Source organism: Tachypleus tridentatus, chromosome 7 (assembly GCF_004210375.1).
Source record: "Tachypleus tridentatus isolate NWPU-2018 chromosome 7, ASM421037v1, whole genome shotgun sequence".
NCBI classification, from domain to species: domain Eukaryota; kingdom Metazoa; phylum Arthropoda; class Merostomata; order Xiphosura; family Limulidae; genus Tachypleus; species Tachypleus tridentatus.
This window is the reverse complement of record NC_134831.1, coordinates 25,657,757-25,801,935: the sequence shown is the minus strand read 5'-3', so window position 1 is coordinate 25,801,935 and position 144,179 is coordinate 25,657,757. Positions and strand designations below refer to the sequence as shown.

The window sequence follows — 144,179 nt, the reverse complement described above, 5'->3', positions numbered from 1 at the left end:
TAAGAAAATTACTTTTCTGACAGCATCGCAATAATTTATTGTTCTTTGATGTAAATGATTTTCACTTTCATATATACATATATACCTTTATGGATTTAGTAAGATGCATATCACACAACTGTATATAACAAATACTAAACTGGATTAAAATAAAGATTTGTTCAAATCATTTCGATGTTGAAGTACGCATAAAAATCAATATACAGTCATGCGAAAAAGTTAGGACACCTTATGAACGCCTGTGTATTCTTGTAACATTTTTAGATATATAGATATTTAATCTCAATTTCAACAATACTGAGAGATTATAGGAATATAACTAAATAATTAAAACTGAAGAAAATACTTTTCAAGATCTTCTGTAAATGTAATTCTACAAAAATGCATATTCTAATTGAGGAAAAGTTAGGACACCCTACTTCCTAATAGCTAGTGTTACCCCCTTTGGCTGAAATAACTGCAGTGAACACGCTTCTTGTAGCCATCTACCAGTTTCTTCCTTGCACACCTCCCATGCAAGTTAAACTTGTGCAGTCTCTTTCTGATTGTAGAGGCATGCACTTTCACATCAACAGTAGCCAAAGCTTGCTGTAGGTCCCGTGATGACATGCTAGGGTGTTTAGAGATCTCTTTTAGCATCTTGCGGCCTGCTCTCGGGGTGAACTTGCTTAGACGACCAGACCTGGGCATGTTGGCAGTTGTTTTGAAAGCCCTCCACTTGTTGATTATTGTCCGAACAGTGGAATGGCTGATTTAAAAAAATGTGGATTTTTTTAAATCACTTATCATACTCATAGGCTGCTACAATTTTCTTTCTAAAGGCCTCAGACAGATCTTTTGCTCTCACCATGGTGCTCACTCTCACTTTAACAGTCAGGAGCACAACAAACTAAATGTCTGAGATTTAAATTGGGCAAGCCACATTCAAACTGCTGAGTAACGATCTTCTAACCATTTGCACCTGGTGTGATACACCTGTGTGTGAGTTGAGCCATTTTACGTGGGAATAAATGTGGGGTGTCCTAACTTTTTCCTCAGTTAGAATATGCATTTTTGTAGAATTACATTTACAGAATATCTTGAAAAGTCTTTCCTTCTGTTTTAATTGTTTAGTTATATTCCTATAATCTCTCAGTATTGTTAAAATTGAGATTAAATATCTACATATCCAAAAATGTTACAAAAATACACAGGGTTACATAGGGTGTCCTAACTTTTTGACATGACTGTACATCATTGACATTTGTCGTTAAATTTTCTCCACAAAATCAGCTTAGAATCTCTTCATTAAAAGTCTATTTCAAAGATATTTAATGAATAAAATTTATTAGTAAATTATATTTGCCATATTATATTCAAGTGTCATTTTCACTGTTGTTGTTGTTTTGAATTAAGCACAAAGCTACACAATGGGCTATTTGTGCTCTGCCCACCACGGGTATAGAAATCCGGATTTTAGCGTTGTACATTTTCGCTCTGTATGTTTGTTAAGATGTCTACTTATGGAAAGAGTAATATAGATTCAAAAAATTAAAATATCTTTATGGGCAGAAATAAAAAAGCACATTACTACATTGTCATTTTGAATAATCTACTGTTAATTCGGTTAATCTAAAATGAATAATTTATTTCCTTTTAATTAAAGATCTGCTTAGTTAAGTATGTTATAATAGACATTCATTTTCTAAAGTGTTGTTATGTAACTAAACCTTTGGTGCTGTTTTCAGTAATAATTAGTACTCAAGCGTGTGTGTGTATTCCAATCAGTGCAATAATTATGTAGTTTTAGAAAATAAATAAATACAATGATACATGTTCAGTTTCGTTTGTTTTATATAGCTATGCGTGAAATTCTGATACAAAACTACTTTATTTTTTTAGCCTGATATTGCAGTAATGTTCGAGTTACTCTTAAAAAAACTGATGTGATGTTCACGCAATAGAAGAAGGATTACGTGCTGCCTCTGTTACATAAAGAACTGTTATATAGGAAGATTAGGATGAAAATGTATCGTGCTAGAACTTTAGTTTTTTTTAAGAGAATGAAGTTGAAATAATGAAAGCAGTGATGACGTAATGCATAGAACATTAACACAAAACTTTAGAAATATTTAACTATAAGATATCTTATAGCAATAACCAGTAGAATGTACAGTTAATTCCGTATATTTGCACGTTTACTATAGTATATACAATCATGTTCCAAAAAATTAAGGCCTAATACCAAATTAACTGTGTACGAATAGAACACCAAATACATAATTAATATAAGCGTACCAATAAACCAATGCTCGTTAAAGAAATGTCACATCGTTCAGCAGTTAAGCTTATTTCAACTTTTTGGCATGTGCCAGAGAATAAAAATCTTTGATTGCTTCAAGACAATTATTAAAATACGTTTGATAATGTAACGATGTCTCTCCTTTACATTTCACACTAAATCGTATTATGCAAAGATAACTATACAGATAGTCCTCTACCGTAGAGCACAGCAAGGCTTGTATTGAATATTATATTATAATAATGGACCTGCCACGCCGTCACCAACACAGCTACTATATGTCAGCTTTGCTTTTATCGACCTTAGTGGTAAAGAGAAGTTAAACAGATTAGAGAACGAGATTGACTTCCAACTTTAACTCCAGGGAGTTTTACTAATATTGGACTTTGGCGGAAGCCATCTGTCACTTTAGACAGCAGGAGCTTGCATGCTAAGTTGCAGGCTTTCGTCCAACAATCTTTACTGTCCCAAGTTTCAAGAGATTTCACTTGTAAGGGATATGGCCATCTGCATTATCGTAGGTAAAGACTAGGGAACCATTAAAGAAGATATCTAAAATTGAATCTTCAAATAAAGCTCCAGTTTACTTCGGAACAATATTCCTGTGTATCAACTTCTAATTAGGATTTTTTAAATTTTGATATGTTTAAAGCATAATATTGTTTTTTACTTTTTTAACAGTTAACATTTTGTGTGTCCCCTTTTGCTTTAATAACTATATAGTGCCTTTTAGGCTTTGTTGCAACATATTTAACCAAAATGTATTTTAGGGAGTTTGTTCCAAATGTATCGTTACCATAAAGTTTACTTGGAAGTATCGTTTGGTTTGTCAAGTCAGTGATCTGTCAAATCCCACATCTGCTCAATTGGGTTGAGATCGCGGCTCTGTTAGAGCCAATGTATCATTTGAATGATTGCAGCAGCTTTTTCTTTGCAAACTAATTTGTGCACAGGTTGTATAAAAGTTTAGGGCCATTATCTTCCTGGTGGTAGAATCCTTTAGCAATAATACTCATACAATGACGGATCAATATCTAATGCTACTTGCCCTGGTTCATTGTTCTCTGTATTTTATAAATATCTCCAGTTGTCTCAGCAGAGAAACATCCCCAAACCACCTCACTGTCTCCCAAATACTTCATGGCAGATGATATGCATTAAGGTATCTATCCATCTTTCTTCGGTCAGATTTTTCGACCTATGGTTTAAACCACATATTAAAGACTAGGACTCATTCGTCCATAGCACCCCTTTCCAGTTATCAACACTCCAATTTTTGTATATTTTACAACCAGATCTGCCATTCTAATTAAGTCGATCCAGACAGCGTTTTGTCATTTAGTACATGGCTGTTTATATCGTGCTTGAGATCAGTAGCAGACTTTCTTCTGTCCCGAAAGCTGCATAAACAAAGACACTTAACATAAGCATAATTGAGTTTAGTGTTCTGCCTCTCTCTTTCCCTTTTTCAAATTTACCTGTCTCGGTTTCATGATCTAGGGTGTATTTGACATTTCAAGTAGTCTCCAGTGGCACAGCGGTATGTTTGCAGACTCACACCGCTAGAAAGCAGGTTTTGATACTCTTGGTGAGCGGAGAACAGATAGTCCATTGTGTAGCTTTGTGCTTAATTCCAATCAATAAATCATTTCTAGTCTGCAGTAATTTTTAGAGTCCAATCAGCATCACGTAAAGCTTTCGTGCAAACTCTACGCTCTGCTGATAATTTTCTACGATTTTTGGGACATGACATGACAAGAAAACCTAATATATGGTATTAAACATTTTTTATCAAGGTTCATTTGTGTAGTGCTATTACATTGATTTCTTCTAGCAAGTATCAGTATCATATGCTAACTCCTTGATAACTTCCTTCTACAATGTTACGACACTGTATGGGGTATCATGTCAGTTATTTAAGACCATAAATTTGATCAGTATTTTAATTCAATCGGAATTCATATGACATACCCTTGGCATAAGTGTATGGGAGTCCGAAAGAATAATACGAACAAGTGTGAACAGGGATCAGTGAAATATTACCATGATGTTGAAATTTATATTCTGTAATGACATGAAAGAATTAGCTCCACAAAATGGAGAGAATTAGAAAATATTCTCTCGTTCTAACACTTTTGTATAGTGCTGTACATAAATTTTGTATTTGTTAGACTAAACCTTTTCGAACTCTTGAAAGTTGGAACTAAAACGATTTGTTAAGAGAAATAAAGAAACTTGGATTACCTTACACATATATAAATATATATGATTAATTTTGATTATAATTTTGCATATAATAGTACCACATTTACCTATTACAGTGACGTTTGTCAGAAAAGATGTTTTTCCATTAGATTCATAGATAACAGTTGAAATATATGAAGGTATAGTATTGTCGATTAATGCTAGTTTATATGTTTAAAATTATAATAAATCTTAAATAAGCAAATATACCAGGTCTACATTTTGTAAAACATCAAGAGGCTCAACAGTTTTATAACTACAGTTTCATCTAATATTGAAGAATAAACAATATTTTTTACTAGCTGAAATAATTGTGCTAATTAATTAATAACGCCTCTGAACAGGGTTTGTAGAACACGTGAGATACGTGCTATTACATAAGATACTTTGTGTGACAACGTACTATGATCGACTCAAGTTGTTACTGTTTAAGAAAATAAGAAATCTTTTGGAACCTTAAGACCATAAGCTCAGAAAATAAGAGAAAAGTATATATTTTTTTATTGTTTACAAGCTGATAATCTTGGCTTCAACATTTGTTTGTGATCAAACTAGTGTTAAACAGCTTGGGAACAAAATGTTAATTATTCTGACATCGTTGATTGCTGTCACAGATGTTGAGGTAATTATAGTTTGGGTACGTGTTTAATTAATTTGTCCTTTGGTTTATAGTATCATCATACAAACTCCACTGGATGAAATCAAAAAGATATTGTAATGTTTCTCAGCTTTTAGGAGGAAGACGACGTTTTTGGTCTTACTTTATCATATTTATTCTATTGTTTTATGAAAAAACTATTTCATATTATTTATACAAAACGTGTTTCTGAGTTATATGCTCATTTCACAAATTTTTGTTTTAATTTGATTTCTCTTATGAAGATGTATCTTAGTTTAATCAGGCCCTGAAATTAATAAAGAATAATGTTAACATTGCACAAAAGTAATTAAGGTAAAATCATCTTCTCTTAACATTCAAATGGATAGCAATAAATATAGATATTCAATGTATTTTTAATATGTTGTTGGTTTTACGCATCAAAATTCTAAATTTGTATAAAACTCAACCAATATTGTTTGTTAAAAACTTAATAACTATATTTCAATAATAGATAATATATATATTTTATAATAACTCTATTTATTTCCATTTTATCACTATCTAGAGAAGCAAATAAGTAAATAAAGCAATAAGCTGTTTATGGTCTACTTTAAATTAATATTTTCCATAAATATTGTTCTGTCCTCTATTTTATTACTCAAAGATGAATAATACCTAGAAATTCGTTTTCGTCAGTAATCTGTTTACTAATGATTGATTAATAACATATCAAAATTAACAATCAGTGTATAAAAACTTTATATAATTTATTATCTATGTCTATGAAAACGAAAGTCAGAAAAGTGAATTTCCACGTTACCTGATATAAAATTCGATATTAAATAAACGTATGTTTGACAAAGAGAACATTTATAACCACTGGACTTCTAATTTGCCTTCTTTTCCTTTTACAATATATTACTATCTGGTTTAACAAAGAAATGTTTTCCATGCAGAGTTAGATATAATGCTTTAGAAGTAGAATTTCTCTCTAATCTTAAATAAAGAGAAACTATAAACAGTCAGGTTATTTAACCTTAATAAAGTAGTAGTTTGAACTTAACTTAAATATGAAATGTACTCATTTGCAATCCGTTATCGGCAGATGAACTTTTGAACTGCGCATCATAACTTTTAAAGTAAAATGTTTGCCTATCTGTATTTACTGTACACTTATTATTTGAGTATTTTTATTCTATAATTTTATTTCATTCAGCTTTAAAAGTATGCAAAATTAAACTTAATCGTGAGATATTTTATTAAATAAGAATGTTGAGAATAAAAGAAGCGTAAATATATTCAGTACAATTAAGAATACCGAGTAACATAATACACCACTTTTGTTTTGCAGCCCCACGCTAGTACAGCGGTATGTCTCCGGATTTATAACGCTAAAATCACGGGTTCGATTCCCCTCGGTGGGCTGAGCAGATAGCTCTTTGTGGCTTTGTTATACGAAAAACACACACACGCACTTTTCTGCAATATATTTAATGGTTTAGAAACTATAAGTAATTTCCTATAGCAAAGCCACATCGGGCTACCTGCTGAGTCCTCCGATGGTTAGAAACTATGAGATTAGTTGTTATTATTAATATATGAACAGATTCGTTTCAACCTATGATTTGTCACTATTCATAATATTTTGGTACTTTTTATAAAACGACAAACATGATAAATAAAACAAAGCTTGTTCAATGGTATCTTTAAAGCGTATAATTTATAAAATAACTTTAAATGTCATTTTAAGAATTCTTGTCATTTTATTGAAAGAAAAGTCAATTATTTGTAATTATTTTTTCATGATTTATATTGAGTTTAGGAATTAAATCGTACTGTTCGAATGATTTATTTGGAATATACTACAGAAACTGCTAAAATTTACTATTTATCTTTTAATGTTTAGGTTTCACAGTATTCAAACTATAATATCTTGTTTGTTAAATTAGCATCCCTATGTTGTGTTTCAAATATGACTAATATATTTCATGCAGATACTACAACCTTTAAGAAGCGTGCCCGAAGACAAGTCGATTGATGTTTCGTTAATGGAAAATCTTTTCTTTGTTTTTATTGGATAACTTAAAGTTCAGATAGCAAGAGTGCCGTTAAATCAATCATTGCATCTCACATATAATAGCCGGTTTACATTATACTTCAATTTTGGTGGAGAAAAATCGATTTAATTAAGCTTCAGCTAGTAGATTACTGTCTATAAAAGGGAAATTGTTAAAAATCAAAACTACATAAATAGATAAAACTTAATCTATACCAACACACCTCAAGGAAAGTTGGATTATATCCTAATATTAAGCACTAACGTTTTAGAAAAATTTAAAAAATCGCCATGCCAATTAAGAATGTTGGAATGCTTAATAAGCTGAATAATTAATTCTCCTAACTTGATAATCACTTACTATATTGGATAACTGTATAAGCTAGACTCAGCGTTCACGTTGATCTCCTTTAGTTGTATCATTGGGATATTTACACGATAATGTACATTCTCTCAGCATTAGTCATGGCTCACCTGTTGTACAGAGAAATTACTTTGTTTATAACGAGAGCTTGTTCTAATAAAATTTGCATTTGGTAACGACATCTCTAAAATAATAAATTTTGTCTCATTAAGAGTTCCTCTGTGTCTACGTGTACTTTACCATCAGAACAGGACATTTTTCTTAAGTCAATAAAACATTTTATTGACAACGATGCCGATAACGCTGAATAATGCATTAAATTTATGCATTAGACTGGAAGTCAGAACTAGAGTTGCACATGTGCGAGACATTCAATTCTCGAAAAATGTGAATATTCGATTATATACTTTTCGTCACTTCCAATTAAGACTTGTATAGTAATTGATCCATTTCCAGATACTTGTGTTTGAAATCCGAGGGTGTTATTTCCTTATAACACAAATATTTTCGGATATTCTTCAACTACATACTGACGTGTTTTTTCTTATCAACAGAAAACATAAAGATGAATTTACTCAAAAAAAGGACATTCTTCTACCCAATTTATTTAGCTATTCATGAAACCTATTTTTTTTTCAGTTTCATTTAATAACGCAACTCTGTTTAAAGAAACCATGAAAAATATGAAATATAACAACAGAGTCTAAAAGATGAAGATAACAGAGAAATGTTTGATAAAATTCATTATTCGCGATAAATATTATAAAAATGCTTTATCAGTAGTCTTAAGGGAAAAAAAAGAACAGAAACAAAAGTTAAACGGTACTGCTTATTTTATGAATTTTCTGTGAAATTTATGCAAGGTAGATCAAGTAATTTTCAATGATAGTTAATGGTAAAATGAGAAATGCAAATGAGATCATTATTTCTATTTATTTAATATAAGGAATAGCCGATTCATAGCATTGTATCACGAGAGAAACGATTAAGTTATACAAAACGATTCTGAAGTTTACCACGCCATTAAAGTCCATGTAACTTCTTTTGGTCATGCTCCATCTGACGACCGTTTATCTTGAGAATAGTCCTGCAGCATAGTTTCATTCTAAATTCTCCGTCCTAAAGTTGCTTCGTGTATCCATTTAATAAAACATTTAGTGTTTCAACAGTATTTAAACGCCTTGATTGATAGGGTTATCAATAGAATAGCATGAATATTTTTATTCATTTCACGCTCGTTTGAAGTATATGACGGATATTGTTTCGTTTTTGAGAATGATACCATCCTCATTATTGTAAACTGCATGCAGCATATGTACAGCTTTTCCCGCTGATTTTTTGTGTTCATGAACCTTGACTTGTTACAACAGTGCGCGCTTTGCTGAGTTATGATTTATTGCAAGTCTCTTTGTTTTAGGTCCTGTTCTTCCAGGTTGATCCACATTTCTCTGAAGTTAGGTACAAATGAAACCTCCTCTTTGGTTTTATAATTTTGAAATCTGACCATAGCTTTATGATTTGAGTGCATGAATATTTTGTTTGTGAAGTGTTGTTACATACTTTTAAATACACTGCCTACGTAACGCCAAACAATATCAAGATGTAGTTCTGATACATTTCGTTCCATCGTGTTAGATCTGAGCTTATCACATAACATGCTGATTTGTGTATTCTAAATCGTTTTAGTACAGCGTAATAAACCCTCTTTATAGTAAAGAACAAACGGGAACAAGCAGCATTAACACACTATTCAGATTTTAAAATTCTTATTTCTTGCACTTGCTACTAAATCTATGATTTCATTACTAGTTCTTCATTCAGCATATCAAGTAAGAAACGACTGCACTGAGACTACGGGATTTTAAATTTATAATGTACCTTTTTTTCTACTATACTGAAGTCGAATGATGTAGAACGAGTCAAACGTAAAAAATATTCTTAGTTCAACGACTCAGTATTAATGTGACAAAAAACATCTTATGTATATTGGGTATTCCTTCATAGCAGCTGACATGTTAATCATAATAAATTATATTTCCTGTGATAATGTAGTCACGTTTTCAAAGTTAGGACGAATTTCTTCACATAATTCAAACACTCAATAAGCTTATCTCGGTTATGAAAGAAAATTCTACCGAGTCAAAAATAAAATGTTAATTATTATGAAGATTTGTTTTAAAGCTAAAGAGTAAAAATAAGAAATGTAGTTTAAAAAATACGTTAGGAGACACATTTTTACCAAAACTCCTCTCAAACATGAAAGTTCATTAAGATTCTATCTAATCTTATATACTATTATTCAGAATAATAACATTTACCAATGTATAAAATTTCAGCAACGATTAGTTAAATAATAAGTAATAAATTATGATTTTTCCTATTTGTAGATTTTCATTGGTTATGCAATCAATAGTTAAAAAGCTGAAATTACATTATAAAAAAGGAATTGTTTTTAGACGTTTATTTTCTTAAGCAGAAAACTAAATTTTATATAGAAATTCAAATATATTATTATATTTAAGTGTGCACTTTTAAAAGACCTGTATTATAACAGTTAGTGACAAGTTTCATTTAATAAAGGTACGATTTTAATAATTCTACTGTTCTATATTTTACTTGATTTTGATAACAATGTTTCTTCCTCAGATAAAAACAACGACAGTCGTTTTGCTGAGATATAAACCATATAATTAAAATTATATACATGCTTAAAAGTTCTTATTATCATATATTTGCTCGTATGTTGTGTAAAATCATGTTCTGATTAATTATATTAAACACCAATGTCTAGAGAAAAATACATGTTACATAAATAACCTGAAAAGTAATTTTTTTTCATGTTATAAACGCAGTTTGTGTTAATACTATCACTCTTCAGTGAAAACACTACAAAGAATAATCGAAAGAAATAATTCTAAGAAGTGAGTAATTAAAACATATAAATAGTTTTCAGAGCACTTCAGACAACGTGTGCTATCTGAGTGCCTCAGGATGAGGAAGAAAAATGTAAAGGAGATGATTTGATTGCTTCAGTTTGTTTAATCAAAAACGTCATAGTTACATAAAGTCACACCAGAGGATTTCTTTTTGTGTTTGTTTTTGAAATTCGCGCAGAGCTAGCCTTCCCTAATTTAACAGTGTAAGACTAGAGGGAAAACAGCTAGTCATCACCACCCACCGCCAACTCTTGGGCTACTCTTTTACCAACGAATAGTGGGATTCACCGTCACCTTATAAAGCCCCCACAGCTGAAAGAGCAAGCATGGTGTGACGGTGTGGTTGGTGTGACAGAGGTTCGATTTCTGTAACAAAATCCATTTAATAACACCTAATCACATGTTAAGACACTTTATAATGACTTCAGCATTTTATTTACTTGTCTACCTATACAAACACTACTATTGGTGATACAATATGTCTAGTAACATCATTCGCCTGTATTTAAATATATGTCCTAAAAGTTACAAGTAAATCCGTTATTTCAAAGACAGAGAATAGTTGATTGTATTATCAGTTAATAATTAATTTACACATATCATAAAAGTTTCGAATTAAATTGAAACAATAATTTCAGCGAGATAACAGCTACAAGAGTGTATAATAAAATAAATGTAATGTGGAAATATAAAAAAGTGTTATGAAAGTTAATTTAAGTAAGACAATCCAGAACTTTATAAACTTTATAAATAACATATTAATCTATGAAATTATTGAAGTTTTGTTATTATGTGTTCTGGTATTTCGTATAAATATTAAGTTTGAGATTTTACTTATATATATTATTTTTTACTTATAACTTACTAGGCTGTAATAGAACATGAATTTTATACGACAAAATTACAGAAAACGTATTTGTAATTGACGTACATTTGATGATTTTTGTATAACGTCTAAGAGAAAAATAACACATCATATGCTATTATTATATTGTTTCAAAATATATGTGAGGAAAGTATTTATTTTGAATTGTAAAATAGTCGATAAACTAGTTTTCTGAGCTTCAAAATGAAATCTTACGTGTTTAGTTTCCATTGAACATATAGTGTGAACAAATGATACTGTTGTTGTCACAAAATAACTACACGATGTAACAATTTTTTTACTTTTTTCTTGTTTCTGGGCGGAAAGTGTTATTTACCAATTGCTTATGCCTAAAGTAAATGGAAAATACCCATTTTTCTCTTTAAATTTGCTTTTGTGACCTGGGAGCGCATATTGAAAACATGATGGGAGACTGTATTTGAGGACTGATATGTGAAAGTGATTTACATTACAGTCGCAAATCTCGAAAAACAACTCATTTCTAAACATTTTTGTTCATTTTTTAAACCTTACTATAAATACATGTAAATTTTGATTTGTATGTTGTTTTATTCAAACTTTATGTAAATAAAAATGTGCAAATTTGCCCGTTTTTACATAGAAAATAGATTAATTTCTAAATTTCATGATCCAGATCACAAAAGCAAAGTTTGAAGGGAATAATGGCCATTTTCAGGAACAAAATTTGTGTTACATTGTGGTATGTATGACTATAATGCACATTTTTGAATCCCTTCATCATTTATTTATGTGGTTACTTGTTTTACTACGATGTATTAAAATGCCTGCTGATAACGTTTTTTTCATTAATTTTAAATATTATTACTTGAAAAATGTAGACTGTATCTCAAATGAACAAATAAATAAATATGAACATGATACAGAAGAGCTGGATGAAAACCAGTCTAGTATTTTAGGAAGTAAGATTTTTACATAAATAGCGTATTAATATATCTAATACTTAAGATTTTGACCAATTTACATAAAATTTGATAAAATATACTATTTGTAGGTCCCAAACACAGATACAGACAAATTTAGATTTTTTTATCATTTGCTCAAATTTTTCAGCACGGAAAATACAGTTTGGGTCTTTTGTGAATTATTCATGTCTTTGACAACTAAATTATATGAGATTCGGTACAATGATACTTTCTTGCAGAGCTAGAACATTGGTGTGGGTACGTTTTATTGCTGGTATAAAAAGTGGCGATATTTTAATTACGTGGTAAAATCATGTTGCATTTTTTTATGAATGTTCACCCTTTTACTTAATAAATGTGATGCTTGTTAAATCTGTGATTTTTACATTGTTGATGTGAAGCGTATTCTATAATACCGAATGGTGAGTGTGTATAATTTATAAAGCCTGAAAGAATTTGACTTATAATTAAAAGTCCTTTTAATATTATAATTGTCAACACTATATAGCAAAATTAGTTCATTTACTATTGAACTCTTGCACAATACAAGAATAGTTCACAAACTTGTTAAAGTTATAAATCGTCTCAATTTGTGAACATTTGTTATGATGCTTTTGTAAAATAATTAATGATATAGTGCACATCAGGTGAAATTCAAAATATACAGAAGTTGAATATCTATTTTTGATAAACAATCTTTGTTCTGTCAGTTTCATAAAAAACAAAGCATTTTTTGATTTAGCTTTAGGCAAATATGTCACTTGCATCAGCTGGGATGTTAATTAAGCAATAGCGATGAAACGAGCTAATATTGCACGAGACTTATCTGAAGTGAACATTCGTTTTTCAAAATGAAACGTTTTACAGAAAATAATTCGTAAAAATATTACTTATACAGGAGTAATAATTTTTGGCAATTAGTGCTTATTGAGGTTCTATCCTAAATGCAAATAGTTATATTCATTAAGAAGAAAGCTCTAGACAAAAGTTTCTGAAAATATCTAGAGAAAGAAAAGATTATACATTAGTTATAAAAGATCTAAACGTTAGTAAAACAATTGTATAAATTATATTCAAAGCTAAACATGAGAACTGTTATAAATTATTAATATATGTAAATAAACATCTATATACAATAGATATTATACAATATATTAATTATAGAAATAAATTTTTAATAAAAGTTTTACATAAAAACATAAGAAAAAGGAAAGTGTATTTCATGGAATACTACTACTGTTTCCATCAGAAATACTTTGGTGAGACAAACTGAAACTTTTATGTAATGGGTTGTTGTCTTATGTCATTAATCTAAAAACTAACTTCTGACATTTCTTACTTGTAATGCGTTATCATTATAAATTACAGTTTACCTGTCGATCATTAATCTAATAATATATTTTATATACTTATTTATATGTTATTAATAAGGAGGCTGTGGTAAAATATTTCCTTCATTTAAGTAATGGATTAGTTAAGATACAATATAGAATAAAAACTGATGATTACCCATTAATCTAGCAATATATTATATATATGTGTGTTGTTTTGAAACTTATTTTATGTACTACAGTAAATATATACTTAAAGAGAATCTCAGAAATATATAGCAATGATGCTGTTAATTTATTCCCCTGAATTACCTAATCGACAAGTTGTTTATAATGCCAAAAATAGCTTTGTATCACATGATTTAATATTGTATATTCATTTCAATACATAACTATTTATCATTTAAGTATTTTTTGCTACAATTCGTTTAAATTCAAACACAAAATTTAATAAAAGACATAAACAACAGCAATATTTATTTTTCTATAAAAACATAACTAGAAACCCGTTGCTGCTAAAACTTTAGAACTTATAAAACTAAAATAACTTCAGATCGAATCTCAATGGTGAGCATCACAAAGAAAGCCCATCATGCATATTTGTGCTTAACAACAAAACAAATAAACTTTAAGCTGAGCAGTTATCATTGTTTGTTCTGAATTTCGTGCAAGGCTACTCAAGAGTTGTCTGCGCTAGCCATCCATAATTTAGCAGTGTAAGACCAGAGGGAAGGAAGCTAGTCATCACCACCCACCGCCAACTCTTGGGCTACTCTTTTACCAACAAATAGTGAGGTTGACCGAGTTACAGTTTAACGCTCCCACAGCTGAAAGGGCGAGCATGTTTAGGACGACGGGAATTCAAACCCGCGACCCCCAAATTACGAGTCGAACGACTTAACCCACCTGGCCATGCCGGGCCGCAACAACACTTATCATTTAATTACAAAAACATTAGTGGTCAAAAAACGTAAAAATAAAATATTTACGATTTATTGTGTTTCTTTCTAAAAGTTTTGTTTGCTACTATCAAATCATCAGAGAATACATTAAACAGCAAAAATCACAGGCAGCAACGACTGACAATATTTGCTTTCCTTGTGCTAACAAGCTCTAACAAAAAGTCAACTTCAAGAGTGACATTAAGCAGAGTCTAATTTTGTTAAAATGTTGTCCCGTGAGCTACTCTCTAGAATTAGGGTGTTTCAAATCTTTTCATTTTTTACTGTTTGTATTTCGATATTTCTTAGAAACTTTCTGTAATATTCATCCTCGTAACACTGACTTCGCTCAGGGCTTAACACTTTATCGATCAAATAACAAAGAAACAAAGAACAAACGTGAGGGATGGTGAATAAGAAAGTAGGGTTTTTCTTTTTTTTGATATGTGAGATTCTAAGTATGAGATTGATTTAATAAACAAGAAAAGAAAAGGAGCGAAATAAAGTGTTTTAATAAGAATTACTTCCAGTCATATTTATATTACTATGGTAAGCCATAAATTTTTTTTTGCTTGTAATGCTTTTCTAACCTAAGTCATTCTTTTAAATTTATATTATACTTAATTTTGTGAGTATAGTAAAGAAAGAAATAATCATTTGTATTGTGTTGATTCACCGCAATTCAAATATATGTTTCAATATCTTTTTCTAGACCAAGAATAATTTAATGGAAATGCTTTACAGTATTACAGTAATTATTTACTACCAATATTTCGGTAGTTTAATCGTTTCCAGTAATTGTACCAAAATTAAGACGTTACACATCAAAATATTTTTAACTTTCTCCAAATAAAATACAAAAATAAGTCAACACTAAGCTAACAAAAAAAAAAACGAATGTCCTTAAAGTCGATTTGCGTATAATGTTTACTGACTGCAAACAAGATACATTTCAGAAGAAGATTAGATTGTTACGGATGACAGTCCTCTGCCTTTTTGGATGACATTCGACTTTTCTCTCTATTTTTTGTTTATTTTTTACACATCAGTCATCGCTGACTTAAAAACAAGAAATTCTCGCAACAATTTTTCCTCTTCAAATATTTGTTCCTGTACTTTATGTCGTCGATCGTTTCCAGTCACCTAAAAATAATAATCTATTATATGTTGATGACGACATATTTCTTCTCTAAGTGCGCTAGAACATGAAGGATTTCGCTACTTGAAAAAACATTTATTGCACTTACCATATCAGTAGCGTTTAACTAACAAGTACTTTGAAATTTCCGTACTTAATTAATTTCAATAATTTCAATAATTTTTCAAGAGAAAAATAGGTTTAAGTCGTAAAATATTGCTGGATTGAGAACACTTTTTAAACACGTTTCAGTTTGAAATATTTCCTTTCAATGATATAGCTTAACCGTTATACGCCCATAAATAATATTATATTATTGTAATAATTAAAAATGAAGGTTTATCTGTTTATAAAATGAAACGTTTGTTAAAGTAAAAGAGTGCACTTAACTTATTTATGATTCATTATACAGGTATTATTTTGTAATGGATCATAAGGAAATATTTCACGAAAGTGTCAAGTGTTGTTTACCTAAGGCTGTTTTCTTTAATATACTCTAATTAAAGCTGGTTATTGCTGGATGTCTACTGTTAATAAAGATGATTGTTTATAATGTTTAAAATTAAAAAAAACATAGAGAAGGAGTGTGTGTGTGTTTTCTTATAGCAAAGCCACATCGTGCTATCTGCTGAGTCCACCGAAGGGAATCAGATTCCTGATTTTATCGTTGTAAATCTGTAGACTTACCGCTATACCACCGGGAGACATAGAGAAGGAAGTACAATTCTTGATTTTTCACTTGCAGCAAATAATTAACTCTAACAGTTAGCATTTACTCATTTGTCTTTAAATTAGGTACATTATGGTTATTTAAAGCCACGTGATTTGTTTTCTTCATTCGATAAGCTCCCTCTTATGTGTTTAGAAGTTTTCTAATATATAACACTTCAGAACTTAGATGTTTATAAGTTTTTTAGCTAATAATAACAAGTTTCTTTCCTTTGATACAAATCATCAGAGAATGCATCAAACAGCAAAAATCACAAGCAGTAACTCTTGACAATATTCGTTTTCCTTATTCTAACAAGTTGTAACAAAAAGTAAGCTTTAAGAGACATTAAACATATAGTAATGCTTTTGAGTTACATGAGCACTCACGTATGCGTATAAGTTTGTTTGAAACTATTTTATTCAACTATCGTAAACAAAAAACAATTAAAAGTTTCAGTAATCTAACTGGCTATTATCAGGAATGAAAAATACAGAGAATCGAATCAATCTGAAGTACCGATATATATCATTTATACAGTCTATATGCTAGTTTTATTAGCTAAACGAATTGGTTATTTCCAAAACGTACTATTTACGCAGAGTTAAAAATAATTAATATAATACTACACCTTGACAAATATCGAACCAAGTTGTCGTTAATTCTTATTTACAGTTTAGACTTTTATTTAAAATCACAAACATGAAATATAACCTAAAGCGTATGATATTATCAGCAATGAAAAATATAATTAAAATTAACATTTTGAGGACTCTGAAATATTCATACCGAAAACTCATATAGTAAATGTTTGATAAGAAAACTAAACATGTCATAGACTTGGAACAAATATTGTCAAAAATGTATATTTTATTTTAGATTTGGTATTTATCATAGTGATGTTTATCATTTGGGAAAGCTCTCTAATAAATACAAATAAAACTTTATTAGCATTTGATGTTACTCAGAAGAAGGAATATTTAAGTTTCAAATAATACAGTGTATGGAATCCTACACAAATAAATAAAAAATGCTAAATGTTTTAGAATATTTTGAATTACTTATTATGAATTATTCATGTTTGAACTTCTTATATTAATAATAGATGGAAGTGCTAGAAGACTTACCTAGTGTAAAAATATTTAACTTTGAAACTTGTTTTTGGTAATATTTTTCCTTCGTTTAAAGGTAACAAAATCTAACATTTTGATTTTCAGTAATTATTGTTTCAATATTTTTTTCAGTGAAGGCTTAATACACGTACTTAAAAAAGTCGAACTCGTCTTCGGATTTAAAACGCTAAAATCAAGGGTTCAATTTCCCTTGGTGGTTATAATTTGATGGTTAATTCCATTATTCCTTGGTAAAATAGTAGCTCCCAAAGTTGGCGGTGTAACTTATAAAGCACCCAAAACTACCTCATCACAATTCATGCATAAATACGCACACATAGCAACAATAGCAGATAGACTCCTGCATAGTACAATAAATTATTTTGACAAGAATTGGAGAAAAAAAGAACTAATAACCGAACTAGGAGACAGATACTGTATACATGATGAGGACAGTCCTAAACACTTTTTCCCAGTAAATATATATTTTCAAATAAAACAAAAAGGCCACCTATATATTACACTCCACATTAGCTTAGGAATTAACTAATAAACATTGAAAAGGATTTATGAAAATGTTTTGGGGTTAATGCCTATCTAGTGATAGTGCAACTTGTTATGGAACTTTCTGAGAGAAATGATATATTTGCACCCAGTATATTTGTAGATAGTGCAGTGCATGGATATTGCTCTGATAGGGGCCTTTAATAAGTGCGGGTTACTCTTGTCCTTGTGTAACATTTATAAATACACTTCACAGTTGCTAATACCAATGCTAAAGAAGTTCGATGAGACCTGATTTTTCGGGTATAGAAACACAAATACCCAAATAACGATAAGAGAGAGCAAATCAATTACAGACGAAAGCTTAATATAAACGTTGTATATGGTATAAAGACTGAAAGAACATTGATTAAAAATTAAAAAGAACAAAGATTAAACGTGATACAAACCCTATAACAAAGTCAGAAAAGTACAGGAACGTTATTTTAGGTATGAAAACAAATAATTATGTAAATTATGAAATTTGAGACAAACGTTATATAAGGAACAAAAAACACTTTACGTTAAGACTAAAAAGAAAACAAATGTTGCGCTACGTTCGAAAATATTAAACAAAAGTTAGAGTAAAAATGATTACTTAAGCATTATATCAAAGGCAATAACTTAGAGCAAATTCTGTATTCACTTAAGTCTCATTTTTCGATAGGCATGATGTTAAGAAATATACGTCATTTTCCTGCAATGTCCGAGCTCGTATTTTAAATTCTCTAAAAGAATTTAACATCATTATCAACATATATATATATATAAATTACATCTAGAAATATATACACTAGTAGGCATAACTAGAGAACAATCTTTATCGAAGGATTACTAGGATAATAATAAAAGTTAACAAATGCACAGAAATACGATTTCAGAGTTAGTTAAGAGAGGTTTATTATTAAAACTAGTTTTAATTACATGAATCGGAAATGTAATGGTTTGGATAAGTGTTAAGAGTTATTTACACACTTTGATCATCAGGTGATAAAATGAACGTTTTTATTATTATGTTAAAAATTGTCAATTAATATAAAAAGTGAAACAAATAATCTAATTTATTGATAGGAAACCAATAAAAATCACAGGTCTGACTAGGATATAATTTATTATCGATATACACTATCAATTACAATTTGCACATTGAATTATTATGTCGGTTTTTACCTTTGATGACTGTAAAACTTGGACTCAATTATTAACATACAGTAATTTGAATTTAAACTATTCATTCTTCTTAACTCTTCTGAAAGTCACAACATCCAGTTCATCCCGAGCGTAACAAATTATTGAATCATTTATTTATTAGGTTGTGTGGATGTGTAATGTTGAAACAGAAAACTTATGTCACAGTACAAGTCTGACGCTGAGGCACTATTAAGTAACTCAGTTTCTTTACTATGTTATTTGCATTACACTGATAAATAACCCATAACTTTTTGTGGTAAGTGGTACTTAAAGACACGAATAGATGACATTGTAATAAAGTCCAGTTATAACGGAAAGCAAACTGAGAAAAATATATGTGTATCACACAAAGTTATTGTTAGATGACCACTTTGCATTGATTTGTGCGCGAATATCTCGTCAACTACATGAGAACTTTAATTTTCATGCTATTGTGCTAAAAACAGGAATGAAAACATAGAAACAGATTATAAATGGCACTGATAAGAAAAGTACGAGATTTCTAAGATACTGATTTAAAGCAACTTTATAGAGTTGTACAAGGAAACAAACCTAGATATATGTTTGAATTTTGACATTTCAAAAATAACAATATAAAAAGTTAGATATGAAATTAAAAACATTTCAACCTACCATGACGATGCTCTTTGTTGTCCTTTACAAAATAAAAACCTCAATTTTTCATAAATTCTAACTTGCTGCCTGAAAGAATTTGTCTATGATCCAATCGAAGTAATACCCATTGCAGATTAAAAACGAACAACTATCTGTTATCTATAATCTCATGAGAGACTTTTATGTGAAGATCTGACGAGGCAGACATTCCATATGAAGAAATCACAATGACATGTTTTTGAAAGATTATCCATTAATTGTGTTTTCCAAACTGTTAGGCAAAACAAACGTGAAAGTTTGAATTCGCTCTGTGAAAAAAAAACAGAGAAAAAAGATTTGTACCACAGTGTAATTGTTGTTGATTCTATAAATAAACCCTTTTGAGCTCAACTTTTCTAAGTGCCATTCGCTTAAATCCTAACCGTTATTTGTTTCTTAAATTATACTTTTAGAAAATGTAGTAAGAAAGCACTTTTATTTCTTTTTCACAACATTCTCTCAAATGTTTATGGTCACAACAGTGAAGATCAAAGTTACGTGTAAAACTGAAGCAAACTATCCATTTTTTTGTCAGATCAAGATAATTAAAAGTTTTCAGAAAAAAAAATCGTTGAAATATTACTCTCTGAGCTACTAAATATTATAACATTTTTTTTGCATTCAAACTAACAGTTTAATCTGTAGGGTCATATCAACCAACAAAGCTCAGCATTCACTTTTGAATGACGAAATAACAGGCATGAATAATGTTGATACAAATTTTATTTTGTAAAAAGGATATTCTATAATAAATTGTTTGTAATCAACCACACTATAGTTCACATTTCAAAATGTGACGTAATTTGAAGAATAAAATTTTCCTTGGTGGACTCAGCAGATAGCTCTATGTGGCTTTACTATAAGGAAAAACATACACACAATAAAGAATCAAAATGTATATTTACTGTAGATTATTTTTGAACGACTCTTAGCATAACAAAGAAAAATCAACAATTACTTTAAATAGAGGGCTGGTTTTGTTTGTTTGTTTTGAATTTCGCACAAAGCTACTCGAGGGCTATCTGTGCTAGCCGTCCCTAATTTAGCAGTGTAAGCCTAGAGGGAAGGCAGCTAGTCATCATCACCCACCGCCAACTCTTGGGCTACTCTTTTACCAACGAATAATCACATAATAACGCCCCCACGGCTAAAAGGGCGAGCATGTTTGGGGCGACGGAGATGCGAACCCGCGACCATCAGATTACGAGTCGCACGCCTTAACACGCTTGGCCATGCCGGGCCTAGATGACTGGTATTAATAGTTCAGATGTTTGGTTTTCATCGATGCCAAGAGTGCAACACAAGTAACCTTTTAAAGTACGTGAAATAGATTAATGGAAGAACAATTTTGTTCATATATTATACCAAGCTATTGTCATTATACTTTAGTAAACATCGTTTTTATGACATCACATAAACCATCTGACAAGATATATTATTGTAATTACTATTGATTATTTCTTATTTAGTTATTCTGTCTATTAAACCTTGTATTTAGTGTGACTCGAATCAGTTGAAATGCCTTAAATTTATATTTTATTAAGCTATATTAAATACATTGTTTATTACGACAAAGTTTTCTTCTTTATCAGCTTTGTCATATTTGATTATACACTATAATATATCTATAACGTAAATAAGATCATAGTCACCATAAAATTCAACAATAAATACGCTCTTTTAACCGTAAGAAACTATTTTAACCATTATGACAAATGTATTGTGTAGAAGCACATTTTGCGCATTCCGCATAAACTGGATCTCTATTCATTCCATATTTGCTCCCCGCTAGTACAGCGGTAAGTCTACAGGCTTAAACGCTAAAATCACGGCTTCGATTCACTTCGGTGGGCTCAGCAGATAGCCCGATGTGGCTCTGCTATAAGAAAAACACACTCCATGTAATAAAAATTTTACAAAAATATCTTTATTTAACTGAGAAAAAAGTTTAGTTCATGTTTTTATATCACCGTTAACGTAATATTATCTGAAAATTAACAATTTAAAGCTAACTCTGAATGTTTCTTATCTGTGAATATTTTAGTTGAATTTGTTTAGACGCTTACAGATCATAATAAATTTCGATGTTTGTTGCATATCAAACAGAACAAATGTTTAACCATAAGTAATAAACTACATTAAAACAAATAAAAAAGCAAACTTAGGTTCAATTCGTATCAAAACAGAACAAAACATTTAGTTTAGAAATGATAATAATACATAGTAAATCTGACTTCCTTAAAAGTAAAAAAATATTCTTGTTCAAATTATATTTTGCTTTAAAAGTAAACACTTAGGAAAGTCAAAATAATAATTTAAGGGAACACAAAGAATATGGAATAGTGGATGTAAATAATCATCACGACGGTTGATGTCTATTAAGAGACTTGGTTAGGTAAGTCTGTTGACAGCTTTAATAATTAAGACAAGTTAAGTGCAGTCCGAAATAAAAACATCTAATGCAACAAAAACTGTTTAAATGAAGAACAAAGGAGCGTGTTTGTGTGATTCCATCAAACTTATTATAAGTTGAATCAACTGTATAAATAGAAAATAGAAAGTGAATCTAGAACTGTATATACTGCAAAGAAATTCTGAGAGTAAACCGTTTTAGTAATCGTATATTCTCGTATAGTGACAATATATATATATATATGTAAATAAGTTGCAGTTTCAATAATAATTTTTTGCGATACGTTTATATATAGTTATAAACGAGATTCAGGTACAGTGATGTTTTAATTAGCAGATGTAACCAGGTGTGATAAATGAATTTCGATAATATTTAATTAAAATTTCGTGTTTCTTGTAGCGTTGATAATTGTTAATAAACGTTGTTCCGTAATTTTGTGTTATTAAGTCACATACATGAATATTCTGTGTCTTTAGACAAAATTAGTTATATTATTATTCTTCAAACGAAAGACTGATTAATAGAACCTGAAAAGAAAGATGTATTTTTATATAATATTCTCAGTTAACGTTTATGCATACAAGGTCTGAAAGTTAATTATTTATTTTCTATCTCGAGAACTACGAATACACGAGCGTTTGAAAAGTTGAACATTAAACATATTCTTATTTCTAATTCATCTTGGGAGCGAATACTTTACATACCAAGGTAACAGTAACTAATTATGAACATTATGTCACTGGTATGATTAGGGTAGTTGTAGTTAGAGTAGTTTATAGCGAAAAAACCAACTAAATATAATTCAGTTCTTCCCATTCAGAAAACTTGAATTATTGAATGTCTAGGATATTTACGAATACGTTGATTCCAATTAGAAGTATTCAGTGTTAATATCATACTTTGATACACAGAACTATATATGTTACCAGTAACATAAGCTAGTTGAATGTAATACAATATGTGTACTGTTAAAGCAACGAAATAAGTTGAAAGATAATTTAAAAAAACAACATTACCAATTGTTTCTGGTAAGTTATTCATAACTTTACAATTCATTCCATTACATTCCTACATTTCAACATAATTTTTTATTAATAAAATAATATAGCTCACAATAATTTGAAACAGTACAGTTCGATATATATATGTGTCACTCGTTTATCCTAGAATGTTGTACTGAATACCGTAGTTAAGAAAAAATGTATTTGTCATTAAAATATAAAGCAAAAACGCTTTCTTTTTTCTACCTATGTCATACAAAATAATTCAGTTGAAAAAAAGAACAATGCAAAAAGTTAAATAAATAGATAAACACAGATGTCCCCCCCCCAAATTTACCTTACTGGGTCACAGGTCAAGATAGAAAAATAATAAAATTTAAATTACTTAACTAAGTTACTATGATGTTGAGGTATATTATGACAACAAACGTTTTTAGCATGTTTCTTTGTAATTAAGCACACAATTATACAGTGGGATATCTGTGCTCTAGCTGTCACGAATATCGAAATTTGGTTTCTAGTGCTGTAAATTCGAGGCAATACCGCTGTGTCATTTTGGAGGCTTACATAGCAAACTTTCTAACTTGTAAACTTCAATAATAGAACAGTCTCTGAGCAGGATAATTATTTGTGAAGTAAATATTTCTTGAGTAATAAATGAAATATACATATATCATACGGAACGACCTTACACAGCTGATTAGATACAATTTACAAAAGTTGACAATCATTCGAGTTGCAACAGGTTTGGTTCGGTTTATTGAATTTCGCGCAAAGTTACACGAAAACTATCTGCGCTAGCCGTCCTTAATTTAGTAGTGTAAGACTAGAAGGTAGGCAGCTAGTCGTCACTACCCATCGACAACTCTTGGGCTACTCATTTACTAACGAATAGAGAGACTGTCTGTCACATTATAACGCTACAAGAGTTGAAAGGGCGAGCTTGTTTGGTATGACGGGGATGCGAACCCGCGACGCTCGGATTAAGAGTCGAGTGCCTTAACCACCTGGCCATGTTGGGCCATTATGAAATGACAAGAAATCAGGCAATAATAATTTTAATGGAAAATTTTATTTTGCAAGCAGGATACTGTACACTAATATTTTTATAAATTAATCATTTTATCATTCATGTTTCAAAATGTGACGTAACGTAAGGAATTAAAATTTAGGTGTGACTTAGCGTGACTGAAATACTCAACAATTACTTTTCACGCTAGACTGTTTAAATAGCCGAGAGCTTAAGCTTTGAGTGAAATCGAAAGTACAACACAATTAACTTTTTAAAGCCTATGAAATAAGTTTAAACAGAGTAAGTTAAAGTCTATCGTCACTGGAGACGGGTACTTTTTCTCGATAAGTGTAAAATATAAATTAAATCATGTAACGTTTATGAAACAAGATTTTATTAAACATTTTCACTCATGATCAACCAGATAAATCATTGTAGCAAAGAAAGGTTAAAATTATACGTGTATAAATTAACTCATTGCATTGTCCATGTTTCAAACTTACTCTTTGCATACCAAAGTGTTATAAATCTTTATACCTAAATGTGGACATCTGTGACAAATTACAGGTATCAAATATACGCATAAGTGTATTGAAAGCTAAATAAATATGTTACTTATGATTTGTAGTAAACTGATTATATTAACCCGTAATTTTATGTTTAACCAAATTATGTTTCCTAAACTGTTCTAAACAACGCAAAACCATGACCTTACTCTAGACTTTGCAAAGAGAGATTCTTAAAGCTTCAAGTATTTTCGAAGATACAGTGATGTTTGAAGGATTATTAAACGCGACATTTTACTAAAAATTGACTTCTGGCTATCAGTTTATCTAATGCAGTTTCCCTAAGAACGCGTATGTGCGTTTTCTTATTGCAAAGCCACATCGGGCTATCTGCGGAACCCACCGAAGGAATCGAGCCTCTGATTCTAGCTTTGTAAGTCCGTAGACATTCCGCTGTACTAGTTGGGGTCCCTACGAACGCACTGTGCTTGTTCTTCAAAAACATATATACCAGTTGTTCCAAACTTCAGAGAAGTGCTAATTTCAAAACTGACATGTGTCTCTCAAAGTGCTCAGAAGCTTAACAGGGCAGTAGGTATGGACGCGGTTATGACTGGACATCCGTGACCCAAAACTTAGCCTTATAAAAACATATATAGTTTTTTCTGATAAATATGACATAATTTGAAGGAGATTCTAAAAGAGGTACTTTATTACGAAAAGAAGAGTGTGAAGGAGCAATAACTTTTTAATTAGTAAAATAAATTAATAAATAAAAATAGTTGATAAAATGCTTACCGCACGTGATAACCATCACTTGAAGCTGCCAGAATTTGGCACCTTATGACTAGTTACTTTCAATTTTTTTGTTTTCAGATGTAGCAAAATGTTTCTCAATTCGCACCTAACTTATGCCTGTAATCTGATGTTTTATCGGACCCTATTCACTTTGCAAAGTATTGTAATTTTCTAATTTTATGTCTGAGGTCCTTTGTTAAAACTTATATCTTTGTCCACTTCTAATCTCTCTCTCTCTTTATGGTTGGGACGTCTGTTCATTTTTGTCAATTTAAATATATTGTTCACCACACTGGGACCTACTTGAACTACTGTTCTCTTTAAGGCAGTCATTACATCTCTACCGTCCCACTTCATCAAACTGTCCTCACCCATGGTTTTCACATACTCATACCATTACAATCTTAATTCTTTCTCTCTTATGTTACGAACCTTCATCTCCTGTTTAATTTCTAGCCATGGCTTGTGATATTTTAAAATTATATCTCTACAACTGTTTCATTTCTTCCACTTACAGCCTCTTCAAATCACTCCTTCAGTACTTAAGTTTCTGGGCCACATAGCATGGCTGCTTTCATCATGGGTTTGTTCCAAAGGCCCTTGGGTTTCAATGACTGTCGTCTGTCAAATATCATCCCTACAATATACTGCCACGCTCTCCTTGCACTTTGTAGCTTGTCCTTAATCTTTCTCTCCAGCTCACTGTTCTCTTCTGCCTTATAACACTTCACTTGCTTGAACGTATCCCCCTCAATTTCTATATTCAACTCATTTTGACTCACTGCTGACTACACTAGCAGTACTTCTGATTTTGATAACCCCATCTTCATTCCATCTCTACTCAGCGATTTATTCCACCCACACACCATTTCCTCCAGCTTCTGCTACAAGTCCTCTCCTAATATTATATCATACATGTAAGTCAGTTTCTTGCTTCTTTCCATACCTGACAGTTTACTTATGTAAATCAGCATAATGATGTATAGTAGTTGACTTAGTGCTGAGTGTTAATGTGTGTGTACGTGTGTTATTTAGAAAAGTTTAAAATTAAAGAAGATAATATGTCAGAAAAAGGACAGCGCGAATCTGACGCAGCATATCCAAACCTTAGACGAAATATAATTAAATGTAGATTCATAAGAGAAAGAGAGAAAAAATCGCATCTACAGTACAAACATCCAATGCTGGGGCACAAATCATAATGTTGGTCATCATGTAATGTGCCGTGGTTTTTAGAGGTGCTGGCAGAAGTAAGACTCAAATTGCGTTGGGGGTACACAGGTTATGCAGAATAACCTCAACTTCCCTGGCCTCGCATGATTAATTAAAAGAAATTTAGCAAATGTGTGAGTTCTAGTCCATAATTTTCTACATTTTTACCACTTTTCACTCTCTGCAGCCAGATGTAGGAAGGTGACTGTTCAGAAGAAAAATAAGTCAATAAAATATAACAACAAATAAATACAAAAATTCAACAAGAAATAGAACTATACATTACATTAATGGGGGAAACAGCAAATCTATTGTGGTTGATATTTTCTCTTTCTCTTATGCATTTACATTTAATTATGTGTATACATATACTACAAATTGTACTCATGGAAAAGGAGTAGTGGCCTACAAGGGATGCCACACTCCGGAGGACTCTTAAGATTATATGCCAATTATAAACAGAGACGTATGCCAAATAATGATTGAAATATACATTACTGTGATCCATATAGAAAGCGTTATATTTTCCAATTATTTTAGATTCTTGCTTTCCAGAGAAATATTATTGCTCTTCGATTTGAGTTTAGCGTTTTAGAGTTAATCATTAATTGTTTCTTTTCAACTATATCATCATGGTTCCAATAGCATTTCATTTTGAACTGCTCACATTTCTTGTGGTGATTGTGTTATTCCTTCAGTTACTTGGCAGCGTAAAACGAGTTAGCAATGTTTAACTAGCTTCTACATGTTTTATGTAATTGTTGTCTCTTTCTGGTCACTTTCATCCAAAAATATATTTCTGTTTACACAAGCACAAGAATGAAGCAAAAGAGACATGTTCATCATGAAGAAAAAACTTTTCTGTTTTCACTAGTGTGATATTTGAATTATGATGACTCGTGTATATATATAAAGGAACAATGTACACATACACTGTTCAACATATAACTATATTATAGCAAAGCAGTTTTTTAGCTTGAGCCAGAAAATGTACTTTGTGTCATAATAAAGCATGAAACAGCTTGAAACTCTCTGATGACGATTTATTGCATTTTCTATGCTATTGACGAAAGTATTAACAAGATGAAGTGAAAACGAATAGAAACAAAATAAAGAATTTGAACAGTTCCCTGACACCTAATGTTAATGTCACTAAACATAAAATATACATAATTTAGTAAACTGTTTTATTTTCTCACTGTGGAAAATAAGAAAAGTTGGTAAAAGTCATGTAAATCAAAACTGGAAATCCATTAATTAAAATAACTAATAATTTGAGTAATCAAAATATTGCATATTATTAAGAAACTTGTATAACAAACTAATAGTGAATTACTTAAAAGTAAGAGCGAATTTCTGAAACTTTTAACATAATTTACTATAATATATTCGTAAAAATAAGAGTAAATAATAATTATTTTTACACTTGTAATTGTTTTCTTTCAGAATAAATCTGTATTTATTTTTGAGTAATAAGGGTTTTGACGTGAAACGTTTTGACGTTTTCAATAAATAATTCACCTTATTTAATTATCAGCTAATTTGTTTTTTTTAAGTCTCAGTTTTACACTACTCGTTAAGGCATTCTATTACATTAGCAGTTTACTACATTTTTTCAATATTTGATATAAGTCAGAAAATACAGTAAAGTGTAAAGAAATATAAATAGACACTCTCACACAAATATATATATATATATATGCATAAACTCTTCTTAAACTTAAAATGCCTCACATCAAACTAACTAGGTAGCGAAGGTAATGTAAATGTCTCCGAATAGAGATACATGAGAATTAGTTTCCAGTTTATTTATTTCTTTCTGAAGAAATAACGATTATAGTGTCTGGTAGATTATCGGTGATAAAATTGTCTGTCATTAGACAGATGGTTCTGGAATGTGCTAGTGTTTGTGTTGGCATTGGAAGTGGTTTAAATCAAAGTGAAAGTGAGTGTATACTTTTGAAGTAAATAACCAAATAATCGCAAATAAATATTTGTTTTCCTCTTCATACACACATACATAATAATTCTAGACATGTAACTCTCTATTTAAATAACAATCTAGAAGCTGGCAAACCACTTTAAAGTGTGGATGTTATTTGGCTGTCATCCCCCACTTCGGTATTACAAAATTCGGGGCTGCGTGAGATAACCTAATCAGCTTTGCTATAAAGTATAAAATACAATTAAACACGAAAGATGGAGTGGAGTAATGTTTCTTATCCTCTGGAAGTTCAGCAGTGAGTTTACGGAATTATAACACTAAAATCCTGAGTTTGATTCCTCGTGTAGGATATAGCAGATAACTCAATAATACTTTGCGCTTTAAAAAGAGAAAATATCTGATTATAAACATGTACAAAGGTGTGTGTTTGTGGACGTATATACGGGGGTATATAACTTTTTCCTCACCTTCTATAATGCGTTTTTATAAAGTAGAATCAGCTACCTCAAACAACATTTCCCGTATTGAGATTACTTGTACTTCCAGAAGCTAAATGTTAATATCTATAGATTGAATGTTTAACATTAGCGTTTTAGAATCATGATTTTTAATGTTTTAATACATAATTTTTATCTTTACAAATATTTATAAATGTACACAAACAAAGACAATTGTTTTCTTACAGGAATCAATCTTAATATCTAATATCATTACATTCAAAGTTTAAAGGAACAAATCTAACGTTAGCTAGGAATATTAAAAAAAAAACTACTCTTTATTAAATATAAATATTTTAATATAATGGATATTTGTATAACTTACGTATATACCAATTGTTTCATGCTAAGACATGTTACAGACTTATAACTCAAACTACACAAAATTGCCCATTATTAATTGGAGTTAAGTGGTGCTTGTTTCTGTTTATTTTATGTTTTTGATAAAAACATATACTATAGATTCTAACTTGTTCTGAATTATTAAGATAAGAACAGTGTTTTTCACGAGACTTCCACTAAGTGTACCGTAAAAACCGTGCACGTTTCCCTTAATCATGACCCAACACCTTGTTTATACCGACCACTCTCTGTCATGGGGAAAACTGAAGGCACGTGCATTTATCGTATCTAAAGGCTTCAAGACTATCGAAGCGTAAATGTTGAGAATCAGAAGTTAAAACTTTAAAACTTTTTGATCTACTGTCACATCAAGCTGAATGCTTGGTAAGATGAGGTGTTTTTTTCACTTTCTAAACTTTTAATAACTGACTGTAGAAAACATTTCAGTTTTTGAAAATTTACCTATTTGGTGAGTATTTGCTGTTGAATATGCTTCACTCGTAAAAAAAAAGTAATTCTTTAAAGAGCATTTTTTGTCAGACATCACAGTTAATATATTTCAGATGTTTTACTATTTGCTACTTTTACAAAACTAATCTGTTAATCTTTAAGGAAGATTCATCAAAAGAGGGGATTTTTTGAAATTATTGCCAGAGAATCAGCAACAAAATACGAAATGTCATTGCTGATAAGAAGAGTTACTAATTGTTATTTTCTAAAGAAAAAACCTTTATATAAATGTCTGCATATAATTAAAGCAATATGTTCGCGCACTCATGCTGAAAAATTTTTTTTTTTCAAAAGTAGCCCTATTATAAATAAAATTAAAATACTTCATAGTTTGATTTCTATCTAAAGGAATACTAAAGGTTACAGTTTACAGCTACTTTAAGTTATACTTACCCTGAAGAAAGTGATGAAAAATAATTCTCATAGAATGAAAATGACAACAATTTATAATTATTTTAAATTATACTATCTCTATTGAAAGTAGTGAAGAAAATAATCATCATTAGTTCTTGGTTTGCAGTTCGTTTTTATAGAAAGAAAAGGTTACATGGTTCTGGAACTGGAGACTAAACAAATTAACACAAGTAGTTTAATTCATTTACATTGTGATTTTTTATGTTACTCCACAGAAACACGAAAATATGTGATAAAACACTTTTTGTCTGCTATTCCAGTTATCAGTTTGTTAATGGTGGGAGTGTAGACTAACAAACCTGAGATTCAACACTCGATTCCCAGTAGTGGACAGAGTACAGATAATAGTTGTGCGAAAAAAACAAACAGTCTGTAATTCCAGAAAAATTTCGAAAGTAAGTTTTACAAGGGGATTAATCTCATGCAGATCTCACCAGTGAGGTTAGTTGAGAACTATTACACGTAAATGATATGGATTCTTAACATTGTTTTTGAATGAAACTTTACATATTTTTTTCATTACATTTTATGCTATAGAATTATTTCTTGTAATGTAGAACTGGTACGTGAAACTCTCTGTATTTACAAGTAATATTTTTAAATAAAGCTGTTTATTTGAGGAATTACCATACTTTTAACAAACAAATACTTTTAAGCCAACAATCCACAGTGTCTTTGATTTCATTTATCGATCTTATTAGGCTGTCTTAGAAGTGACCCCCTTATTAATTGATGTTGTGTTTGAAGTTGTTTTAAAGTTTCTCTGCAAACTACACACAGTTTGTTTATTAGCTTGCAAAATCAAATTCTCACCGGACTCTGGGTGCGTTATCTATGTGACGTAGCCACTTATAAAAGGAGTACCTAGAAAAGCTCAAATGCGCCATGTTTAAAACTATGTTCATACTATTACTCACTAGTTAGAGAGACAGAACTTGACCCACGTGCTGAGATACCGGAATATGTGAAACACTGGGCCTATCCGGTTTAATTAGCTATATCCAACCTATAAAAGAACGCAAATCAGGGTAAAAACGTGCCTGAAATCTCATTTAAGAGAATGTTTTCAGGGTTGTTGAGCCCGGAATATGACAATATTGTGATTTATGTTACTTGCTTACCTCGGTATAATGGGGACACCATATTTCAAATGATGTTGGTACCCTACTCCTTAGCCTAGCGATACTAAACATGGCATATGTGTTTAGGGTTCCACGAGCCGGTATTCTAACTGAGATTTTGTATTAGAGCTATAGAGGTAACTGGGTATAATGATACGTTGGGATTTCTGAAAATCTTGGTAGGGTTCTTTGAACCTAGCTCAAAAAATATACAAAGTTAAGCTTAAAGCATCCTCCTAAAGGAAAAAAATTAATGAAATTCCTTATTATACTGACAAAGACATAATAAACAGTAACAGTTTTATTTTAAAAAATCTATGTATTTGGCTTTTCATTTATGATCAGTTCGTATTTTACACATAAATATATTATAAACACGTTACAAGAGATTTACTTTATATTTTGTCTTCTATAGTATAACATATTTAGTATTTAGGTTGTTCACTGACAACAATATTTTGAGGTTGTGATAAAGGGGTGGATAACATTATAAATAGCTAAAATAGAAATAATATACAAATCAGCTATTTACAATTCTGGTCAGTTTTGCACTTTTCGAATGAACGAACTTTACTCATTTACTAGAAAAACTAAACCATTTCAGTCTTCAAGAAGTATTATTTTGTACTGACGGTGGAGTGTTTTCTTTGATAGATAAATAACTTTTTATAATTTCTATTTATTGAAAATATTTCTGGTTAAAAAAAGTTAGTGTCTTTACCCCTTGTATCTGTTGTGATAACATACAGCCGTCCCACTGTACTAATAACTAGAAGAGCAGTGAAATGGTTAAGTTGTTTTTCAATAGTTTATGTTCATGGTAACGCAGATTCACTTTCAGTAGTTCGAGCGATGATATAATTTTAATGCGAATAAAATGGAAGTAATTGCAGTAAATGGTAACAGTTTTGAGGTGTTGACAGTTATTATCATTATTATAAATCTCTGTTTGAATCACCATTAAACGTAATAATCAGTCCATGCAATAACTCATGGAGATTATGCTCCTTTGGGTCTAACTTAGATACTAAAGTATACTTGTTACAGCATGTTTACCTATTATGCAGCAGTCTCCTATAGATCAACTCAAACTAATACAGAATCCTATAAGAACTCCATCTGTAGTCTAGTTAGATATAATGGGAAACACATAGATGGTAAGTATGTATCAGACACATAAACATATCGAATTTAGTTAAAAGATCTAGAAATAAAAATATGTTATCAGTATTTATTTCATCAATAAAGTCATATGCTTAAATAGCGTAGGATGCATTTCGATACATTTGTTCTAAAACTTGTGTCAACAAATCATGATTACAGATATTTTACAGCTCGATATATTTCACACATCAAAACAAGAAATTTCAAAAAGAAGTACTCAAAATGAATAGCTTTTAAAATTGTCATTCCAAAGTATATATCATATACATTGAATCTTAGGTGCCAAGTTGAGAAATAGAAAGGTTTTAATAAATGTTTCATTTGAATAAGTTCAATATATGTACATGTATCTATATATTTATTTATATATATTAGTTTGTTACAACCCAAAACAAGCCAAAACCAAAATAATATCGCACCCCTTTACACTCTCGTCCCTGAGACTTGTGTTCAGTAACGGTTCAACTGTCTTTGTTAACTTGAAGATGACGTAAGAAGATCAGAACTTTTATCTTATAGTTTATTTTAATTAAAAATTTTAATGCTCACACCAGATGTCTCTGCAATACATTTATACTTTAAGTTTTCTCGTCATGATGAGTTCTTTCTGTCCTGTCTGTTGAACATAATGAAAACTTATGCCTGATTTCAGAAAACTTTATGAGAAGGCTAAACATAAATTTGCAGTCAAATTGATGATTCATCATATTTTTGCATCATATTCATATAACTAAATTTATGGTCAATTTTAAAAAGAACATACGTTTACGCGATGTTTCCTTTGACAATTTCTTAACCTCTTAGTGTTGCACAGTGTTATGTTATCATCTTTAATGGTTAGTTACATGTAAATGCTCAAGGTACGATGCATTAAGTTATCATTTTTCTTTCACTATTTTTTACATCGTCTATGAATCAATGATAATTGGATTCTGATTAGACGACATGACATTCCAATAAAGAAACAATTATTCATTTAGAACGAATGATGCTAAACCTCACTACGACATACTGAACATCGTATTTGGTCATATACATTCATTTGTGAAAGGAAGGGATTTCTTGTCTCAATAGAACGGAACCGCAAAGCAAAAATTAGCATAATGAAACATCCTATACTCCAGCTGAGACTTGTAATTGATTTATGACAAGACTTGAAAACTATATATTATTTTTGTAGAAGAGTTGGGTTAAAACCATGACTAATGAATTATAATGAGCAAAAAATAAAAACGTACGTTTGAGCCTTATCTTTTTTACCGTTATCCTCAGTGCCATGTTTTTGATGGAACAAAAGCAGTTTCTATCATTAAAGAATATAATTATTTTTTGTTAGAAGTAAGTCATCTAAGAAAGGTTAAAAAAGGTTAATAAATAAGTTTAACGAAACATGTTTAAAAGAAAAATTATTGTATTTGTGCGTGTTTAACGAAACAGACACAAAAAAACTGTATTATTTTCCTCACCAAACATGCACAAACACAAGAAGTTTTTCTTTAAAGTATTTTGTTAAATCACGAGAATATTTTATTTAACCAGAGCAGGCTTAATGCAATATATTCATTCTTATTCTTTCTATTAAAGTATCGAGAATATCATGTATGACTTTCAGTACTACACTCATTAAATACTTTAACAACAAACAAACAAAAGCAGAAACAGCTTGTAGGTGCACTTCTAGGGGTGTTTGACAAATAATAACCTACACAAAAGTTTGTACTGTAACAAAACTGTCTGAAACTTCTTTATTAAATTATATCTTGAGGACTGAGAATTTATTTAAGCGCAAAAATACACAGCGAAGTATCTGAGCTCTGCCTATCTCATGGGTTTCGGAACAAGATTTTTAGTTATAAGCCTTTAGTTTTATCGCTATGCCACGAGTGGGTTTATCTCCGTATTCAAACAGAAAAAACATATTAAACAATATATGCATACTACATTAAGTACTTAACAGATCATAATAATATACCGTGATATTGACTTATATACATATGTTTCTAATGGTTAGATGTTCGTTGAAATGATAATATATTTTTGACCAAAAAATTCCCAGAAGTCCTTCACTTTCTGTCACCTTTTAATATACGTCGTTATTGTTGATAACTGTATCTTTACCTGTGTTAAAGTTTAATTTTTAAACATACTAAAGGCTTTACTTACTTATGTCAAAAAATTATGGAAGACGTACATTTTAGTATTCGAATACATGAAGTATCTTTTTCTTTCCATATCATAATCGTTTGTTATTTATTAGAAATCAGAACCAGTTTTATACATTTACATTTTAATGTCACTTTTATTCTAAGCACTGCATTTTTAATGGATAAATAAAAATTTCAGAAACATTTGTACCTTGCAAAATTGAGCTGTATAACGAATAAACGACGTGAATTTTTGATAAAAAATACATAATAAATATTCTTAAGGAAAAATACATTTTGATATCTCTATAGATATCTCAACGTTAGTGCACTGCACGTTAAAAGGCTTTATTTAATGTAAATGTGAGTGATGATTTCACACAGAAAAACTCATATTTTCAGCAATAACATATTTCTCTATCAGTGCATATAAATCAAGTTTAATTATTCGTTTCTTGTACATTGCTATTCTTTCATTTTAATAAAACTACGTTTGGAAGACAAAACAGGTAAGAGTTTACTTTAAATAGTGTTGTCTTGTAGAAATTATAAAAATAAATGTAAAGTTAAATAAAAAATTATTATCTGGTGTGAAATGAAAAATATAAACGTTCACAAATAATTACACCACAGGATACGTAACAAATGTTCTAACTAAATATGTCTTCCAAAATGCGGTGTTTCTGGAGCTATTCATTACTTATCGCCAAAATTACACTATTCAATACAGGTAACTTGGCGTATGTACAAACGACTGTAACCTCTTCATCACTCTGTCTCTAATATCTTTTAATATCGGTTAGATTTTACGCCACGCTGCCTTTGTAAAATATGTGATATTTTATTTACCTTACGGAATCGTGTAATTAACTTCAACTGGTGATGATATTATGGATTCTTAAAAAGGTTAGAAATATTTTATTACCAGTAGTAATAAATACAAATTTAAAATTACACAATATATAAATTAAAACTAAAAGGAAACGTTATCTAACATATGTATTTAAGCATAAATGTTGAATATATCAAATAATTTATAGAGATATTGTGAATATATATTCAAAAATGCTTAGCATATTTGAAATGAAACAAATATTTTTGAAATACTTGCTATATAAACTTAATAATCAACTATATTAGGATCTTCTAAAATGAAGCTGAACCTGTTTTCACTTATGGAAAGAAAAACTTGATCATAATCTATTACAAATTTCTCAAGATATTGAAGAGTAACTTCTTAGATTCTAACTTATACCTCGAGGGTTTGTGATCTATCATCGGCCTATAGAAGTTGACAGATGATGAAAATGTTAAACTTTATATTTACATTATTCTTACTGATGAACCTTGATCAGATTGATTTGAGATGCAATTACTGTGTTCACCAAGAAACAGTTGATTGTAGTCACTTTCAACTTCGTACACTATCTGGTCGAAGGTCGTTGAATTAACATTTAGTAAGAGACCTTCTTCATAATAGACAAATATAGATGGAGATCTGATTGTTATTTACCTTTATATAAAATTTTAAAGATCAGTATAATGTCACGAGAAAGTTCTCCATACCTTCAGGAGTGTATCATGTAGTTTGATGTTGGAATATAACTTTTCAGGCCACATTATACGTTTCTAGCCATTATTTAACTGACCATTGTTAGCATTGTAAATATCAATGAAAACATGATTTTGTTTTGCTTGTGAAATTCTTTTCAAAATCAAATCACATAAAACGAAATTCATTGTTGTTATTAAAGTGCGAAATATGTTTTGAGCTTTAATACGGAAATACATAAATCACGTGCAAAAAAATCATAATAGTTAAAGTCAAGTTACACATGAACGTACTGCAACATTAAATATGGCTCATTAAAATTTTACCCTATTCTTTTTAAGTAGTGTTACCAATGAAGAAATTACAGAAATGTTTCTTCAGACACATATTTATTATTAAACTGTTAAATTTTAACAAGAAGAGAAATTCATTAAATAAGTGTCATGGTTCAATTTTTATATCTATTTCTTTAGTTTTGTAGGTCACAAATTAGTTTGACATTCTAAAGCATTTGCAATGTATCGTCTAATGTATTTCTTTTTTTTCATCTAGTACTGTTGTTAATTTGTTTTTTGACTTTGAATACATAGTCTTGAAACGTTAAAGACTAGATATAGTTTATGTCGAAGATACAGCTGACTTCACTTGTTTAACAAAATATTTTTAGTTTAAAGATTCTGTTACAGATTAATTACTTTTCACAGTCTTAGAGGCGGCCCGGCATGGCCAAGCGTGTTAAGGCGTGCATTAAATATTTTTTTTTATTATTTCTAGCAGCCGTTTATAAAGTTTGGTAAAATTATGGACATCAAATTTAATCTAGTACATATAGCATTAGTGTTCATTGTTAAAATAAAATTTACGACAATGTAGGGTATATCAAAATATACATGTAGGGACTATTTATAAAAACAATGTCCCAGGGTTCATTCTTTAAAAATGTGTTTATAATTACACAGAATCAGCAGAAACTACAATTCTTATTGTAACAAGCTTCTTGGAAGGACAGCGCAATCAAGTAGGACATAAGCTTCATAAACCTTCCACAGATTTTCGATACATTGTGAGTGAATGTCTGTTTCATAAAGTTAATGTAAGTAGATCAAATTTACAAAAGGTACATGACTTTGCAATTAGTTAGTTTCGCAGTGACTCAGAGAAAATGATAATTTGATTCTTCGTGGCTTATATATATACAGTTACGACAGAAAGTGTTCGTACGCTTGCGTCGTGAGTAGTTTTTCCCTCATAACTTAAAAAGTATCACGATTAGGATAATAAAAGTAGAGTATATTATAAATATTATACTAATACAAATCTACATAAATTTTTATGTGAATTAAACGACAAATAAACTGTTTATAAACAAATAACCAAATATAGGAGGAGCAGAAAGTGTTCGTGCGTCTACTTTAATGGTCAGTTGTGTAGCCTTTCAGGTGAATTACTTGACACAATCTCTCCTCATAGCCCTCCATGATCGTTTGACAGTACTCGACTTGTATTTTCTTCCATTCTTCTTTAAAGAAGACCTCCAACTCTTGCAAGTTTTTCGAATGACGCTGATGAACCCTGGTCTTCAGTCTCAGAACCTCTAAGAGCGTGCCATAAGGGTTGTAGTTCTATCTTACCTCCTTTACCAAAATTCAAAGACACCCTTAGGTAGATAAACTTTTGAATTGTTTCACTCTACAGCTTACAATTTTTGATCAATACCAACCAAACTTGGGGCCTCATGAGAGTGATACAGAAAGTTGAGGTTCAAATCTGGTCCCCTATCTCATCCGTCGATAGCTTCAATATCACACCCGTGACTTGAACGTGTATATATGTTATAATATAAACATGTATGAAACATATTTAAAGATAGGATAAAAGAGTTATTATAATAAATAAATATATATAAAACTAAGTGGATTTAAGTTTCTGAGTTGCTTTAAACCTACTGTATATTTTCAGAGAAATAATAAATAGCTATGTGAAATAAATAATATAAATATCAATCAAAACTGGAAACTAATAAAGCTACTTTCTATTGAGAAATACGTTATTTAAACATAGAAAACCGTGTTTTTAATTTGATGAGTGTTTACATACTTTTGAGTGTAATTAATCTATTCTGTATGTTGTACATGAGCTAAGCAAACAATGAGAAACATTTATTCAAGTTAGTTAATATTATAAGAAACTGGCTTTAGTAATTCTTTCTATATTTTCTTGTGTTTGATTTCAGCTTCTGCTATTAGGCTCAATGACTTTTAAAAATAAATTTTTTGTGTGAACTATATGGTAATACCATAATCAAACTTTTGTATTCAAGTGGTTGGTTTGTTAGCTTAATTGAGTTTTTGAGTGGTTTCACTGAAAATTATTTATATCTAATTTTAAAGTTTTAATTTCTTTAGTTTACGAAGACTTGACATTTGTAAGAAATGGTTACTTAAGCATCATCTATGTAGTTTTATAACATAAATATTATCAATTGTAGTTTGGATTTTAATGCGTATAAACTTACGTATTCCTAAGTCACAAAACTAACAAGATTTAACAATAAATGAAACACGAATAGAAAATTTTGAAACACCAATAATGCATTTCTGAACATCAAAGGTCACAAAGAAAACTTCGAGAGTCACTCATTTTCGAAAACATTTTTTACTTTGAGTCATTGAAAAATACAGGAAAGATGCATCAACATTCAACTCAAAATTTCAAGCGCATGTTAGATCCAGTGGAAAAAAAGTTTGACTTGGGCAAACTTAATTGAGAAACAATTTTAGGTTTTTTTGTGATATGCAAAGAAATTATATTCTGTCGCGGTAAATTCGGTAAAGGCATTTCTTTCGTAAACACAATACTACTCAGCTTTATACAAATATACATATGTTGTTTTAAATACGCAATTTGTTCACCGCTTTGATAAATTATTTGTGAATGTAAAGTCTAACTGACTGAATAATAACACCTTTAAGTTCTTTAGATAGGCTTTGAGCTTTAATACGTTTAAATAACATAATAATGAATAAAGCATATTACACGAAACTGTGTTTGTTTACTTTTTAGGGCAAAGACACTCAATGAGCTATCTGTGCTGCATGCACTACGGGAAATCAAACCCTTGATTTTATGACTGTAAGTAAGTAAACTTACTACTAACCCAATAGAAGACCGCGTAATTGTGAATACGTCAAACATCAGTGAACGCCAGTGAATATTTTGAAGGTTTCATTTTATGTATATTTCCTTATAATTTTTATGCTTTGCGCCTTCTTTAAGAACGTGTACTTACTGCTAGAAAATTAAAACAAATAACATTCAAGGATTTTCTTAAATCCACGTTCATTTAATTTATTCACAATTATTTAAGCTGTTATTCCGTGTTTTAATATTCCAGTTTTTAATCTACTATTTGTTTTAATTATTCATTGAAAAAATCTACCTCTCCCTCAATAAGCTTATGGAGCTACAACTCTAATATCCGGAGTTCGATTCCTCGCGGTGACCAGAACGCAAATATTCTATTGTGCAGCATTGTGCTAAGATAAAACGTACACACCTGTTCTAAGTTTTATTGTAATTACCTGAAAAACAAACGGTACTTTTTTCACACTAAAAATCAAAAGCTTTTTATAAAAAAATATTTGTTTATGATTTCAAATAATTGTTTTCACATTAATTTTCCATTTAATATTTTACTTTGGTTAAGTTTAAATGAAGTTAATTGTTACTGCTAATAGTTTCTTATTCTTCTTTTCGAGGGTTAAATTCACGGTTAAATGGCCGAACGTTAAAAGAAAAAATATGGGAAATAACTTGCAACAATCTACAGTAGTATTTCCAGAGCCACCTAACAATCGAACATCTCTTTAATTAATTTCTCTACTGCCTCAGATTAAGAGCTCATTTGTCTCCTTAAGCTATTTTGTTATAAATAGCTAAAATGGATCAAACTAAGAGACAAACCAGAACAAAGTTAAGCCAATGATATATTAAATAAAGGGAAAACACTTTCATTGCTATTACTGTTTATAGGACTTTGTGTAATACCCATTTATTTGATATATTACCAATGTATAGTTCATATACCTTTATTGAAGCTGTTAAACTGTAGTTGGTTATGAGTATAAATAAATGTGTATAATTCTTTAACAGGACAACAAAAGATAAAGCCAGTACGCACAGTAACATCTTTTCTAATTAACTGAGATAATTAAATAATTACGATTCAGCAATTAAACTTTAAAATGTTATCATTAGTGTGCTTCTTTAGAATATAATGAAATTTTTAAAAGTTTTGGTAAATTACAAACACATTTGGTCCATTGACGTTAAAATAAGGAATTATTATTAACATTTATTTTACCTAGTAGCCACTTTTAAGATTGATATTATAGAAAGAATGTTAGGTTCGTTTACTTATAAATAAATCGATAATTTTAATTTTGTTATAATTCATCGAACGTCCCTCAAAAACAATACATATCGCAGAGAAAAATAAACAAAAATGATTCTTATACTCTGTTGTCGCATGATGTTGTATGTGACCTGAAATTTTAAACATCTGTTTTAGTAGGTTCATTTCGCAAACATATCAATTTATTTAAAGCTCCTAAATTGTCCAACTCAACTCATGTCTCCCGAAAGTAGTCTTCAAAATTAAAGAATATTTTAAATAACCATCAAGTTCTTTATATTTTTATTTTAAGAAAATGACGTCTCCAACTAGCCATCATCGTTAGAAGGCAGAATTAAAATAAATTATTTGCGTAGTATTTTGAACGTTGAAAGAGAAAACACATTTACTACGAAATGTACAATTTATAAAACAAAACCTGCATAAATAACATATAATGTTTTCATATATGTTGTAACTTATACAATAGTAAGTGTGTTGCTGTTATTTTAAAAATATTACCTGCGAAGAATGAAAAATATATATATATATATATATATATATGTATATCCCTGCTTCTCTGTAGCTGTTGGGTTAGAGCACAAGAATGTATATGGTACTGTTTTATTTCTTGTCGTATTAATATGTACTCTTCTGTATATGGGAAAAAATGGTGAAATGTTAGGGGCTAGAAACAGGTAAGTACCGTTTCTCCAGATGTTGAGTGGATTCTGCCTTTCATCTAATAATGTTTCCTTCTATAAATATTTTCTTTTCTGTCTATTTATTTCAAATGCATATATGTACGTAATGTAGATTTAATTTAACTCAAAGTGACAAATAAAAATAAAAGATAAATATAAAGTTTCGAAGTTTTCATACCTTTCATTACCTAACTTCTGTATCACCTTATTACTTATAAATTGTATGTATGTTATTGATACTTGAATCCGTCAATATTTGATGAAATTTTACAATTAGAGAATTGAAGAGAAAAACAAATAAAATTGCACGTTTCACAAACATTTTATTCATTCATGATCCTGGTTTCGCTAGTAAGGGAAGAATGCATTTTTAATTACATCTGTATTGATTCACATTCCGTCAGGCCTGATGGCAGGCCACTACTAAGTCAATCAAGCTAATGTGCATATTAAACTGAGGAAATGAAATTTTACATTTATGTAAAAATTTGATTGGTTTGGGTGTATTTATGGTTTACAGAGAGAGAGAGAAATTGTGCCCTTTAAACTTATTACGAAATGTACAATTTATAAAACAAAACCTGCATAAATAACATATAATGTTTTCATATCTGTTGTAACTTATACAATAGTAAGTTTCTTGCTGTTTTTTTTTATATTATTTACACCCTTAAAATATGTTAAATTATACTTGTACTTTTAGGGGTGGAAGGGATGGTATAAAATGTTTACAACAAATGTATCATAAAAATGAAAATAAAAGGAAAACAATTTGCAAAAAATAACGGTTCTTAATATAGTAAAACGATAATTTGTACAGATGCAATAAATTTATAAATAGTGTAGATATTTTCCCTAGTATTTTGAATGTATATCAAAGCAGCAAGATTTTTACAAAACAATTATTAAAAGGTTTATCTAAGACACAATTTTATTGAATTACCAACGCATATTTACAGGATGTCTGCTAATTGATATACATTAGTTTAGATAAAAAGAAGAGCAATTTTGGAAAACTCTAAATAAGCTCGTGAGCTACAGAAGAAACGCCCTTGCAAAACGCAGGTAACGCTCATATAAATTGGCCAAATTCTACTGATAACAGTATAGTTTTTAATATTGGTCGACGACAAATTTCTGTATATGCTGAAATGTTTCAATCGATTTAAATTTTATTACGTGTTTTTCTATTTTCCATAGAACTTCACAGTAAAAATATTAATATTCCCCATCTCACCGAAATATTTTGGGAAGTTGATTGCTCATAATCGATATTTTATTTATTCTCATTTTTTAAATGAAAATATCTCTATTTTACCACATAACAACGTAATTCATTAGTCTGTCTACTTATTATAATTATTTATAAATATTGCATTATTTTTAGTTCGTTTGATGCCCCTCAGTGGCACAGCGATATGTCTGCAGACTTACACCTCAAGAATGTGGGTTTTGATACCTGTAGTGGGCAGAGCAGAGATAGCCCATTGTGTAGCTTTGTGCTCAATTACAAACCATATAATCATTCTATGTTTTTGAAACTCAAATATTAGAGTCTTCTCCTTCATTCTTCATTCATGAAATTGTTTTCAAGTTATCACAATTTTCCATTGTTTACACCACTTGTAAACCTCAAATAAATCGTTGATCGAAACGTAAAGCCATATTTTTTCTCTTGGTAACTACGTCCCGCATTCTAAGTTTTATAGCTTGAGGTAAAATGGAGTCAGTATACGCTGAAATGGCAGTTGGCCTTCAAGCAGTAGTCTAGCAGAAACATCATAAATTTTAAGTTTAAAAAAGTCAAGAAAAATCAGCAAAATAATGTCAAAGTAAGAAACGGTATAATAACATATGTTGTTAGTTTAATAAACAGTGTTCTATCGAATTCCAAAAATAAAAACATAGATAAATGTGATAGAACTGCAGCGTCAAATTTAACATGCTTATATTTTTGTACAGATTATTGTTTCCAAAGTTTAAATTTTATAATATTCTTGTTAGGAAAAAATAACGTTAATAAAATTGATAAAAGAGAAAGCAAAGTACGATTGCATCACGATCGTGACACATCTTCGATACATTTAATTGTACTATATTTTTCTATTACTTGAATGAAACGTTTAGTTTGGTAGCTGCTTGAAACCACAGAGAAATTTCTTTCTTCATACCTTACCTGCTTACTTCTATAACGTACTGACCACACAGGATGTATAGAAAAAGTAGATTTGTTTTAACATGTTGATTATCTGTAAAAATTGTTTATTTTTTAGTAGAAAATATTTTGCTAATATTAATTTATTATTATTATTATATTTACAGCAGAAACGTGTTTAACAGTAATGGTTATATTAAAGATCTATTCACTTTCCGTTATCAGCTTGTTTATTAAAGAAAAAAAAGCATATCTTTATTCCATTGGATTAGCTAACAGAAACGAAATGCTCTCTAGTTGCTTTTCCAAAGAAATTTGTTCTAAGGACAAAATATAAATGATGTATATTAAACTATGCATTGTAAAATTCTATCCGTATAGGTTATATGGTAAAAATAGTTTAGCTCAATATATTTTTAAACTGAGATAACTAAATTCACATTGTTTTAAAAAAGCCCAATTAAGCAAAGAAATGTTAAAAAGAAATCCAAATATTTTGTTAGGCTTCTGGTGCCCTTGTGTTTTGAAATCCTCTGAAATAAGTGAACATATGACTGAGCTGAAAGCACTATTTTTCAAATGTTAATGAAATTATAACTGAAAATTCGGCATAACACAAAGATGTTTTTTTTTGTAAATGATAAAACGTGTTTTATGTACTTAAAAGTATAGCTGTAATAACTCCTATTATATATTACGCAATACAAAAATTTGTCAACATGTTAAATAAGCTTAAATAATTAAGCATGTATTTCAATCTTATTTAAAATGTGAAATAATTATTTAAATACATTTTGAACAAAAATGAAGCATTATATTTAAAACGTACAGTACAACATCATATATAATTGTTTTTTGATCAAATAATTTGTAATATTATAAATGTTACATGAAACATACCTAACTTTAATTTTTCTTTATTTTTAATACTTATTTGGGGTCTTTGATCATTATGGGTAAACATACATCTTTTTAAACTCTTTATTTAAAAGACATACACTATATTTTTGCATCAGTGATTATTTGGAATACTGTAATTTCAATATGTTATCTAATAAAATTATATTACAGTATATATTTCTGTTTTTACATATATTAAGATTATTCTTAGCTAATGAATGAAATTTATTTTTTAAAGTTCTTAGATAACTTTCAAAAATTTCTCTTATAAAATTAAAAAAAAATCTACAGTCAGCCTCCAAATATTTTAGAAACCAAAGTTTCTCTTTGGGGATTAAAGAAAGTTATAAAGCCTTTCTTTCGAAAATATCTAAAATAGAATATGATGTACTTTTGAATGTATGAAAATTACATATCTCAGTGAATTTGTGGATTATATATTAGTGTTTTGCCATTTATCCACCAAAAGAGGTTCTGTCTTCTACGTCAATGATTTATGAACCACTGTATGCATATTTTCCTTCATACAGTACTAGAGAAGTAAGAAGTTCACGAGCTTATTTTGCTTCTTGCTCGACTACTCATTTATCATTCAAATATATCTTGGTTATATTCAAACAGAAAACTGATTTCATAGAATTAAAAAAGTTTTTTACATTAGATTTACAAGAGCTACTCTAAAGTAGAATTGTGTTTAAGAACAAATAATTCGTGTTTCATTACGAAGTTGATAATTTTTTAACGTGTAAAATTGCTATGTGCTGTTTTTCAAGAAATGAAAATTATAGACCACACAATGAATTGCAATGCACCCCAGATTGTTAGACTGAAGATGTTATTAGTCTTAGAAAAATATACACATTGAAGACTATTGATAACATAAGACCTGTGCAGTGTTTGATAAACCTTAACAGAAACTGTATCTAAGTAAACTATTTTCAAATAGCACAAACAAGTAACTTACTATAAATCTAGAAGAAGCACTTTCAACCTACGAATAATCAAATAACTTGAATGTTCTTTATCGTTTTGGAAATGTAGTAACATAAACAGACAAGTATATTTAAAATATAGAATTAACACTTCATTGTACACTCTCTAAGATAATTTAACAAAAGTTCTTGATGTAATAGATTTGCTCAAAAACAAGCAAACAAACAGCAGGTTAGATTTTCCACTGTATTACACTGGTCAAACTACTTTCGCAAATGAAGACACATGGTAATTTGTCGTACGCTTAAAACAACCTGCAGGACATCCAGTAGCGATTTTCATTTTTTGTAGCTTGGTCTGTGGTGATACAAACTACTACATATGTTCACTTTACATGCTCTACCAGACTCCTACTTCGCATACTAAATTCCAAGCTATTAAGAAATACACGAGATATAAAATATCCAGTTTTGATTGAAGTACGGAAATTTTAGTTGACAAAAAAACATACTAAACTTTAACACATTTTTTTTTCTCAAATTCGGTACACTGATAGATCTTTTTAACTTACAATAAGGTATAAAATTTGGTCTATATTTAAACTACGTATGCAAAGTTATTCAACAAAAAACTCTCAATTTTGACCAAAACATGTGCCCATAATACGCAAAATGTCACATGAGCTATAGATCTAAAATCTTATTACAAATTTAGTTAAAAATAAAAGTTAACCATTTTTAGTTTTTATCATTCGGAGTAACGATGGCTGATTTAGAGCAATAAAACTACAGGGTGAAATTACATAAAGATACATAAGTGTTGGTGAGTCCAAGCAAACCATACTAGCAGCATCCAACTCAAGTTGTCATAATGGTGGACAGCTATTATTCATTTCCAACTTGTAAGCCAAATTTGCAACATTATGTGATATTTTCCTACTGAAAGACCGTTGAATGTCACGAGGTATTAACTTAAACAATTAGCGTAAATAATAATGCTTGATATGGTCGTACTGACTACATGCAACTGATAACAAGAGACTCATAAGCTAGAATCTATGGCGTTATACTATAAAGAAAGTTATTAACATTGTTTTAGAGAGAGAAGACTATCAACATATATTTTAAAAAGTCTGGGTAATTCCGTAAAGTGTAGGTCTGTGCTGAATATTAGGGTAACAGTCCTAAGGCTAGTGTTAGTTACTAATGAGTGTCACTTTCTTGCTGTGGTTTCTTGGAGAAATTGAAAATAAGTCATGATATCTAAAAACCTTTAGGTGTAAAAAAAAGTGCTCCTAAAACAGATTGATTATGCGACTTATAGGAATGAAATCAAAAATGGTGGCCAAACTGGTAGCTACACTTATAACATTGATAATAACTTCACAGCAAATATTCATTCGTTAGTTAGGTAGCCCGCATATACTTTACCTCTCACCGCCTTGTGACAAGTTAATCTTGAGACATGATATAAATAATAATGGTTCTCATATGAAGTTCTATTTCTCTTCAGTCTCTTAATATTTGAAACATCTTATTCTTAGGAAAATAGAAGTGATATGATTTAGATTGGAAAACGTATTTTATCACTTGACATATTTGCTTTGATTCAGAGTGTTCATACAATAAATACGAAAATAAATTATGAATAGAGGACACGTTACGAAACTAAACGTGTATAAAACCAATATAGAATATGCGCGTTCCTCTGAGAGGTATAAATCCCTTTATGATTTCCATAGACTCCAGTGTATCCATCAATCCCTTATATTATTTTCAATTACTTCTATAGTTATCGCACCGAGTCTCTGTAACAGAATAGAAACCATAATAGGAATCTTCTCTTCCGTGAAAGCTCAGCACATCTGCCACGTTTGGTAGAGCTAACTTGGAAGTTGGGGTATTAACATAGTTTTAAAAATGGCGTCTTCGATATTCAAAGAGGCGATAGAAATATAAGAATACTTTTATGTCTCATAATATCTGAATTTTGTGGTTTATTTCTGAACGAATTTGAGCATTATTTACTAGGAGAGCTATATTGTAGTGATACTGACATCTACCAGCTACACATAATCCATATGATCCTGCTAGCTTCAAAAGTATGCAAGGAGTTCACGGACAACCAAATTCACTAACATATAAAGTGAATTAATAGATGAATAACATTTGGATTCCGAAAATTCTTAATTTCCATTTGAACATATTAGCTTGAAATATAAGCTAAGTTATATAGCAGTAAAATTAAACAATTGCTACATTAAAAAGAATGTAAGTTAATATTGTCAAAAACCAAAGTTTTTTAGGATGAATTACACATATGATTCTTAATTAATTCAAAACAGGATTATATTTTATTTGAAAACCTATCTCATGTATATGATAATTTTGATTATAATGGTAATACACAAATATATGTAGCTTTAAAAATGGTGAATGTAGTTCATATACGCTGTAGTTAATTGTTAAGCCCTTTTTGATAGTTTATGCTAATTGATTCAATCAAGGAATAAGAAACACTTTTGCCTATGATCTACGGCGTTCTTATAAATTGTAATTCATGTATGGAAAAGATAAATTATTCAAATACCCTCAGAGGAAGCACCGATAATGAGAAACATACTTTTAGGAAAGTTGTGGCAAAGATTCAGCAGAAGGATATAGCGTGAGGGAATAAAGCACGCAATCATTCAGTACCCTGGCACAAGGCTAACCTTTCTTATCCACAATACACTTAAGGCATTATAAGACTTTACAGTAATACAGAATGGTTCTACAAAGAGCCAGGACTTTAATGAAGTGTCTTATCAACAAATGTACCTGTTCTTAGTTTAATGATGAAGACTGTGGTTCATTAAAACTGTTGTTACTTTACGTACATTTAAGGCCATAATTGGTATAAATCCACAAACGTTGGATAAAGGAAACCACTGCTTATTATTAAGCTATTTATTAATCTTGTATAAACTTGTAACTGTTTCTTATTTCCTCTAACAAGTCAACTTCTGTGATTCTGGATGCATGAAACCGTTTATAAATAATACGCTTTATTTGATTTACTTACAAAACCATAGTCGAGCGTGAGTTCTTAACGCAATAAAAATTTTGTTAATTGAGTATTAGTTTTCAAAATATATGTAATCTTTAAGTATTTAAGAAATTAAAATAAAGATATAATTTTGTTAAATTATCCCCTAAGCTAAAAAACGTTATGAATACTGTTCAATAAACTCTAACTCACATTTAATGCTGAAGAAATTGAATTTTTTTTTCTAATTCAGATTTAATTCTGAGGAAAGTGAAAGTTTTCTCTAATTAACATATAATGCTGAAGAAAGGGAATGTTTTCTACAATTTACACTTTAGAGTGAGGAAAGTGAATGTTTTCTCTAGTTCACTTTTAATGCTGAGAAAAGTTAATATTTTCCATAATTCACGTTTAATACTGAAAAAAATAAAAGATTTCTCTAATTCACATTTAAAGATGAGGAAAGTAAATCTTTTTCCTAATTCATATTTAATGCTGAAGAAAGTGATTTTTTTTCTAATTCACATTTAATTCTGAGGAAAGAGAAAGTTTTTCTAATTAGCATATAATGCTGAAGAAAGGGAATGTTTTCTACAATTCACACTTTAGGGTGAGGAAAGTGAATGTTTTCTCCAGTTCACTTTTAATGCTGAGGAAAGTGAATGTTTTCCCTAATTCACGTTTAATACTGAAGAAAGTGAAAGCTTTCTCTAATTCACTTTTAATGCTGAGGAAAGTGAATTATTTTTCTAATTCACATTTAATGCTAAGGAAAGTGAATTATTTCTCTATGTAACATTTAATGCTGAGGAAAGTGAATTATTTCTCTATGTAACATTTAATGCTGAGGAAAGTAAAAGTTTTCTCCAATTCACGTTTAATACTGAGGAAAGTGAAAGTTTTTTCTCTATTTCCCATTAATGCTGAGGAAAGTGAATTATTTCTTTAATTCACATTTAATGCTGAGGAAAGTGATATTTTCATGTGTATATGTAATTATTAAATCAAAATTATAATATTTACTTATTTAAAATTAAGTATTATTTTGCCCTATTAACTGAGACAAAGGAAAAAGATATGCTCCAACAATGAGAAGAAGAACTTAGCATAAGCTAGTTTTGAAGAATATAACTGAAAGCTAAAAACGTATTTTACTTTTGTTTTTCACTAGTTTTATGTAACGACTGTCACTTGCAGACATAAGAGAAGAAAATAAAAGGACACTTTGACGTCATCAAAGGCCCGGCATGGCCAAGCGTGTTAAGGCGTGCGACTCGTAATCTGAGCGTCGCGGGTTCGCGCCCGAGTCGCGCCAAACACGCACGCCCTCCCAGCCGTGTGGGCGTTATAATGTGACGGTCAATCCCACTATTCGTTGGTAAAAGAGTAGCCCAAGAGTTGGCGGTGGGTGGTGATGACTAGCTGCCTTCCCTCTAGTCTTACACTGCTAAATTAGGGACGGCTAGCACAGATAGCCCTCGAGTAGCTTTGTGCGAAATTCCAAACAAACAAACAATTTATAGTATGATCTTAAAGTTTTATATTAAGTAAAATATTTTACTGTCTTGATGTATCGAGAAGTTTTTTAAAGAATAGTTTAAGAGTGACACAGATTTTTGAATTATCAACACAAATAAATAAAATATTCCAGAACATTTCAAAACATAAAAATTGAAATTTTAAATTAATAACATCATCCTCTGCTTTAATAATCTTTTTTCTGTTTTGGAATGCTATCCATCAAATTATACACACGTGGAATTTTCTTTGTTCATAAATATGTTATTAGCATATTTCTAATAAAGAAAAGCTTGAAATATACATCACTGTGTAGGTGACATATTAATCACACAAATGCAGTTTGAAGTTAACTTTCATTTTACAGCATGACTCCAACCTTAAATATGCTACTTATTTGCATATAACAGCATAACTAATTTTCCATAACAATTTTAACTTGCTGAAAAAGTAAACATGTTACTTCACTGATACTAACGTATGTAACACTTTATTTTTCACTACGAACTCGGTTCTGTTCTACAATATTTATTGTAAAATACATGTTCTCTAACACATAGAGATATCTGTATTCTCAGCAAAGTGTAAATGGATTTACGATATAGCACCTAAATGAAGAAAAAAGTATATCTTGCTAAAGATGATAATATCAGCTACACAGCAACTTACATAAACTATGGAGAAAACTAGAAATTTCGATTTAAGTTTCATTTATTTATTATGAAGTGTTAAGTCATAGCTAAGTCTTTGTATATCAGAATGAAGATCAACTATCCTATAAGTATTTATTGTACTATAATAACATATACATGCATGTTGTGATAAAAATAATTTGTAAGTTAATGATAAACGAAAAACTCTATATGTATTACCATATATTGTTATCAGAATGTAATGTAACTGTTAAAGTAAACTAATGAAAAAAGTTAATGGTGAAGTATTATAAATTAATTTAAGTATTTCATATTACGAAAGGATTGTGTCACTCATTATTATGGGGCAATTATATAATGTTTGTTATCATTTAAATATATCTTTAACTAGAGGGGGTACCCTCCACCTGGTAGGAAGTTATGTAAAAAGCATAAAATATAAATAAATCCCTCAAAACTAAAAATACGTATGCAGCCCCGCATGGATTTAACGAACCTTCATTCCAATTTTGGTGAAGATCCATCCACACCTTGCGAGGTAGTTACATGGATATGTAACACACAGTACTATTATATCTATATAGACACAAGACAGAATCAGAAACTGCAACAAAATTTAGACACGTTAAGAAAGAAAAGTCTAAGGCTAAATAAATACAAAATAACTCGTGTGTCATGTTATTTGAAAAAATTAAGGATTAAAGTTTCATATAGTGCTTTATAACATCAATATAGTTTTGAAATAAAAATAAATAAAAAGGTTTCATTAAAGTAGTAAATAATAATAAATCCTTAAATCTGACGATAATTACTTTTAACTCCCTATTTCTTGAAGCATTTTGCTGTCTTCTAATTTTCTTTTATAAAATTAAATAAATTATAAATAGCAGTCAGAATATGTTAAACACAGATCCTATAATATTAATTATATTTTACGTATTCTTCATTTCCTAACTAATACAATGCAGTGTATTACATTATTAAATTTAAGACAATAAGTTCTTTGTTTATTGGGCCTGGCATGGCCTAGCGCGTAAGGCGTGCGACTCGTAATCCGAGGGTCGCGGGTTTGCGCCCGCGTCGCGCCAAACATGCTCGCCCTCCCAGCAGTGGGGGCGTTATAATGTGACGGTCAATCTCATTATTCGTTGTTAAAAGAGTAGCCCAAGAGTTGACGGTGAGTAGTGATGACTAGCTGCCTTCCCTGTAGTCTTACACTGCAAAATTAGGGACGGCTAGCACAGATAGCCCTCGAGTAGCTTTGTGCGAAATTCAAAAACAAACAAACAAACAATCTTTGTTTATTAGATAAAAAAAACGTAGGGTAACCTTTAATGTTGAAACAATCAAATTTGTAACTACAAAAAAAAGAGGCCGTTGACAAAACCGATTTACACATATAGGTAAACGACCCCATTTGAATTTGTACGACCCAAACTATGAGATTTTCCTCCGTAAAATAACACAATTAAGAGCAGAAATTATATCACATCCTCAATTAAGATTTGCGGTTATAGTTTCACCATTTTTGAATTATCAATAAATATTACACAGTTATTCAAATAATGATCAACAAAATGTATTAACTTATTTATTTATGCCAAACAAAACAAAAAAATATTTATATATCTTTTTCATTTTGTTTCTTTCTCCAAGTACTTGGTGCAGGTTATAATAGGTTTCCTAGATTCTTTCTTCTCTGAGAAAAATATTAGTTCAACACATTTTCGTAACTGCTTATGTGACTCCCCAATTATCGAAAGTATTTGATCTGTGTGTTTTGAATTTCGCACAAAGCTACTCGAGGGCTATTTGTGCTAGCCGTCCCTAATTTAGGAGTGTAAGACTAGAAGAAAGGCAGCTGGTCATCACCACCCACCGCCAACTCTTGGGCTACTCTTTTACCAACGAATAGTGGGATTGACCCATGGCTGAAAGGGCGAGCATGTTTGGCGCGAAGGGGATGCGAACTTTATGAAAAAAAAGTTTCTATGCGATGGTTGAATTTTCATCTGAAAGGCACATACTTTCTTCATTTTATGCATTTTCCTCTCAAGAGAGAAACTTTTCATGTTTATTACAATTGACCACACACAAAGAAATTAGTCTGTCAAAGTATTTTCTACTTTTGTTTACTCTTGGTGCCACAAACCATGGAATGAATAAAGTTTTAATATTTTTTGCTTAAATTATAAGTTTTAGATATCTTAAAATGGTAACATTTATCAGTTATTTCTGTTAGACAATTATAAAGTGAAACTACTGAATTTTACTTAATAAACTGATTTGTTTTAGAGAAACGCCATGTTTGGATATACACTGTGTCTACCTTAAAAAACCAAACACCGGACTTTAGAGTTTTAAGTCTGTAAACTTAACGGCGATAGTATTTTTAAGTGTACCAGTAGACAATGTTTGGAAATTGAAACGAACCACAACCTTCTAGTTTGTAAAATACGAACAAACCTTTAATTCAAAGATACCATTCCAAACAACACTTACAATAATTAAATATAATTTTCCATTATACTTCAATTGAGAGAGCCGTGATAAAGCGTGGAACACTAATTTCGGAATTCTTTTCTGATCAGTTTAGAACAAAACACAGTATTGTGTATAACATAATTACGTCGACAATTATTTACACTTATCGTTTATATTTATAATTTCATCTCCTTTAAGCAAATAAAACGTAGAAAATGTGCAGAATATAAGGAATGATCGAACATATATTCATTTATTATTTCATTTTGATCACATCAGTTTAGGAGGCCGTCTACATCTATAAGTTAAGAAAAACAAGTAGCACTTTGAAATTAACTTTTATAAGCATTTAACTTAAGATAGTCCTTCAAGGGTTTAACCCAGAAAAAATAATAAAACAAATAATAGAAACATAGTATATATTTATTAAACACTATTTTACATGTGCAAGAATACGAAATTTATTTTAAAATTTTGAATAAAAGCCAATTTATTAACAAAACAAAAAAAAGAATGAAATGCAGAGCACTAATTGAAACTAAAACATAAACATAAAAAACATAAAATGTTATAATAAAAAGACTATATTTTTTGGAATAAATGAAAGTCAGATATTAAAACATGTTGCTAATTTTTTTTAATGACGCAGAACCTTTTTTACAACATTCACACGTTTAGAGATATATCATTACATTTATAAATAGCGTACCATCTTTTGTACAATTAAAATGATAAATGTGCTTTGAATATAACATAATACAACATCAATATACTGGTAGTATATTTAATGAGAACAAAGTATTTTCTTTAACATTGGCTTAGCGTAAATTCTCAAAAACTGATTCAATGGTTTTGATTAGACTTTGACTAAAAGCTTCCAACTTTAAATCCATCACAAATTATATTATGCTTGACACACTTATTCCATTAACCGATGCTTATCCAAAACTCTTTGAAGGACCTGCTGCCAAAAGAGTGATGCTATAAATTCCCAAACAAATTGTTGGCATGCTTCTGTCTTGTCTGTTTCATCTCATTTTTAATTATCAAATTACTATCAATTTTAAATTCATTTTTATACGAATTAAGCCAGACTGTTGGTCATTGTTCAGTTAATTGATCAAACCTTCGATCTGTTCACTTGATATCATAAAAACTCCTACAAGGCACAACTTTAAACACTTACTATTTGTGTGATGGAATTGATTAAATCGCGCTTAAAAAACAAAATAATAGAAGAAGAATTACACTCAAACGTATCTTGCTCTTTCCCCCTAATGCTTCCCTATATAATTCATGTTCATAGACTTTGTCAATAAGTGCAACTGATTTTACTGAATGATAATAATTCAGAGATGAAGACTCACCAATTATAGCGTAAGCCTGCACATGTTGGAGCTAAAGAAAGGAAAAAAAAATTCTGATGATCTCAGTACACGCTTCCCAGCTTTCCTCAAATAATGTATGAGCAAATGATCCAACAATCTTCATGTACTGTCCCGTTAAAGAATAATTAACCTCATTCATCACATCCGGTACAACATAAGAACGAATGTGACCGTGATCCAGCATGCCTGCTTTGTAATGACGCCCAAGTTTTTCACTGAAAAAGAATATATTTTATAGTTACTGTTAATGAACTCTTTTACTTTGAAGAATAGCAAAACCTATTTGACTAGTGACATCTACACTGTATACGAAAATAAACACTTAGTATAATTATTTAGAACTACTATAACCTTATCGAATGAGTGAAAACCAAAACCTTGTAAAAGTTATTAAGAAAATAAATAAAACCCATCTTTTTCTAATGTACCAAAAAGTGACTAATCATTTAGTATTATTACCTTTTAAGAGATAACATAAGTAACTAAAACACTTGGAAGGTTTTCTTTTAAATATTATACTTTCAACGAAATAAAAACACTCCTATATCATGGTAATTAAGGTACAAAAAATAAAGGTTCCACAAATAACTAATATGATAGATGCTCATAAGTTGCATGGTCTACTTTTATAAACATTATTTTTACAAACATGCACTGACACATAAGTCGATGTGACAAGAAAAATGAACGTTTTCTTTATAGTGTTATAATATAATGTGATAAAACAAACTGTATAATAGACTTAAATAAAACAAAAAATAAATTTATTTTGGGTGCCTTAATTTCGACATTCTGTCTAAATAAATTTATCTCATACTGGAATATTTTAATAAGTTATAATAGTTTGATATTTTTACAAGATATTTATCACAATACATACATTTGTTAAGCACTTCATTTATACGTATATACAAAATAAAGTAATCACGTGATATCTTCGTATTACATGATTACTTTGAAATGTAGCGATGTACTATTTACAGTGCAGTAGTGGTGTACTAATAGGGTGCAAAAGAATGGGTAACAGCAAAGATTTGTTCTGAATTTTTAATCAATCCCCTTTAACACTGGATTGTTGATAGGGAATGCGTCTGACAGTAGGGAAACAGAGATAATGAGAAAGAATAAGGTCTTTTTTTTCCCGAAATGTTCATGATATTTGTGCTCCGTCTAGAAGAAGTGACTTATATAAGCCCACTTCGTTTACTATTTCTTTAAATATATCTGCAATCAAAGTCTCCTAGCAGAGGCATTTGAAAAAAAAAAGTTTTCTAAGAATTAATAAAATTGCAACAGTTAGCTATTGGCCTTTACCAAATAAAAGTAGATTTGACAGTAGGGTGATCGTTAATTGTAGTTAACACTTCAGGTTAAATAACCAAAACATTCACCTCTAATTTTGTTCCAATGTACAAGAAACACAGCTAAATAACAATTTTAATCCACTTTGGATCATATTTTAAAGATGTTTAATGATGATAACTCTGTAGACAGCAGTATACTAGTACCTATGCACTTGTGATATAAAACATTTTTATGTATTATAAATGATTTATTTATGTTACGTTAATATGTCATTGCAAGTAGAATAGTATAATTACATAAATATATGATTTTTATTGAGTAATCTCTTTTTTACCTTGTCATTGTTTCATTTTGCTGTTAGGAATGCGTCTTATTTGATCTTACAAGGAGAAACTGCTTGTTCCTTTTTCTTTATTACGATTGTATTGTACTCCTTTTTAACATTTTATTTTAAGTAGTCAAATATTGTATCCCTGTGCTTTTTCTCTGAGCATCTATGGTTCGGTGTCAAAATTTAGAAATCCAGATTAAATTTCGAGGCACCAATAGACATATACAATATATACTTTGTGACGAAATCTTCAATTTATATGTCCTGAGACTTTTTGACATTCAACTAGATGTGATTTGAAGGTTCATCCAAGCCTTACTTTTTATTGGTTGTCTTTACCATTGTTCATGTTTTATTTTGATTTTTTGTGAATCCAGCTGTATGAAAGAATGCTTAAACTGTCCCATAAACATCCAGATCTTGTAATGCTTTGACCTTCCATCGTACATGATACAGGTACTATATATTGCATTTTACGAGAAAGTATCCCACCATGAAAAGTTACGATGAACTCGAGAAGCTCTTGGAAATGTTTTCTAGGTTATTTGACTTTACGTTGTCTCATACAAACTCTATAAACTATTGTCATGTCATAAAGAATATTTCAGAACCAATAATTCAAAGTTTGGATTATTTATACTTGTAATATTCTTGAACATTCGGAATAATGTAGATATATTATTGTACGTTACACTATTCTAGAATGTGCTAGAATATTTTATAATGACATGTTATAAAATTTTAGAATAGTTCATAACCTTTCAGAATTAATTAGAATATTCTGGAACATTGTATAATATTCACAATACGAAGATATAAATTGAAGAACATGGTAAAATTTCAACTGCTTTGAACAACCCCTAAGTGTTGTATCTAACATTTAGAATGAATTGCTTATTCATACATAGGAACAAAATAAGAGCTTGAGAGGGTTATAAATCAAAACTTCAAAAAGAATAGTCCTCCTACCAGACAAGAAAAAAAATTACAGAATCTATCCAAGCTAACTAATTATTTCTATATGAAGAGGATTTGACTATAAGGAGGACGCTGCAAAAGTCATATGACAGCCAACAATTTGTTCAAATGCATTCTAAAGACGGCTGGTATGGGTATTAACACTAATTAAAATAAAATACAAAACAACGTTTCGATCTTTTAAGGTCATATTCAGATTAACTTTTTGTTAATACCTTTTTCAATCGTCTCGTCTTTAGAATACATTTTTACTTCAAGCGGGTTTCTCGTCATTATGAGCACTCTATTTAAAAACTGCTTATCTTAGATGTAAAAAATTCGGCTTAAAAGATGCTTTAAGAAACAATTGTCGTCAATAAATGATTGAAAATCTGTAAAATTAATCTATGATTTGCGTTTCGCTACTTTTCTTCGCCAAATAAGAATATATGAGATAGTTGACATTACTTGGATGTTTCCATATTATAACCTAGTGTTGAAATGTTTAGTTATCTTTAATTCGTAAAAGAAAGCCATTTCCAGGGTGCATCTGAACACTTAAGCTGATTGCGAGCACCCCACAATGATTTACAATCTCATGGACAAAAATTATTTCAAATAAATATACAACTGCGCTTCGCTTATTTCTTCACGTCGTAAGCATATAAAACATATGTGCATGTCTGAGTCTTCTACGGCTTTGGTTTATTGTTTGTTTGTTTGTTTTTGAATTACGCACAAAGCGACTCGGAGGCTATCTGTGCTAGCCGTCCATAATTTAACAGTGTAAGACTAGAGGGAAGGCAGCTAGTCATCACCACTTACCGCCAACTCTTGGGCTACTCTTTTACCAACGCATAGTGGATTTGACCGAACATTATAACGCCCCCACGGCTGAAAGGGCGAGCATGTTTAGCGCGACGGAGATGCGAACCCGCGACCCTCAGATTATGAGTCGCACGCCTTAACACACTTGGCCATGCTGGACTTGGCTCTGGTTTAATCGCCCCTAATGTTTTAATAACGAATCAGATAGAATACGAGCAGTTGATTGGAAAAGATGCCCTAAGAAATTACTTTTGAATGAATATTGAGATTGGAACCATTGACCTTAACGAATACACTATAAGTGAACAAAATACACCGCTGGGGAAAATCTTAAGGCCAATGAACATAAAGAAAAAAATATGCATTTTGCATTGTTGGACCCAACCACTTATTTGAGAAGAGTTTCGAAAGATGAAAATAAGAGAAGTGAAAATAAAAAAAAATGTTTTTAGCATTCAATAGGGAAAATGTGAACACTGTGAAATTAGCCTAAATTCTAGCTGCTCAAAAGTTTAAGACCATACAAAAAGAAGTCCTAAAGAGGGTACGAAATGCCGAACGAGAGGTCTCATTGCGAATAACTTCAAACATTCGTTTTGGCGTGGTTGATATAAGCGTTTACCAAAGGCTGGCTGGAATTCCAAACGGTGCATGACGTCCACTTCTATAGACTTCCCTTGCCATCCGCCCCTAAACATTTTCAATGGGGTTTATTTCCTGCGAACATGCTGGATGGTCCAAAAGAATCATGTTATTCGCCATGAAAAAGTCCTCTCTCCTGCGGGCATTGTGGATTGCAGCGTTGTTTTACTGAAAGATACAGTCATTTCTACACAAGCGAGGGTCTTCAGTCAATAAGGATGCTCTCTCAAACTTGCCTACGTAGTCAGCTGCTGTTTGATGACCCTGTATAACCTGAAGCTCCATTTTTCCATGGAAGGATAAAGCACCCCAGATCATGATGGAACTTCCTCCACTGTGTCGTGTAGAAAATGTCTCCGGTGGGATATCCTTATCGTGCCAGTAACGTTGGAAGCCATCTGGACCATCCAGGTTAATTTTTTTCTCATCAGAGAACAAAATCTTTTTCCACTTTTATACGTCCCATGCTTGGTGCTTCTCAGCAAATTTTAACAGAGCCGTTTCATGGTGTGGAAGGAAGTGTGGCTTTTGAACACGTTTACGGTTTTTAAAACCTTTCTTTCGTAGATGGCGTCTTATTGTTCTTGAGCTGCAGTCTGCGTCCGTAAGGACCTTAATCTGGTTCGACATTCGGCTGGTGTCTTGCCGGACAACCCGCCGAATCCTACTGCTCAACACCGGCGAAATTTTCTTGGGCCGACCACTTTAAATTCTCGTTCCGTACTCCTCAGAGTCTTTAAAGAAATTTGCAATAGCAGTTTCACTAAATCTAATCTCACTAGCAATGGCACGTTGAGAGAGACCTTGCTTTTGCAGCTCGACAATTCTGCTACATTCAAACTATGTCAACTTTTTAGCCTTTGCCATGTAACACAAGAGATGTCATTGGGAGATGTTAACAACACTAATGCTTGAAGACAAATGACTAAATTTCGTTACGTGTTCACCGATTATTGCTTCGTTTCAGTATGGTCTTAAGCTTTTGACCAGCTAGTATTTAGGGTAATTTCATAGTGTTCACATTTACCTTATTGAATGCTAAAAAGGTTTTTTTTATTTTCCCTTTTCTTATTTTCATCTTTTGAAGGTCTACTCAAATAAGTGGTTGAGTCTAACAACGCAAAATACATATTTTTTCTTTATGTTCACTGGCCTTAAGATTTTGGCCAGCTGTGTATTTCGAAAGTTTTTTTGAGTCCAGGCTAATATCGTGATGAAATATTGCAAAGCTGATTGTTAGTTAGGAGGGTGCTTAAAAATAACAAGTCAATGTTCGTAGAAGAATTAATACATAGATGTGAATGTAAGTTTGAATCTATACATTTTCGTTTGTTTAGGTTTGTTCATGTTTTAATATTAACATATCTATTGGCGTAATTTATTTATGTTTAAACGTCTTCCACAACTTAACATACTTTAATGGTTCTCCCTCCCCAAGATTTCTGTAAAAAACATATTTTTTTTTTCTCATTTCTGTTTTGATATATAACTTCTTCTGTTATTCCAAACATCATGAATAGCAAAAGTAAAGGTGTAATAATATGAAATATTATTTACATTATTCATTTATAACATATTTTGTTTTACATATGTACGTACTAAAACAAATTTGTTTTAAATTATTAGTATGCTTCTTACTATGATATACAAAATATAAAGCGAATTTGAGAAAATGATTCATATATTCTATGTATTTTTATTTCATTTATATAAATTGTCATTTTATTTCTAATACAGTACCTGTACTTCCATTCTCAGATACATGCAGCCCCGAACTTTGTTGGTTACCACCAACAATAACCTCTTCGCTGTTAGTGTCGATTACCTTTGATAATGTAGCAGTACATTTTAGTCTCATTTCACCCTTGTGGAAGTGGTGCCCTCTTACGACAAATTTCAATCCTAGAAGTGATGCTTTCTGTCCATTTTTATAAACCTTAGGTTCGTATGGTATAGTAAAATCTAAACTGGCCTGAAATAATAATGATAATAAAATTGATACAAGCACTATCGTAAAGGAGTAGTTGGTCATAAACAAAACCAATATAACTGTCAATACTGTGGATCAAATCTTAAATGAGTTACGAAATATAAAATATTTTAAGAATGTTCTGAGATCTATTTTTCATATCCGTAAACAGATACATAGACGTATACAAAACTCTTGGTTCAATAAAACTTGTTTCTTTAAACAAGCTAACTGTTAAACAATACATGATTTGCATGTACTCCAGCAGTTGGAAAGGTTCATGATATATTTAAATTATATGTGCAGCAAAAAAGCACGAGAACAATACACAGCTCTATTACAGCATGGTAATCTAGTTTACAGAACTGCTTAAACAGTTCTTCATAATATAAAAAACTTATTGTAATTAACTCATTTAAAAGCAACATTTAATTTAAGAAGACATAGAAAATGTTTGAATAGTTTTATCAAGCATAAAACCTCTGCTAAAAGGAATTAGAATGCGAACGTGTTACATCGTACGTTAGGTGGATTATATGGTAAGTTCACCTTACTAAGTTCAATGGATCAAGCTTGAGTATAGATGAAACAGTATGCTAGATGTATCACCTATTTAGCGTAGAATAAAAATATCGCTGCAAAAGAAAACGCTTTTACAGTTTCTAAGCTATTTGTGCGCTATACTATGAACAATACACTGTAGAATACGAATATATTAATGTGGAAGCGTTTGTATAGTTCAGCTGTTATGTTCTGGTAGAACTGAGTAGCCAAAGTAATCAAAGCCTTCTCTAATATTCATGAGGTTGTGCGATTACATATCCTATGCCAGGATATACGCGCGTACATAATTGATTATCAAAGTTTGTTTTTAATTTAGTTGTTAAAAGAACTCACTTCCTCTTGAGACATTACGCTAAATCTTCAATATCAGTATGTATTTTCATTATCAGACTAAAAGGAAAACATAATTTGTACTTTTTTTTTTGTTTTGACCGTAGGCTATTACGGTGATATTTACTTCTTAAAAAAAATAATATTTCAAACAGAACTATTGGTCTTACATAGTAGCTTGAAATTATATATTTAAAATAATTCAGTAATACGATTACAGTATAAAAATCTGGAAGAAAGTTATATACGGAAGGAAAGCTAAGTAAAAAAACAACAAAAACAAAAACATTATGATGCATAAACATGAAACACATAGAAATGTTAAACATGCTCTCATTACTAATGGTTTTACGATGCATATATCACCATAGACTTATCCAAACTGTAAAAGGTTTGCTTGGTAATAATCTTAAAGAAATTTTATTTTTTCTTGTATAAAAATTGAAAATTCTCCCTAAGAACATAACAAGTGACAGTTGGACGCTTCTTTTTTTTCTAGTCTTGCTTACGTATTAATTTATTTTATTAATATTCTTTTCATTGACTCGAAGAACTGATGGTGAAGTCAAATATTACACATGTTTGTTTCTTCGTAATCTACAGTGTATTCAATTTAAAACGGATCTGTTTCTTTAATGTAAGACCAAATCCTTGCTGCAACAAGAAGACGAATTGGAATATATATACACCACCAGTGCACATAACATTATATAGATATATAAAGTACTTGCTTATAACATGTTATTATAATTAGGAATTTTACACATATGGATAAATATACTTTGATGTTGTAACAAACAAACAAAACTAATACCTAGTGTATTTCATCAAAATTAAAAATGTAAAAAAAAACACAAAACTAAAAGCTAATTATGTAGTTGTTACTAGCTGTTAGTAAACGCATTTTGATATCATTTATTTTACCTTTTTGTCGTTTATGGACCAAGACAACTTGGCAGGTTTCAGGGATTTTCTTGAGGTGCAATTCACATCAACCTCATCTCCTACTTGGTATTTGGTTAAACCACCTTCAATGCTAGGCCCATCAATTGCTGAACGACAGGATATTCAATGAACAAAACTGATAAATTAAAATAAAAAATACTACTTTTCCTAATAAATATATTTTTTTTTTATATTACACGCGTAACCTAGCATACATACTTCAACGCAAGTCCAGGTAAGTGTCACTCGATAGAGATTGAAAACTAGATAGGTCATCTTCGACTTTCCTTCTCTTCCACGAAATTTTTTATTAAAATATCCTTATTTTATTTCGGTGGTGTATATTGGTGTTCAAAAGACATTTTACTACTAGAAATAAACAACCTTATAACACCAAATTGTTATTTTTCTTCAATTGATCACTCAAAGTTTCGTATGGTACTGAGAAGTTTAGACTGGTCTGATATAATAATAAAAACTAATATAAGAACTATCGAGAAATGAAGTTGAAAATAAAGAAAATCAATATAACTGACCAACAATACTATGGATCAAATCCTAAATGAGCTACTAAATATAAAACAAATTAAGAAAGTTCCAAGATTTATCTATGCACGCAAAACACTTGATTCAATAAACATGATTCATTAAACAAGATAAATGTTAAACAATACATGATTTGCATGATTCATTAAACAATATAAATATTAAACAATACAGGATTTGCATGTATTCCAGAAAGGCTCATGAGATATTCAAATTATAAGTGCATCAAAGAAGCACGAGAATGATACTCAGCTCTATGATCCGTGATGACGAGAAAACCCACTTGTAGAGAAAATTATATATATGAAAATGGCAGGTATGGATACAGAGAAAAAAACCTGACGTTGACCGAAGAAGGTTGAAACGTTGTTTGCTCCTCTACATAGTACTTTCTCTATCCATACCAGCCGTTTTCACATATATGATACACCGCTCTATTACAGTATAGTAATCTAGTTTACAGAACTGCTTAAACAGTTCTTCAGAACCGTCTTCATAAAACTTCATTTGTTGTCATAAAGTCAGTTACTACTAGTATTAAATTACCCTATCATTTTGAAGAAATGGTCACCTGTTGTTTGTTCGCTTTATTGTTGGGCAAATTTTCTTTAGTAAAGTTATGAGAGACTTGAAAAGACAAAATTAGGTTAAATACACTAGGGTCATATATTAACACAAGTTGTGGTATTGTGTTAACATCTTGTATTGTCACATATCAAAGAAGACTTTTGTATTTCTTAATGTACAGTAGTTTACGTTATAAAATTTAAATAATTCAATATTTATTTTAATTATTTATAATATTAACTAGATTAATATATAGCATTAAGTTAATTGCATAGTAACAATTACACTTGCAAGCTTAATAGGCATGATACACGAAGCTTTAGATTTGACAGTCCTTATTTGGTACTTGGTAACATTGCCAAGCAGGCCCAGCTTGTCAGCTGCTCTTGAAGTAAAGGTCGAAAACATTGCTGATGGCCTAGAGTAATGTAGTCTTATGTAGCTTGACTATTGCTCATAATTAAGACTTAACTATTAATTACCATTATTGTTGTATAAGTTTCAGCAGTTTTGATATAACTTACTTCATAATAGTTTTGCTACATTGTATAGTTTCAATAAAAATTTCAATTTATAAAGATATCCAGAATTAACTGAACTTCATATATTTTTTTACCAAATAAGTTTGTATAAGAGCACTGAGTTATATTTCACAAAGTTGTAGACATAAGAGTTCATTCCTATAATTACTGTAACTCAAGGTGTGTTGTTCCAAGGCCATGATTGTTCTGAGTTGTTTATATGTCCGATATTCATGTTAAACGTAAAAGAAAACGACAATTACGAATACTTGTTTATAAACTGGCATTTTATTCTTTAAAACCACGGCATATCTTTGCTTGGTGCGTGTAAGTTTCTAAAACTGTGTGAAATGTATTATTTGTTTAAATGACTGTTACACAGTCTGCGTAAAATATTTTCTCAACCCAAACGAGCCGTTTTTGCATATATATGTTACACAGTTTCATCCTAACAGACATGAAGAATATAGATAATATTGTCTTCAACAGTATACATAAATGTAAAAATCACATATAACACTGTTCACACTACAACTCAACAACACACACACACACACAAATCGACTGATAATAACAATGTAATAAAAAAAGTATGTTTTAAATATTATTGTATTTCTGTGTAAATGGCGTTCATAATAAGTTTAAATGATTTCACTGCAGTCAGGTTAAACAACTTGGAATGATCTATAATAAAACCTACAAGGAATCGTTAGTTAATCTTGTTACGTATAGCATTTTCTTAAACACTAAACGAAAAGAGCGTTTTGAACTAGTCGCTAATGCCACTAGTTGAAAAAGAAAAGAAAAAAAAACAGCTTTAATATTAATAAATTTTCTTATGTTATTTTTTTCCCCAACAGTTGTGATAGTATAACTTTTCAGCAAGCAAATTGTTATATGACTGATATATGACTGTTCCATTACTTCATGCGCAGTACTTTACTCGTTAATGTAGTAACATCTCGTATATGATTCTAGTTATGTTTTATATAAACAATAACAGCTCACCAGTGTACAGTCCGGATGCTCTAACAGTGTTGCCAACAATAATTTCTTCACTAGTCATTGAGTAGGCCTGCGAGATCGCGGCATTACATCGTAGTTTCAGTATATTATTCACCAAATGTGAAGGTTCCACGATAAAATAAAGTCCCAGCTGGCTGCTGAGAAGTCCGTCACGATATCTAACAAGCGGAGCAAGCCAAATAAAAGATGATGGAGCCTATTATGAAAGAAAATATTTTATTTCTCTTCGGACCCTAAAGCTTGATTATAGACTTTAAATCAACTCTTCCAGCTGCATAAAGTCAGACACTGAATGCTTAAGTACAACATTAAAATACCTGAGTTTCAAGCAAAATTATGGCTTTCATCGATGTCATGGAAGTGTTGGATTTTTTAAATTAATACGAGTATCTTTGCAAGCTAGGAATATAACTAGGAGATAGACTTGTAATTATTGAGGACCCTACTTTAAATAAAACAACAGTTATTTCTGAAGAAAGTCAACAGGAATTCAATTTTAACATAAGTCTTCCTTATGTGTGAAACATATGTAAATTATTGAACTTATTTGTTTCTTTACAACAAATTCTTATCTAGAAGCAGAATTAGAAAACCTGACAGGTTTTTATAACGGTTATTAGTTCAATACAGTCTTTTGAGTGAAGTATTCCTCAATTTTGAAATCTAACCTATCACTAAGCTACACAATTTATCACAAATGATATAAAATCCATTAAAAAAGAAGAAGCAAACATTTTGATATATTTATGACAATAACTGTATTTCTCGGCGTCTAACACGCTATTATTTTCCCAAAATAAGTCTCAAAAATTTACCTTGCGTCTTCCAGGCCGAATATCACGTTGCTTAAAGGCCTAAGCCTAAGCGTTTCGATACTAGACAGTAATCCAAGCCCCTTTATATGACCCAGAATGAAATGTATAAGCTACTTAGTATTAAATAAGAAATAAATAAACAAGGTAATCATAAATGATCAAAAATTTCATTGGCACTTCCGCAGTAAGCTAAGGTAAACCAGTCGATGGTTTAATTTGTCCATTTTCAACCAAATAATGACGATTTACTCACCTCAAACGATCTTGATATTAAGGCAACGTTATAAAAACATATGGAAACTAAAATAACTAAAATTGCGGTAACACTACCTAGTAACGACAGTCACTTGCAAAATATCGTAAATTTGTTTTAGTTCCATTCAGACCATTCTGTTCAGTTGGGTAACGATTTCAAACACAGATCTGTTCTCGGTAGATGTTTTTTATAACAGTTTAGCTGGATTATTTTTTAACACAGCCCATATTATGGCTTCTACAAAAAAAATATATGCACTCCTACACCATTTGCTAAAAGTTATAGGTTATTGAATTTGCGAAGGAACATGGTAACTGGGCTGCAAGGAGCATTTTGGACCACCACTAATTAAGAAGATGATCCATTATTGGAGGAAGCAGGAGGACCTGTTGAAGCCTGCGGTAAGGATTAAATGTAACCTACATCGGTCTGCAGCTAAGTGGACAGAATTCGAAGAAAACACGTAGAACTGGATAGTTGAGCAGAGAAATTCGGGTCAGTCAGTGTTAACAAAAACTATTTTTAATGAATCAAACTGAGGGCAACAGTACAAGGTCTGGACGATTTTCTTGGTACGTCAGATTGATGCTATAGATTTATGAAGAGACAAGGATAGTCAATGATAACAAAAACAAAAAAAAAAAATCACTGAATTTCATAAGTTCATAATCAATGCGAGACGAGAGACTGACTATGAACTAGGTCAGACTGGAAAATTGGACGAGATGCTGTTAACGTTTTATGTGGTATCAAACAGGACAGTGGATGTAAAAGGCTCCAAAACCATAACTTTCAAGACATCTAGATATGACAAAACCTCACTATACTGCAACGCTACCATATTGTGTTGATGGGACAAAACTTCCACCTCTACTCAATTTTAAGAGGAAAACTTTGCCCAAAGACAAAATTCCACTTGGAATTGTTATTTATGTCCACCTAAAGGGGTGGATGGATGAGGAAGGAATAAAGCTACAGCTGGATAAGGTCTGGTCACGGAGTTCTGGCGGTTTCCTTAAAAAAATATCTCTACTTGTGTGGGACTAGTTTCGGGGCCATAAAAGTAAAATTACAAAAGAAAGAGTGCAGGGACTGAAGACAAAACTTGCAGTGATCTCAGATGGGTTAACAACCAACTATAACCTTTGAACGTATCCATCAACAAATCTTTTAAGGTACTTATGAAAGAAGAATGTAATCAGTGGATGAGAGAAATACAGTTGTTTATAATCTTAGAGTATTTAGTGATAGATAATTGATTAATTTAAAATAAGCTCAACTATTATCAGGTAATCCCATAAGTAGAGTAGTTTGTTGGAATAGGGTAAGTTTAAATGCGCATTTCTTAACTAAATGAAGCTATTCTCAAAGTCATATAAGTCATATGGGATGACTTGATAGCAACAAATGTAAGTTAGTTAGTTTCTTTACTAGTTTTTGTTTTATTTATTTTAGAAGCCCCAGTTATCATGAAGGTGTCAGAGGAATGCATAAAGCATATAATGTTTTACGAGTTCAGAAAAGGGAAAACTGCTACCGAAGCTACGCGAAGCATTCAAGAGGTGTATAGCAATTGCATTCAGAATGTGAGGAAGTGTCACAGATGGTTCAATTAGTTTAGAACTGGTGACTGCAGTTTGACAGATGCAGCTCGCACTGGGCGTCCTGTTAAAAGGATTGTGCTGTAACTGTTGAAGAATTACCCCATAAACTCAGTTTATCTCTTTCTAATGTCCATAGACAATTGCAACAATTTAGTAGAGTTTCAAAGTTTGATAAATGGGTACCATATGAGTGGTCAGCTGATAAGTTGAGAGAACGAGTAGACATCTGTACATCTCTTCACTCTCTTGAACTTTAAGCTTCGTTTTTGAACCGCCTAGTGATGGAGATGAGAAATGGGCGATCTACCAAAATGTTAAGCGCCTCCAACAGTGGGTTAGTGCAGAAAAACCAGCCACACCATAGCCAAAAGCGAACCTGCACCCTAGGAAAGTTTTGTTTAGTGTTCGGTGGGGAAAAGGTGGTGTAATACACCTTGAGTTGTAACAGCCAAATCAGACAATCACTGCTGAGAGATACTGTCAGCAACAAGATCGACTGAACATTACACTAAACAAGAAAAAGAAAACCTGCTTCGGCGAATCGGAAAGGAGTTGTTTTTCACCATGACAATGCACGTCCTCATATCGCTGGAATGACGTTCAGAAAAAATTGAAGAGCTTGGCTGAGAGACAGTTCCCCATCCCTCTTATTCTCCTGATCTGGCTCCTTCAAATTAACATTCTTTGGCATACTATTATTGAAAGTGATGGAAAATGCATAATTGTTTAAAATTGTTACTTAAGTTATTTTCTTCTTTTAAATCCTAGTGTTACAAACGACATTACGATTTTGTTTATATGTTTTGAATTTTGCGCAAAGCTACATGAGAGCTATCTGCACTAGCTGACCCTAATTTAGTAGCGTAAAGACGAGAGGGAAGGCAACTAGCCATTACCACCCACCAACAACTTTTAGACTATTCTTTTTACCAGAAAATAGTGGGATTGACCGTCACAGAAAAAGCGAGCATGTTTAGTGCGACGGGGATGCGAACCCGCGACCCTCAGATTACAAGTCGCACGCCTTAATCTACCTGGTCATGCCTGGCCGTTTCAATTAGAGTGCCGTAACTATCTAGCCATGTCGGACCATTTCAAATGTTGAATAACTAATCCAACAGCTCGCTTGTAAATTAGATAATTCTACTTTTGTTTACAAGTTACGATATAAGGAAAAGTATTTTAATAGCAGAAAATAATTTACAAATTAATAAATTGTTTAGCTCATATAAATAAAACTTATTGTGCTTTTACTTTCGTAATATATTGGTAGATTACTATTCTCGAATATTAGTAACATTTAGTAAAATAGTTACCAAACTTAATTTGCATGAAACAAATTTATATTTAGAAATAGAAGTAAAAAATGTTGTTCGTCGAAATCCTGTAATTGAATATACTCGATTTTATAATAACAAATTGTTAAGCTTAAACCATAAAAGCACACTATTAAACATGTGACAAATCAAATTAAAATTCAGCATTTATTAATCGCAAAATAAAAATAAATTGAAACATGAAGAAACTTTGTAGAATGGACGGCAACGCAAGTGTAAAGGACGACGTTTCGAAAGTATTCCTGAAGACGAAAGGCGAAATACTTTCGAAACGTCGGCCTTTACACTTGTGTCTCCACAACAGGCAGTTGCTCTCCATTCTACAAAGTTTCATCATGAATACTTGGCCTAAACAATCTATCAAGGAAAGTGAAACATACTTTAACAAATTAATGTTTTAGATCTACGACAAACAAAAACTACATAAACATATATATATATATGTTAAAACTACAAGACGCTTCTACAATACGATATGGCCAGGTGGTTAGGACAATCGACTCGCAATCTAAGGATTGCGGGTTCAAATCCCCGTCATATCAAATAGGTTCGCCCTTTCAACCGTGTTTTGTTATAACCTCACGGTCAATCCGACTATTCGTTAGTAAAATAGTAGCTCAAGAGTTGGCGGTAGTTGATGATTATGAGCTGTATTTTCTCTTGTCTTACATTGTTCAATTAAGACGGCTAGCGCATATAGCTCTCCTGTAACTTTGGACGAAATTCAAAAACATACAATGTACAATACATTATAGGTAATAAATGAATATTTTCTAAAATTTGAATTCACTTTTACTAGACATATTTACAAACTAAAACTGAAATTGTTATAGCAGGGAAGATGTTCACCAATGTTTAGAATGCAGAAATCAGGGGTTCAATTCCACTGAATAAATATAGTAGATAGCCCCATGTGGCTTGGTTATAAAAAAAAAAAAAAGACACACTTTTTTCTCATTAACAAAAATCAAATATGTATTTGTAAGTTATTTAGCTATTCATATTCAGCCAAATTGTGAAAACTAATATAAAACCAACGAGTTACGTAAATTCTTTCTGTCAGTCATTTTATTTCAATGTAGGTTCGTCGAAATGATATAACAAACCTCGTTATCTCTATATTCTTTATCAGACGCTTCTTTCTAGCCAATTACAAAAAGTAAAACACGAAACAAAGATGGAATAAATACTTCACGATAATCTTAATGAAGATGTAAAGTTTGTTTATAACAGTTTATTGTTGTACGTGCACGAACTTAAAAACATAGTAGCAAATGTTTTGTACTGTTGTGCTTATTTCTATTGAAATAACATCATTTTCTACGCAACTATCAACAATATGAATAGCAATACTTTTTCTCAAAATTCTAAAGGTCCAAATTTGATTATGAAAGTCAAATCAAAGTCGTTTTATTTGGCAGAGAAAACTGAAAGATTACAATTAAGTTAAATCATATTCCAATAAGATTAGTTAAAGTTTAATACAAAAAAGCGATATCTTATATTGGCAGATTATTGTTGATATAATTTACACATTTTGAAACAGTTAATTATTATCGCTTGTTATGTTGTTAAACAAAGTAAAAAAATGGGCTCTCTGTGTTCTGTCCATGTCGGTATCGAAACCGATTTTTGTTCTGAGATTCACTGTTAGCAAATTTATAATTTTTTGAGAGTTACATTACTGTTTTTAGAAAATATTTCTAGACAAATTTCTAAAGGCCATGAATAAAAGATCTAAATATAAGAACTTATTCATTTATTTTAATTTAATTTTCGCACAATGTTACACAGTCCCCCGTTGCAATAGTAAGTCTTTGGAATTACAATGCTAAAATCAAAAGTTCGATTCTCTTCAATTGGCACAGAAGACAGCCCGATGTGGCTTTGCTATAAGAAAAACATGAAATATTACACAAAGTTTTCTATGCATTCATTACTAATTCTAAATTGATAGACTAGAAAGAATACAGCTAGTGAAATAATTCTCCCCTGAAAAATTTTGGACTAATCACATTTAACCGAAATGTGAGGGACTGTAATAAACTCGTAGCTCCAGAAGAGTGTATTTTACAGCGATAAGATACGAAACATGAAGTATTGGATTTGCATTTCGGTTACAATATCTATTAGCCCACACTCAGCCAAGTAGTTAGGACGCTTGACTCGCATTCTTAGGATCGCGGGATTGAATTTCTGTTCCACCAAACATACTCGGCCTTTCATCTGTGGGGAGTTCAAAAGGTTTCAATCAATTCCCGCTATAATTTAGCCAGACTACTGTTATAGATATTTTTATAACATTATGCATATACATATATATAAATACTCTAAATATTAGGACAACTTCTATTACATCCCTTGAAGATAGGAGTGACACTAGCTGATTTCAAATATGTTGGTACTTGTCCACAATTAAAGGACTTACAGGCTCGGTATGGCCAGATAATTAAGACACTCGACTCGTAATCTGAGGGTCGCGGGTTTGAATTCCTATAACACCAAACATGCACGCCCTTTCAGCCGCGAGGGCGTAGTAAAGTGGCAGTCAATCCCACTATTCGTTGATAAAAGAGTAGCCCAAGAGTTGGAAGTGAGTGGTGATGACTAACTGCCTTCCCTCTAATCTAATATATATATATGTATGTATAATATAAGCCAAGAATTGTTAATAAGTGGCGATGACTAGCTTCCTTCCTTCTGGTCTTTCGAAGCTAAATTAGGAACGCCTAACGTTGCTTTGTGCGAATTTCAAAAAACTTTTTGTCAAGTGAATACTTTTGCGAATTATAAGATATTTATCGCATTCTATGTGAAAATGAAAGAGGGTAAAAATCAGATTAAACACTGATTTGAATTTGCAAATTTCTATGTAAATTTATTAATATATTTTTAAACTGATCACGTAAGACAAACAGTTTCTAAAGTCATTACTTTTTAAAGAATGTTTCCCATCAGTGGGCTTAGCAGATAGCCTGATGTGGCTTTGCTATAAGAAAACACACACACAAATACATAAAGAATGCTCTTGTAATTTGTGCACAAAGCTGCATAAAGAATATCTTCGCATAGCCTCCTTAATTCATACTAATAAGCTAGAGAGAATGCAGCTAGTCAACGATACCCATCTCCAAATCTTTAGCTACTTTAATTTGACCGAATATTAGGATTTCTTCCCATTTTCTGCAGAGTCCTTGCATCCTCTCTCCAGTATGGAAGGTGTGTTTTGTGAAAACAGGATATAATACGTGATAAATAGGACACGTTAACTTTTGCTGTTTACATTAGTTAACAAGGCCACACCTGGGCTGAATTTATGAATATATAAAAAGAGCATATTTGAAAAAAATAAGCTCAGCAAGCTGTGAACTTTGCTACAATTTAGGATTCATTCTCTGCGGCGGAAAGAGCATAGGTGGTCCACTTTGTAACTTTTTACTAAAATAGTTTTAGTTATTCGCTTTTATCTTTATTTTTTTAATTATGATGTAAATGTTCTAGTCCTGAGAATAGTTTTTTTACTAATAAGGTAAATGCATCAGCTAATAATGTTACATTAATAAGGAGAAAATTGTGCATTTTACGAGCTTTTAATTAAATTTGTGATATTATTTTTGTGATATTCGGAATTAGTTCAGTATATTATGTAAAATATGTTGTTCTTAATCACTGGTATATACTTTCATATTCAAACACTTCTTTTATGAAACAACGAACTAAGTCTAAATATATCAGCCTTTAAACAATATTTTATGCAGAATACTAGGCTTCTCTTAAAACGATCAACATTAAATATTAGAGATTTTTATATCCTGAATTTAAATAATTGAATAAATCACAGCAATAATGTTTTATATTCCAAATATAATACATACCTCTTCCTCATTAATATGCCATTTCAAAATTGCAGCTGGTTTAGACGGTGCTGCATGACAAGTGACGTTAACCTCGTCTCCAATTTTATATTGATACTTTGTACCGATAATCCTGGGACCTCCTTTCGGTAGAACTGAAATATTTAAAATATTATGGTTCTTCTATAGAACTAGCTTATTATAATATGTTGTTCATATTAAGAGTTCAACCGTTATTTCTAGATTCAAAGGAGAAATCATAGAGCACGTAACAAGGATTATATTTAATATTGTTTTTGCTTTGAGAGTACACTAACGCTGTGGCATTATTTCCAGTTTATTTTCACAGAGTGTATGTTGGCATCTACTTATATCTCCATACATGCAGAAAAATAGCGAAATAGATAGCTAGCTTCTTCTTTATATGAAGGAAATATATAAAAATATATATAAAACATTCCATCCTTTAGAAACAGAAAACTAACAAGTGAAATACAAAAAAAAATCGTAATAATACTCAATGCGTAGCGTGTGTTTAAATATTTTTCTCTATCTGTCGATTTGTCTGGTATTCTGTTTGTCAAAAACTGCTTTCAACACAAACACGCCTTTTGACGGCTGATAACCGATAAAGCGAAAGAATATTTTCAAAGATCCATGTGCCAATCTTAGTCGTATATAATGATTTTGAGAAATAAAAGTACACGTGTTTTCTACTCGGCACAATTCATTACGTTTCTGTGTGAATAATTCCACCTGCACCGATAGACATAAAGTTATCCATATGTCGTTGAGATTGGCGTGTACCACATTATCAAAAAAATAAATAAATAAAAAATGACTAAAGAAATTATAAAACATAAAAGCAGATAGATCACCAAGATTTGTTATCTCACAGCATCATTGTTTCTTAAAGGAAACAATTGTATTTTCTTCCCATTGTCATGATTTATATACATAAAAATAATTAATATGCTTAAGTTCAGGATATATCTCAGTCATCCTTTGAAACTCTTTATCATTGTTATGCAGTATCAAATGGTTAAGTTAGGTTTTTCACTTTTAAAATTACATATTATTGTAAGACTGTCGATCTAAAATCCTTATTTTAAGAAAACTTTTCTACAACTTTTTCAAAACTGCACAATAATAAAAAAAAACTCAAAATACTTCCGTTATTATAACTATTTGGTTTTGAGTCAATATACAATCCTTTTTAGGAAAGTTTAGATATAGTACAGAACGAATCAAAAACTGTGACCGATATATTCAGTATGCTTCCGTTATATCATTAGATGATGCTACTGATAACATCATCTATTCTGGACAGAATAGAAATGCTCGAAATACCTGCATGCTGACACGTACTTAATTCAAATGATCAATCTGTACTGTTGAAGGAAAATAGAAATAAAATACATAAAAGCAACATCAGGTTGCTAGCAAGATAATTGATCTAGACATACAATATAATATCATTTTGAAATACGCTATACTACATCTAGATGTTCTGAATAAACTGTAAGATTCTCAGAGAAACTAAGGAAACATTTTATTTTTTTTATATATTCATTCTTAATACAACGCTTTCTTTATAATCTTCTCTGTATATAAAAACATATACATATTTGACCTGAATATATGTTAATATTAACTGTGTGTTTCTATAAACATTTGCTGGTCTCGGGAACGTTCCTACTAATAATTTATGAAATGTCATACATGAGCTGATTTGTAGATAGGCTAGCCATCTATTTATATGCAACGAAGTACAATTTAAACAGTACCCTATTTAGTAACGATAAAAAAAAACTCTTTCATTCACTTATCTGAAAAAGTTGTACGTCATAAATAAATAAGCACTCTCAAACAATATATTTTTATGTGATATAATTTAAAATTAATTATATAAATGTTTGTATTATCTTTTATTTCTTAATATTTGATTTAATGATAAAAATGAACGATATAGGTTTTATCCAAAATAAAAGTTTTAAACTTTATTTCTTTGTGAGAAGCTGTACCTTTGAGCATAGATATTCACTTGAAACCCGGGATGGTCAGGTGGATATAGCGCTATACTCGTAATATGAGGGTCACGGGTTCGAATTCCCATTACACCAAATTATGCTCGCCCTTTCAGCCGGCGGGACATTAGAAGTTTCAGCCAACCTCACTATTCGTTTGTAGCAGAGTAGCCCAAGAGTTAACTGTGGGTAGTGATGACTAGCTAGCTGCCTTATCTCTACTCCCAAACCGCCAAATTAAACACAACTAGCGCAGACAGGGACTGTCAGTTCTTCTAAAGACACGGTTTAGTTTAAAAGAAAATAAAATAACAAATCAGAAAACTTACAAATTACCTCTGAAGTCATAATATTTAGTTGTAAATTCGATGTGGTTATGAGATACGTTAATATAATTGTATTAATCTGCTACTTGGTTTCACTGTACCCAGAAAACCCATTTGAAGGTTTCATTTAACTTCATTACTCAGTTGGTTTTAATTTACTTTTATTGATAGATCTAAAGTTCTTAGAAGAAAAATAAATATGTGTTTAAAAGAAAAATTCAGGGTTCTTTTAATGTTCCCTTTACAATATTTCTCTAGATACAACCTGTAATCCTATTTGCCCTAACACTAGCAACAGCACACGGCTTGGATGGCTCAAGAGAATGATCAACAATTAAACCAAGATCCCTTTCTTTCATGACACTCTTAAGATTAAACCAATGCAAATTATATTTATAATTCAAATTATGATAACAGAGATGCAATATTTTGCATTTATCATAATTAAGACTCACCTGCCGTTTATTTGTTCAACTTACTGAATTTTTTTAATTCTTTTGTAAAGCAGCAACATTCTTTTCATAACCAGTAACACCCAACTCTTTGATATTAGCAGAAAATTTAAGAAATTTATTGACCATTACTTAATCTATGCCATTAATGTAAATCAAAAGGAGCAAAGATGTGGTAAAAAATAATTTTTTTTACATAGCTGCTATGTTGAACTCAGATTGATCCCTGAGAAACACTACTTACAACATTAATCCAGTTTCTCTGAACTCTATTTATAAGAGTCCTCTTCTTTTTTTCCATCGAGTAACTCGTCTATCATATTACTTACCTTATCCACTACACCTATAGAAATAAGTTTCTCACAAGCTTTTTATGTGGCAGTTTATCAAACGCTTTCTGAAAATCCAGAAATCTACAGCCTAACGCTCATGTACATATGCAGTAATATTTTCAAAGGATGTCAAAATATTAGTAAGAAAAGATTTTCCCTGAGTGAAACCATGTTGACTATCCGGTAAAATTCTAAACTTTGTTAAATTATTTTGTAAAGTTCCTTTTATCAGATTCTTCACACAACTGATCTATGACTAATAGGACTCTAAATACTGGGACAACTTCTATTACATCCCTTGAAGATAGGAGTGACATTAGCTGATTTCAAATATGTTGGTACTTGTCCACAATTAAAGGACTTACAGGCTCGGTATGGCCAGATAATTAAGACACTCGACTCGTAATCTGAGGGTCGCGGGTTTGAATTCCCATCACACTAAACATGCACGCCCTTTCAGCCGCGAGGGCGTAGTAAAGTGGCAGTCAATCCCACTATTCGTTGGTAAAAGAGTAGCCCAAGAGTTGGAAGTGAGTGGTGATGACTAACTGCCTTGCCTCTAATCTTACTCTGCTAAATTAAGGAAGGCTAACGCAAATAGCTCTCGTGTAGCTTTGCGCGAAATTAAAACAAAAAAGAAACAATCAGTGACTTATAAAACGAATATGTGTGAAAACGAATATTTTCTTTAATACTATCAAACAACCTTGTTTGACATTTAAAAATCGTGTTTCGATTTTTAAAGTTATAAGGCCGCAGACTACCGCTATGTTACTGGGAGGCTTATTTAAGAGTTTTAAAAGATAAGATAAAGATAGAAGTAAGAAATGCATACGTACGTACCTAAAAGTAATTTAAATATAACACGAAATCACAAATACGAAATACATCTTGTATGAAACTACTGTAAAAATTTTTATCAAAATTTTGTCATACGATTTTCATCATTAGCCATTATAATAATATTAATTTGTTACATAAGCTGATGTTTTTATTTTATAGTAAATACAGAGTAACTGTCAAAAATTGTAAATATAGAGAAACATAATGTTCTTTAAGTATGCTATGAGTTAATCTGTATAGTACTGTCCTTTTTAAAAAATAATGTTTAATTCCAACCGAATACGCATTACAAATATTTAAATCAATCACACAAAAATAAACAAAAATAAAATAAGTGATACGTTGGTAGCAACTTTTATGCGTATTCAGCAAAGTAAAGAAAATATAGGAAACCCTGCAGAGAATGACTGAACATCCTAGCTGTTACTAGGATCGTAGAAAACATGGAATGTATATTAAAATTTGTGAAATAAAATCACTGAAACAAGCTTGTTCACTTCGTTAAATTTTATGTTACTCTTACTACCTATAAAGCAACAACACTTTCATATGTTTCTTTGAAGTATTCAATACTTTCAAAAATCATATCTGTCTCAAAATGGAGAGGCTTCTGCTAGAAATAATCCAAAACTGACTTTTTTCATGCCTACAATATTTTAATGGTCTAAATTATGTCACGTGAACACATGTATATATATATATATATATATATGTGTGTGTGTGTGTGTGTGTATAGTTTAGACAATGGCTGTGCTTATTATAATTATTAGTCATGCGTTTTTTAAAATAACATGTATATCTCTCAATATCATAAAGTAGTGAGATTTTTGTTGATTGAAAGAAAGGTTTGAAACTACATCGACCTTTAGGCTTTGCTTATTGTTTTATTTTTATCGATAATTTTGTGTGTTTGTTTGCTTGTTTCCAGCTATGTTGAACTGTCTACTGTATCTACCGAGTGAAATAAAACAATGGATTTTACTATTATAAGTATAAAACTTACTGCTGTTCCACTGGGGGAATTACCGATCAAACCAAGTTTTAGTTGTTTTCTTTAATTATCTTATTCGTTTTACGTACATTTACTACATATTTTTTGTCTTTTAAGGATGTCTATATATTTGTTTATATTCTAAAAAGACAAAAATATATGCTATATTTAAATATACTCTAAAAATATACTTAAAGAATTTCAATAAAACAAAGTAATTCACAATTCCTTGAAATTCGTCCAGGTTTAATCTCTTATCAAATATTGTTAACTATTATCTAGGATGAAAATGTTTGTAAAAACATGTGCACTTTTGATTTTAGAAAAGAAATCATGGGAAACTTAACGATTATGACACTATAGTTTCTTCCACAGAAATAAGGGTGACATATTTTATTCTATACCGAACGTACTGCTATAGATAGCGTAAGATATATTCCCTAGATACCAGAGATTTGCGTAATAAAATGTACTCAGAGAAATCACGTAAGACACTTCTTGTGATACCAGTATTCGACATATTCAGACTTATTTAGACGGATAAAAGAAGACGCGTTTTAATACTTCTACAAACTTGGAATTAAAAAAACAACCTAGATAACATAAGCATATTTTCTTATATACCAAAATTCGACATAGCCAAAGTTGCTCTGGTAAATAAAGTAAAACATATTTCAACAAATAAAATATTTTCTCTTACCAAATTTACTCAGATAGATAATTTAAAATATTCTTTATTTGATACCAATACCATATTATTAATTTTATGCAAAAATATACTTTTTGAACTCAAATACTAACTAACTAATATATTATATAAATAGCCTGAACAATTGAGAAGTAAAATTGTTTTTGTTAAAATCAGATGAAATACTTTAAGGCGACACCGATAAGTATTTTATAACAAGTTAAATATATATAAAAGCCATTATTTCTCGAACTGCAATAACAATGTACATATTCTCTATCGTCTTCAATGATTTTGGAACAGTCGAATCTTGAAACTTGAGTGTAATACTTTTTACGAAACTCGAAAACGGAGTTAATATCTGACTTGTCTGTAGGGATTGAAATAGTTTTGAGCAATGTGATCAAGAGAGAGCAGACAAGTAATACATATGTACATTTCAAATAGTAATTGCTGGTAACCTGTTATTACAAACATATAGAAAAAAGAAGTTGAATATGATTATTTCTCTATAACTAGAAAGCGCAGAGATGAACAATTTTGTCATAAAATTAAAAAAAAATGAATAAGAAGAAATAAAGGGAGGAAACAACAACAACAAAACTTGAACAACATTAGGTACAAAATTTATGACAGCTGTCTGCAAAAACTCAGATATAGTGTCAGCTCTTACTTCAGCCACATCATCTTGTTATGACTGAAGTAATTAACGTTATAATTTTTAAGTTTAAGGAGTATATTTGTAGACTGTATTTTGCAACTTTTTAACTACAGCTCATATGAAGAAAAACGTTTTTTGTCTTTTTTACAGAAAAATAAACCCATAACATCATGTAACAACACGTGTTTACGATTTGTGAATGTTTCACAGAAATTGTAATTGGATATTTACTAAATAAACGCTTACTGTTAAAGTTAACTATTTTGTCTCTCACTCACGGGCCGGCATGGCCAGGTGGGTTAAGGCGTTTGACTAGTAATTTGAGGATCGCGGGGCGTTATAACGCGACAGTCAATCCCACTATTCTTTGGTAAAAGAGTGGCCCAAGATTTGGCGGTGGGTGGTGATGACTAGCTGCTTTCCCTTTGGTCTTACACTGCTAAATTAGGGACGGCTAGCGCAGATAGCTCTCGTGTAGCTTTGCGCGAAATTCAAAAATAAATAAATGTCTCTCGCTCACGTATACTTATACGTTATTATACATAATCCAAAGATAAAAAGTAAATATCAAATTACCTTACATGATACACAAGACACTCACTAATTATTTAATAAAATTTACCAATTATATAGGAATACTCACCACATGTACAACTACTTATATCTCTGTCACTTACAATTACATTCCAATACTTACCGTATAGAGTCCACAAAGAATGAACATGTAGTATGCAAGCAAGTATTAACTTACTTCAGATAAGGATTTAGTTCACTATAGATTTCTCCCGTAAGTGATAATATATGTTTAATGTATACAGTTGGTAGACCTCGGAGGTAGCTTTTAAAATATCTTCAAAGAATCAAAATGTTTTTATAACTACCTCCAACACCTTGAGTAGCTCAAGTTCGACCAAGGGAATAGTTTTCGAGAAAGAATTGCTGGTAGTACTTACACTGCTACGTAGACAATCCGTGAGTACATGAAAGAAGCATTTTAAAAGCTACCTCTGGCTACCTCAGTTTTTTTGCCCACACCCCTTAATGTCATCATAAAACATTCCGACAGAAACAATTCCCAGACAAATTAATGACTCCCTAGGCACAGGCGGAATTATTACTTATGACGATTACAAAACACAAGCATTAACGATGCATATATATATATAAGTCACTGGCTCAACTATACACGTAAACTGACACTTACAAGGTAACTTTAAAACACAGGACTTCTAGTTTTACTGCACCTCAGTGACGAAGCAAGATGCCTTTGGACTTACACTGCTTGAAACCGGGGTTAGATTCCCGTGGTAGGTGGAGCACTGATAGTCTCTGTGTAGCTCTTTGCTTAACTACAAAAACTCAGTTTACATATATTTTATCTATAGAATAAATTTGATTTACATGTATTTATATTTGAATGTTCCACCTTCAAATTGAACAAAAGTCTCCCTTGATATTCTGTTAGACCGATGTACTGAAATGGAACAACGTTCACAAAATTTTACAGACTGGTAAATCCGTAAGGTCTGTACCCAAAAAAATATGTAGTAGAAACAAACTATGACACATTGTCTAATAAAGTTGGAAAAGGGTTATTTAAAAACCCGTTTTGACAATACATCAGATCAAATAATACTTTATCATTTAACAACTGAAACTTGATTTAAATGTCATTCGATCTTACTCTTGCTATTTCTGGAGTGCAAGTTCAATCACTGGGTAATAATATTATACAGTTTTTGTTTATCCTTAATTAATGCTGTCATGGTGATATTTAAGCTCTGCCAAACTCGTCTTGATTGTGTCTGCTATGATAAGCTTCAGGGGTCATTCCAGAGCAGTTTATTAGGTTTTTCATTATTACTCGATGATAAAAGAGTTTTAATAAATATAATCAATGTTAATTCGGAAGCGCAAACTTTTTCAAGGTGTCAGCTTTTACATTAGTAACTGTGTGATCAATTAGAAATCTAAAAACTTAGCCCAAATGAACGTATCTTTAATTAAAGTGACAATTAACATGGACAAGATATACCATGTACATTTTTGCTTTATGCAGTAAGTGGATTTCTAATGTTGCATGCTGTTGTAAGGACACTTAGTAATTGTGTTGTTATAGAACCCGGTAAGCTGTGGTCTTAAATACTGTACTTCCTCATGAAGTGATTTCTGGAAAACTGAATTTCTTATTGTTTCCAGTATTTCTACCAAAATTCACAGATTTATTTAAAATTAGAACCGTCTTGTTTCAATACCATTTTATTAAATTACTTAATAAATTATAATAAGTACTCTTCTTTCTCTCTGGAGTTCTTGAGTTATTTAATATTTGGAAATAAGAATACTAGAAGAATGTATGTGTAAAAAATAAAAACTGTTAAATTTTCAATAAAACGAAATTATGAACATCATAATAATCGACGTAAATTTTTAATGAAACTGACACTTTCGGATGTGTTCGGCACTGTTCAAAATATGCTTTGTAACGCCTTATGTTTTGGATGCGCTACGACAGAATACAGAGTAAAAAATAAAACAAGCGCAGTTACGCACTCTGCGATTTCGTTACCTAGTGAACCATCACGTGGAAATTGTTTTCTCGCCGTATTCGTCTGTTCTGCAGTAAAAACTCATGTACCTGATCATTAAAGCCTATCTATAAATGTAAATTTTAATGACAGTTTAATGACGCTTTAGTGACTTCTTTTTTTTTAAATGTTCGTTACTTTAGGCATATTAATCAAGGAAAATGTCGTATTTTTAGTTGCGACTAACTAGAAATATTAATATTCAATGAATCAGGCAGTTAAAAGATAAATAGTGCGTTAGTTTCTTCATATTTTTCCACATGTTCATGTTAACGATTGAAAACATTTGATATTTGAGCAGTATCATAACTGAAAGAGAAAATAAGTTAAAGTGAGATTTCGTATCTCATGGTACATGCATCATTCTACAAAAAAACAAAATCAAGAAAAGTGTAACCACAATAATTTCTTATAAAATTAAATATTTTATTTACTCCTAAGTAATTGTATGCTTCCTAAAGAAGAGCTTTAGATTGGTGATTTTATAATCTGAGACAAAGAGTAATATATTCTAGAAATAATTAAAAATGTGTGGGGATGCTGTAATTTTGCATTCTGTTTTGTAATTTCACTTATTCATGAAAAGTTCGTAAAAATATTTTCTGACCTTTTCACTGCCGTACAGATGAATTGGATTTCATCAAGAAAGTAAAAAATTATCGCAAAATAAACATTTCGGACTAAAACTATTTTAACTCCGTATAACCAGATTAATTTGGGTTTATCCCCGAAAAGATGTGTTATCCAATCAAGGCCCACCTCAGTAGCCAAATTCACAGCAATGTAGAAGCAGTCAACGATGTGCATTATTCTTGAAATTTGTACCATAGAAATATATAATTACATTTCACTTCAAAATAGTGATTGTATCTGCATAAACACTTTCGAAAAGTTTGAATAAACAAAGAAAACAAATGTAAAAGCTCAATTATTTTTTAGAAACTGCAAAATATTATATTCACTCAAAAGCCACGCGACAAATAAGAGAAAAAAAGGTATATATTATATAGCTCACGTGTTTCTTATATTCTTAACTACTTTAATCAATCTTACTCATCGACTAACCAATCAGAGATCAATAATATTTATCTAAACGTGTCATATTATCATTAAATGCTGAAACAGAAAATGTATATAGACAGATTATGGAAGACTAGGCTGCAATCGATCGAAACAAAAAAAAAAAAAACAAAAATATGTTAAAAAATTTAACTTCTCAGATTATTCTGCTTCAAAGATAATATTGGCTTTTCTTTAAAACGTGTTATTTTGTGAAAGTACCATTCGTGCTTGGGAAAAAAAAACATAGATTAAAAGAAAAATCTTTAGTAGTTTGAATCCTTTATGACGCATGAAACGCAAAATGTGTTCATCCTTGCTATTTCACGGAAATATTTAATAAACCAGAAATGACACGCAGATTATAATGTTATTAAGCAAGACAGTTAATGACACGTACACATCATATTACATTAAAAACATGAATAAACAATATGCTCTTTAAAAACGTTACTTAAAACCACAATAATAGGAGTTTCCGTACTTGTTAAACGAAGTGTCAATGAGAATGGTATCACTAAAAGTTAAATAAATAAGCACATTTATTTTTTAAAGAAAACACGTGTTGGACACACATGACACATGGTGACAACAGCTTGACAAAAACGTTTGACTAAAACCTAGTCTTTCTATACAATTTGGTGAACAATAGAGAAACTTTAGAATAAACTATGCATGATAATAACTGAGGTAAAATCAAGAAATAACTAGTTTTTGTAGGATTGATTGCAATTCAATGTCACTTACGTCATTAGACATTACTTGTAGAAAAGGGTTTATTTATTTTTAAATTTCGTGCAAAGCTACATGAGGGCAATCTGAGCTAGCCCTCTTTAATTTACTGATGTAAGACTGGAGGGAAGAAGCTAGTCATCATCACCCACCGCCAATTCTTGGCTACTCTTTTTCCGACAAATAGTGGAATTCATGGTCACTTTATCATTTCAGCATTTTTATCTTCATATGGTTAAAGTTGTTGAGTAAAAATTAACACATCATTTATTTGTATGCTCTTGCTATGGACCTAGAGTAACACTTAACAGCTTTATGACAAAAGGCTTTCTTTCGACAAGAAGTATGATCATCTATAGATTAGAAAGTTAAAATTTAAGATAACATAGACGTTCTAGTATAGATTTTATTTTAAATCTCTTATACTCTCTGAATCATTGTTTTATATAGAAAAGTTGCATGAAATAAACGAATAGATAAGATTTTCTTAACCTAATGTGGAATTGCATTAACACTATCACGTCTTCCTGCTACGAAATAATTAAAAAAAAAAAAAAGCAAAATAAATTCGAGATTAAATATGTATTTTTATTATTAGATCGAATCTGCAGGATAAGCTATATACACTATAGTCAGTGTAATCCCCGTGTCCAGATTTTGACATCTTAAATTTACAAGCTCATGCTGAAATATAGGGAGAGGTTTATACTCAGTCTATTTAATGTACGAAGAAACGAAAGTTTAGTGACTAGTGTTCCTTATGTTGTACTAGTTTGACATAATTAAAGTAATTATTAATTTCTTAAAGCTGGTTTTCTGCATTTAAGAACGAATCCTTTCTATATCTACACTTTTTTGTTGGTACTCAAACATTAAATATAATAACACTACACCCATTGTTAAAACAACTCATCTAAATATTTTGCATTTATCTCTAATATAATAGAAATTAATTCTTTTAGCAATGAAGAAAAAATTGTTCGCAAAACCAACTAATCAGAGTCGACATGAATAAAACATTTGTAAGTTTCCGAAATGTTAGGCTAAATGTAAGTTAACTTCCTTAAGATATTTTTGAAAGCTAGAAATTGGCTGCAATGAGTATGGTTAACTATACTACATAAGCTGATGGATAAATATATAAGGAAGAGTGAACTTCAAATTTAAAATTATTAGTTCCATTAAAAAATTTGGATTTTCCATGGTTGAGAAATATTTTTTCTCTGAAGTATCATAATGCTTCACGTAAATATAATTTTTCACATCCATCACTCTAATACAGTGTATTATAGTAAATTCGCGTATTTGCAATCACTCTATGTCTCTTTATTAAAATTTTTGAAATATTAAATTTTATTTTAATGTTTATTTTGGTATATATATGTGTATATCTATACATGTATTAGCATTTCTGAGAACAAATCTTACATTTGACACAAACATATTGCAAGACAGTGATACTAAATGTTAAGGTTGTCAAAAACGTTTCATAAATTAAAGATGATATAAGAAATTAGCTTGGTTTGATCAGAAGTTTAAATTAATTCATTTACTATTTGTATTATTGTTGTCTTCAGATGTCACTTTAAGAAATGTTAGAATACTTGGATTCCTAACTGGATGACTGTCATGAAAGTCTACACGTAAACGTTTAGAGATGCCATAGAAGTATTTTATTAATCGGTTTGCTGCTTGGGACACACCTTGATAATAATTTCAAAGTTACGGAAATGAATTTGATATAAAATACATACGTTGAACTAAATATTTTGCATAGCTGTTGTTGCTATAGCTTCTAGAATATTTAGTTCGTTTGTTTTAAAGCATGCGTACTTATATTTAATATGTCCAGAGAGTACCAACAACAGAATATTATAATATAACGAATTCCTTAAATCAAAGAGCTACAGAACTTTGAACATCAATGTTTTTTAAATACTTCATTGACTTACATCGATAAAACCTGTCGATATTTTTTGTTAATAATGAATCATCTAACTGATATTAGCGACAGCAAATTATGTGTTTTGTGTTTCTTGAAGCGTAAAGCTACATATAGGCTGTCTGTACTCTTTACACCAAAAGGAATCAAAACCCAAATTTTTACGCAGTGTATTTCATGTGAATAAAGTTGATAATTTTCCATTAAGCAGTTCTTATATGTTTTACTATTCATTCGAAATCATTTAAAACTTAAGAAATACGATGTAGAATTGTATTTGTACGTCACGTTACTGCTTAATTTTCCCTCACTACATTCAGGATCCCTCACTAATAAAACTATAAAAGTGATTTAAGTTTTTTACATTGAACTATTAGCTCGTAAAATTCTTTGGAATATCGCAGATCATACGAATTAGTTACGTGTAGTAAAGTGAAAAATTACCCGAAAACATGTTGCATTTTCGAATTGTACGTATAATTTCTTTGTGTGATTTAAATACATAATACTTTTTAAACCAAGTGGAATGTTCCATAAGGCACTCAAACAAAGAATAATCAAGTAGAACAAAAACTAAACTTATATTTATAAATTACTTATAATTTAGCAAAAATCTTCAGTCTGCTGACAAAAATAAAATCTCCAGGATCACGTGACAATTTCAAAATATTACATGAAGAAACCACATGCATTAAAAACATAGCCTCATGGTCCAAAAAATTCATGTACGAATAAAGAAATGTTTGTAGAATATGATAATAGATAAAATAAAACTTTTCGAAAATGTGCAAATACGATGATAACATTATTAATTAATTGTCCAGGTTATCAATTATACGGTAAATTCAATATATTAATTAAAACATTTTAAATTTCCTTAATATTTTCCCTTTTCACAAATTGACTAGGTTTCAAATAAAAGATATAAAATGGTGCAAGTAATCTAAGTTATAGTTATTTCTGTAAATGTCATTAAATACATATCAGGTATATAAAAATATAAAAGTCAGAAAAGTTAAGGAAGTTTTCAAGAACTGAATATCGTAAACGACACTTTTGAATGAAACGACATTGATTGATTACGGTTTATCTAATACGTTCCAGTGACTAAGTGTTCTCACTGTCATAGGATGTGTGTTAATTTATGAAATTTATGATTTTATAGGGTTTGATATAAAACATTTAGGAGACGATAGTAATAATTATTCGTTCATTATGTGTTTAATTTCTCATTTTCACACTTCTCTTGAACATATTTTATATTTATCTGTGGAAAACGTTTTGATTTTAGAAGATCTGTTTAAAAATCATATCACGAAAGTTTAACTAACTTATTTGACTTCTAATGTAAGTTTCGTTGTTTTTTAATTTGGTGAGTTTGCTAAAGTAAATTTGAATTAGTTTGGTGTCTGAAGTAGATTTTAAGGGAATTAGATTTGTAATATGTGTAATGTAATTTTTAGATGCAATAATATATATATATATCATGACATACCATTTTAAAATGTCAGTGAAACGTGCTTATTCGCTGTGTCATTTTCCACATAATGAGTAAACGTCGTATTTGGTGGCATTTCATACCTTAGAGCATTTTCTCGTTGATGAAAGTGATCAAATAAATTATTTAATTATATTTGCCAATTGTTTTCCCAGTTCCTTTGACACAGCTAATGTGAGAGATGATAAGTGAGGTGAGTTTTTAAATATTCGTCAATGGTTACCATGCTGTTGAATTTTGAGCGATTATTTATTGGAGTATAGTCAACAACTTTTGGGTTTTTATACTTGTGTATATATATATATCCTTTAAACTTTAAAGAATTATGGCACTAATGTTATTTAAAATATGGTTCCATATTTTATCTACTGAAATCAACAAACAGATGCTCTAATATCTTTCTGACTTATTTCTACTCATGCAAACTAATAAAAATGAGCATAACCTTAGACAACATAATATTTAATTATTAAGCACAAAACTTAAAAAAACGAATAATTTCCTGAAGCGCACCATAAGGATCGCATCCTGAATGTAACGTTTCAATCTCTCAAACATACAGAAATAAGATAAGTAGCTTAAAGTGAAAATGCAATCGAAAAAAATTAAATAGAAAAGTTCAGGTTTGAGACACTGTGTTGACAAATCCCTATTTCGATTCCATGACTGAAAGTTATAATATGTAGGAGGGTGAAAGCAGAGATTTATAGCTTAAAGGAATAAAAACAACACTATCTCTCAGATTTTTAGCTTATTAGTTTATTTTGTGCATTGCCTTTTCACTTGGAACTACCTCTCTTGTTTCGATATTTTTACGTGAAATTACTTATCTTATTTCTATAATATCAAGTGAAGCTACCTGTCTTGTTTCTGTAAGTTTGAAAACTTTAATTCTCCTTTTTTTAAATTAACAACTTTTAATAATCATTATTTTTTTTGAGTTCTTATGTCTATCATGTCTGTATACTAGCAATGCTGCCCTATTTAAAACTGTTTAGTTTAATGAAATACGTAGTTGATGTATGATACTCTCTCAGAAAACAATGGCAAACTTGGGATCAACTTCAGGCAAATGAGATGGTTATTGATCTTGATACCATTGCCATGTTATCATTGATAGTGATAATGTATGGGTGATCACCATGATACATAATTATTTATATATCCCGTATTTGTAAAACATGTATACTACTATATTTATACCCTGTAGCTATAAGGAGAGATTGAAAATACTGGATTCAAGGGAATACTGAAATGCACTGGAATGGTGCATGGGCTGTATTTTGTAACAGCATGTACTTTATACATGCAAAGAATGTTGGCTACTTTCTACATATATATAAACAAGCAGGTTTTTAGCTTTTATAATTGTGTATATATATATATATATAGATAGATAGATAACTGTATGAATTTTTAAAGTTGTATGTATGTTTTCATATATATTCAAAGCAAATATAAGATCACGTGTCATAGTAACATTATTTGTATTAATAAGAATTCTTAGCATTTCTTACAGTTGTTATATCTTCACCTTCTTCCTACTCCTCTTTGTAGGTCACAGTAAGGTTGGTCATAATTTTGCTATAGCTGACCATATTTCTTCCTAGGATTTCATTCTACACACTCTAAAAGATCTAAAAAGTGTTAATTAACAATTATGAATTGGTCATATTAATATAATTTCCCCCTCCATTTTTGCTGGAGTTTGGGTTGCGACACCTTCTGAGACTCTCATCCGCTATGACGACCTTAAACATATACATCTAAAGATTTATGCCTAAATTTCATCTAGAATCGCCACCATTTTCTGTGTCTTCTGCTTGCACGATTCCACTCACTTCATATAGTTAGGTTCAGGGATATCTACTCTGTCTATATCTTCTGAAATGTCCGTAATCAGGCAGTGTTGGCTATAATTCAACACTTATCCTCAGCCATCACTGTGATTGCCGATTTAATGCTCGAAACTGAGGTTATTGCTATCTATTTAGTAGATTATGAGGCTCCTTATAAACCACAGACTACACTAAAATGATTGAGTGTCAACAGTTATGAAGCAGCTGTTATTTGCTAGGTAGTCAAATAAATTGTAAAACAACCCAACACAACGTGCAATGATGAGTTTAGAGTTACTGCCAGATTTTGATACAATACTCATAGCTGTTATTGCTGTAGTCTGTTGAACAATATTAAATAATAATAAAAAGGGCACCTGAGCTATCTCTATTATTAACCACCGCGTTATTCACGATTTTTTGCACAGCACTTGAATATTATATAAAAAGCTTCTTTGTCGAAACCTTTTCTGTTTCTTAATTGTCTTTCTAGTATCATAGGATTCATTATAAAAGTGAGATTCAGAAAGGACTTAAAGTTATATTAAGCGCACTTAAGCACAATACAGATAATTTTGCGTTTTCATTTTCGTTCCTAAATTGTTTCATTTTTCATTTATACCTATGGAAGTTAAAGTAACAATTTTCACAAGCTTCAGTCATGTGTGGTGTTAAAGTTCAGAGCTAGAAGCACGTTATACGTGTGCTATATTTATAAAAGACAGTACTAAATTTATAACTGTACTATGTCCATAAGTGGGTTTGCCTGAAAATTGTTCAGTTGTTATTGAAATATTTTTATATCATATAGATAAAACAACTAACAAAACTCGTGTTTATTCAATGTTGTTCATTATATTGTTAGAGCCACCGTTTTAGCTCTAATGACATGTATATTAAATTCACCATTGCTGGTTAATAGACTGTAAGTATACCACCTATTATTTTTTTCTCCAAAGGGGAAAAAGAAAAAGTCGTATTCTAATTATTTATTTACTGATAATCTTTCATATTTTGATGACATTTATCCAATATAATAAATAAATATTTTCAAAATAAGCATAAAGTCAATCTAGAGAACGTCCAACTAATTAGGAAAGGTCGAAGTAAATAAATGATACTAAATATAGATTCTTATTGGGAATATTCTTCGTAAAACGTAATCACTTGCATTAAGAAAATGTTAATTATCACTTGAAAGTAATTCTACAAAGGGAAATAAATGGATTTGTATCATGTATGTGCGTACTTATATGTCTATGATGAAAATTAGGTAAGATCAAAGAACGACCATGCAAACTTGATTTTACTTAAATATTTTTTAAATATTTAATATCTTGCTAAACGTGCTAGGAAACAAGAACATTTCGTCTTTTGAACTTTCTGTATCTGTAATATGTTGAACAGAGTGCTTCTTGTACAGTGTACATATGCAACAGTACAAAAAAATTTCTCATTATTTTTTACTTTACATATATGTTTGAACACCAACATAGAGGAATAAAATTCAATTACAGTGACCATAGTAGTTGATTCCCAAGTCTTTAATATCATTGGCAAAGAAAGTAATTTATTGACTTTTATTTCATCTATATCAATAAAGTAAGTCAAGAAGAGCAACCGTCCTAAAACTGAACCGTAACATACCCCATTTGTGACATAATCCAGTTTGAATGAACCCATTTGTAGCAACCCCCTGTTTTCTTCTGTGTGGATATCAAAAGATTTGTAAGGCAAGATTTTCCTTCAGAGAAACCATGCTAATTGTTCAATAAAGTATTAAAAATTGTTAACTGATTTGCCAAGTGTCTTTTAGCAGACTTTCCAAAACTTTTATCACAAGCAATGAAAGACTAATAGGTCTATAATTACTGGAATAGTTTTTGTTGCTTAAACTGAAAAGAAAAGTGACATTAGCTAACTTCCAGTCCTCTTGTACCTGCCCACTATTTGAGGGATAAACAAAATGGTTGTAAATAACTTACATATCCAATCTTTAAACTCCTTCAAAACCCTTGTGGAAAATTATCTGATCCAGGAGCTTACAGTTTTAAACTTCCCGATGCTTTCTTGTTTGTTTGTTTTTGAATTTCGCGCAAAGTTACACAAGGCCTATCCGCGCTAGCCATCCCTAATTTAGCAGTGTAAGGCTAGAGGGAAGGCAGCTAGTCATTATTACTTACTGCCAACTCTTGGGCTACTCTTTTACCAACGAATAGTGGGATTGATCGTCACATTCTAATGCCCCCACTGCTGAAAAGAGCGAGCATGTTTGGTGAGATGGGGATTGAATCGAACGTTTTAACCCACCTAGCCATGTCGGGCCCAGATGCTTTCTTCGTCAGTTCAGAATTAATGCAGTCATCTTGTTTGATTTAGTTTCCATTTATCATCTGTTCAAGATATGGAATATTGCTTAAAGCTTCGTTAGTAAAAATCAGAAAAAATTAAAATTTAATAATCCAACCATTTCATAATCATCAGATACAAGTTTTTCTTTTGCCATCTCTCAAGGGTATTACCCCATTCTAACATTTTTTAAATCGTAATGTATTTAAATTCTTACTCTTAGTTTTTACATTTTCAGCCAACCTTTTCTAATACTTCTTTTTTCATATTCTAATTTCCTGTTTTACCAACTTTCTTGATATTTTATACTCTTATATGCCTCCTGTCATACAAGTTAATTTAAATTTCTTAATTTTATGATGATCTTCTTTAATTATATTTTTAAACACTAAACCTGTTATTTTTACTTGTAGTTACTATTTTCTTTCTGTAAGGAATATGTTTATTTTGAATATTTAAAACTTATCTTTAAACGTTTTGCACATCTGATTAATGTCTCCCACTAACTCATTTGTCAATTCAAAACATATATTTTTAGCATCGCTTAAAATCTGTTTTTGTCATGATTCCCTGTTTCTATATACAGCAAAACATCAAATCTAATAGAGCAGCGATAATCTGCAACCAGATGTCCCCAGTTTCTCAACAATTATTGCTTTAAAAGTTAAGTTAGCAACAACACTTTAAAATAGCTTTGTTTATAGTAAATTCCTAGACCAACTGGCGAATAAAACTATCTTGAACAGTATCCTAAAACCTTTCTCCATCATGGTTTGACTCTAGCATTTTCTAGTTTATTTGTATCAATTTAAAATCACCCATAATTATGAATTCATTAACAGATGAAATATTAATCTCATTGTAAAGTTTCTTACCTCTTTCATCAGTATCATTTAGTAATCGGCAACAAATTCCCACTAAAAGCCTTTTCCCTTTATGTACCAATCAGGATGTGACACACATTTTATATGTAAAGCCGCTCCAAGTCTTCTTAATACTCTATCCTTAATTAATAGCATGTAACCCTGTAATCTATGCGTAACCATCTTTCCGTTATTCCCATTACAGCAGAATCCCACAATGGTACTAATGTTCTAAAGCAATCTATTTTATTGCTTATACTTATAGTATTACAACTGTAACAGTGAGCCTACCTTCCTAACTACTTTTGTACCCATATCCTATTCTAAACTTTTCTCTGCCTCCTATTCTTTTTGCATTTAGTTTTTCTTTGCCCTCAAGGATACGTTATTACTTACATAGTATATATAAGCGATGCAATGTATTTTGTTGTTATTTGTAAATTAAATTATAAGTATAATTTAGATAGAAATAACCTTAAGAGTGTCATGAAAGAAAATAATATTAATGTAATGGTTGATCAGTGTCTAAAGTCATCCAAACAATGTGCTGTCGCTAATGATGGGGCGAATAAAATCCAAGTCTAAATAGTTATCATTTCATTGTATAGGTTAATGTTTAGGCCACATTTGGAACATTGTGTTCAGTCGTGAGCTTCTTACCTCAGTAAATACACTGATTTATGGGAATAAGTTCAGAGGAGGGTTACTAAAATAGTACCTGAGATGAGAGAGTTGTCATATGAGGAGAGGCTAGAATTTTTCCAATTATTTTTGTTTTGAAGAAAGAAGAGTTAGAGGAAATCTGATCAAAGTGTTTAAGATTGTAAAAAGTATTTGATCATATCTAACAGATAAATTGTATAACTAGGAGACACAAATTTATATTTAGCCAAGGTAGAATCCATTTTCAGCTAAGACAATTTTATTTTTCAAATAGGATTGTTGGCCTATGAAATAGGTTGCCTTCAGGTGTTGTACAGACAGTAAATTTAAATGGGTTTAACAAAAGCTTGATAAGTATATTAATGATAAAGACTTGCTTTAAGTTTTTGTTTCAAAATTAATTTAGTTTAAGAGTGTAGAAAATCTAAGATGGATTAACAGATCCCATGTGCCAAAAAGTTATGTCAAGTTATACTTCATTAAAAAATTACAACACACACTTAACGAAAAAGAAAATTTACCGTAAACCTGCAGCTCTCTCTCTGCTCGTTCTGTTTGGAAAGAAGGAGCTTCGGCTGAAACCTCGCAACGGTAAGTCCCTTCTGTGTTCAGGTCAGAACTCTTCAGGTATACATTGCCCAAATGAGACTTGCTCAGCTAATATAGAATGAATAATATAATAATACAGTTTGTTAAAATGCTAGTTCTAAAAGCATTTAAAATTGTTTTAATAAATAGAAAACTTTCTGTTATTGTTTTTGGTAATTTATTTATATAATTTTTATTATAAACTTCATCACTTCTTTCTGCCAATAAATTATTATGTAAAAACATGAATAAATCAAACTTAAATGTTTCACATGTAATTTTGTTAATTAATTAAAATAAAACTATGTGATCATAAATACTTAGAGGTTTACTCACATCAACATAGACTCCCAGTAAGTCATATTTTTGTGCTGGAGGATCATCACTTGGTAGATAGCGGTAAAACTCAACATTGTTTTTGTACCATTTCACTGAGTATAATTCATCCAATTCCAAGTTGTAGGTGCAATTAATCCAGACAGAATCTCCACGTCTAACAGCAGTGGGGACTTCTACCCTCAGAAGACGAAGGGCATACGACACTGAAAACAAAATACGTTATTTAATAATAAAACAAAATTTGCATTAGTTTTGTGAAGCAAATGCTTAATTACTTTAAAATACTTACAAGAGATATCACAGTTACCAAGAAATATCTTTTTGAGTTAAAATTTTAAACTGTTTTTAATTTTGTGAACGACCATACTGTTTTAAAAGTTAGACTTAACCGACAGAAAATATCGTTACAGTGGGTTCAAATTTCAGAGAAAATTTGTAATTTTCTAACTTTATATATTGTGAGAATCAAACTATGTTAATATATTTATATGTATATACATATATAGATATATATAGATAGATACAGAAAATATAAAATACTCAGTTAGATACAAAACATACCATACATAAGATTATTCAAGCTGATTACCCAACGGAATATGCGTTTGAAGAACATATAGAAACATAATTTTATTGCAGTCTGTGCTAAATTATTTATGTATATATATTAAGCTTCGTGTTTCTTTCTTGGGAGAACATTACTCATTAGTTTACACAGTTCATCTGCTAAACAACTTGAAAAAAAACACACATTTTTCACATATACTTGCATAAATGTGAGCTTGTGCTACTTGGTGGGAGATAATTTTATACAATCTTTAAATATTCAGTAATATGGTAAATGAAGGACAATATAAGTATCTGTCAAGATGGTATTTAAGAAAGGCTTTTAATTTAAACCATTCAGTAATTATTCTCAAAATCGATGAATATAATTAACATTTAGAAACAAGTGGAATGAACATTATTGCTTTTCGCAAATCAATTTCATACTATATATATTTAATAAGATAAGAAAAAATAATGTTTAATGTCATATCTAAAAGAAATAGTGAATAGCATAAAGTTTCTCTGCTGCCAACAATTTCCTAATTTAAAATAATTAAGCTAAAAACAAATAATGTTGTACACACAGGAAAGGAGAGTCAATCGAAGAAAAAGTGAGAAAGTGAAAACCAAGTCGGTTGAACCTCGTATGTATTACATAGCAGTCAGGACAAACTATTTATCAAACTACTTCTTTTAATGGCCACGCATTTATATGAATAACAAATTAAAACCAAAGATGCCTAAGTCAATAAATATTGACAAATAAGAAAATTAAAATTACTTCATAACTTCAATTCCAGTTATACAGTAGAATATACCACCTTCTCTTTGACCATTGAGATGTTAGGATAATTGCTCTGTTACCTAAATAATTTTACGTAACGTTTGTTTGTTTGTTTTTGAATTTCGCACAAAGCTACTTGAGGGCTATCTGTGCTAGCTGTCCCTAATTTAGCAGTGTAAGACTAGAGGGAAGGCAGCTAGTCATCACCACCCACCGCCAACTCTTGGGCTACTCTTTACCAACGAATAGTTGGATTGATCGTCACATTATAACGCCCCACGGCTGAAAGGACGAGCATGTTTGGCGCAATGGGGATGCGAACCCGCGATCCTCAGATTACGAGTCGCACGCCTTAACACGCTTGGCCATGCACAGACTGTCTTTTACGTAACACATCACGTACATGTGTGAGTCGCCATGACACAAGGTAGAAAGATAAAATTTACTCTTTTACATGCTTATGATGCTGATTCTAAAAATTATCTTCGAAAGTAATGATCACCTCTAGTTGTAATAGATTTATTTAAATTATTCTCATATACCGTGAAAATAACAAATTTTCCTTTAATAAAATGTATCTTTTCATTGAAAATTGCATTAAAAATGTTCATAAATAATACATAATAGCAAAACCAGTTTTAAATGCATTGTGTACAATAAAATCATATACTGAAAATGCATTCAGATTGTGGTCAAAACGTTTATCGTAGTTTTATTTTTTATTTTTATTACAAAACACCTGTTTGACTCGTTACGTTTTTTGCGTATGTTTTCAGTGTCACACTATAAGAACAAACAGTAATTTTTCGCCATCGCATGATTCCATTATCCTTGATATCGTGTTCCATTATAGAAATATCATGGTGGAAATGCTCACTATGCTCGTCGCTCACTGAACTTAAATAATTTGGAAAGGAAAATGTAAGATTGGATAAACATGAATGAGTTGTTATTCTGGTGTGTATACGTTCTTTTGAACATTTGTTCATCAAACACACATACACACTTGTTTTGTATAAAAGTGTGTGCTTTTGGTATAATTTTTTTTCGAAACAAATCGACGCTTTGTTTAGACAGTTTCTTTGTATTTGTTGTATAGTTATGACTCGTCACCTGCCAGAAGTTATAGGATGTAAAATTTTTCGAGTGTCCAGAAATGGTATGAAGTAAAAATACATTGCTAGAACAGTTAAGCACCACAGTGTACTGTACTATAAGCTGAAATGTCAATGGACTCAATGTAGGGAAGATTTTCTTTCCTACAGAGAAATAACAAAAGGTGGTGTAGAGTGCTTGAACACATATTCGTCATGTTGGAAAAACTGTTTTTGCATCCTCCGGGTAAACGTCAATGGAGCCTTCTACAAATGCCACATGAGGACGATATTTCTACCATATGCTAGGATGAGGTTTAGCAATAACTTTGTAATCCAAGAAGACAATCCCACTGTCTACAGTGCGAGCATTGTACAGGTTTATCTTAATCAGGAGAACGTTACAAACTGCCATGACCAGTAAAATCTTTAGATTATAATCCCATTCAAAGCTGTCGGGTAGAAATGGGCCATAAAGTTAGTAACAACAACGATAAACCAGCTACTATAGCTGATGGCATTACCTTCTAATTACAGGTTGAGATAAAACCATGGTGGACTTCATCAATAACCTCATCGACATCATGAAAAGGTTATTAAAATTCGATGAAAGCCCACCAACTACTGAATGTTTAATATGAACAGCTATAAGGTTACTGACGCTACTTATAATAATTTGATGTCATATTTTCTAAATATATAGGTGAAACGCTGAATTACATATATTTCCACAGGTTTGTTATAAAATAATTTGTTTTCGTTCTAAGATTATTTACTGATGAAAGTATATTTTATTATAAATTACAGCTTTTACAGCAAGACAGATTATAACAGGTGCGACTTTTCAATCAATGGTGTGATCATTATCAAATACACAAGTGATCAAAAACACCGTATTTGTTCTAAAACTAATCTTACTGTAAAAGCTATAAATCATGATAATATCTTTTGTTTTTATAATAAAACATCAAAATATTCCATAGAACTTGTCTCATTACATAAATTACATATGTAGGTGATTAATATAACATGCATTGATCAGTTTGACAACATTAAGTGTATTTTATCTTAATAATAATGCCTTATTTTTTACAAAATATTGAAACAATTGGTCACGACTGTACTTATCATAAAATATCAGTATTAAGCCTAGTACGAATCTAAATATTACATTTCTTATCTATTCCCTTAAAGATTTTCAAGATTAAAATACTTTATAACAATAGTTTTCCAACCTTGAAAAACCCTAAAGTACTGAATAAAGAATGTAATGTTTAAAAATGTAATGGTCTTAATACTAGCATCTCATGTAAGGTATAAAAAGCCCACATCAGAACAACTGCAGCTGTATCAAATGTATTATAGAGATAGTGTTACGACCGCTGACATGTTTGTTTCATCTCAGTCACTATGAAAAATCTCTGAACTGGGCTAAAGCGACGTCGGTAATAGATATGACAAGAGTATTGTTATTATAATACACTCTTCTAATTCTTGATAATTTCTAAGTGGCTAAATGAAGAGTGTGTTGTTTAAAGTCTAATAGGCTTAATATCAACTGTAATCATATTCCAACTGTGATACAGTTTGTTGAAAATTATTTTCACTCTTATGTAAAATTTTATTTTCTGCTATATAATAAAAATGTATTTCAAAGAAAATTTAGTTCTTCTCATGGTAAAAGTGGTTTGATACGGATGATAGGCACATCACGGCATCTGCTTAATTACAAACAAAATAAAAACTCTCCTACGTTATTCCAATGTCCTGTTTACCTTTCACATGATAAATCTTGTATAATAAAGTGTTCTTGCTAAACATACAATCCTAATATAATATTTTATAAGCTTGTCATTATGATTAATAAATGAGCTTAAGAAAGATAAAAATTTAAATATTCCATGGAGAATATTATTTGGTTGTTAGTTCGAAAAACAGAAAAATTGGTTTCACTAGAGTACTGTAAAACATTCTATGTGACTTAATTGAAATAACTCACGATCATAGAACTATTTAAAATATAGAATAACCTGATGTTTAAAAAAATCTAAACATTCATTAAGTGATCATTTGAGTATCGCCAATACCAATAATTATGTTATTCATAATTTCACCTATGCCAAAGATGATGTCAGACATAATCTCAATTTCATTAACTTAGAAGTATAAATACAAGGATGTACATTCGCAAATAAAATAAATTTCGTTTAAATGTATGATGCACAAAATTTTCAGTATTTCTTTTATGTCCTAGCCTAACAAAATTTATGTGTTGATAATAATATTAAATGCACATAATGCACAGTTAAGAAAAAAATGACAAAATTACACTACACAAAGTACTGAACCTAATCCCTTCATCGATAAATCACTAAGTAAAATATTTTACTGGTTCTGAGACCAAAGACAAACTTAGTTCATGCATCTTATTGTTTTATAAAAGAAAGTAGAGGAAGGAAACGTTCGCTGTTTTTTTTTTTTTTCGCCTACGGATGATTTTATTTAAGTTGTTGACTAAATCAGTAATAAACTGTGGTATGCAATGTTCAAGTATTTTCTTAGCTTAATTCGCTTCCATTAACACAGACAAAACAATAAAACAATATTTTCTGGTATGTATGAATTTAGTTTTTTTAGGTCATCCATCTAAATTTTCTTCCAGTGAGTAAGACTTCCCACACACATAGAAAAAGAAAAGTTTGCAGAATTGCGAAGACGGATGGAAGCATCACGGCAATTACTTGTCTCGGGAAGTTTAATTAGGTTATCCTCTATTCTGGGTCATTTAGAGCTGCTTCTTGGCCACCTAATGGAAATAAACGACTCCATCTTTGACTTACTTGATTCGAGAATACAAACAAGTGGCCAAACCAAAATAAGAGCCAAAAGTTTAAGCAACACTAAATTCCTTTTCTCTATCCAGTCAGCTAGTCAACTCTGGAACAAAATGGGAATTTTAAATGGTTACTTGATGAGTTGTGTCCTGTTTCACTTCTCGATCTAGGAAAGTGAAAATGTACCTCATCTAGCATCTTAATAAAACTTTTACCTTGTAACATCATACCAAAGATTCACATTTCAATTATATAATTTAAATAAATTTTGGCTATTTCTTATTTTACGTTTTATGCTCTACAAAACATTTCTTCTGTCATCAACTGGAGGTTAATTTCTTGCTTCCAAGAACTATTAGTATTTTTATGTTTTTGCTTCATACTTTATGATGATGGAAGTTTACTAGTATACGTTAATAACGTGTGTATAATTACTAGAATACTCTGGAAACACTACTGCAATGAATGAAAAATTTATATAAATAGTAAGATATATTCTGTAAGGTTACAGTAAAATTAAAGTTCAAAGTGAAGTTAACAAGTGATAATATAAATACTTACAATTAGAACAATTATATAAAAGTGCATTAACTAAATAAAATGTATTAATTAATTATTTAGATATGTAAGCTACATCTATTTTTACAGTTGAAACTATTCTTAACAAAAGTTTATTTCTAATACAGGATATTTGAAAATGAATACACCCAAAATAAAGTATTATAACCTATTGTTATTTGAAATAACAACAAAAATTAATATATTCATGATGACAAGAAACCTATTTGAAGTAAAAATGTATTCTCAAGACAGCTAGTATGGATATTAGCATTTTAATTAAAATAAAGTATGTGTGTGTGTTTTCTTGTAGCAAAGCCACATTGAACTATCTGCTGAGTCCATAAAATAAAGTACAGAACAGCGTTTCGACCTTCTTAGGTAATCTTCAGGTTAATAAAGAAAGAGTTTGCAACAGTTATTATGAATTATTAATTCTACATCCTTAAAGCTATAACAATAAAAACTTTTATTATACATCTTTAAACAAATTAAATGTTGAGACAATGATTTATTTTTGTAATTCTATAAAATAAATTATTATTTTTCCCTTCAATTGCTTTGTACTTCTAAAATCACATACAATATTATTTCTATGTGGAATTTCAGTTTTATCTACCTTTTATGTAAGTATCAAGGTTTTTTTATTTTACATAATTACGTACAATTAAACAATTCAATATATTTTAAATATTTGTGTGTATACTTCACGAAATTTCACATATCGAAGAAATAAACAAGAATAATTCACTTAAACAGATTTATGAATCTACTGAACTTACTGCACCTTTCCTAATAAACCAATTTTACACATAGTATGGATAATCACTAAGAAACCAATTATAAAAATAACTGTTAATATCGTCTAGAAATTAATTAGTAGAAAATTATATATTTAAAAACGGCTAGTATGGGTAGAAAAAGCACTAGTAGAAGAGCTTCTCTACTAGTGCTTTCTCTATCCATACCAGCCGTTTTAAATATACAATTTTCTCTACAAGTGGTTTTCTCGTCATCACAGATAATTAGTAAAACGTTTGCTGACACATAAAAGCTATCCGCAAATGCTCAGAAAGTACCAATTACATCAAAAAATATAATTCTTCCAATTAAAAGTAATAATTTTAACGAGTAGACTTATACGAAACATTGAAATGTCTTTATTTTTATGTTTATTTCTTCAAAATAAAAATAACTTGCCATAACTAAGGTATTGTGGGCTTACAATGTGAAAATATCATTGAAGTCGTTCAGGGTTATGCTCTTCTAAACCATTATTACATCCTATTATAAATGAAAATTATGAGTTGCAAAAGTGTAGACAATAGTAAACAGAATATTTTAAACCAATAATTACTAAAACAGCTTAACAATAAGAACAGATATAGGTGTATTGTAGTATCATCAGTCAATGTTTAGAGAGTGCGAGAAAGCAGCCTACCCTTAGTCAGTCTCCAAGGAATTAGGGAATTACATTACGTTAAGCTATTAGAAAACGGTTGTAGTGAACGGGTATAGCGGTAGCCTTTCAAATTTAACCTGCATGTAGAGTACAAAATAATCCATAATTATGGAACTTCGTAATACGCTTTACGGGAAACGAGTACGAGGTTAGTGAAAAAGGAAACAATTCGTCTTGGTCTTTGGAAAGGAACATAAGGACAGAAGCTCGACAAAAAGAAAGAAAGACTGAAAGATGTGTGTGTAGGAGAGAGAGAGAGCGAACGAATAAACTGAAATGGGTGAAAAAAGAAAGTAATAGCTGCTAGTAAGAAACAAAACCTATTTCAAAAAAAATATATAATATTTATTATCAGTAATAAGATCAATTTATTATGTCTACATAAGTATAAGCAAATTATTTATGGGAATAAGTACAATCCGAATTACACTGATAGATATGAGTCATTAATACACGATCGTAGCAACAGTCCGTGTTTTTGGTACTTAAGTACAAACACAAGCGCTGTGCCTTCGTTGGTATCGGAACCCGGTTTTTGACGTTATAAGTCCGCAGAATTGCTGCTGAGCCATTGAGGACCCTAACAGTTGGCATAAAAGCAGATGAGTTAAACATCCTAACAGTATTATGAAATGGTTGGTAAATACTTAATACCTGTATTTTAAATAGTGTGCAACCGTAACACATGCCAATAAGACGACTTCACTGGTAATGCTCGTTGTTGTAACGTAAATGAGCCTGATGCATGCAAACACAGCTACACTTTTCCTGTCAACCATTTGGTCTAAGCATTCTTTTGCCTCTCTATATAGGAGAGACATGTTAAATTGAACATTGTGCATATTTGGTGACTTAGAGCAGCTGAAGTACACTGATGTACGAATTTTTTTATTCAATACAGCAATGATGTTATTTGTGTGAAAGAAACAACAGAATCATCTTTAGTAATTTAATCGGTATAGGTTTTTGATCTTACACTATACAGATATCTCAAATTTAAATAGAACATTTACAAATATACTAGTAATAGTCGAATATATCTAATTCAACAACTACATGGAATTTGAGGTTAGTGCACCAATAATAAGTTAGTTCGACGTCATCTGATGGAGTTTCATTAATAACACAGATATTAGAAGAAAAGCCTCTGTAACTTACTATATTTTAAACATCATACAATGTGTTTAATTTTCATATTGCACCCACATCGTTTGTTAGTTCAAATTATATCAGACTACAAACACACATTTACCTGTGATCTTGACCCACAAGCATAATATATATAAATACGTACTGTGCATGTGTTTCTGGGCTTATGCGTGTGTATGTGTGTGTACTGAATCGTGGTTGGGGACAAATAGCTATCATTAAGAATTTCTAGAATATATCGATTGATTTACAAATCACATATTTTACAAAGTATAATAAAACAGAATTACGATAACATGGATATAAATTAATAACGCTGCACCTGGCTCGTTTCTAAACGTGCAGTTTACAAGATCTCTACAACTCGCTCAATTACACAAACTTAAATGTGCATATCAAAATGAATTCTTAGAACTGAAAGAAAATTAAGTTCGTAATAGAATATTAGCAAATAGGAATTAATATAAAAAGAATAATAAGTTTGTAATAACTACCTATATCGATAATGCCCTATATATGAACATACACAAATTGCTGGCATATACATTTTAATTATTTATCGCATTGCGAATACAAAATGAACTTTCTCAATTCGCTAACTTCTATATACAGACTTTTTCCATTATTAACTCGCTGAAGAGTATGTTATATTTAGAAATGTCTTTATTAACTAATGTTATTAAATATATCTATTTCATGATAACCCTTTTGATTAAAAATCTAGTACACAGAACCACATACAAAAGGTGTAACTGTTTTCAAACTAGGTCTTAAACTCGAGCGCTCCAGAAGAAGAATAGTAAACTCTTTCGAAGCGCTGCAGTTTTTGGTCTCGCTTGCAAACCGTATTATCTCTGTTAGCAATGTTTTTCATTTAAAACATAAACTAGAGAGTTAAAAACTAAAAACTAAAAGAAGGTTTGTTTGTTTGTTTTGAAATTTTGCATAAAGCTACAGAAGGACTATCTGCTCTAGCTATCCCTAATTTAGCAGTGTAAGACTAGAAGGAAGGCAGCTAGTCATCACCACCCACCGCCAACTCTTGGGCTACTCTTTTACCAACGAATACTGGGATTGGCCGTCACATTATACGCCTCCACGGCTGAAAGGGCGAGCATGTTTGGCACGACCGGGATTCCAACCCGCGACCCTCACATTACAAGTCGAACGCCTTAAACCACCTGGCTATGCCGTGCCTAAACTAAAACAAGAAGTAGATAACCTATTTTTAACTGGAATGTCCCATGCATTCTTATACACACTCTTGTATTCAAACACAATCCAAAATGTATTTTAAAAATAACTAATTTTGCCTGATCGTTTTTTTCTTGTTTATTTTTTAATTTGGCACAAATGTATACGAGGGCTATCTGCGCTAGCCGTCCCTAATTTAGCAGTGTAGGACTAGAGGAAGGCAGCTAGTCATCACCACCTACCGCCAACTCTCGGGCTACTCTTTTCTCAACAAACAGTTGGATTGACCGTTACTTTATAACGCCCCCATAGCTGAAAGTGTAAGCATGTTTAGAGTGACTGAGATTCGAACCCGCAAACCTCAGTTTACGAGTGGAAAGTCTTAACCACCTGGCCATGCCGGCACTTTTTCCGAGAGAAACTAGTGTAAGATATTTAATATATCTATATTTTACTCTTACTAATTTTTATTTTTAGTAGATTCCAAGAATAAATATCACGATGATACAAACTGTAGTATTAGTGCAATTTATTTAAACTGAACAACTAGCAGCAAAAGTACAGCTTGAACTTATGTTAAAAATGAAAAAGTGCTAAAAACAAAACACATAACCTACAACATGTACGAAAAAATCAAACTAAAGTCACAGGTATTGATGGTATTCAAAACTGTTACACACACACACACACACACACACATGCAGTAAACTGTTCAACCTTATTAAGTTTGCTTGTTTCGAATTTTCGCGCAAAACTACACCAGAGATATCTGCATTAGTGTAAAACTTGAGGGAAGGCAGTTGGTCATCACCAACACCACCGTCAACTCTTTTACCAACGAATAAGGGGATTGACTATGACATATAACGTTTCTATAGCTGAAAGGGCAAACATGGTTGGTGTGAGTGTAATTCGAAAAGTGACCCTCAGATTATGAGTGGAGTGTTCTTACCACTTGGCTATTACGAGCCAACTTCCTCATCACTTCAAGTGAAGCCCCCCGCTAGTACAGCGGTATGTCTACGGATTTAGAACGCTAAAATCAGGGGTTCTATTTCCCTCGGTAGGCTCAGCAGATATCCCAATGTGGCTTTGCTATAAAAAAATACAAACACACACTTCCAGTGAAAGAAAAACTGATATTAAGTAACATCATTATTGAAAATAAGTTGAATTTTTTAAAAAAAGTAATAAAAAGTTTCAAATAAATAAATAATTCTTAAATGGCTTAGCACACACTCACAAACTTGGTGAGTAACATAACACTGTGTTAAAAGTTACAATACTTTTGAATGCAGGAATGTATTCTAAGTTTGTTCGACATGTCTAGTAAATGTTGTTAACTAAGGTTTCATTATTATTATTTTATATCATAAATTAACATTTAAACTAATTTATAGATTATTAAGGTATGGTATTCATGACGAACTATACTTCATAGGACGGCAACTCCAACTAACATAACTAACAAATGTGTTAACACGCCATCTACAATCTACCAGAATACTATAAAGACCGATAACACCGTACACACATTGATATGAAGATAAAGAGGGTAAACTCTCAAGTCGTCGCCCTCAACACTTATGTTTCTACAACAGGCAGTTGCCGTCCATTCAACTAAACTTCAATCTTTAAATTGTTTCACAAGGTTTCACGAAAAGCTTACATTTCATTTGTAATTCGTGAATTCTAAAAATTAACAAGCGCCACCTGCCGGACTGATCTAGTGGTTAGCGTGCTTGAGCTTTGAAATTCAGGATTTTTGGCTTGCATTCTGCTGCTCTAATAACGTGATCAGCAATGTTGGAAACATTGGGTGCGATATAAAAATGAGGTTAAGCAGGAGTAATTCAAGAACTGGCAGTGAAATTTCTTGACTTATCTTTAAGAACATATTTAGAGACTCGCAATATTAAGAACTCTAATCTCCGTTGCTGAACACGCTCGCCCTTTCAGCCGTGGGATTGATATAAAGTGATTGTTAATCCCACTAGATGACAGTGGGTGGGTTTGACTAGCTGCCTCCCCTTTAGTCATTCACTACTAAATTATAGTTACCTGGAGAGGAAATGGGCTGAACATTGCAAAACTGGCAGAAAATCACTAATTTTCAAGGATCGTCTGTGGTCTGAAGCGGTCTTGGAATTTAAATAAAATTAGCTGCAGCTTCTGAATTAACCAAACCAAACGTCACAATTAGATATCTTCGCAAAAAGATATTACATGTCTTGAAAAGGTGATATCATTATTTCTAAACGTTTACTTTAATACATAATTACTCAATAAGAACAAATAGGTTTCAATGTGAAAGTATAGCCTCTGAGAATGGATTTCAAAACAGGTTTCAGTGTGAAAGTATAGCCACTGAAGTTGAATTTAGAAATGAACTACGCTTTAAAACATAACAGCATTACGAAACAAAACACACACCGAGAGAGTTAAAGTATAATCGTAATTATATAGAAATTAGAAAGGTACAGTATTCTCAAAGACAGTAATTATAAACACGTGTCTTTAAAATTACACTACTATTATAAAATGAGGCCATTCATTTTTTTCTAACGGAAGATAGTTAAAGATATTGATATAAAATATGTTTAGTTTATGTTGAGATTAACAACACAGTTAACGTAGTTAATATACTGTTCGTTAGTTAATAGAGATTGTGTGTTTGTTTACGAGTACATGGATATACAAAATGCTTTCCAATAACTTATTGTGCAATATTTTGATTTGTTATTCCCGATCAGCATTTCAAATAGAATATTAACCTTGACGGCCCAGCATGGCCAGGTGGTTGAGGCACTCGACTCGTAATCCGAGGGTCGCGGGTTCGAATCCCCGACGCACCAAACATGTTCGCCTTTCAATCGTGAGGACGTTATAATATGACAATCAATCCCACTATTCGTTGGTAAAAGAGTCGCCTAAGAGTTGGCGGTCGGTAGTGATGGGTTGTTGCCTTCTCTCTAGTCTTACATTGGTAAATTAGGGACAGCTAGCGCAGCCTCATATAGCTTTGCGCGAAATTCAAAACAAATCAATCGAGTTAACCTTTACAAAGTGAGTTTGAGGTTTTTAGGGCATGTCATAAAGAGAATAAGAAATAACACACTTCTGAACACTCTATCACATTAATCGTGAACACTAAAAAAGAGCAATTCTATACAAAAATGAGCCATGTAGTATAAATAATGAAAAATGAAAAAAACAAAGAAACACCTATACGTAATGCGTTAAGTTTTAGTTTATAACTTGCAAAATAAATCACTAAAATAAAGAAAACAAATCCATTGTAATGTCACATATGAAAGCGCTACTGAATGAACCAATATTCATCTGTTTGAATTATGAATGAATTTATCTCGTCATAAGACGCTACACATTCACGTGTAAAGTGAAATAACACGTTTATATTTCAGTATTCTCCTGAAAACTCTGTAAACAAAATTTGTAAATCTGAATAGGCTTCTGTAAAACTATATACATTCGAATTCATTTTGTTTGAGTACAAACAATAAGAGAATGTTTCAACATGCATAAGAAATTGTTCTTAAAGATAATGATTGAACGTGTTAATAGAAAAGTGTAATGTATTCTTACTTATGTTTCAAAAGTTAGTGAGACACTCAGGCATCTATAAAGCTCTGCATGAGCCAGTTTTAAATCTGAAAAAAATGAAATGTAGCTTGAAAAGTTTCAAAGTTAACAGGTTCCACATAATTACCAGATAAATACACTGCCATCTGGTGACATGTAGCATCTAACAGTCTATTTTAATGGCAAAAAGCCATAAATGCACATGTACAGCCATATCTCTAGATCAGCCTATCATAACCCTGAGCTTCTGGACGTATATTAGTCAATACAATATAATGGATCTTTGGCGTGCTGTCCGGTGATAAAGATAAGTGTCCTTGTCGACGAAAATGTCTCGTGCTGGATCTCTGATTGATATTTTACATTCGTCTGTCTTTTCAAAAAGATTGAACGTTTATTTATATAGGCAGAGATTATAATGTCTATAACTTTTTTCCAGTACGCCATTTTTTATGAGCAAAGTGCATCAGAGAGGTGGAAGACACGTAATTACAAGTAGATACGAATGTTTTATGCATAAGAGATAAAGGCACAACAACAACTGACATAAATACATATAAAACAAAACTTAATTTTTAATAAAAAGTAATAGTAAACCTGGATATTTTTACAAATAGACGAGTTTAATATTCTACATTAGCAACCATATAAAACATTAATTTTTTTTAAAAGAACACCAGTGTAATATTTTACATTTTCAGAAAAAGAAAGTTTTTTTCGTATTAGAAATCCTATATTTTTTATATATCTAAACATTTCGGTAGCAAGAAAATTGTTGGAAACGTTCTAATAAATATGTTAAAACTATAAAACAGTTAAAACATGTATTTCAATGAAATATCATAATATACAAATATCGAGAACTAAACGTGGTCTGAACCACAATTACTCATGCCTGTATATATATGTAATGATGAACCAAAATCATTTAATGTTATCAGCTTGTGTGTCAATGTGTAACCATGTGCTATAGAACAACTTTAAAATCCAACACCATATGCAATAATTTATTTAGAGAAGTTGAGATAGACTGTATGAAAGTTTCACTCTCTTGTAACTCACCCCTAATTATATAAAATTTAACATATAATTTTTTGATAATGTTACTTGGCCTTAAAGACATTTAATTTTTAATATTAGCAAAGGAGTTATTTTTCTAAGTTTTTACAATCGTCTGATTTATTAATGACTTTGATAGTACGATAACTGAATGTCTTTACGTTGACCTATTTTTAACATCGTGAAACAGTTTTGTTCTTTTTCATTTGGGTCAATTCAAATTCATGCTGATTAGGATTTCTCTCAAATCTATATTGTACGAAAATTTATAAGTTAGTCAAGTGGAACATAATTTTGGAACAAAAGTAGATGGATAAATTTAAGTTCATTAGATTTAAGTAAATAACGAGCAGAATTGCTCGTTAGAATTTTCTTCTATTACAGTGAAATATAGGGTGAATATATGAAATTAGGTTCACGTTACTTACTTATAAGTAAGTTTAACTGGTAATATTAGTTACAAATGTTAAATTTAACAAACTACTGAGAAAAAAAGACAGAACGAATAATATACTTTTCAAAACAAGAAACGCAAAAGGGATATTTTTGTTATTTTAAAGAGAAATATATGTAACAATGTTACAAGCTCAGAGTATGTGATGTTACACGTGTTAAGGCACTGATTGTCAGACCAAAATGACAATAAAAGTTGTGCACTTTGAAAACGCAGGAAAACATCGGATTTTTCGCCAAAATGCATGCGTGTCCAATAAATGTGTTTGAGAGATCTGCATGTTCTGCAAGTGCAACATGTGCAAAATTCCTATAAAAGTGACGGGATCTCGGTTTCCATAGCTCAGTGTTAAGCCACCGACACGCAATACAGTTACGCCAAGACTGACTGAAGCACAACGCAACAACGCCATTGGTCGCTTGGAAGCAGGCGAATCTCGATCAGATGTTGCCAGAGCTGTGAATGTCCACCCAAGCACCATCACAAGGATATGGAATTGTCACCAACAACATGGATCAACTCGTGACCGTCCACGATCTGGCAGATCTCGTGTGACCACGCTCGCACAAGATCGCAACATCCGGTTACGTCACCTTCGGGATAGGACAACACTGCGACGTCTATTGCCTCAACCATACCAGGGCTGCGTAGGATTTCCGATCAGACCGTACGCAACCGTCTACGAGATGCAGGAATCCGACCTCGACGTCCAGTCAGAGGCGTCATCCTCACCCAGCAACATCGTCAAGCACGGCTGCAGGGACTCGGGCACATCGGGTATGGCCTCATCGACGATGGAGGCATGTTTGATTTAGCGATGAATCACGTTTTATGCTTCGTAGGCAGGATGGAAGGACCCGTGTTTACCGTCGCCGAGGTGAACGTTTTGCAGCAAACTGTGTGCAGGATGTTGACAGATTTGGTGGTGGCAGCGTCATGATGTGGGCTGCCATCGCCTACAATGCCAGAACAGACCTTTTGCACATTCAAGGGAATCTTACGGCTCAACGATACGTCGACGAAATTCTTAGGCCCCATGTGCAACCCATCATGGTGAACGTCAACGACGTTTTTCAACATGACAACGCCCGTCCTCACGCAGCCCGACTCACCACTGTCTTCTTGAGACACAACAACATCAACGTTCTTCCCTGGCCCTCCAGATCACTAGATTTAAACCCTATCGAACATCTTTGGGACGAGTTGGACCGAGGTCTGCGACGGCGACAACTTCAACCGCAGACTCTACCTCAGCTTGCAGCAGCTTTGCAGGGTGAGTGGACAGCCATTCCACAGGATGTGATTCGTCATCTCATCGCTTCCATGGGCTTCCAAGCAGTTATTGATGCTCACGGGGGACATACTCGTTATTGACGTTGAGTGACGTTAAACTTCACCTAGTGAGCGTGGACTTCGTCTTTGCAGACTTTGGATGTTTAGCAGTGAATGTGCAAAGTTTCACACATGTCATACAGAACTACCCGGAATAAACTTGTTAACAATTTGTCTCATATTTTGCCTTTTGCGTTTCTTTTTTGAAGAGTATATTTTAGAAATATACATTAACGTTTTGTTCTAACAGCGTAGCTAATATTACAAACTACCATACTTTAATGACATCATGTTTATGTAACTGATATATTAGTTCGCTGAAATAAAAACAGAATAAACTCTCGTGATAATAAAATAATGTAATCCTCTTATTCCATGTCCTATAACACATCCCAATTTGAAACTGTATGATGTAAACAGACATAATATATTATTACTACTGGTGTTGTTAGATTGTTGGTATGATACTTTTTTGGCCGGAGATGTCCCGATGGTTAGAGCTCTACACTTACAATCAGTGAGTTGCGGGTTCGAGTTTCCACCACACCGAACATGCTTGCTCTTTCAGTCGTGGGGCCGTTATGATGTTACGGCCAATCCCTTTATTCATTGGTAAAAGAGTAGCCGAAGAGTTGGCAGTGGGTGATGACAACTAGCTGCTCTCCATTTATTCTTACACTGATAAATTATGGACGACTAATACAGATAGTCCTCGTGTAGCTTTGCGCAAAATTCAAAACCAAACAAACAAACATGATCATTTTAACTATTAACAGCAATTACAATATATGAATCACAGCGTAAAACATTTCTAAAAACAAACTTAAGTAAATTTTACTTTTTCTATATTAATCATGTAACATCACAGTTATAGCGTTGTTTTGGCTGTTCGTTGAATTCTAAGCAAAGCTTCACTGAGTATAAATGTGCTAGCCAGCCATCCTTAATTTTCAAGCACTAGATGATAAGGAAGGCAGCTATCCAACAACACCCACTGCCGACTCTTGAACTGCTTTTAACAGAACGAACAGTGGTACATATTTACAGAAAAGTGCCAATGTGGTAGTTACATGCACGAATATTTTCTGTACATATGAAGTTTTCAGAACAATGTATTAAGAATATTGTAGCAATAACTATAAACAACGGAGTCTGAATGACGTATAGAAAGATGTAATGAAGAATTATAACCTGTTTGTAATTAAATATCTTATGCGTTTCATTGGGATTGTGTTTACTTTTACCGTCCAGACTTTTATTTTCAGACTAAGATTTTGATACCTCATCATATGTTTAAGGAAGAGTACCTGCGATGTTTGAAACTTGAGTATTTAGTTTTTACTCGCTTAAACTTTTACATTATTGTTTACAAAACGCTGATTAGTATACATAATTATTGAAAGGGTGTGTATTGTTTCTTTTTGCAAAGCCACATTGAGCTATCTGCTGTATCCACCGAAGGGAATCGAACCCCTGATTTTAGCACTGTAAGTCCGAAGAGTTACCGCTGTCCCAACGGGGGACTTGAAAGAGGGCAATTTGAGAATGTTTTCCCCAATAATTTAAATGGTGTTAAGGAATAGATATACAAACCTTTATCTTATATTTGGTGTTTCAATAGACATTGTGACGTCGCCTGAGGACTGAATTATAAAGGATTGATAAGAGTTTCCATAGAAATTTGAAGTTTACTTCAGACGTGGAGCTTTCCAACAAAATCTACAGAATGGTGACATAATGGAAGAAAACTGACATTGATCTTGAAATAAAAACCCTGTCTTACTCCTTTTAACTGTACATATGTTCATAATAGTTTTCCACGGATCTGGCATTGTACACGCTAGATTAAATGAAAATGGTTCGAAAACAGTAATTATATAAATTAATAATAAAGTTTAAGTTTACTAACAAATGTTATAACTCGAAGCAGAAGTTTGACATCACTAACGTATTTTTTTCAGTTATTATTAGCATTTTTACGAGAAATGAATGCTTCATCTATGATATAAGCGCGTGACATTCATTAGGTGCGCTTAAGCTAAACTTGCTGTTGATGGGCAGTTGTCAACTGCACCACAACTATCTGAATTCGTGTTTAAAGTTGTTGCTAAACCTCACAATAACTGGGGCATTTTGCGATTAGACGAGTGATCCTCTTTTAAAACATATTAAGCTAAGTTAAATGTGATATTTCGTCTATATATCACATCTTACTTGTATTATTTTGAACTCGAAAAAAGAGTAAATGTTGATTATGCTTAATATTTGGTTCCACATGTACTAGAAGAAACGCAGTAAACTCAGCCTATGAATTTTTCAAGACGGAAATAGTATACTGGATGAACTAGTATATTCTTAAGTATCTTAGTTGGTTTAAAATTTCTGTTAATATTTGCACTATCAACGTGTTATTTGATTTATTGCGATAAGCATCTAATGTAATAAAGACATACATATTGTTTTTTCCAGTAAACTCTCAAGTAGGTGAATGATACTTTTATGGACTTACAACACTAAAATCTGTGGTTCGCTTTTCTATAAAATCAGATAAATAAAAAGCAGACATCACAATAAACTGATATCATTATCGTAAAAATACAGAACAATTAGTAAATGTCTTACAGATTAATACAATAGTTAAATAAGAACCGAACTAAAAAAAATAAAAAGAATTTAAAACAAAATCTTACCAGATTTTAAAAATAAAACTAATTTTAGGACTGATTTATAGATTTATTTTATCTATTTACAGTTATACCTCCTACATATTCAGTCAAACTTTAAAACCAATAATTACTTTTGTTAACTCTGTAACGTACAATTTATTAAAATTATTAATGAACACATGAAAACTTTTTATTAGAGATGATTTTTCCTTTAATAAAAACACTGGAAAGTTTTCAGATTTTGTAGCTGGCCTAGGTAAAAAATAGATTTTTAGGCGTTCTTTCCTTTTGATTTCATTTCCATTCGAACTTATAATTCAAGTGGCTAAAATATAATATAGAAGCATGAATATTTAGATTAAAGTTCTTTCCTAAGTTCAGAGCAATGTAAAAGCTTCGTGTAATTATATTTAAAAAAACAAATATTTCGATAAGGTGTTACGCAGAACTTTAAGTAACAAAACCAGTTAATTGGATTGTACTGCAGTTTGATGAAAGAAGGCAAAGATTGTTATGAATGGAGTCCAACCAAACTGGACTCTTGTTATAAGTAGATATTCTTTAAAAATAAGAGCAACATTTATAACTCTTCAATCCTAATGAACTTATGAGCTGTCTGCTGATCTACCAAACTTTAAAGAAAAAGGTTCAGATATGTGATCTTATACCCAATTTAAAAAAAGCTAGAAATATTTTCAGGTATCGATTATTTATCTAGTTTTCGCTGTGACATATCGGCTTATAAAACGACTCTGAGGTTGTTGTTTTTTTGCTTTTTTTTCACTTATAAACTTTCAGCTCATAGCTGCGTCATCTTTTGATCAATTTGAGATCTAATTACAGTTTTGAATTCAGGAAGTTAAACACTTTTGATTGATGTATTTGACCACGCCCAATGTCACATAGATTAATTCACTATAATCCCATTTAAAAGAATTTCAGTTTGAGTGTGACTGGTAGAGAGCCTGATGAGAAATAAAATTGAATCTGGTATACGCGCGCCTCACGCTTACTACTCCTCGCACACAAAAATATAGCTAATAAGAAAGTTTTTGTTTTCTTTAAGTTAAGCACAGTAAGCTATCTGTGTTATGACCGCCACGAGCTTCTAAAAAAACGGTTTCTGGAGTTTTAAGGCTGTGTAGACATACCTCTGTGCAACTAAGCGGAGGGCTAATTAAAATAAAAGTCTCATTGAATAATTTACTAACAAAAAATTCAAGTGCCGCAACTATTGAGATATTCCCTTTTGTTTATCTCTTGATTAATATTTTGCCACCAAGGTAGTAGCTACATGATTCAGACTATTGTAAATAGCAAACTGTGGGTCAGAATTGTTACTAGCACTCGCTCTTGTAGAAGCAGAAGAGAACACTTAAGAATTTATCAGCCCCATATGCTTCAACAGAAAACATTAAGAACCATTTTAGCAATCTATTTACCTTTAATATGATCTTTAATTTACCTTAAATAATCTTTATGTATCTTTATTTTCACCCTGCTCTTTCTTACAAGCCATTTTGAATTTTGTTACTTCTATTTAAAATAAATCACTATCTTTCTCATAGATCTGAAAATATCCCTTCTTATGTGTAAACTATTTATCTCTGATATTCTCTTTCATGTCTTCAATAACGTACTTAAGATTGACCTTCTTATTTTCCTTTTTAAAAACATAAAAATCTGGAATTAAAAGCAATTTTTGAATTTCGTAAATTTGTTGTAAACCACCTTTTAACCCATTGATTTAGCTCACTAGTTATCCATTAGAACATCAGTAACTTTACGGACATACATTATACTAATATCCGGGGCTCGATTCCTTTGACGGACATGACATTTTGTTCAATAAGGCTTTTGTTTAAAGCATACAAACAAATAAAAAAACAATTCGCTTATGACAAATCTTGTTTCGTGGCTAATTCTGAAAGGCTTTCTGATTTGTTTTCTTAGCATGTAGCAAAACACAATCTAATTACGAAAGACCTCTTACTGCCTAGCCTCATTATTCCGTAACAATCAGCTTTCTGATCATTTAATAAATAGGAAATATCTTTCCTTCGCTACCTAACTACATATTTTAAAAATGTAATTCTATTTAAAAATTTTTGAGCTAGAACTGTTATTATCAATATCCTTCAAACATAGCCAAGTATCTGTAATTAATCTTCCATTTTATTTGAGTCGTTAACTCACCCATTGTGTTTCTGATACTCGTTCCATTACTTTATATGCTTGTATTATTTTATACTTTTCTAAACCCTCACTTCAGAGTATGTTTAGCTGAAACTGTCTTTATGAATTTCTCAAAAGACCCTCTAGAAACTTTGCTACTAGTCTGCTTAAAAGGAATCGATCTCTACTATTACTACCCACCATATCATTAAAAAACGTACCACATGTCCAACCAGTCTGTACCCTTAACATATCTCTGATAATCTTTCACTGATACCACAGATCATGCAAATTAACAAATTCCTTCATCTCACGTCTGTTTCTATCCTCAGGGTGTCTGAAAGAGCTCTTTATAGATTTATAAGCAGTATTTTTAAACTTCCACCATCAGTTGGCCCTACGTGTTCTACAAAAAATGGAATGTTTCTATTCATTCGCAACTAAATTATCAGAACGTTACATAAAATTCTCCACTACAGCACCCAGCAAGCAAATTATAGCTTAGTTTTTCTATACTTCCATTACAAACGATCTGACCAATTTATGCAGTGAGATATATTTCAACATTATACACCTCTTGATCATTTCCTTCCTCGTTAGAAGAAGTCACAAGATCAAAGATGTTAAAGCCAGGAGCCTGATGCTACCGAACTTGCCTTTAATACTTGTAGACGTAGAAACTATTTTTTTCTCTCTATCTCAAATAAACCTTTACCCAAGATGTATTAGTTTTTAATGTTGTTTTCTTGATTTCAGTTTCAAATATTTCCATATCAAATTGCACAGTCTTTTCCGAAGCAACCTGTACGCTATCTTCAAGCAAGCTCTCTAACATTAGAGTACTTTGTCTTTCAAAGCACCACAAAACTTCGCAGTAAAACCACAATTCTCAAATATAATCCAAATGTGACATCTGTTATACCCTATTAAATGCATTTACGTTATCTCAAAACAATCATTAACTATATAGAATAATATTCTATTTGGTCTTACTTATTTATTGTTAGTATTATTAATTAAATAATTTTTGTTTCAATTTTTGTTTGTATACTAATGATAAACAAGAATAAGTTTTAAATAAAATATGTAATAATAGCTTAAAATGAAGTTTTGTACATATTTATTCTATTAATTTTTTTGTATCAAGCCATATTTTAAACGTCGAACAAATTATCACGGTACTATAAAAGTTAAAAAGTAAACCAATGATTCATTTACCAGTTGTTTATTCAGTGCAATAGGACAAGTATATTTCTACGTTTGCAACACCAGAACTTCTTCAGTATTTAAAAGCAACAGGATCAGTTGCAGATGAGATTATTGTCATCTGTTTATAAAACTTTAAGGCCAATGAACAAAATATGCATTTTGCGTTGTTAAACTCACCACTTATTTGATTAGAGCTTCAAAAGATGAAAATAACAACATGGAAAATAAAAATAAAAAACGTTTCTAGCATTTAATAGAGAAAATGTGAACACTATAAAATTAGCCTAAATACTAGCTGGTCAAAAGTTTAAAAACATACCAAAAACAAGTCCTAAACAGGGTAGAAAATGCCCAAGAATAGGTCTCAGTAGTGAGTTGCACGGCCGTCATTGTGAATAACTGCAAACATTCGCTTTGGCATGGTCTATATAAGCGTTTGCAGAAGGCTGGATGTAATGTTATTCCAAGTGGTAAAGATGGTTTCACGAAGATCATGCACTGTTTGGAAGTGACGTCCATTTCTATAGACTTCCCTTGCCATCCACCCCAAACATTTTCAACGGGGCTCAGTTCGGGCGAGCACGCTGGATGGTCCAAAATAATCACGTTATTTGCCATGAAAAGTTCTTTGTCCTACGGGCATTGTGGATTGCAGCGTTGTCCTGCTGAAAGATCCAGTCAGTTCCACACAAGCGAGGGCCTTCAGTCAATAAGGATGCTCTCTCCAACATGCCAATGTAGCCAGCTGCTGTTTGACGCCCCTGAATAACCTGAAGTTCCATTGTTCCATAGAAGGAGAAAGCACTCTAAATCATGGTGGAACCTTCTCCATGTGTCGTGTAGAAAATATCCGATGGGATATCCTTATCCTACCAGTAACGTTGGAAGCCATCTGGACTATCCAGGTTAAATTTTTTCTCATCAGGGAACAAAACCTTCTTCCATTTTTCTACGTCACATGTTTAGTTCTTTCAGCAAAGTTTAACCGAGCTGTTTCGTGGTGTGGAAGAAGGCGTGGCCTTTAAAGACGTTTACGGTTTATAAAGTCGTTTTCTCGTAGATGCTGTCTTATTGTTCTTGAGCTGCATTCTGCGTCCGTAAGGTCTTTAATCTGGTTCGACGATCGGTTGGTGTCTTAACGGACAACCCGTCGAATCCTCTTGCTCAACGCCGGCGAAATTTTTTTCGGCCGACCACTTGAAATTCTCGTTCCGTATTCCTCAGGGTCTTTTAACAAATTTGCAACAGCAGTTTTACTACGCCCAATCTCACCAGCGATGGCACGTTGAGAGAGACCTTGCTTCTGCAGCTCGACAATTCTGCCACGTTTAAACTCTGTCAACTTTTTAGTCTTTGCCATGTTTTAACACAACGTAACACAGAAGATGTCAGTGGGAGATGTTGACAACGCTAATGCTTGAATACAAATGACTAACTTTCGTTACGTGTTCACCGCTTAACGCTTCGTTTCAGTATGGTGTTAAACTTTTGACCAGCTAGTACTGAGGCTAATTTTATAGTGTTCACATTTTCCCTATTAAATGCTAAATTTTTTTTTTCTCTTTTCTTATTTTCATCTTTCGAATCTCTGATATAAGTGATTAAGTCTAACAACGCAAAATGCATATTTTTTATGTTCATTGTCCTTAAGATTTTGGCCAGCAGTGTAGATTGCTTTATGTACAAACAGAATAATGAAAGCCTAGACCTATACCCAATGATAATGGTTTCATTTAAGAACACCTGTATGTGTTACCTTATATAAATATTAAATGTCCAGATGAAGGGTGGCTAGTCAACTAACCTTATTTTTACATTGGATTTGTACATAAAATATGGCTAGTAAGCACAAAAGTATTTTTTAGGATTTTCGTGAAAAAAATTTCCTATTCTATAATACCCAGAGTAAAGTAAGCTGTAAACTTTTGCGACGAAAATAAACTAACAGCTCACATCTAAAACCTTATCTGTGATTTCTTTCCAACTGAAGGGCGTTATATTTATTGTGACTGCTTTAGAAAAACGTAGATACAGCCATCCAATAGGTATAGTCGATTTTTGACTGCTTTTAGTTTTAAATAGTTTTTTCATGACTAATCAATTAAAGTTCATGGTGATATTCACCTTTCACATACTAAATCACTTAAAGACTGAAACCAAGTTATAGTTCATAAACAGGCAATATTAAATCATCGTTTTTTTAAAAAAATATATCACATTATATAACGAATAAAACGTCTGATCTATCTCTCATCAATATTACTCTCATTTTTTATTCAATCCTGAATTGACTTCCACAGTGTGTGTTGCTATGTATTAATCTACTTTCACATTTCATTACGCAGTACTAGTTTTACTGTATAGCTGTATCTAACACTTTGATGACAGAGATTACGAAATGCTGAATTATTTTAACATAATGCCTAAATCGTCTGTACTGATTAAGCTCTTGCTTCCACAGTATTTAAAAACATAGGTTATTGGAAACTTGTAGATAATTCATAGCATAAATCCTTAATTTCACTTATTCATCTGAATAGCGATACTTTGGAATACTAGTTTGATTTTTATTGAATAAATAACGATGTTTCTGGAGGACTATGAACTTACTTTGTTGAAGACATTGTAAATCATCTCTGCATCTGCCTGATCAAGGGAACAAAATGTAACAACAAGGTTTAAATTGAACAGCATTTATTCATACAATTACAAAAATACAGAGGACGACCACAGAATGTAACTGTAATAGTGATAAATCATATAATCGCCACGTCAACAGGTGATGAAGATTTGCTACTACTTTTATATCGTGCGTCAGTAACTCAACAGCTTTATAACGTGAAAAACAAAGAATTACTAGTGGTTGACATACCACTTCAAAATTTCTTGTGGTCACCCTTTGTGGTAGAAGTTTAAAATTGGAGGACTTTTTACTGTTTGAAGAAAACTAATTAAGCATTTAGATGATAATGACAAAACCTTCTATGAAAGAAGTAATGAAAGAAATATCCGGCATTAAGATGAAAAGATGGAAAAATGATTATTCCTTGGAAGAAATTTCATCCGTATGTAGCACAAATTACACAGAGTCATCAGTTGATTTTTTTATTACTATCCTTACAGGTAAGTAAATGGTATGCGAGACTGTTAAAATTGCTTTAAATAAAGATTATATTAAATTTTCATTGAAAATTATCAAAGTAAAACTTGTATTTGACTTTATATATATATATTAAAATTTTGTAAATGTAAGACGTATTTTCAGTATTTAATATTGTCTAAACACCGTTACTTAGTGACTGTAAATTTGGTATTCTGATGAGAAATTAATTTGTTTGATATTTAAGCATAAATTATATTAGTAAGTTACATTATTATGTTAGCGAGTATTTCCACAGATGACTTTCATTTTCACAATTTAATAAGTACCACATTTTTGCTTTCCATGAAATGCCTTTTTTCCAAAGTAAGACATACATTAGAATATACTTACTCGATTAGTATTTTAACAAATTCTTACAAATTTTACTATAAGATTGTTTGTTTTTTTGGATCTACATTTAAACGGTTTAGTTTATACATTTAGAGACCTAGATTTACTTCGAAACTTCTCTCAAGCTGAAGAACAGCATCAAAAAGTTAGGGCACTGATGTATTGTTAATTTAAGATTTTGGATCATAAAGACTTTTCAACTTCGGAAACTAATACTACATCCAAACACAGCTCTTTACATCTGTCATCGTATATCAACAATTGTGTATTATGCTTATTTTTGCAGTGTATGTTTACAAAATATCAAAATAGTACACTGTTTATTTATAGTTAAGTACAAAACTACAAAACGGGCTATTTGTGCTCTGCCCATCACAAGCATCAAAACTCGGATTTTGGTGTTGTAAATTGTGCCACTGAGGTGTAAAATTATTCACAAGTTAGTTACAGACTTCGATTAGCGAACTTAAGTACATAAAACTAGATTGAAGAATAAGCTTTTAAACTCGTTAGGAGTTATGTCTTTGTGCTGTTCGTAATTGCAAATACAATTGAAAACTAACGTACTCCTCATAATGTTATGTTATTTTTATGAAGTCATATTTTTTAAGTTTTCTCACTGTTAGTAGTATTTATTATATTATCACTACAAAGTGAATTTCACATTATTGAGTAAATCATAATTTTTTTTCGTATATATGTATATACGAATAAAAAGCAAATCTTTCTTCTAGAGTAAATTGCTAAAGCTCTTGTAGTGTTAACTACTGTACAGCGTGAACATCGATATTGAGAATGTACGATAAATTATTGGGAAAAAGATCGATAATTTCACATAACAACAAAACACAGTTCAGTCACTTTGTTAGATAAATACCTCACAGCGTAATCGGTTCCCACTCTGGAAATAATGAACTTAAAGACGACGGCAGATTATAAGGAAAAAAGGTGTTTATAATGTAGTATAGTTAAATACCGTTCTTTTCTTTTCTAGTGCTTTTTGCACTGAGAGCAAAAGATAATTATAAACAAATATGTGAGGGAAAAATAAAAGAATTGAATTTTTACCCAAGACATTGATCAAGTTTAACATTCAAGTTCAATCACTGTATATGACTTTATGTATAAAAGAGTTTTTGGCCCCCAATGGATAAGCAGTTTTTCTAAACATCAAATGTATCTTCTAACAAATTGTTGTTTTCCATGGAAGCAATACAAATGTTTAGATCTAGGTATATAAACACTATTTTTAAGCTAAAATATGTATATTGTTTAATGAAAAATTACTTTAGTATAACCAAAACTGAAGTTTGCTTCTAAGTAATCTAGAATTAGTTAACAAAGATCTGTGTGTGCTTGTTTCTGATTATAATTAGTTGATAACTGAACCGGTTGCTATCAAACTAAACGTGTGCTCTTACGGCTCAGAAGAGAATAATAAGATTATCAGAGTTCGGATCTGGCATCCTGAACACTTCCAGGTGCCCCTGTGTCTGACATGTGGGTTGAACTCGAAGGTATGCTATTATTTTCATTTCTTTTTACATTTATTTACGTTAACCGTCCCTAATTTTGAAGTGGTCGGCCAGAGGAGTGGTTCCCAATCTCTTTAGTGCTTCGAACTGACAACTTTAAGAACTTTACAGGACCATTTAATATACAATCATTCATCTAAAAATGTCACCATCCATACCTTCTTTCATTACGATCATTTTTCATTGTTCAAAGTAGGCAGTTAGGCCTTTATATATTGGTATATATTTAATAATTCCGAAAGGGAAAGATGGGCTATATGAAACACGTGCATTATTGTTATTATCATCACAACAAAATATGCAGAATTTAATGTTTTCATCTTACTAACTATCAATTTTATTGAGAGTCTTAAGTTTATTTGCCTGGAAGAAACAGGTCACATGCAAAGTTTCCAGTACATCTAACATACCCACAGTGTGGTTTTGATAGCATTCATTGCTGACAACCATGTTTCAGAGAAGCATGTTGAATGAAACAGAATAAGAGTCTTCAACACCAGGATGTTCTCTCTTAATTTCAATCCAGAAAGAAGCCATAAAGAGGATGTGTTGAAAAGCGTTTTGAGACCTCCGTCATTACTTTGTTTTAAGAACTGATTTTCTTGTAATGCTGATGGAAAAGGTTTGTTGCAGAGGTTTGAAAATGGATCAGGATCCATTATTTCTAAGTTATTCAGTAGTTTGCAAACGGAAAGAATCGTTCGAATGTTTTAGACAAGAACTGCAGGTGCTCTTTTCTCAACTGAGAAAGTTCCTGCATGGTTTCTCTGCCAGTTCAAAAACAGATGTCATCCTCTTTTGCAAGAGCACGATTAGTTAATTCAAACGGATAAAAATGGTACTTGGATAAATAAGTTTGGATAGCTAGATCTGGTCACTGAAGTCAATGATCCTTAGACAGTTTTTTTTTTTCTCGAGAGAATCACTGCAGCTCTTCTTTTAAATATTCTGGTAACCTCTGACAAGAGAAGTTCTCTGTGATCGGCATCCACTTCATCATACAGAGATTTAAACAGACAATAGATAATTCAGTGCATTGACTTTTATATGCAATTGGAAATATACACACATATTGTTCAAAATAGCATGAAAAAAATCTCGAATGATAATTTTCTACTGGCCAACATTTCACGGTGAATAGCACATTGTGTATATTCCTATTATAGATACCAAAGGACTTTCCAGTTATAGTGGCAGCTTCAGCAGTAAAACTTCCCACGAAAATTTATAATCAAGCTTCCTTGGTACATACTTATATAAAATTCTGATGATTTCTGTTCCTTAGCGTTTTTGAGCACTGAAAGTACACGCAATAAATCTTTGTGCATATCCTTTTCATGTGCATATCATACATCGAATAGTAGCATTGCCATGTTTACTACATCAGTAGTTTCATCAATATGAATATCAAGTCAGGGAGATGATTTTTTTTTTCTTTTTAACAGCTACTCCTCGATGTCTGCAGTCATTTCGTCAGTCCTCCCAGCAACCATGTTAACAGAGAGGGAAACTTGAACTGCCGCACGAACTGTTGATTCTTCTAACATTTTACAGTATATATCGTTGGTGACAGGTAGAATAAGGTTGTTTAGCCTTTGCAGTTTGCTGATATACTAATAATGGCGCCTTCCGTGCAAACACATTGGTAGATATACTGGTGAGAAATAACTGTCTTTGGTTTTGAAACTTACCGCTTTTTTTCTATCAAAAAATTGCAGAGGTTTCTTTTAGACCAGGATATTTTTTTTCTTTAGATGACTAGGAAGCTAAAAAGCTTTCAGTATTTTGTTACTTTGAGTTTCTGCATATATAACAAACAGATGTTTAGATTCTTTGGAATTGTCGAACGGGACAAATTTATATTTAATATGCAAATAACCATACTTGCATTTGTTTGTGTGCTTTTTTATAACAAAGCCACATCTGGTATCTACTGTGTTCACCAAGGAGAACTGAACCTCTGATTTTAGCGTTATAAATCCGAAGACATCACTGTCCCAGGGGGGGAAACGTGAGTTTGAAATTGGAGTTTGTTGGTGTTTTTGCATTTTGTGTGTGTGTGTTTTCTTGTACCAAAGCCGCATCGGGCAATCTGCTGAATCCCTGCTTTTAGTGGTGTAAGTCCGTGGACTTACTACTGTACCAGCAGTGAACCTGTATTTTGTACTTCACCAATTTAACAATAATTTCAGTCGTTCTCTCTTTTTGTCTTTCTAAAGTTTCAGAGAAAATTGTGTCATTATTAAGTTTACGTTTAAACAGGAGCACTTATACATACAGTATTCCAGTTTCTGGTACCATGATGCAACAGAACATGCAAACACATGCACATGGATAAAATAATAGCTTTTATATAAATAAACAACGCAATACTCTTATCATATAATCCGCTAACACTAAAGTTACTTATAAGTCATTTTGGACTTTAAAAAACAGCAACAATAAAATACATTATTATAGTTAGGCTATTGTGCAACTTCGAATGCGACGAGGATGTCAATTTTAGCGTTTTATTTTAATTGCCAAATTTTATTTTTATTCATTTTATTTTATTTTGATGTAGAAAACAAGGATACTTGGATGAAAAAAAAAAGATTAAGCAGTAAATTATTCAATTATACACGATAGCCTTATAATGTGACATTTAGTAATTTAACCATCTTTCATAACGTTTTGTCACGATTTGTCTGCAACAACAGAAACTCTTTTGGAGAGCAGTAGCGGTCCACGGACGGTCGTTTGAAACCACTGGATTGAGTTAGTTGAAAGGCAACTTGTCAACATCACCAATTATCAACATTTAGTATTTGACCGTGACTCTTATAACACATGTAGAGATTTCTTTCTTAATTTTGATTGTAACGCAACGTGAATCAATGCGGCACTTTAACCACTGGACCAGCTTAGGCTCGATAAAGGTCACTTTTGTTTTTATTATGATGTATATTGACGGCAACTCCGCTCAAAAAAGTTGAGAAATGTGCAGTCACTGCTGACAAATTCATGAAAAAGCCACATATGGTCTTATACTATGGATACTTTTTACTGTCGTCATAAATTCTAGTGAGTGGAATTTTTCAAAATAAATGATAAAGTCTTTTATATAATCACATTAATGAAGGTTATTTTCAAAAAATCAATTAGCGCTAAATGTAAATTCGTAAAATACTACCTTATAAAAGTTTGAGATTGTTAAACTGACAATAAATAAATATATTTTGCGAGATAACAAGAAAATTAGAATAACTACAAGACGAAGATGACTCCTTGCTCAACATCTTTTGTTCCTGAGGGAAAGACACCATAATTAATATCTACCTGCCAGTAGTTAGCGTACCATTCCCAACACTATTGGATGAGAATCATCCACAACCAAGTATTGGTCCCTCAGCATATTATGCTGTAGGTATTATACATCAGCCATTAAAACATTCCTCTCCTTGAACAAGCTATCATTGGTTCTTTCCAAACAATGTGTATTTACATTAATATGAAATAAGAACATTCATCCAGTTTTGCTCATTCAGTTGTTTGACATTCTGTTATCCATTTCAAACTTTTGTTTAGCTACCTCTTTTAGTAATGAATTTTAGCAGCTACACATTTTCTGAGGCCATTTCACGCTAGTCTGTGTTTTACTGTTCTGAAGGTAATATTCATACATCCACTTACAGATGGGCCACTGACAAGATCTTGGCTTGAACGTATTTTATCAAGCAAAAAGCGTACCCTGAGTTATATAACACCACATGTAAAACATTTAAGCTTTCTATCTCGATTTCCTCTGTTTTGACATTTTCATATAGCTCTTACTGAGACATCCGCTTTCACCTCAATATGTTGCATGAAATAGCCATCAACAGACAAAATATTGGTTTGGACACATTTGTCGTGTAACATTTTTGTCCCAGGAAGGCCTTTAGTGCATTTACCACTCTAAATAGTATGACTACTCGTACTATTATAAACGTTATTGTGGTTTAACACTGTGTCATTGGTTGAATGGTACCCAATCACAGTATAACTTATCAACATGTAACTGCACTCTGGTGGGTGTCATCTTCTTGAAGTAGGATTTAAAATCTGTGTTTTATACCAAATTTATTCATTATTACTATGATTATTAACTATGCTGTATATCCTTATATATTTGTATAAATAAAATATATTTCGCTAAAGTTTTTATAATACAAAATATAATTTGTATAATTCAATTAGATTATGAAAGAAAAGATTATATTGCATGGATATCATGAGCTTAAAACAATTTCTTAAATGATTTTAAAGGAAAGAAAAATAAAATGTAAAAAATAACTTAAATTAATATGGTTATTTTCTTTGTAGTGAAAAAATAAAGTTATTTTTTTATGAATTCACGAAAGTTAATTTGTATGTTTTTATGTATATATGTGTATGTTTATGCTTGTGTGTGTATACAGAAAGTAGGTTTGTTTCGAATCTTGCGCAAAACTACACAAGGGCTATCTGCGCTAACCTTCCTTAATTTATCACTGAAAAGCTAAAATGAAGGAAGCTAGTCACCACCAAACACTGGCAGCTCTTGGGTTATTCTTTTATCAACGAACGGTTAGATTGGCCGCTACGTTATAACAACCCATGGCGAAAGGATAATCATGTGTGGTGGGAACGGTGATTCGGACCAGCGATCTTCATATTGCGACTCGAACGCTCTAGCCACGTGTCCGTGCTGTAGATAAAATGTTTGAATACATCATATAAAATAGCTTTAGAGCCTCAGCACGTCCATTATGTCTGAATAGTATAGACGTATAGCACAGTATTTGTCTGAAACACATTACGCTTCCCTGCCTCCTTTTCATAATCCATTTTGAGTATAAGGACGAGGGTTTTACAGCATGCATTGTTCAGTTACGCATAAATTTAATGGTATTGCATTCGACTACTTAATCCCTTATCCTTTTTATGAATTACCACGAATACCTGTTTCATTCTACAGCTTCTTGATATATATATATAATGATTAAATATGAAGTATGACTGGAAGCCTTGCCTTAGTGAGCCCATACCATCTTGGCCCAGTTTTCACAATGAGTTCATTGTTATTCATGTTGCACACTGTTGCCTGTAGAACGTCTTTTACCACAGAACTTTATATTCATTGATTTCTACCTTTCACAAGGCGCCACATTTTATTTTCCACATCTGAAAATCCACTTGTTGCAGGATGGACTTACTAAACCAAGTTGTTTTATATTCCTTTGTTTTCAGTATTATTAACTACGAAGTATATTCCCTTCTTAGAAATTTAAGTACCTTATCTGAGCACATGTCTATATGTTATTAGTTTGTGAATATTTTCCGTCAGAAAGGACTGTTCCGACTTTTTCACAAAACAGGAATTTTTTCCCGCTGGCATCACACCATCCATATGAGGCTAAACAATGCAAAGTGTAGTTATGAAATATTTTGTTTTACTACAATTTTTTATGAGCTGTAGTTGTCATGTTACCTTTTAAAACTGTTTTAATATAACGTCCTTAACCCTCTGTACATATGTTTTTAAAGAATATTACTTTCATTAATACACTTACAATAAGATCGAACACGCATTGTATTAGCTTATATGGATCATAGCAAACTCAATTAATTTAATAATTACATTATTATTTTTATCATGAAAAAGCTGACTGCCATAATGAGCTGGTTTCAGCTCTGTGTTTTCTTTTGAAAATTAAATTATAAATCATTCTTTATTGTTGTTCAGAGTTGCTTTAACCTCTGTAAAACATAGTCTTCTTCCTTCTGTATTAAAAATCTCGGAAAAATGAGCCTACTCGTAATAACGGAAAGTTACTGTATCAGATTTATAGTAAAGTAAAGATCACAATAAAGAGATAACAGTTTATATTGTTATAACAATTAGGTGAACTAAAGATTAGAAACCTGATGGAAGTAAATATTCTCATAGTCTTCCTCTTCCCCCGGTACTGTAACTGTATAGTCATGTATAGAAGTTCTTAGTCCAAATCATGTAAAACCTGTCTAAGGCGGAATCACACGGGTCCGAGTAACATTTCCGACTTAAGCAGGTTTTGTAGCTTAGACATACTGAACATGCATTTCCTTACTTACATATAATTTTTGAGCGGAACGTTATCTTTGCTTGACTGAAGGGAAGTAAGACGTTTGTGAATAACGTTATTATACTGTTTATGCTGTATTTATTATAATAAGAACAAATATAGAGATTCAAAATATACACAAGTACACAAAATTGTAATGAAAATTATTTGAATAAAGTGTCCAATTTCAACTGTTTTGCTTTTTAATGGACATTTTCATGCGGTTAAAAATGAACTCCAATACGGCCTGTTGGAGAAGTTCATTTTCTCTCTTCATTTAGCATACAATTTGATAGCGTTAATATAACTTAACATTTGCGATGAAGTAGGAATTTATATGTCTTACTATCTTTTCCATTTTGTTCATCTTCTGAACCTCTCGCACTGTTACCATCTTGCGATCCAATTATAGATTTTAAATCAATTTCATCAGTTTCTGTTAAAACATTCTCGTCAACGTTCACAAAACTTTCCTCGTTCTAGAATCATCTGCTTCAATCTTCTCAATCAGAGTTTGGATTTCACTAGAATCGTCATAACAAACAACTTCTCCACACTCTCTGCCATTATCAAGAATAAATCCACAGTTTGTAAAGCACTTTATTACGCATTCATCTTTTATGCCTTTGATTGAATAACTTAAAAATGCAATTGCATCTAACACGTCAATTTTCATGGTCATTTCAGATGCTCTCTTATAATTGTTCATATTTGCAGTAATATGCTGAAACATCAATTTTTTGTATTTCAATTTTATACCCTGTATAATTCCATTATATAGTGGTTGTAGAACTGATGTTGTACATGGAAATAGAAAGACTAAACGAACACTTGAAAGTTGAACTTTTGGGTGACGAGTTGCATTGTCCAGGAAAATAGAATATTCCTATTTTCTTGTTCTATTCTTTTGTTTAATTTGTTCAAACATTCCTCGAATATAGTACTTGTCATCCACGCTTTATTATTCACTTTCCATTCTACAAGAAGTTGATTCTTCTTTAAACTTTTGAAACAGCAAGAATTTTTACTACTTCCTGTTACCTATGGTTTCTCTAATTTTCCATCAGCAAATGCGACAAAAAATTTAGTCAATTGTTTTTTCGAATTGCGACTTCCGTAATAATGACGGCAGAAAAAAGAACAGTATATATTTAACCAATACTTACTGTAACAAAATGTCCAAGAATTTATTAATATTTAAAACAAATTATAATTAAATAAGAAATTAATATTTAACCAAAAACATATTTTTCCGCCTTACTCAAGTTCTAATCCTACTTGCTGATAGATGAGATGGTGAAAGACATGTTTCTGTCTGCGTTACGCAGGTTCCACCATATAGAGTACCTTTTATTGGAAAAATCTTAAAATAATGCTACAAAATTTTAATATTTCCAGGTTGCACAAATTTCCGTTCTACGCAGTTTCTGGCTTAGACAAGTTTTACTGTATGTATGTGTGTGTGTATATATATATATACACAATGCCACAGAGAGGTCACTACATTATATTAAGGTGATTTCAAATAAGTAAATTAATAATTCACGTAACAATCATAGCCGATATAAAGTGTTGCTAAAACAGAATGTATAAGAATTGCATTTTAATATTACTTAGCTTCGCGTAGGTAGTGTGATGACGTTTTACAATACAGTATTTTGCAATAGAAACTACGTCGCAGGACTATTGTCGAAATGCACGGCCGTAAGATAGAGCGTGATTAGACGTGGTAACACTGACTTTAACAAGAACGTGAAGCGTTCAAAATCATTCTAATATAACGTAATGAATCACCGTATCACACTGAATAATTAATACGTCTGTGATTACTCCTAATAAAAAGTGAACATATTAAACGTCTTTAAAATTTTAATTTACACTGTATAAATATATTTAACTAAATGCGTAATTAAGTTCAAATGACAAAACGAATAAATTATAATTAACTTTGTGACTATAATCAATACTGAGCACATAAAAAACTACTGTCTGTGCTTTTCGTACTTCTTTTGAATAATTATTTTGTGTGGTGTCGTGTCTGTTTTCCAGTGTTTGAGCTGCAACTAAAATATATAGTTCGAGTTTTACCATTGCTCCAGCTACATGTCAGAAGCTGGAGCCAAAATCAAACCATTATTGAACCATTTATTATAACTCTGAGAAGCTGTGAATAAATAACCCAAGACGTGTGTTTCTAGTGCCTAATCAGAAGTTCAGTTTTCTTTATTTTCCTAAATTTTGATTATAATGTCTTTACTATGTTTTCTATAAGGCTTAGTAAGACAATAGACAATTCATCCAGTTTAAAACATATTGTTAATTCTGTTTTAAGATTTTGCTGACTAGTTACAAAAATGAACACGAAAATAAATATTTAGCGCTATTTACGAACTTTTATAGGAAGTTAGACATATACTTTACTATAGTCATAAAGTATTTAAATGTCAATAAACTACGCCTTTTTTGATAAATTTTCAGAATATATGTGTATATCTACAGATGTATCAAAATCCATTAATACCACTTGTAAACTCGTAGCCAGTACAAATATATATGCTTTAAAATTATGTTTACAATTTAATTAAGAGAAAAAGTTGATTTGACTTACTGTTATTATTTGAGCTAATGGCTAGCGCAAACAGCAACAATACAGAAGATATCCACCCCATGGTTACTACACAACCGCATGCATTCCACTCCAACAACTGTCTGTTCAGAATGCTGGTGACTCGTGACGAATTCATTCTTAACACTCTGGGATTAGTTGAGCAGTTTGGGAAACAGTGCCATCTGTTGACAATAACCACGAGCCTTATAACAATAACTGAATAAACTGAAAAAGAAAAATAGAGAAGATAATTCACTTGTTTCTTTCAGAAGTTTAATTATGATTAAAAACTACGTCAAATGGAAAAAATGTTTCAATTAAAACAGTGAAGCATCTCTTTAAAGTAGCATTTTACTCCAGGAATTGCCCGACCTCATAAACTTACTATAGCTTTGAAAATTTCTTCTTTCCTACTAGAATGCGACATTTTAATAACTTATAAGTAAAGTTTAAGCAAAGACAAACATGCCCAAAAAACGATTTTTACTGATTTTTATAGTCTGAAAGAAACAAATAGCACTCAATGTTTTTAACCTACGAAGTTTACATAAAGGCATTTATTAAAATTGACGTAAGACTTTATAATCGTACTACAGCTTAATTACGAAAAATTCTGGTATTCAAGGAGCCATTTTTGTTTTGTGATATTTTAAACCTTACTTGCTTTGTCAGTTAATGCTTTTGATTCTATGATTAGGCCTTCAGAAGCTTGAATAAAGAGACCGAATCTTCATTTCATTAAAACCAAAATGCAGGAGCTCTCCTATAAAAACTTAAACCGTACAATCTATCTGGATCGTTATATTTTAGTTCGTACTTGCCTTGCTAGTTAATGCTTTGATTCTATGATAAGGCCTTCAGGAGTCTGAACAATGAAACCGAATCTTCATTTTATTAAAAAAAAATGCACGAGCTCTCCAATGGAACCTCAAACCGTGTAATCTACCTGCATCGTTATGAAAATCCACTAGTAGTTCAGCAGTATGCCGGCGGGCTTACAATTACAAAAGTAACTTCTCACTATGGTTTTCATACAGCGATTCTCCTAAAACATAGATTAAAAATCTATTGTAGCTTTAGCAAGAACTAGGAAATAATCGCACATACAGAATTGCGTTCCTAAAATTGGTAATAATTGTTGCAAGAAAATTTCCTTTTCCTATCAAAGTTTCCAAAACCCTTTAGTGCCATCTATTGACGGTTATCTTTCCGTAAAACCGCCAATATATGCACTAGAAACTTACTGATATAATATAATGACCTTACATAATTCCTCTTATTACTTCATGGTACACGAATACTAACCTTTTGACCGTAAATCTTACTTGTACTTTTTAAATTTGTTTGCAGAATATAGTCTTCCTGTCAGTGTTCTTCAGTGAACGAAATACGAATTTTTTAATGATAATATACCAATTGCACTCAACCACTGACAACATCACCGGTACTTGTCTTTTATTTTATTTGTTGTTGTTTTGAATTAAGCACAAAGCTACACAATAGGCTATCGGTGCTCTGCCCATCACGGATATCGAAATCTGGATTTTACAGTTGTAAATCCGCAGACTTACCGCTGAGCCACTGGGAGGGTGCTGTTTTATTTCTAGATGCGACGTAAGCTAGATCAATAAAAAATAATAACCACTTCTGCAATCATGTGATACTTCTTATACTAAGAAAAATTGTCTGGATTCGTGGAAAATGAGAGAGAAATTACGTTAAAAGACTGAATAAGTATTATTAAAATCATTACTTTTGAATTATTCTAAATTTGTTTTCAGGTTTTCTTCACCTGAAACGTATAATTGTTGATCAAAACATGATTATCAAAAGCAAAAATTCATCTGAAACGGTTAATCTCTTGTAACATAAATATAACACTGAAAACATACAAGATTATTTTGTTTACAGATTCATAAATATATTGAAAAAAATCACATTCTACGTAAGAAAACTAACGATAGATATCAAGGCTTCAGATAATTTTTATTCACACAAACTGTTCTGACGAAGCATTTACACAATTTGCCATTTGGCAAATAATCTCATAGAAGTAAGTCTCAAATTTATATATGTTAGCCCGTAAAGTTTTCTCCTTTAGCAAGTCAACCTAAAAATAGTAATTTCCGTAAAAGACGTATTTATGTCTTTCTTTCTTCACTTAAGTAGGTAAACGCTTGTAAATTTTCATATTACTTTCAAACTGAAGGTAAACTTTGTTTATTTTCCTCATGCAGTGCGAATCACATTTTCACATTATTTGCTACTCTCAACATAAAAATCAACTACGTAAGGCGTTAATCAAATTATGAAAATAACTATTAGAACTTGCAAATAATTGTTTTTTTTTCTTTTTTTCTTATCAAAACAATAATACTTAACAACTTTCTTCTCAATCTGCTGTTTGTTTTGTGTTTCGCGAAAATGTACACGTAAATATCTGCGCTAACCGTCTCTAATTTCATAGTGAAAGAGTAGAGAAAAAACAGCTACTCGTCACTATACACCGCTAAATCTAGGGCTATTTTTTAAACAACGAATAGTTGAATTAACATTCACATTATAGCATCCCTATTACTGAAAGGGCAAGCATGTTTGGTGTGATGGGGATTTTACACCACAACTAACACATTGCGAGTCTAGCACACTAACTACCTGGCCATGCTTGTTCTTCTACAATTGCCCAGACGAATTTCTACAATCGTAATACGATAAGTCAGATGGAGACTTTTATAACCGCAGTTTATTAAATGCAATTACTTTTAGTTCAAAATAAAAATATGCAAGGCCACTAATGGAATTATGCATTTGATTGATCTTTACATTATATAATATAACTTATTCGTTTTAGTACCGTGACAAAGTATGGTTCTGACATAAGGTGAGTGTTTTAGTACAACAAACAAGAGCAAAATACAAGACTTTCTTCAGACACTTGGCAAGGCCAGGTGATTAACACGCTTGACTCGTAATCTGAAGGTAGCGGTTTCGAATCTCCGTCACACCAAAATGCTCGCCCTTTCAATCAGGGTAGCGTTACAAAGTTACGTTCAATCCCACTATTCATTGGTAAAAGAGTAGCTCAAGAGTTAGAGGTGGGTGGTGATGACTAGCTACCTTCCCTCTAGTCTTACACTGCTAACTTAGGGACGGCTGGCACAGATAGCCCTCGAGTAGCTTTGTGCGAAATTCAAAACAAACACACAAACGATCATTTCCAAACGGCTAATACAGAATAACTTCTTAGATATCCTTCAATAATGGTTTATTATTAAACAGTTTTTACCAAAACAGTAGTAAAGTTCGTTATTATGATGCTTAAAAAATATCAAAATTATGTAAATATGTTTTTGGTTGAGCAACATCATTTAGCTGGTAACATAATCTCTCCGAAGTTATTTCGCTTTGTAAATAATCTATATTAGAATTTTGTGTTTCAGCATATAAAAATATCTTTCAATTCTTCGTTCACCTATGCTTTCAGAGGGTTATCGTCCCCCGCTAGTACAGCAGTAAGTCTAGGAATTTCTAACGCTAAAATCAGGCGTTCAATTCCTCTCGGTGGGTTCAGCAGATACCCCGATGTGGCTTTGCTAGAAGAAAACACGAACACACACAGAGTTTTTGAGAAATGTTATCGAATGATTAAAAACCTTAGAAAAACAACTATGTAACCAAGGTAATTATTTTCCCAGTGAGATACAACTTACTTTAACACACTAAGCAAAGTAAAATAAGGTACATAATTAAGGCAAAATTACAAAAATTGTCTTTTTTCTACCTAATTGTTATTTATAAATCAAAAGGCGATTACACTCTCTCTAAGAAACTACCTGGTTAAATTATACTTTACAATGAATAAATCAAAAAGTGGAATCATTTAGGACCCACTGAAACTTTTCAAACTTTAACTGTTTTACTGTTGTAGATAAACTTATTCTGTATTTAATATTTATAGGTGGATGTATCTAAAACGTTTTACTAAATAGTACTTTTCAAAAGTTTTAGTGTAAAGTTTCAGAAAGTATTTTCTTGTTGCTGAAGTGAGTATTTATAATAATGATTTATAAGCAAAATATTTAATCTAATTTTAAACATATAAGATCAGAAGTAAAGCTGCGTTTTCTTTTATTATGCATTATTTTTGTTTTGTTGTTAACCACAAAACTATACAATGGACTTTTATTTGCTTTGCCCATCACGAGCATCGAAACTCGTTTTCTAGCGATATAAGTTCTCAGACCTGACGCTAACAGTATAACAGAGAACCTTTTTCTACTAAAAACAATACAAAATTTAGACGATACTTTGTCATGATACAAATATTACTAACTTTTGTTTTTTATTCTTTTTGAAAAGGATTCTATTCAGGAAACGCAGCCTTCAGACAGCACCAAACAGAAATCCTAAAACAAAACACTACTATGGCTTTCGGAAAACTTTGCTGGACTCTGATGACAATTCCACAAGAAAGAATAACAGCAAGACGTGTGTGACTGAATAGCAGGCAGTTAAATGAAAATTGTTTCCCAAAAATATGTTTAATGGTAAATCATTTGAGACAAAACCATTTTCTCTCGAGGCATTCGATTAAATAAATATACCTAATTGTGTTGTGCCGTTCTTATTTTTACGTATCTGTTTCAACGTCAAAGATTATATTTCGAAATAAACTCTCGCTTAGTTTGTTTCTTGGGTTTTGTTCTTTGTTTTATGGCGCACAATTGTTTAAATCTATAGAAATATAGACGTTTAAAGAATTAAAAAAAACAGCCTCAAAATGTTATTGTGTCAAATCACTGAACACTTATAAGTTAAACAACGAATTCTAGCTTCCAGTTTTTATGTGATGTGTCATGATTAATCTAAATATGACAGTCATGAAAAAATAACTGACGCAATAAAAAATATATACATCACCCTAAGTTTCGTCAGGTTACAACACTAAAAAGATACAACACCCTAAGTTGCACCAGATTACAACACTAAGAAAAATTTAATCACCTTTCATATTTTCAGACTATAACCGCTAAAACACATTACATAGAAGTTTCTATGATTCATGTAGCTGATTGTAGCAGATCGTTTGAAGTACAAATACGTCTATTAACGGCTTATAAAGTGCCGTAGATTTCTTTTTTCTATCCTTTTATGATCATGTGTATTTGAATTATTAATTTTTCATCAGCAGCAAGCTAACTTATAGTTTTATTATTATTATGGAGTTTCTTATATTCTCGAATACCTAACACATAATCCGTTTGGGCAACTTAACTGTGCTCACGCCTGATCATATCGTTAGAATCATGTTTTCGAAACTATATAAATGCTTTATTTAGTGTGAATAAAAGTAAAATAATTTCGAGAGATAGTTTGAGGTTCTTAAAACAAGGTACTTTATTTGTGTTTTAGTAGAATTTCCTGTACTATTTTGGTTCATATGCTCTAAATCATTGTGATATAGCTATAAACGTCATTAAAAAGTGCATTAAGCTCCAGAGTACAAATATATCAGCCTTGTAGACCATTGTCATTATAATTACGTTTTACCTTGGGTGACTGATGAAAGCATTAAAGACCACATTGTTAACATGTTTTACCTTGAATGGCTGAAACAACCTTGAAGACCATTGTCATAATGTTTTACCTTGAATGGCTGATGACAGCCTTGGAAACCATGGCTATCATGTTATACCTCGAGTGGCTGGTGACACTTCAATATCATTGTTATGGTTCAGGTGAAACGAAGTTAGGAAACGTTATCGATACATATGGGGGTTGACGACAAAAGTGCCCCCCCTTGAAAATGTTGTTAATTTGTTATATATTTTATTAGATAACAAAAAGGTAAATAGGTATGCTTTTACAAAGCGCTCGAGGAGATCTATTCAAATATAATCTCAAATTCTAATTTTATCAATGGCTTTCGTAAATACCTGAAATTTTCATGATTTTAGTTACATACTCTTATAAAAGTGTTTTATTACCTGCTGTAGTTTCTTGAATCTTATTATTCAAATTATCCTACAAAATTATCAAACAAGTTTCTTTGCAACAATCGAATGTAAAATTAAAACTCAAAATAACACGAACCAGTTTTACAGGTTAATATTTAGTCGGCGTTTCCTTGGATTTCAGAAATGCTTCCCATCAACGCAGCATGCTTTCGTTGAGTTTATTTACGAGTGGTTCACTGCCATAATTCACTGTGTACTTCAAAACATTCAACTTGCGATCTTTCGTTAATCGGCTTAACTCAGCCCATTAATTTTTAATCGAACCGATGTAAGATGATTGCACTGGCAATCATCATTTCTCTTATTCATAGTAGGCTCTGCATGACCAGATAGTTAGGGCGCTCGACTCGCAATCTAAGAGTCACGGGCTCCATTCCCGTCACACCAAACATGCTCGTTCTTTAACCAAAAGAGGTACGGTAAATCCCACTATTCGTTGGTAAAAAAAGTTACCCAATAGTTGGCGGTTAGCGGCGATAGCTATCTGCCTTTCATTTAGTCTTATAATGCTCATTTAAGAACGGCTAACGCAGATAACTCTCATGTAATTTTGCTCGAAATTCCAAACAAACACTTTGACAATTATTTTTAATATTTCGTTTAACGACTCCACAGTTGCAAAGAAACTTGTTTGGTCATTTGTTTAGGCTAATTGGAATAGGAATATTTATGAAACTACAGCAAAAACACAACACTTTTGATGAGAAAATGTAACTAAAATTATGAAAAGTTAATGGAAAGTTCAACGAAAGCCAGTGTTTAAATTAGGATTTGAGATCATATTTCTACATATTTCGTGGAGTGCATTTTAAATAGATATGGTTGTATATATTTTTTTTTATCTAATAAAACTTATAACAAATTAAGAACATTTTTAATGCAAACCACTTTCTTTCACCAAACCATTTTTTTGTCGAGAATAACATTCAATTAAAATATAGGGTCGTGAAATCATTATTGAATTTATGAAGATTTGTGAGCATGTTTCTCGCTTCATATCTACTTATGATTGAAGGAGTGTTAGAATATTTAAAACTATTTTGAAGTCTCAGATGTTTTTATAATAATTTCTCGACCCTTCAAAATAGCTTTACAAAAATATTATATAGAAAAAAAACCTAACAAACGAAAGGCACAGAAAGGTTGTGAAGGAAAATAAAGAAAAAAATGTAAGGTGCAAAGTCATGCACGTACGTAAGTAGAAATCTCAGTATGTAACTTAAGTACTAATAAGACACGTGTAATAACCAATATGAGGCCTTAAATAAGCGTCCATGAGATCATGAAGTAGTAAAAAATTTAAAGTCAGTAAAATTGCCGAATTTCCTACTGGTTACATCAAGACAGATCTACCTATCAAAAGATATGTCACAGCAATAAAAGTAACTGATATTTGGATATATTACGTTAAATGTAAGCATATTTAGAAATTTAAGCTGAGAAATGTTGCATTCGAAACAAAAACAGTAAATACGACTGTAACAAACCATACTATATTAAAGTTCTATCATTAATTGAAATTTAATACTCATTGTTATTTATTGATAGCCATATGCACGTAGACTTTCCGAGCCTCAGAGAAAGAATAAACATTGATTTTTAAGGTTCGATTTTTAAACAATGTTGTTCTCAATCAGTTGTTTCCTTATAAAATAAAGTGTTTTTTGTTTGAATTTGCAGAGAGTTTATCAATAACGGAAATTAATGCAAAATTCAGTGATGATATCTGTATTAAATAGTCCACCTCGCATGGACTATCATTCATGACCGTAAAAGTTTGGGTTCCTTAGTCCACATCGCACTGATCCACCTTTCATCACAGTAAAAGCTTGGGTTCACTAGTTCATCTCGCACTGGGCTACCTTTCATTACAGTAAAAGTTTAAGTTCACTAGTTCATCACGGCAAAGGTTTGAGTTCACAGAACTCACGAGGTTCCCCTATAACCGTTCTTTGATTCTAGCCCCTTTGTGAAGAGTGTATTATTTGTAAACGGCTCACAGGTGTAATGAAAAGATTCATGAATTTATCTAAGCACACTAACTCATATTTATATGCGACGTTTGTGCATATTTTTTACATTGTTCCTCCTTGTTAGTTACGTTTATGCATTTACTCACTAACAATCACGTTTTACTCATGGATAATGGATAAATTATGAATGCTGACATTTGTCCTTAGTGATCTAGTTTATTTTCCTGTAAATATGTATAGAAAGTGAGGTTCAACATGATCTACTTTAAGTAAATTTTGTGGTGTTTTTAAGTACTCAGTGAATATGCTGCATAAAAAGTGATTATAGTCATGTGTTGAAGAACGTTCCAAGAAAGAGATTACTTATTTTATTGCATTTTATTTCTAGTACTATATGAAATATTTAAGCCAGTGAGTGTGTAATTGGTAAATTAAATAACTGGGATGCATGAATAGATGTATGGTACAATCATATCATAAGCGAAAAAATATATTACGTTAAATTCTAGCTATAGATAATTTTTCCATGTTTTATTTGTATTTAAGGCAAATGAATGAATGTACATTGAACAACTGCTGTATTTTTTTTTTAGAGCGTGGAAAGGAATCAGGTAAATAGAAAGAATTATACAAACTACAGTAATCAACTTTCTGGATTACAAATTGTGTGAATATATTAACCCTCTGATTCACTAAACAACTTATACCCTATTTTTATTTGTTAGAAATACTGGTTTAGACATTCACCCAGTAGAATTACTTTATGGCATCATGTTTTAATATATCTTGATATTTTTTAAAATGAGTTTACTTCAGCATGTTACTGAATTTTGAGTTGCCAAAACATACATGACTTAAATTTACATTACATAGTTTGCTAGAATATGAAACAAAATTTAAAGATGTTTATAAAATAACAGCATGTATTTGATTAGTTATAAATTTCATGAAGAATATCCAGATATTGTGATTTAATTGAAGCTCACTAGAAGATACTTAAAGTATAGCTTATAAAGATTGTTTTTTAATTTCGCGCAATGCTACACGACGGCTATCTGCGTTAGCCCTCCCTAATTTAGCAGTGTAAGACTAGAGGGAAGGCAGCTAGTCAACACAGCCCACCGCCAACTCTTGGGCTACTCTTTTACCAACAAATAGTGGAATTGATTGTAACATTATAACGCCCCCACGGCTGAAAGGGCGAGCAAGTTTGGTGCGATGGGGATTTGAACCCGTGACCCTCAGATTACGAGTCGAACGCTTTAACCCACCTGCCTTGCCGGGCCCAGTTTATAAAGAATTTTCTCCATTATAAACTACAAAATAACTTAATGTATATTTCTAAAGAATTATCTCTATTATGAACTAGAAAATTATTTAATGTATAGTTTGTAAAAAATGTTCTCTTTTATCAACAGTCTCAGAACTTTTTTTTATTTGTCTGAAATTTAATCCGATTTCTATTTCATCAAAGCAGTAATAATAGCCGTCATCTAGAACTCTGCAGGTACCACAACTTTTATAACCTTAATTAACCTATCAAGGAGAGCAGTAGCGGATGATTTGCGAATCATAAAAGCTGTCTGCGTGTGCTTTAACCACTTGTCCATCTTGATGCATCGAGCAGATAACAAAAATTAGTTGCTGCATCTTTCATCATAAAATTGAACAACAACACCTGAAAGAATATTGATTCAGACTTTACCGTATAAACGCTTATGTAAACGAGAATTTCTGTTCCTGTGCACGTATGACTCCGTATGTATGTATGTATACAATCTTTATCTATCCTAAGCAACTTGCTTAAAAGATATTGTTGAAAACTTTGGAAATAATACGTATTGTATTGAGGCTTATTTTAACACTGTGAGCTGCATTAAACTTATATAGCAGCCTTAGATTGTCATCTGAAAGACCATCCGAATTATAAATTATTAAATTCATGCCCATAATGGTATTTACTCTTTGATATAAAACTAGTTAGGTTAGTAACTGGATTCGCATTACGATATATTAATGCAACTAATTAAAATAAGATAAGAGTATTTATAAAAATGTAAACACTTTCAAGCTGTATGTAATATATGCTTTCAAATTTAAATAATTTCTCTCTCTCACTTTCTATATATATTCGATTGAGGCTTCTACTTTTTGAAATACCTCTATAATGTTTAATACGTCATAAATGAGTATAAAAATATTAATGATTTACTTACTAACATTTCTTCAAACTTCCATTACTGATTGAGTATTCATATCTGTGAAAACTATACCTCATAATCAGTAAAGTTTTTGTCCATAAAAAGTGTTATTTAGGACCCTTGTAAAGTTTCGATTGAAGTTGTTAGCTAGGAGATAACTTCAATTCTATTGTGAAGGAAAAATCGATTGTTTAAAATATTCGTTTCAAATCCATCGAAATGTATGATAATCAATAAGGTTAACTAATATGATACACAGTAATGCACATGCTACATCAGCGATTCTCGTAATTGGACCATGCGCCGAGTAGTTTGGGCCACTGCGGGCTTGAACAACTGCTACTACTCTAAACTAACGAGTCTTAACTCTATATGTTAGCCCTAACTATTGTGTCAAACACCTAAGTGAACTTTGAAGTACACAGTTTCGAGAAGCCATGTACTTTTATTATTATAAATTTACTCTGAAGAAATACTCTACACAGGTTTAATTGAAAAAAAAAAAGCATTACTGTTACTTTAGCAATTCAGCGTCATGAATTAACCCTGATTTAATGTAAGAATATACTGCTGAGACCCTGAAAGTGAAATGAATACATAAATACTGAACTATTTATGCATATTCTATGAAAATATCCTATTTAATGCAATTCCTGAGAAACCCTTGTTTATATTACGTAAGAACGAAAGTTTATTTGTTTGTTTTAATTTCGCGCAAAACTACTCGAGGGCTATCTGCGCTAACCGTTCCTAATTTAGCAGTGTAAGACTAGAGGGAAGGCAGCTAGTTATCACTACCCACCGCCAACTCTTGGGCTACTCTTTTACCAACGAATAGTGGGATTGACCGTTACGTTATAACGCCCCCACGGCTGAGAGGGCGAGCATGTTTGGGGCAACCGGGATTCGAACCCGCGACCCTTGGATTACGAGTCGAACGCCTTAACGCGCTTAGCCATGCCGGGCCAAGAACAAAAGTAAACCTTTTGTATCGCTTCACATTAGCTACACGCAGCGTATATGCTCATCTAGGGAAAAATAACAAAAGCTGTGACATTACAAGTTCGTAGCCACCTTTCAGAATGAACACATGGTAACAAGTTATTTTTATAGTTTTGCATGTCTGTTTACTTTACCTTTACTATAACACCTGAACTGTATTGAATAAAATGTATAGGATTTTAATAAATCCAGTTATGTTACTTTCATTGTAAAATGCATTTTTAAAAGCATAATTTAAGCCAGCTTTTATTATTATGTAACTTATTAAGAGTAAGTTATTAATAAATTAACTTGCTGTCAATAACGGTCTCTGGTTTGAGAAAAATGCAACTTAAAGAAAATCGTAACAAGATAATCAAATCTTTGTAACTTTTCGCATGATCACAGAAAATGATGTTAACCAACAAAATGCTGTGTGATAAACATATTTGGTATGACAGAAACATGATTTAACATACCAGTTAATATAATAAAATGGATAATGACTCATCCTATTTCACTGAGAACATTTAGAATTAATATTATATTAATATATATAATATATATATACCAGGAAGCAAGAAATAACAGAAGTACTCTGACTAACGATTTTCCTTACTTGTTTATTACAAAGAATTATACAATACTTTATGTACTCAAATAATACACTAATCAGAAATGAAGCCAATAACTTTCCTTCAAAATGAAAATGACATTAAATCTATAGGAAAAATAACTCATATAGCTTCAACAGTTAATAAAAACATTTTTAAATATTGCACTTGAGTCTAAAAATGTGTGAAGTGTAAACCTAATCCATTGGTAAGTGGCTAACAAAAAACACTATTTTATGAAACTAGCGTATTAATATAAATGGGTAAAAGAAGAAGAAATTAAATTAACAAAGTAATTTACAGTTCGTCTTAGTTTATTAAGCGAGGTATAACTTCTCCTTTGACTTTTAGTATTCTGTCAGTTATTATGTTGCATTCATAAGTTTAACTTCCTGTTGATCGACTTGTTTCTGAAACTTTCAAGTTGTTTTTTTAATACGGTTTCTTTGGAATTTCGCACAAAGCTACTCGAGGGCTATCTGTGCTAGCCGTCTCTAATTTACCAGTGTAAGACTAGAGGGAAGGCAGCTAGTCATCACCACCCACCCCCAACTCTTGGGCTACTCTTTTACCAACGAAAAGTGGGATTGACCGTCACATTATAACGCCCCCACGGCTGGGAGGGCAAGCATGTTTGGCGCGACTCGGGCGCGAACCCGCGACCCTCAGATTACGAAGCGCACGCCTTAACGCGCTAGGCCATTTTTTTTTAATACAAGATTAAAGTGTAAAATATTCACTAATAAAATAGTGTTCTTTCACATGAACTCCAATGTAATATTAAACTGAAAAATAAGTTTCACATAAAATTAATAAAATAGTAAAATAGTTAAAATTAATGAAATAATAAAATCAATTACTAATGAAAACAAAAAAAATAAAAGAGTAAATTAAAATGAGTATTAATTATGTAATGATTGCATACATCATAATTTTAAATATATTTTCACGTTATGGTTATTACTGTGTTTAGAATAGATCTGAATTCATATTCAGAACAAAGCCACATTGGGTTTTCCGTTGTTTCACTACATGGAATCGAACACCGAATTTTGTCATTGTATATTTGTAAACATACCTATGCCGAACAGGACTTTTGAAAAAAGTTACTGAGCACAAGTCATGACAGTTGAAGTGTGAATTTCTATAATTTTGCTGAAACATTAGTACATTAATGATAGCCATTGTCCAATGATAAAGTATAGTCGAAGTATTTTAAAGGATATAAAATATCTGTTTTACTTTTAAACAATAAATAGTGTATTTTTAATTGTTTATCTAGAAAATTTTAGCGAGTGTATATTCAAGTAGTGTACATCTTAATTACACTTCTTTTCTCTTTTCAAGCAAATGAAAACGAGTTTCCTGCTTATTTCGAAATCAATATGCATAAGGGTAAAATATGCTACGTGTTTATTTTTACTTAACATGCAATCAAACAAGACTAATAAAGGAAGCTAGACTGTGTATTTCAAATATGAGATTAAGATTCACGTGCGTAAATGAACGGTATTTCTGAACATAGAGGAAAAGGTTTTAACTTTAATGCGCGATTGTTAGCTTATAGTTTGCTGTTTTAGAAATACATTTTCAAGAAAAAATCTATTTAAGAGGTTAAGCATCTGTATCAGTGGCCATTGCTTCCACACCAAACTCCATTATAGGCTATTGACTTCAGTCGTTTAAATGGATCAGTTCTCACTGGGTGATTGCTGTGTTCTTATCGAGTTGTTTTTTTTTTTTTAAAGTTAGTATTTATGATGGCGCCATTCGGATACTACAAGTCTTCCAGCAGGATTTGTCAGGATTCTCCATTCTACAACAGTTCTATAGTTTTAGTTGCAACAAAAAGAAAGAGAAAAACAAAAGGCAATTTTATTAATCCCTTCCTTTATAGCGCACCATCTTCCTTTATATTACGACGATATGTTTCAGTTGTTTTCCGGATGATTGATGATAGTACATCAGTCGACAACTTCCTTTCTGGTTTCAGAAAAATCGAGTTACGAAAGCCAAAATCGATAAGAATCTTAGGCAGATAATTTTTATTTTCGTTTATGTTAAACGACAAATAGATAGATAAAACACGAGAAAACTTGAGACTACTGCAAAAATTATTCCTTGTTAGAATAATATATAAGGTAACAATTTTCGTATCTGGTAGATATGAATGTTCTAATTATTCAACTTAAAACTTAATAAAGTTTCTTATGAATTCTATTTATAAAATACAGTTAATATGGATATGTATATTATTATTTAAATTTTGCTTGTTTGAAGAGTGTTCTGAAACGCAGCAGAAGTGCTATTAACCATATTGTTGAAATACAATTTTATTTTTACTGTGACCACAAATTTAAATTTTTAAATTTTGTCCATGGTATAAATTTGTTGATAAAATTTATATAATAGATACATAAATATTCTGTAGATAATGTCATAATATGCATATACAAATACTCACAAGTATTTAATTTGTTTGTACCATGGTAAAGGCGCCCTACAATACAAACTAATATCCTGTACAAAGTTGTACAAACAACTTCAAAATATTAAAGGGATAGTAATTTAACTGTTTCTCAATCATATAACAATAGCAGACAAAATTAAATTACAAACTAGAAACAAAATTTAACTACTTATTAAAATTAAGGGATAA

General features: G+C 31.3%; 1 protein-coding gene across 1 annotated transcript; it reads right to left on the bottom strand.

Moving 5' to 3' along the window:
- Nucleotides 1-53,267: 53,267 nt before the first annotated feature.
- LOC143255334 (uncharacterized) lies at nucleotides 53,268-129,879 on the bottom strand. The gene is made up of 8 exons (XM_076510820.1): nucleotides 129,735-129,879; nucleotides 93,870-94,075; nucleotides 93,467-93,602; nucleotides 73,115-73,248; nucleotides 65,210-65,423; nucleotides 62,547-62,674; nucleotides 60,500-60,731; nucleotides 53,268-54,911 (listed from the first exon to the last, which is right to left on the bottom strand). The coding sequence occupies exons 1-8, from the start codon at nucleotides 129,868-129,870 to the stop codon at nucleotides 54,835-54,837; spliced, it is 1,263 nt and encodes a 420-aa protein (XP_076366935.1). The 5' UTR covers nucleotides 129,871-129,879; the 3' UTR covers nucleotides 53,268-54,834.
- Between the last annotated feature and the right edge of the window lie 14,300 nt (nucleotides 129,880-144,179).

Bases quoted from the DNA above. Each gene is read 5' to 3' on its own strand.
- LOC143255334 (XM_076510820.1), bottom strand. From the start codon at position 129,870: ATGAATTCGTCACGAGTCACCAGCATTCTGAACAGACAGTTGTTGGAG. The intron at 93,603-93,869 runs GTGAGTAAACCT...ATTCTATATTAG, and splicing joins TACTGGGAGTCTATGTTGAT to CTGAGCAAGTCTCATTTGGG. The intron at 54,912-60,499 runs GTACTGTATTAG...ATTCTTTTTCAG, and splicing joins ATCTGAGAATGGAAGTACAG to TGAAAAACTTGGGCGTCATT.